Genomic DNA, 121,896 nt, shown 5'->3' with positions numbered 1-121,896 from the left:
AGATAAAAGTTTAATTAGCATTAAATTACTTTGCTACACAGAAAAGTCAGAACACACAGTTATCCTTTACCCACTCTATTGGAAACCATAGTTTGGCCGATTGGGCGGGCCTTACACGTCCCTCCCGCCACAACCCTGAACCACCGCTGAATGGCCGGGATCCCTGTCTCGGCTCCTCAACTAAACGTGATTGAGTGATTGATTGCGAGCCAGCCTTATATATCCATATGTCCGGGTTGGAGTGGCTAGGCATGCAAATCTCACTCGCCTATATTCGTTGGCCCATTTTTTTATTATTTTTTAGGTTATTGGGGCTCCCAAGTGAGACACGAATATGTCAGTATCGACATAACGTCTCTGTTCACTCCTTCAGGGAACGAGGGTTATGTTTGTATTACCTTAGAATGAGACATTTCTGTCTACATACACCATGGGCCCCCTTACATTGAAATAGCCATTTTGCGCCAGCATGTTTCTACAGGAGACCTAAACGGACAAACACGCTTCGTCACTGTTGTTCTTCGTGCAAAGAAGTTAGCTAAAGTCAGAAAAATAAAATACACTAGTGCATTTTCATTTTAAAACGCATAACTTTTGGTTATGCCTGCCGTCCACACACTCTAATCCAGAGTTTTAGACCCTCGAAAACGGAGACTGACGGAGTGACCCCGTCAGTCAAGAGTGAAGCAAGACACGCAATTTGACGCAAGTGACGCAACGCGTTATAGCAACGACACCTCAGACTGACAGAAACGTACAAATAAACGTGAATTTAGGCTACTTTAGTTTTGTACACATTGTCATGTTAATTATAATCAAATGCATTTTGTTTTATTGACCACAATATTATCATTGATATTTGTTTGAGAAGGGCACTTTTGATTAATTTTGAAATAGGGCAGGGGCTCGAGCACCCAAAGTGACTCTCTATCAGGCCTCTATTTCCCTTCTTTTGAAAAAAGGACCCATTAGACTTCCTTCCGTCCAATAAGTTATATATTAAATAAAGGTTAAAAATAATTAACAAATCACAGATTCTATTACACTAAAATATTACATTACAGTCTATTACATTAAAATATTACATATTTTATATATATATATATATATATATATATATATGTGTGTGTGTGTGTGTGTGTGTGTGTGTGTGTGTGTGTATAAAAAAAATGTATAGCACAAAGAATCACCACCTCACAGCCTTTACAAATGAAGAGATCTGTGTAATGACAGTGGTTTAATACATCTAAAGTATATTCCAGTTATTAAGGTATTTTCCAGTTATTAGTTATCTGTACAAAATGTTTTAAAAATCATGATTTCTGTACAATCATATTACTAAACATAACTGAATCAGTAACATTGTCATGTGATCATACATGTATATTTCTTCAAACACACATTCATACTTTCACGCACTCGTGCACAGACACGCGGTTAAGATTTTCATTACAATTGTGACTTCCTACAAAATGGTGAGCTACTGTAATGTTAGTCACAAACAAATACCAGCAGATATGTTTGATTTTGGATGAAGAAAAAAATAAATTACTAAATACATTTGTGAATAATACATCAGACTTACATATTTTATTTTCTAAATTGAAACACTGCATAAATGTATTAATGAACACTTTACGCCCAGTGTGTGTTTAACATTTTATCTGCTTTTTGGAGAGATCCGTCCACAGAATGATTCGTCCATGGTTAAAAGGTCAGCTGCGGCCATCAGTGTATAATTACAGCCTTAGTACTGAGCATATTCAGACTGAAGGGACTGTGGAAAGAGAGATTGACATTAAGAAACTGATATGAAAGAACATGTGCATTGTGCAAAGCATTCTAAAGGCTGGAATTCAGTACACAACTTATAAAATCTGAACAGATTTTAAAACACAGAGGTTAAAGAGAAAAACCGTGCATCATACATTAAATGACTGAGGATCACATACTACCAGACTTTCAAGTCATTCCAAACACACAAAAACTTGTGCAGAAACAAGCGCCTCATTGCTAGGAGATGCAGGACAAATTAAAACAATGATATTCTCATACTAGAGAGATTCATAGTCTAAAGCTAAAAAATCAAAGTCTGTGACCATCATACACAATGTGATTTGCCAACTCCGACTGTCCACAATCTGCAGACTGACCTCTGACTCCTCCAGAGCGCTAATTGGGAAAAATAAATCGAGGCAATAAACTTAATTTAATTTTAGCTTTAATGGGATTTCTAAACAGAGGGAAATGGAATTGGCTTTAATAGCACACTTGAATCTAGCTTTTATGGCGTTAACATTATCTAAAAGCATTTCGTAGTAAGAAATTTAATTTACGACTCAAATTATAGCAATAGATCACTTAGGAGCTGGCTGATAGATCCTTAACTCAATTGGTAGTGATCAAGTAGTTGTCCACATAGGGCAGCTGATTGGTTGCTGTTGCATCAGTGACCAATGAGCTGCAGCTCAACATTCAAATACTGGTAGTGTTTGCTGTTAGCAGTCTGCAGTGCGCTTTCAGAAACCCTTCCCCATCCCCAGCTCCACCTGTCTCATGGTGACAGGGTCCTGCCCTGGCAGTCTTGTCTGTCTTGTGCTTGTCACTGTTAAATGTTTCCTTGTTTGGCCCTGTCTTTGTTTGTGTGGCCATGTGCTCCTCTCTGCTCCCTTTATATTGCGCTCCTTTCCTTCATGTCTTTGCTGGTTCGTTGTTTGCTTTCTGGTGTGCTTGCTGTTTGCTTGCCTGTGCTTATGGTTAAACATTCTTGTTCTAGTTGTGTATTTGATCTGGTTTCTAGCTCCAGTGAATCCTTTTGCTTTTTTCCTTCCAGTCTTGTTCTAGTTAGTTTTTGCCTTTGTGCATCTGAGTCTTTTGTTTTTTTTCTCTTTTGATTTTATTTCTACTCTAGATTTTAATCTCCAGTATCAAGTTTCTAGTTCTCTGCAAGTTTGATCTTTTGTTTCATTTTTTGATTGCAAGTTCCAGTCATTTTATTCCTAGTTTGCTTTTTTCTTTCTTTTTGGTTCTTTAGTCATAGTTTTATTTCAGTTTTAATTTGCCTCTTGTTTTATTTATTTACACTCTGTGCCTTGCCTGTTTATCTTGCTCATTGCAAGTCTTGTGTTCAGTCTTGCCCTGCCCTGTGTCCTGAGTTTTCCTGGCCACTGATTCACTCATGGGCGTCGGAAGCAAAAAAAAAGTGGGTGGGTCCTCCCCCAGAAAAATGTTACTAATGCCATTTCATGTATTCTGATGCCTTTTAATTAATAAGTAAACTATCGCCTCCACATCGTGCATTAAATGCACAGCTATCTGTGGATTAACCTGCTGATACCATAGTCATTTGCCAGCATTGACAACTTAAAGCTGTTGTTGATGTTTGCAACACAATATTTGACGAAGGGTAAAACGGGCGTTTTTTTTGTCAGTTGCGGCTCGTTGAGAAATATAATGTAGCGATTCAGCGGAAATGGATTTTAATTCATTAGGGCATTCCTCAAGTGGAATGGATTTGACTGACGACGCTCTGAAACGTCGAACACGAACAGACAAATGCGCTAAATGTAAAAGTGAGTGGGTCCAATATCATTGGTCTTAAAAAGTGGGTGGGTCTTGTCCCACCCATATACAATGGTTCCAACGCCCATGGATTCACTGATACACTGCCTGGCAGCCAAGACTGGATCTACTTCTGAGAGATCAAGCATCAAGCCTCAGGTTCCTTGGGTTCCTGCCTGGTCCTTCCCACCACCATCCCGCCTGGTGCTGTCTCCCAAGCTGTCCTCTAGTCCTAGTCACCCAAGGCTGGTCTCAGTGGTCATCCTGTCCTATTGATTAAATTGTGTTGCATGTCTCATTCTCCTTGTTGTGCCTTGTCTACAGTCCGGTTAATAAAAAAACCCTTCACTTTTATTCTGCGCATGGGTCCTCTCTCTTGCAGATTCCTGACAGATCTTGACACACAGGGTTAATTCATGTATGTTTCATGTGCAGCAGCAGCATGTCTGTGATTTTATTGGCAGTAGCAAGTCTGCCGAGACCATATTAACATACATTAACATAGCCACATCCATAACCATGCCAATCTCTCTGAGAGTTGTCATGACAGAACTTAAGGTGGGGTCACATTAGCAAAATTTCTGCAAATTTCAGGTCCATTGTTTGTCAATAGTGCAGTGATTTATGAAGCACAGCTCACACAGAAGTCACTTTCAAACCTAGTAGCTTTCTATTGGTCAAAACGGTGAATTCGTATGACCAGTTAACCGATCACCTGGATTCCTTTTCAAATGACTGGAGTATGACCATGAAATTCACCAAACAATGGTATACTGCACCTTTATAATAATTATGAGGAACACCCCAATATCAGTAGTTATTTGCTGAAAATCTTTGCGTCTGCTGCAGCTCAAATCTTATTTGTATTTGCATATATTTAAATTTGGTAAAACTAATATCACTTTTTTTTGTTCCACAGAAGAAAGAACATACATGTTTGGAATGACATGAAGGTGAGCAATGCCCCATTCAAACCACCAGTGACAAACAGCACGCATGTTATACAGTGTTGGGGGTAACGCATTAAAAGTGACATAATCAGATGACTTTTTTTCAAGTAACTTAAAATAATGCATTACTTTTAAATTTACAACAAAATATCTGTTACTTTTTCAAACAAGACAAGCTACTTTGTTTTGTTAAATTACACAAATATACTTTATGTATTTAATCTCACTTTATTAACCAATGTCTTTGCTGCTGACCTTCGATGATCCAATTCAACCATACTAATAAGCAAAAATGACTTTAGATAAACCACATTTGTTTCATTTTTTTTATTGCTGAAGTAAGAATGTTCTTCTCCTGCATCCTATTCTTCTGCTTTCCAGCAGCTGTACATGTGTGAATTTGCATTTCCTTCAGCCTGAGGATTATTAATTTCACCTTTGGTTTGAAAAAGCCTTTAGATCAGCCAAAAAAATACTTTTTTTTAAACAATCAAGCAAGCCCAGCCCAGGTGAGAAAAAGTAACACAAAAGTAACATAATGTATTACTTTCCATTAAAAGTAACGGTTACTTTTTTAGGGAGTAATGCAATATTGTAATGCATTCATTTTAAAAGTAACTTTCCCTAACACAGAAAGCAACAGTGACCATTGGCGTCAGGATGTAGGTGTCTAGTGACGTGATAAAGTTGGGAAATGTTTAACAATTAATAGGAGTGAAGACTGTGTGAGTGAAGCTCACATCACCTGTCTCGAGCATTTGATTGCTTGTTTGCTTTATTAGACAAGTTTTATAAAATTGTACAAGAAAGCCCCATGTATTCATACAACATTTTTAAAATGGAAGACCAGGTCATATATGGAGTGAAATCACTATCAAATTTAACATCACACAATTTAAAACTTTTAAATAAAAACTAAAATCCCTTTCAGCTTGTTCCCTAAAATGTTCATCATTCAGATGCAGCTGTAGATGTACTTTCAATGTAACCCTGCTCAATTTATTGTTAGTCTGCAATTTTTCTTTCTTTATTCAGTTTTTCCCAAATGTTAAGAGAGTCTATTATCTATAAACCATTTGGAAACCTTTTCAATCTCTCTACTTAGCTCAGCTTCAGCATTTTCTTTCCCCTTTTATTGGAAACAATTATTGCTGCATCATCTGCATATAAAAACAGTACATTAGAAAATACTTTTTTAAATCATTAATAAACAAGAAAATGGACCTAACACATTCCCCTGCAGAACTCCACATGAAATAGATAAACAACCAGAGAAAACCCCTTATTTAAATCAACCATTTGACACCTATTGGCAAGGTAAGACTTAAGGCCTATTTATACTTCTGCGTTGGACCTACGCCGGAGCCTCTACGCTGTAGGCAACGCGTTGGTTTTCATTTAAATTTCTGCGTCGTCGTCCACGTTGATGCGCGCAGAGGGAGCATGTGAAACCCGAGGGAGGGGTCCTAGCAGACCAATCACAGCGCTTGCGTCCGCGTAGAGTTGACGCGTTGTTACATTTTTGGAGAGGTGCACGTCAGGGTACGCCGAAGGGTATGCGCGCTACGCACAGCCTACGACGTAGCTACGGCGTGAGTTCGACGCAGAAGTATAAATAGGCCTTTAAAGGAACCGTATGTAAGATTGTGGCCAAAACTGGTACTGCACTGCGGTGTATCCCCTCCCCCTCCCCCCTGACTCGAGGTTGCCAGATATGCTGCAGGATCCAGCAGAAAGTAAGTTTTTTCCTGTTAATTATGTTTATGTCTTTCGGATTCGTAACGAGGTCTTTTCGGTTTCGTAATGTTAGACATTTTTTATCCGACACGTTTGTAGCTGCAGCTGTGGTAACTGGAGCAGAGCTGGCAACCCGGATGCCGAAACACTACTGACTTCGTGATTGGTAGATAGGTGGAGGGTGGCGCTTCAGGCCAAAACACAACATGACAACATCAACATCAGTTGAGGGCTGCAACTTCACATTTAAATGACAATATCCTGGCCGGACTACTGTTGTCAGTGATGTAAGTATTTGAAATGAACATGATTTCTTAATGTCTAGTGACATATCAGGGCCATTTTATGATTAATTGAAATACATTTCTTACATACGGTTCCTTTAATCCACTCGCAGGCATTATTACTAAATCCCATTGCTGTAACTTTCCAAAGCAGAATGCTGTGATCTACTGTATCGAATGCCTCCTGCAGATCCAGCAACACAATCCCAAATAATTTGTCTCTGTCCATTTCTTTTCTTATATGATGTTAAAAACATTATCATTGACTCTGTGGAGTGCAGCCTCCACATTTTTCATAATACTCCTTAACTAATGCATCATTAAAAATGCCAGTTCATGCTTGAAGCTTATTAACCAATTTTTCAGCAACAGTAGTGAAAAAAACTACTTAAAATAATCTGCTACCTTCTTCTGATCAGTCATCAATCTTCCATCTACATTAAGACTTATTCTTGAACATTTACCCTTTTTTACCCTATTTGTCTTTTTTTCTATACCCTAACTCATTTAAACCTCCATAATTTTGTGTATCCTTCTTCAATTTACTGATCTTGTCCTTAAATTTTTTTTTTTTTTAGCTTCTTTTATCTCTTACCTCATTTATTTAAATTCTAATCCCTTTTTCTTTAAAACTATCATTACGTTCCTTAATTATCTTTAAAATACTGTCTGCCATCCAAGGCTCAGTCCTTTGCTTGATTATTTTACCGTGTTATGGTGCCTAACAGCGTCAAAAACACCACTTTTACATATCTTAGAGTTATCAGATACCAATATAACATCAATAATAGTTTTGCTTTTAAGAGTAATTCTATTTGGATCCAAAATGATCTGTTTCAATGCATATGATTTACAAAAGGAACTAAATTGTTTAAAAGGTTTACTGTTCTATATGATTTCCTTGTAAACAAACAGATATGATATATGTGTGGAAAATAAACTTTCGGCGATCTCAGTGAGTTTTATTCATACATTGATAGTTCTTGTTGGTAAGATGCAATGAAGAGTTTAACACCGATGCAGTTTCTGCTGCTTAAATGTTAATTATCAGGGACAAGAAAACGGATTATTGATGAATGACGTTTAGGAATTTTTGGGCAGTATGAGCAAATTCTCTGTCACTGGTGCTGTAAATGGGGCTCAAATGATGACCGAACTTTTAGATTAACCCTACCGTTAAATGATAAAATCACACTGATTATAAAAATCTAACATAAAGATAACAATTACACTGTAGCACAGAAGTGAGGCCAGAGAAATTTTTTAGGAAAAACCTAAATTGAAGGGAAATTAGTAGCAGAAAGAAAACAAGCAGGAACAGCAGAAGTAGCGAGTGAAAATCAAGGGCCGAAGAGACGACGAAGGCGAACACAGTCTGTCAGACGGTCACTCACTGGAATGGATCTGCTGAGGTAGCGTCCTGGAAACCCACTAATCCCAGCGCGGAACGGACCTCTCCGAGGGCTCGGCCGACTATAGCCGCCTCTGTTCATAGGCCTGACTGTACGACTAGCACTAACGGTGCTTGATGCAGTGAGGCTTTTGAGGTTAGCGTTGGCTTCTTGATTGAAGTTTACATGGGAGGGAGGAAGTCGGGGGTCAGCAGTGGTGTACCCAAAGCTGAAGCTGGATGGAAGTGCTGGGGGACACTGGGTTAGGGCAGGAGATGGGGAGGGCACGAAAGAGGAAGGAGGTGTGCTGGCATCATCACTGAAGTTGTTGTCATTATAGAGGTTGCTGAGGGAATGGGCTAAACGGGGACTGAAGCTGTTCAGGATGCATAAAGGGGGGTTAACAACATCTGTAATGAACCCCATCCAAAAAAAAAAAAAACACCCAGGCTGTGCATTCACTTCAATGTACCTTTTTAGATTACTGGCGGAGGATGAAGGGCTTCGCGTCAGTCTTTGTGGTGCAGTGGTGGAGGAGAGGAAGAGAGGAGCTTTGGAAGAATTGGGAGGGGAAATGTTGCCCGGTGCTGGGGTTATCCCACTGCCAAAAATAAAATAAAAAGACGAATAGCAGAGCAGTTTATTAAAAGGAAATGTTGAAATAAACAAAAATGTCCTCATGAAAGGAAGGAAGCTTTCTTTCCAGTGTAATACTTCAATATGAACAATCCTTTTCAAAACAGGAAGTGAATTTATATCTCAGCAATGCTTTTGTGCATGGAGTGAAATTAACTTTTTCACTCACTAGCCAATTTTAATTTTAATTTCCCCCTATTTGACATTTATTTGACCCATCATCTAGCACTCACTTAGATGTTCATTTTTAAAAACAATATGCATTTTTCGTTACAGCACAATGTAATGTAATCTTGTGATGTATGGAGTTTTGCATTTAAAGTTAATCATTTTAGTTGTTAAGTCTGTTTTTTTAAAGTTCATTTAGACAAAATAGACAAAATTATTATCATATAATGGTTGGTTATCAGCCATAACAATTATTGGCTTTTTGCTACTGACCAGAATTCAAAAAACAAAAAAATTCAGATATTACCAATATCATCAATATCATTAAATATGTTATTAAAACTGTTTCTGACTCATTGATTGGCTTTATCTAATCACTTTTATTCAGGCAAAACTTTACTTTTTAAGTTGAAAGACATGTCACTTCTTGTCCAGTGTGTGACCCTCTTTACACTTTGTTTTGCTAATGTTGGAGTCTTCTGGTTGGAGAACATCATAACCCGCCAAATTGGCTAGTGAGTTGATATGCGTTTTCGTTTCGGCATTTGGTGGGTTGGCAGGTGTTAAACTTCAAACCCTTTAATTCAAAAATCAGTTCTTCTTACAACCCAGAGTGATTTCATTGGCTTAAAGAACACTCATTCTTTATTTAGTGTAACTGAAGGTCTACCTAATCACTGTGGTTGTAGATCTGGGGTGGCGTTGGCCCTTTAAGGCTAGTAGTTTGTCTCCTTGCGTTGGAATCATGTCCTCTTCTCTGAACTCATTCTGTAGTGTAACAAAACACAGTGTCAACAACAATTTTACTGTATTGTGCACTCAAATATGATTGGTGGATTCAGTTCCTTCAGCACCTCATCCACACTCGCTGGCTTCAGAATGGTGCTGTCGATGGACATGTTGTCCACGCTGGAGATGAGATGGGACATGTTTCTCTCCTGCTGTCGGCTTTGCCTCAGCTGCTGCTGCTTCTGCATTGAGTGATGGAGATCACCTTGCACCCACATACTGTGCTGCTTCCTTAAGACAGAGAAACAAAGCACTTCTGAACATGACCTCTGTGTAAGACTTGGATTTTCCCGCAAAGACACAAGCTGAGATCAAATCCCCTGCAATAAAACAATAAAACACACCCCTGGAGAGAAGACCTCAAAGAAAGAGCACAGGACATCGCCTTGTCCAAACTTAACTCCTCATTTATAATATATCCTCCCTCTCCCTACTCCCTTCCTTTTCCCCTGATTCAAGTCACTGAAAGTTCACTGATAATGTCTATATATCACATGCGATTGGTAAAATGGTGTCAATTTCATTGCAGTCATTGGTATTATGAAAAAGATTGAAAACTTAGGAGAATTCTGTTTTCCTTTTTGGGTGGTGTCTCTTCTCTGATAATTCTCTCCTCTCCCCCGAAACCAGGTGTTACCCCCTGGGGTACATGAATAGACCCAAAACACCTCTATTAATATTTGTACAAGCCTTTTGGACTGGTCTGGGTATTTAAGGGAAAGTGGCAGAGCAGTCTTTGGGAATCTGAAACCAGAAAACCCCCATGCAGTGCTGTGTCAGTGTCTTCCTGAGTCTTGCACTCAGAACACACTCTCACACCACTGTGTGTCTCTGTCAGGTGCATTTCTTACTCTTAGAGTCATCTTTGAGCAATTGATGTTATGTATTTATTATTTCTGAATTGGCTTTTAATTGTTTACTTGTGTAATTGGCATCTAGCAAATAAAATGTTAATCTTGGTATATTCTTGTGTTTATTTATTCTGTGTGATTCTGAAATCATTATTTCTAGTATAGATTAATGTGGAGTCTGGTGTTTCCTCAAATCTGTGTTTAGGGTAGATCATACCGAGGGACCAATGAATGGAGCAGGGAGCACATCATTCGGATGAGAAATGGTGACAAATTATGCTCCCTTTCACAAGATGTAATATAAATCTATGGTGTCCCCAGAATGTGTCTGTGACAATTCAGTTCAAAATACCACCCAGATCACCCGTTTTTGTGTGTGTCCCTTTAAATGCAAATGAGCTGCGGCTCCCCGCCCCTGTTCAGAAGACGGCCAATCCTTCCGAACAAGCTTCAGATACTCCGTCAATAATAAAACTCAAATCTCTCTCATACAAAATCTGAGAAATAACCAGTAGCGGAGTGCAGCCTTAGAGAGAGGCTCAGGAAGAGGTTGCAACTGCGCCTGGATGTTTTTGAATGATTAGTGGATACATGCATGTAGTTGTTGTGGAGTTACATTGATTAATCTCATCCCCTTGCATGTACTTTTATGTTTAACTTTTACACAAGTTGACAAAGTTCCCAGTGGACACCTGTGACATTTATTGGTCAAATAGTGTTTTGTGCTCGTCTGTGCAGCCAACGACAGAACAGTTTGCATGCTTTGCTCCAACTTTTCCCATTGCGTTAGAACTGGTTACACTGTTGTTGTGGGTTTTCAGCGGCGCCGTGGGTGGAAACGTGCAGATTAAGGGGCGGTAATATCATAATAAGATCCCCTTCCTACGTCAGAAGGGGAGTGAAATCTGATCGGCTTATTTTTTGACATGCTTGCAGAAAAAGACTTACCAAAACAAAGTTACTGGGTTCTCACATTTTCTGGGTTGGTAGATGCACCGGGGATCCGATTATAGCACTTAAACATGGAAAAAATCTGATTTTCATGATATGTCCCCTTTAAAGGTAAATAGTTCACCCTGCATCCTCTGACCAAGATCAGAACTGGCGAGTTTCTGTCCGTGAGCTGACGATTCGCGACATGCAGTCTCAAAGCGACACCGGGTCCCTTAATGAACAAATAATTGAAAGTATGGGATACCTAGAATAACTAAAGATCTAAATTAAAGCATAATCAATATTTATGATTATTTTCTAATAAGAAACACGATCCACGCAGTTGGGCTGACGGGTGGTTCTTACATCTGAACTGTTATGTCTCTATGTGTCTCAGTCTATCTGTAGACTCTTTCAGTTACTGACAGTTTAGACTTACTGTTCGAGAAAGTGCTGCTGTGGTCCAATGACGGAGCCCGGCCTGCAGATTCGTATCCAGGCAATGGCCTCAGGCGCTGTGAAGCGATAATGCTTCATCAGGTAGCAGCCTATCAGAGTGCCTGTCCTGCCAAGGCCAGCTGTGCAAAGACAGTGGGAAAATAATTTAGTGGAGAAAACAAAACAATTAAAAATTACATAAAAAAAAAAAAAAAAAAAGACCATCAAAGACTAAGGGCCAGATTTACTAAACAGGGCAAATTAGCAAATTGGGGGGGAGGGGGAGGGGGAGCGGGAGGGGGAGGGGGAGGGGGAGCGGGAGGGGGAGGGGGAGGAGGAGGAGGAGGAGGAGGGGGAGGAGGAGGGGGAGGAGGAGGGGGTGCATCTGAGACGCGTCTCTCTGTAGGCAAGGGCGTGGAGAGCTGGTACCCTCTGATGTCACAGGGTACCACAACTTCCAATAGGAAAATTCAACTGCAGTAGCCACCGTTCAACCTGAAGAGGGCAGCACTCAGACGTTTTTACACCATATATTGTAGAATTAAACCACTTTAAACCCAAATGTCAAAACATTGAACCCACCATGAAATGTTGGCCAGAAAATTTCAGGATCATACAATTCTTTTGCTCCACTATTTTACATACAAAAGTGCACCTCACTCCAGATGCAATAAAAACAAGATGCTGTTTCGTCACAAATCTAGATTCTAGAAAGTTTCTCACCCTTGCAGTGGACGGCCACGGCACCCTTTGCGCTCTCACAGATGTGTAGAAAGCGTCTTGTGAGGAGATCACTAGGTGTGGTGCCATCTATAAAGAACAAGTCGTGATGTTCAAACCCGGCATCTGTGAAGCGCCGCCCTTCATAGATTTTCTTGTTCAGTCGCACAACATCTGTCACACTGTGCTGCCGGAAGTAGGAAAAGTATGATTCTGGAGCATGGAGAGGATAACCTGAAAGAGCCAAAACAGTCATCAGTTCATAAGTGAGTTACTCCACTGATACTATTAGTTCACAAGATCACATTTACAAATATTCAGTTAAAGAGTATGCGTATTTGGCGGGCTGTTAAAATGCATCTGATCACTCTGCACAATAATCTAAAAACAGTGTGAATCAACACTACAACAACTAAAGCAGCAAACATTACGAAACACAACATTTATGTCACTGCCAAAACTTTTGGCCATGACTGTAAATGGTTTGACTAGCCATTTTTAATGTTTTCCTATACTTATAGCAAGTTTAACAGGGTTTTGGGAAACAACTGCCATTGAATAAAGAATAAATGGCAACAGGGTTAACATTGATCCAATAACCACTGGAATCTGGTATTTGTTAGGACAGTATGTACTAGCTTTTAGGTGCAAATTTAATGTTCCAGCTTACCGTTCTCTATTTTGCTCTTGGGATGAGGTCCACTGAAGGCCAACAGTTTTCCTGGCACAATCCAGTTAAAATCACCATTTTCCACACGCTTGTAATGCAAAAGATGAGAAGATACACTAAAACTTCTGAATCCATCAAAAGTCCTGTGTATCCTTAATAGCTTTTAAGGGATCACAATGGTACAATATACAGTGTCCCCAAAACGAATAGACACTTAAATACATGTGAAATTGATTACATTGTATAACAAAATGTCAAACCAATTGATTTTTCTGCAATTACTTTTAACTAGTAAAGTACATTTTCCTCAAGTTCACACAGGTTTTATATCAGAGTAAACACAAGTGAAGTGTTTTGCTTACAAAATATACATTTTTCTTTAATAAAAGCCACTTGATTTGATATTTCGATATTGAATGTTATTATTATCACAGTTATTCAATGTTAAATGGTCAAAACTTTTTGGGGCCACTGTAGAGAATGAAGCAGTGCTGTACACTTTTTATATCTAGAATGAAATATTAATATTAAAGTAGGTGATACCTCATAATGTTCATATTCTTCAACATCAAAATTCTCAAAGTCAAAGAACCCGTGCTGCAAGGCCTGAAGAAAAAAATAATTAAGAATAAGATTTACGTTTCATTAAATAAAGACAAATCATGAATCAAGAATTCTATGGAACATAATGAAAATCTAAATGCTTCTAAGAAAATACGTATTTCCATATGAGTCCATTATGCATAAATCTTAAGTTGGATGATACTTCACCCAAAAATGAAAATTCTGTCTTAATTTACTCAGCCTCAAGTTGTTCCAAAAAGGTATGAATTTTTTTCTTCTGCTGGACACAAGAGAAGATATTTGCAAGAATTTGGGCAAACAAACAGTTGATGGGACCCCACTGATTTCCATAGTATGAAACAAAAAATACAATGGAAGTCAATAGGGTCCCATCAACTGTTTGGTTACCAAAATTCTTCAAAATATCTTCATTTGTGTTCAACAGAGGAAAGAAACTCATACAGGTTTAGAACAACTTGAGGGTGAGTAAATTTGGGTGAACTATCCCTTTAAGATAAATCATTGATGCTTAAAAAGATAATAATATTCAACCTCATATACTTCAATCATGTGTCAATTACAAGAACTACCATCCAAGTTGTGTAATATCTCACTGCCTGTCAACTGAATTTCATTCCTGTCAGATACAGTGGGGAGAACAAGTATTTGATACACTGCCGATTTTGCAGGTTTTCCCACTTACAAAGCATGTAGAAGTCTGTAATTTTTATCATATCTCTTCAACTGTGAGTGACGGAATCTAAAACAAAAATTCAGAAAATCACATTGTATGATTTTTAAGTAATTAATTTGCATTTTATTGCATGACATAAGTATTTGATACATCAGAAAAGCAGAACTTAATTTTTGGTACAGAAACCTTTGTTTGCAATTACAGAGATCATACGTTTCCTGTAGTTCTTGACCAGGTTTGCACACACTGTAGCAGGGATTTTGGCCCACTCCTCCATACAGACCTTCTCCAGATCCTTCAGGTTTCGGGGCTATCGCCGGGCAATACGGACTTTCAGCTCCCTCCAAAGATTTTGTATTGGGTTCAGGTCTGGAGACTGGCTAGGCCACTCCAGGACCTTGAGATGCTTCTTACGGAGCCACTCCTTAGTTGCCCTGGCTGTGTGTTTCGGGTCGTTGTCATGCTGGAAGACCCAGCCACGGCCCATCTTCAATGCTCTTACTGAGGGAAGGAGGTTGTTGGCCAAGATCTCGCGATACATGGCCCCATCCATCCTCCTCTCAATACGGTGCAGTCGTCCTGTCCCCTTTGCAGAAAAGCATCCCCAAAGAATGATGTTTCCACCTCCATGCTTCACAGTTGGGATGGTGTTCTTGGGGTTGTACTCTTCTTATCCTTCTTCTTCCTCCAAACACGGCGAGTGGAGTTTAGACCAAAAACCTCTATTTTTGTCTCATCAGACCACATGACCTTCTCCCATTCCTCCTCTGGATCATCCAGATGGTCACTGGCAAACTTCAGACGGTCCTGGACATGCGCTGGCTTGAGCAGGGGGACCTTGCGTGCGCTGCAGGATTTTAATCCATGACGGTGTAATGTGTTACTAATGGTTTTCTTTGAGACTGTGGTCCCAGCTCTCTTCAGGTCATTGACCAGGTCCTGCCGTGTAGTTCTGGGCTGATCCCTCACCTTCCTCATGATCACTGATGCCCCACGAGGTGAGATCTTGCATGGTGCCCCAGACCGAGGAAGATTGACCGTCATCTTGAACTTCTTCCATTTTCTAATAATTGCACCAACAGTTGTTGCCTTCTCACCAAGCTGCTTGCCTATTGTCCTGTAGCCCATCCCAGCCTTGTGCAGGTCTACAATTATATCCCTGATGTCCTTACACAGCTCTCTGGTCTTGGCCATTGTGGAGAGGTTGGAGTCTGTTTGATTGAGTGTGTGGACAGGTGTCTTTTATACAGGTAACGAGTTCAAACAGGTGCAGTTAATACAGGTAATGAGTGGAGAACAGGAGGGCTTCTTAAAGAAAAACTAACAGGTCTGTGAGAGCCGGAATTCTTACTGGTTGGTAGGTGATCAAATACTTCGTCATGCAATAAAATGCAAATTAATTATTTAAAAATCATACAATGTGATTTTCTGGATTTTTGTTTTAGATTCCATCTCTCACAGTTGAAGTGTACCTAAATTAATAAAAATAAAAATTACAGACCTCTACATGCTTTGTAAGTAGGAAAACCTGAAAAATGGGTAGTGTATCAAATACTTGTTCTCCCAACTGTTTTTCCCAAAACTCTCCACCCACAAAAGTCCTTCTTTGTATGTTGCTTCCTGTTAGTAAGTCATCAGTTATTGTGTGGCATGTCCTTAATGTAATCCGTCTACTAGAGCCTGTGCCAATTCTTTCTCCAATGTCAGATTGAAAAGACAGATAATTGGACTAAAAGATTACGTTCTGGGGATAAAGTGCATTGTACGTCTACACGGTCCAGCCTTGGTCCAAAAAATGGGTCAAGAATGTCACAACCTTTACCCTTCCTAAATATTAATAGTTAAAACAGATGCACTGTAAAAAATGATCGTGATTTTAATGGTAAAAGACAGTGAAAAACTGTTAATTGGTTAACAGAAAGTTTCCGTACTATATACGGTAAATAACTGTGATAGATCTAATGGTACATTTGATTTAATGTATTTTTACTGTAAAATACCATTAAATTTACAGTGAAAAAGAACAACTCATTGTATAATTTACAGTGAAAAAACGTAAATTGACATTCCCACAATTCCCTGCGTGACACTTCACATTTGATCTATTTTTGTTGAAATAACTGTTTCTTCATAGTTTTCTTAGTTTGTTCTAATCAGTTATGTACATTAGGGTTTTATGTTACATTTAATGTTGTTAAATTAATGTTTATTGCATTTTTAAAATTTCATGTGTGTTACCATGATGGTGTTTAATGTTTGTGTGAATGACGCTGTGCAGCTTCTATTATATTATTATTATGTTTCTTGCGGAAGAGCTGCTTGTGATGAGCTTTGATTGATCATGTGACTCTCACCACTGCTGTGATTGTTGGTTATCAGTGCATTACAATGGTACAAAACAGATATTAATACTTCAATAGGACGTTAAATTCACATTATATCAGATAATGAATTACAGTTTATTACTGTAAATTTTAAGTTAAGTCTGTAAAACCAATAACGTTGCTACCGTATTTTTGACGGTAAAGTACTGGCAACCACAGCTGCCGTTTTTTACCATAAAAATCACGGTTTAATTTTTTACAGTGTGGTCCTACTGAAACAAACTCTTCCCTTTAATACACTTACCTTGCGTATTCCTTGTAAACAGTCTAATATGGTTAGATCATATGTGCAGTTCCCAAAAGCAGCATCTCTATATGGAAATAAAATATCATTAAATAGATTATATAATAATAATTATAAAAAATATTTTTGGGGGGAAATGTATGATAAAGTGTGTGTGTGTGTGTGAGTGTGTGTGTGTGTGTGTGTGTGTGTGTTTGTGTGTGTGTGTGTGTGTGTGTGTGTGTGCAAACCTATCTCAAAATTTCCGACACTTGGGTAAGAAACATGTTAAATAACTTGCATATGACTGCGTATTAAACGATGTATGATTCACCTTTTGAAAATATGAACTATTTAAAGTTATTATTGATCATTATTTCTTTAGTTACAAATGTTTAATGACTAGTATTTGTGTTCCAACATGTTACAATTGTTTTCGGTCTACCCTACCGTTCAAAAGTTTGGAGTTGATGAAATGTTTTCATGTTTTTGAAAGAAGTCTCTTATGCTCACCAAGGCTTCATTATTTAAAGTAAAAAATACTAATATTGTGAAATATTATTACAAATTCACATAACTGTTTTCTATTTGAATATATTATAAAAATGTAATTTATTCCTGTGATCAAAGCTGAATTTTCAACATCATTACTCCAGTCTTCAGTGTCAAATGATCCTTCAGAAATCATTCTAATATGCTGATTTGCTGCTCAAGAAACATTTCTTATTATTATCAATGTTGTTTAATATTTCTGTAGAAAACTTTTTTAGGATTCTTTGATGAATAGAAAGTTCAAAAGAACAGCATTTATTTGAAAAAGAAATGTTTTGTAACAACGTTGATTAATTTAATGCATCCTTGCTAAATACATTTTTTAATTTCTTTTTAAAAAGGCCTTTTGAATGGTAGTGTACAGTAATATATAAGACTACGGTAATGAGGTGTGACTAGCATGATGATCAGATCAGATCAGATCGAGCATGTGTGTGTGCAGTATCTCACCTGAAGGGCAGGTATGACACATTGGTTCCAGAGATCAGGGCCCGGTACACTTCCTCTGGAGTTCTTTTTAAGTAGATTACCTGAATAAAGAAGCGAGACATGACTAGCAATTTCTCTAAGAGAAGTTAGCTCTTGTTCTTTTAATCATTTTGTCCCCAAAACATGAGGGGTAAAAATTAACACAAATTATCATCTTCTAAGGTTATGGAACGGGGGTGTCCAAAGTCAGTCCTGGAGAGCCACTGTCCTGCAGAGTTCTGCTCCAGCTTGCCTCAACACTTGCCTGGAAGTTTCTAGTATGTCGAGTAAGGCCCTGATTAGCCGACTCAGGTGTGTTTAATTGGGGTTGGAGCTGAACTCAGCAGGCCCTCCAGGAGAAGGATTGGACACCCTTGTTATAGAAACACAGAGCTGGACTCACTGCATAAGCACCGATGAGCACGGCTGCATTGGCTCTCTTTCGTTGGTCATAACTGGTGTAATGGATGATGCGCTTTCTGGACAGAGTGAAAGACTGCAGATATACAAAAGACATATTCATGTTCAGATAGTTCATCCAAAAATGACAATTCTGTCATCATTTATTCCCCCTCATGTCATCCCAAACATGTATGCCTTTCTTTCTTCTGCAGAACGCAAAACATGTTAGGTAAAATGTTCATGCTGCTTTTCATGCTCACTTTAAAAGTAGTCCATATGACTTGCCATATTTCAAGTCCTCTGAAGCCAGAGCACAGCAAATCGCCTAAATATAGTGCATGGCGCTTATGGACTACAGTTGTAGTACTTTCATGGTGCCTTTTTGTAATTTTTGGATCTTGACAGCCACCTCACCATTCACTTTGAATGTATTGAAAAGAGTAGAACATTCTGCCGATTACATCTCCTTTTTTATTTAATGGAAGAAAGAAATCCATACATGTTTGGAATGACATGACGGTGTGTAAATGATGGCAGAATGTTCATATTTGGGTGAACTGTTCCTTTAATAGAGTATATAAGGATACTTAAGGCTCTGGTTGTCATTCATATGCTTCTTGCCTTTTTAATTTTGATTTTGCTGTTTTGTGTAGAATGGTACTGCATTAACAATGTCTCAGGCAGAGAAAGATGAAGTGAATTACTCAGTTATCTATTTCTCATTACATTAAGCCAATTAGGTACATTTGGAATTTTATTGTTATTTAACCCTGTAATTCCTGGCACAAATAAAAGTCTGTTTTTTTTTTTTTTTTGGAATGGAATACTTTATTTATATGACCAAAAATTAATTCTGATAGCTTGTAATGTAAATCGGTAAGATCTATAAAACAGTATAGGAGATTACATGCATTAAGTGCATATATGTTCAAAGTTCTGTAGTTTTTATTGTGGGGGCAAAACAATGCAATGCAATAAAATGACGGTTGAGAGATGAACAAATAAACGTCCCTCAAGAGCCTGATGTATCATATTTGATACTCATATTTTAACATGTTTAAAAAATTAAAAAAGTGAAAAATGAACCTTTTTTTAATTAAAAAAATAGAAAGCAAAGCTAAGTTGCTTCAGGTCAGTAAATGTTCATCTTGAAATATTAATAGCAATTAAAAAAAGAGGCTATTCTTATGTTTACTTTATAAAAATCAGTAAAGTCTTCACAGCAAAATATGGGAAATGACATAGAGTGCCCTAAAAAAAAAACACTTTCAAGTGTATGAATGCCACTACATTAGTCAATACCAAACCTGAAGTTAATCTGTTTTAAAGAGATATATTACAATGCAACAAACGGAAATTAGGTTTAAAATGATAGAACAATAGATCTACTGTTAAAAATTAAAAGAAAATGCATTTTGGACACTTTCTGGTTATCAAACATTAGTGGATCATGTTGTGAATCATACTCTGCTAGGAGCTTTGTGAACTTGAGAAGAACCGACTTCATACATACACTAAAAGAAATCACCAAAACGCTAGTGGTTCAAAAGTCATACATGGCAAACGATGTTCTGAGACAAGCTGTACACTAATTTGTTTTCAAATGCCACTTGGTTTAATATTTCAAATCTAAATCAACAAATTCCAGATGTTTTATGTGCTACTTTAATCCAAATATTTTTTGTACCCACTTCACACTAAAGACAAGCACATACTGTCCAGAAACACCCTGAGCCCTATAGCCTTAATCTGTCAGCTCCAGATACAAAGATAGTCACTGAAGTTCAATCACATGCCAGAAACTTCTGTGGTGTCATTATAGAAACGTGTAACTCGCAGTAATAGAGCGCTCTCTGCTGCTCACTGCAGAAACTGCTTCCGACTCATTATACAGTCTTGCAACACATAAAATAACTTACTATTAATATAAACATTATGACCATGGCTGCTGGTGGTGAAGGGATGTGACCACAGTTAAGGTTTTACAAAACTGAACTATTAATGGTGATTTTCATTTATTTTTGTAAGGCTGGGCTTAACCTACCCATTTGCAGGGGATTAGCCTTCATCGTTTTCCAGGAAAGCATATTTAAGTTCTGTTATGTAAGATTCATACATTTCTATATACTCATATTCACATTTTTTTCTGGAATGAGAGGAAAATGGTTTTGAAGTGTCTCAGCAAACCATTCTAATTTATTTTAGGCAATCAAACTAATGTGTCTGCTAACTAAAAAGGCTGTTCTCAATGTTTATCAATCAGGCCAAATATGAAAATGAAAATAGCCTATTTGATCAGTGAGTAAAATATGAATTTCCGGTGAAGGAATACAACAAGCACTGTAATGCAAACATTTGATTCAAAGAAGATGATCTTACCTTTAGTTTCTTGTTCAGTTTGCAGCAATATCTGTACAGCATTGCCAGATTGAGGGGTCCAAAATCTGCATAAAAGCTTGCGACAGAAATGGAAAATAAAGTCATGAAATGAAACAATCAAATATGAGCCGAATTTTACATGGTCAGTTAAAAACTTACAAAGACTTACTTTTCATATATAAATTCATCATCTGTGCAGAAGAAATGTGTGTTTGCTGTGCTCTTGGGTTTGCCTCTGAGAGTAGCGAAATACAGTCGATCTGGGGGAAAGAAAATACAACTGAATACAGAATAAAAAAATAAAAAAAAGTTGCTACCTTAATTATTTAAGTACAATCAACTACTAGGATATTTAAGTCATTTCCATTTAAATCTTGAATATTGTATAACTCATAAAAAAGTTGAAAATTGCTTAACTTATTTTGATGAGTTAAAGCAATGTAAAAACATATGTTGTCATAATGTATTGATCATATAATTTTCTACAGTGCATTCTAGCAATCTGAAGATAAACTGCAACAGGAAGCAGAATGTAACAAATTTAAATTACTTTCATTATATTATGTATATTTGAATGTACATGAATAACCGATCTGTAAATCATTATATATTGTTTTAATAACACTCGTGAAATTGATTACAAAGTGCAACATTCTGTAACATTAAAACAACATTTTGTTTTACTAATTCTGGCATATTTACATGGTGCAGCAATGTTCATGAATATGCATGGACCCTATCAAATAAACCAATAAATAAACATACGTTATGCTAGGATATTGATGTTATACGACATTTGTATATGGATTGGGCAGATTAGAAAATAGATTTTAAAATATAGTTGCCTTCGAACCTTTGTTTTATAAAAAATAAAAATAAAAAAAACGATATAGTAACTATATTAATCTTATTACCTTTGATAAACTCAGAAGGTCCAAGCAGCTCATTGTCATCTCCCATTTTATTTAATAATGAAACTTCAGGATGTTTAAATATTTCCACGAGTTTCTTCTCGTTCCAACGGGACGTTATACTGGAACATCCGGCAATTTTGAAAATAAATGTGTTTAAAAATAAATCCGTTATAACGAAGACAACACAGTCCTGTTATAACCCACTTCTGTGTCCTATAAGCTCTTCTGTGTCGAGAATAGACTGCAAATCCTCTAAGTCTCTTTCGAACCGAAGGTGAGTTAAAAACATCATGTTTTCCATCAGTTTAACCTCATAAATGTTCGTGTCCTTCAGTTTTCCCTACTTTTTGCATTTTTATTGTGCTGGAGTTCCCTCGCACGTTTTTTCCACAGCTGAAAACTTCACGATACAAGTTAAAGAGACATTGCCTAGTTACCACGTGCCACACCACCACACAAATGCGTGTTGCTAAGGAGGGGGCACTTTCGACCAATCAGAGGACGCAGAGCCTGATCTGTTTTGGATCACAGCTTTTCTAAGTCGCTTTGATACGTTTCTCGAATCATCCTTAAGATTAGCAAAACAGTGTGTGCATTTATCAAACCACTTAATACAAACAGCAGCACACAATGGATTACCTGCAAAAAGCGTGTCACTCGCTCATCTCTTAAATCATCATCTCCTTAGTTCATCTCTCAAAAGTAAGTATTTATGTCAGTGAACATATGACATGAGTGCCATCAGAATGACAAGTCCTTGTGTCATTTTTCAAAAACAAGATAGTCAAAATGCTTAGCCACGTTGTCAATATAACAGTTTACTCTACTCTGTCAGTATTTTCAGATGTGAACTATTTTGATGACAATGATTGAAAATGCACAAGACTGCACTTTATCTGTATGGCATATATAAATTTCAACTGTACAATTTTACTACAACAGTACTCCACTGTATGAACACACACACAAACACACACACACACACACACACACACACACACACACACACACACACACACACACACACATATATATATAATGATTGAAAACATGATTCACAATAGTGCCCTTATTTTATCAGAAACATGTCTATCCTCTTCTATCTCTTCCTCTGGTTTACCTCCGTACTCTTCCACCACACATCCTTACTTTTCTTCTTCCTGACTGTTGACCCTGTTTGTTTCCTTATTGTTTTTCCATTGTCGGAATTTGTAACACTGTGTTGTGCTCTGTCTATATGCTTGCCAAATGATGCAACTGGTTGATCAATGGTTGATTTAGTGCTTTATATTCCCCTTCATTAATGAAATTCAAAATTCACCTTCACAATTCACCAATTCAGGACACATTTATAAAAATAAAAAAGTCTAAAAGAAATGTATAGAAAATATGCTTGACAGTTTATGACAAATAGTTCAGCCATCTTGCATTTAATGACTTGAGATGTTTTGAGGGGATGTTGAGATGTTATTCAACAGGGAACCAGTATAATATATTTTGATCAGCATGGCATAAGCATCGATTGCATTACTGTACCAAAGCATTTACAACTTGTTCAAAATAACTATAAATGTTATTTATGATGTGCACAAGTGACTAGATAATGTGGAGGTTGAACAAGTAGTTTTAGGAATTTCAGTTGTGATCTTAGAAACGCACCAAAGCGACTGAGAAAAACTGTGATGCATGTTACGTGATTTAGCCACAGAAAGAGACAGAAATAATAAGTAATGTTATTTTTGCATCCAACTTTGTTGAAGAATATATTTCACATATTACCCAGGAACGTATTTATAAGCCTACCTGTGAAATAATTTGTACTTTTAGAAATGTATAAAGATAGATAGATAGTAGACAGACATACAGACAGACAGATAGATAGATAGATAGATAGATAGATAGATAGATAGTAGACAGATAGATAGATAGATAGATAGATAGATAGATAGATAGATAGATAGTAGACAGATAGATAGATAGATAGATAGATAGATAGACAGACAGACAGACAGACAGATAGATAGATAGATAGATAGATAGTAGACAGATAGATAGATAGATAGATAGATAGATAGACAGACAGACAGACAGACAGACAGACAGACAGATAGATAGATAGATAGATAGATAGATAGATAGATAGATAGATAGATAGATAGATAGATAGATAGATAGATAGTAGACAGACAGACAGACCTGTGATGTGTGTTATCCAGGCTGTTGGTGGCACCATGGCTGGACGCCTGCGCTTAAAGCGCCAGTGTCCCCTCCAGGCCGGCACATGGGACATGCCTTCATTGAGGTCCGTGAATGGAGGAAGAGGATAATGCTGATGAAGAATCACATCCTTATGTCGTCCCCCATTTAAACTGGAGGCAGCCGAACATAATTTGAGTCACAGAACAGAAGAAATAAGCTGCATTTCTCCAGAACTCCTCGCAGCTCAACCCGCCAAACTGCTACGAAACAAAGGTAAGAGCGGCTCAAGTGACCGCCTCGGGTTACAGCTCGACTTCAGAAAGGCCCCGGCTCCGGTGCTGTCAAAGGTTTTCGGTTACTCTCAATTCCCATAGAGGTGGGAATGTCACTGTTGAATTCTCACTCTGATTGGGCTTGAGATACGACCTCTGTGACACATTGGTATTGTCTCCATCAGTCTCTGCCACTATAAAGCAGCATGGGCTTTTCACCACTGCAGCCGTCTGGAGTCCCGTTCTCTCGGTCAAGGGTCAGTGGCTGTGGGACAGTGCTAAGGTAACACCTGAGATGAGGACATGCTTAGAGGCCAGAGTCCAAATGGAACAGGGTTTCTAATAACAGGCAAGGTCAACCACAGCGTTACAGGAGAGCTTATCAGCGCTGTAGATATTTGAGAAACACTGGAAGACGACTCTTCCCCACAGGATGCGGTTAAAATGAAAAAAGCACCTAGTATTACAAATGCTGCTTGACATGATTTTTAACATGAGATAAAAGTATTATGACATGGCTGACTGACTGGTCAATCACAGCATTCTAACATCAAATATTTTTGTATAATGACTGCTAAACTGGATTATTGACCATTGTCCCCCATGTATTGTTCACTATAAAAAGTAATTCAGGGGACCTGTTGTAACCGGTCCTACTCGATTTGAACCAGCAACTTGCGCGCTAACAAGGATGCTACAGTCTCTAGCATCAGTCGCTAGTGCACCTCTTGAGCTCTTACTAGCTTGGCTTCGTTTCAGTCACCTCCCCAAAACCTCACTCCCATCTAAGTTACGGCACCAAATGTATCCGGTCCTACTCAACACGCTCTTAGCGGGATTGAGTAGGACCATGGGAGACAGGCGCGCTAACAAAGAGGCTAGTGCACCTCTTGAGTCCAGGGGAGTGAGGTTTACATGCACAAACCTCAGCTTGCCTCCATTACGTTACCCCAAAAATTGTTATTCATTGATTTCATTTAATGTTTAAGTTGTAAACATTATTTTGTTTAGTACTGTGGATATAATTTATATTATAAAATAATTTATATTATAAAATAATATACAAATAATTTATAATAAAAAAAAACTTGAAATTGGGTGTAATTTAAAGTCAAATCTCTGCATTATTTGATTTTTTTTAAAAACAATTAAGGTCAGCTCAATGTAGTTTGTTGGTTGAACAATTTCATTTGAAGTTGTCATTACTCAAAAAGATTGAGTAATTTTTTTTGAGCAAACACATTATTTTTTACAATGCTGTTATTGTTAAAACTAGGCTATTAAAATTGCTGAAAAACTTAAAAGCACAAAACAAAATGTAACCAAAAACTTAAACTACAATTAAAATGAAAACCAAAAATATAAATATAAAAGCTAGTTCAAAATATTGATAAATACTATATATACAGTAAATAATACTAAAATAACTGTTTCCAGTTTCATAAACATCACTGTGGTCTCTTTCTTCTGATATAATAAATTAATAAAAAGTCGAATTATTTATTTTTTGATAGGAAGCTGGATCTTCCGATCATTATTGCAAAATAAACCCTGACAGTTTATTTTATTTTTAATATGTTTTTTGTTAATCATAATCATTTTAATTAGATAATTTGTATAATTGTAAAGTTGGAAATGATGCTTCTTTGTCATTTTATTTTAGATTAGGTTTGTCAAAAAATTACTACAAGGTTAGAAGAGATAGATGAGATGCTGCTGTGTTGTTATAAAATTGTAAAATACCATATTAATATATCAATAATTAAAGGTTTTGATTTCAGTACATGAATTCCTATCATTCATATATGTGTCCTTTAAGCAAAATGTCATTATACAGAAAACACGTCAGAGGAGTGATATTAATGAATATTGGGTCAAATGAACTATTGGGATCTGTGTGAAGATCCTGAAGCATCAGACCAAACACAATGCGTGAGAGAATATCCTCCTTCAGTCATGTGCTTCATATCACCTGCACACAGTCATGCCTCATCTATTCTCGTCTTAACCCGATCATTTCAATCAGCCAATTAAGCAGCATCTTAAGGAGCTGTGGGAAAAGACAGCCAGGGTCAAGGCTGACGTGATAATCTCACCATGAGAAGAATGACTGCTGAACTGGGGACAAGACATCCCAGAGACTGGGTCACCTGACCTCAACCATGCAGTGCAACCAAAGCTGGAGTAGATGACAGCATATGGATTAACTCAATATTATTGTTTATACACTGTAAAATTAATTAATTATATGAGACAGCATATGTTTTTAGATTGATTTAACTCATCAAAATAAGTTAAGCAAATTTAAACTTTTAAAGTTACACAAGACAACTCCTTTTTTTGTTAAAGTCAGTTTAATGTAATTTAAGTTGAAATGACTTAAACATCCAAATTGATTGTACTTAGAAATTTAAGGCAGCAACTTTTTGGCTTTAAACGTAATAAAAAATTAGGAGAATGAAAAATAATCTCTGAAGTATAAAGTAGAGAAGAGGTCTGAATAGAGCAAGTTTTCCCAAACACGACATACACTGACCTACAACCAGGAAATCACATGTGGTTTCCATCAGGAATTTCCTATGGGGTTTTAGAATACCTTTAACGAAAAGAAGTGCACTTTATTGACTTAAACGTGCACTTAGGCCTAGTGTAGGCTACTTTAAAAACTACTGGCAGATAATAATAATGACATAAAAGGCCACTTTAAAGAGAGTGTACTTTCACGACAACGTTTCTTAACTGACTTCATTACACTTTTAAAAAGTGCACTTTGTAACAATGTCAAAATAAAAGTTTTACTTCAAAGTACGTTTTAGATTATAATGTTTAAATAATCTTTTGTCATGCTTTGAAGATACACTTATTTTGATGTAGGATATTGACTATAACATACTAAAGCACACGTAAAGTACTATTATAAGTTGTTATAACCGTAATGTGTTATTCCATACCTACAATTATTAGATTGCAACATTATTACTAATATTACTTACATATGCTACACGTTTTAATAGAAATTACATTAAAGTAGGCTATCTTTTTTTGTTTACCATAAATGCTTGTCAGTACATACTGTATGACAATACACTTCAATATAAGTAATTGTGAAATTACATAAAGATGCACTTTATACTTAGAGTAGGCTACTTAAGTGGGTCAAAATATTACGTTCAGTTCGCACTTATAGGCTATTTTCTTTTAAAGTATTATTACCGTTATAAGTACTTTAGTAGGCTTCTTGCAGGTCTGTAAACATATTTGAATAGACTTTAACATTTTGTTCTACGATTAAGGTTGTTAAGAGTAAGATCAAGGATTAAGGTTGCAAATTCAGCATATACATTAATAAAGATAAAAAAAAACTTAAAGTTGTTAGATAACGTTAATGAGTAAACACATATTTTGTTTGTCAAATAACTTTAAGATATTTTTCACTTCAAATAATTTTAATATACGGCGAAATCATGTTTACATGCTTGAAAAAACGAAACACTCATTGGCTGGTCAAAGGCGGCGTGAGCATGACGTCAACAAGCGTAACAAACAAGAGGATGCAAGATGAGAGATGACCAACACCACTTGGGGTTCGCAATTACAGGAAGTCCTGATTTGATTTCCCCATGATTATGTAGTAATAAGTGGTTGTAGCATTACATTTGAGTTGTTTTTGTCTTGCAGGGTAAATGTATTGTTGTCATGCGCTCAGTGAGTCGGTTGTTCATATCTCGCAGTTTCAGGATGCCGGAGAGATCTCCTGCGTTCATCATCTCTGTGAGGGTCTTGGGCAATCATGGCGGCGATAACATCAGTGCGGAGCTCTCTGAGAACACTGAGGCGTCTGGTGGGTTTAGAAACATTGTGCTTTCATTAAACGAATATAACGCACCGTGTTAGAGTTTCCTAGTCGAATCACTTTCAGCGAACACGCACAAATTGAAAATATAATGAATTGCTGAAATGTTCAGTCCTGTCCTCTGCTATAGTCAGTGTATATTCATTAAAGTCACCATGAAATCAAAATGGGCATTTCTTATTTATATATTTTTTTATTGGATAATGCAGTATTTATTATTAATAGTTTGTCCATGCACATTTTTAATTTATAAATTAATTTATTATTAATTATATTACTCATAATCTTTAATTAAAAATCTTATCTGATGAGTGAAGACGTGTTTACTGGCGAGAGGGCTGAGATCACAGCAATGGCAAACAAACCACATCAATTCAAACATTTTTTTCTTGTTCGAGAAGCCATTTCGCTTGGATATATGTCACAATAGGGAACAAAAGACTATTGCAACTTTGTTTCATGTTGACTTTAAAGGCACACTATGCAAGATTTGTGCCATAATATAACAGCTTCAAAATCATTTCGATGGTAAACAAAATCATTGTAGGGCAAATCATCCCGATATGCAGTGGGGCACTGGCAAAACCAGCAATGCAAGTTTGAGAGGTGGCGCCCCGACAAATCTCGCGAGAGTCACGACTTGCTTTACGGCACTACGTCCCATACATCGACAACATATGAAGCAGCCTCTGTGGAAGACACTAGCATGCATTTCAGACGTTAATCATGGCAGAGTCAACGAAAGAAACGAAGAAAGCGCGGTCGGAAGAGTGCAGAGACAGCTCTTCGTGAGTGGTATTTACGACATTAACGTTAAATACAAGTACTCCACAGCGACTCTAGGGGTCGCTGTTTGAGAAAAACGGAAACTGCATAGTGTGCCTTTAAAGACTGCATACTAGTATTCAACCAAAAGACCCATGAATTATGAATTACATTAAATGTCACGCAATTTTACATTGCCATATATTTTCACTGATCCGTGGTGTAAAACCTGCTTAGTGTAGTTAACGCATTTGCAGAAATGCTGCTGTGTTTAATTGACCCAGTAATCCCAGTCACTTTTTTCAGGGCTAGTAAACCTACCTTTAGCATCCTGAGGAAAAAAAACAAATGTTTAATGGTCTTGCCTATGTACATCAAATCCCCAGGTTGTATCCCATCGCCTCCAGCAGTGTCCCAGGCTCCAGGCCCTTGGACCGGCCCCTGTAGTTCACATCTCCACACCACTCACTTCAATTCACTGGAGCGGCCTCAGATCCAGCCATGGTATGTGTCGGAAAGATGACATTCCCATATATGTTCAAACAGGCTTATTAGCTTGTACGACATATTAACAAGCCCTGATCTTTCTGTTAAAGTCATTGCTGTGGTAATAAACCGGACTGTTGCAGTGTGCTTTTGTGTATACTTTCAGTGGCCTCTGGACCAGTGCTGCAGTTTAAACTCTCAGATATTGGAGAGGGCATTATGGAAGTGACAGTAAAAGAGTGGTATGTTGACGTGTTTGAATTTTGTATTGTAAACATGCTGAAATAGATCTTAATCTGAGACTTGAGTTTTGTCCCTAACAGAAGACTTGCTTCAGTGGAGCCACCAAAGTTGCTCTTGTTAAGACAAGTTTTTTTTTTACTGTTTTTTGACTAAAGCATGAAAAACATGTTTGCAGATATTTAGGAAACATACTAAGTTCACATACTCGTTTCTCAGTTTACATCTCACAATTCTGTCTTTATAACACGCGATTGTTGTGACTACAGTATATCTCACAATTCTGACTTTATAACACACGATTTTGACTTTATATCTCGCAATTCTGACTTTATAACATGCAATTGTCTTTATATCTCGCAATTCTGACTATAATACGCGATTCTGACTTAATAACTTGCAGTTGCGGGTTTATATCACGCAATTCTGAGACAAAAAGTCAGAATGGCGGGATGTAAACTCGCAATTGCGAAGAAAAAAGTCAGAATTGTCGGAATTACCTTTTTTTATTTTTTATTCAGTGGCAGAAACAAGCTTCCAAAGTTACGGCCTAAACATTAGTGGTGCAAAAGAGCAATCAGCAAATAGCAAAACATGTTTATTTTACGGATTAACCCATTCTAAATAATAAATAATGGTGAATATTCCAAGCAAATTTATGCTGTATGCAGGTATGTCAAGGAAGGGGACAGGGTCTCCCAGTTTGACAGCATTTGTGAGGTCCAGAGTGACAAAGCATCTGTCACTATCACAAGCCGTTATGATGGCGTCATCCGTAAGCTGTACTATGATGTTAATGCTATCGCACATGTTGGTTCACCTCTTGTAGACATTGAAACGGACAAAGCGCTGGGTCAGTCACTGTTGTGGATTGTATTTTTAATATTCACTTTGAACTTGGAAATGTCCTTCCATCTCTGTCATTGTGCACTAATGCTGTTTGTCCTGCAGAGGGCGACCCAGAGGAGGATGTGGTAGAGACTCCAGCAATATCCTATAACCAATCACATGAAAAAACCCAGGCGACACCAGCAGTGCGCCGTCTGGCCATGGAGAACAATGTAATTGTGCATGACATCAGACCCCTCTATCATTGTGGCTCTATTGAGTTCTGTATAATTCCTGATCTCTAAATCTGTCCTCTATCAGATTAAACTAAGTGAGGTGGTCGGGACTGGAAAAGATGGCCGTATTTTAAAAGAGGACATTATCAGTTTCTTAGCCAAGCAGACAGGAGCCATCCTTCCTTATGAGGTCCAGAAAATCCCAACACCTGTGATTTCCACTGCCGAGACCTCTCCCAAAGAGGAGACGCCCATCATGGCACCTCTGGCGATCCCGCGACACATCTTTTCCGGCAAAGACAGGACAGAGCCTCTGAACGGTGAGTTTGAGTGTGCTCCATGTTCTTGGATGTCGGTCAATGATATTCAAAAATATATTGGTTACACTTTACAATAAGGTTTGTTAGTTAACATTAGTTAGCCACATTATTTAGCATGAACTAATAATGAACTGCACTTATACAGCATTTATTAATCTTTGTTAATGTTACTTAATGCACTGTGAACTAACATGAATAAACAAAGAACAGCTGTATTTTTATTAACTAACATAGATTAACAAATACAGTTACAAATGTATTGCTCATGGTTATTTAATGTTAGTTAATGCATTAACTAATGTTAACTAATGAACCTTATTGTAACGTGTTAGCAATATATTATGCTAATTCATGATTACAATGACTTGAACACACCTGTTCTGTTTTTTTAATATATATTTATTTATTTATTTAAACAATGTATATTTTTAATTTTTTAAATAATATCGGGCACCATAAAGTTGTAAATAAAAAAAAGAACCTTAAGTTTATTCTCATTTCTTAGGTCATGTGGTGCGACTTCCCAAAAATGTAATATGTATTAAAGGGATAGTTCACTTAAAAATTTAAATTCTGTCACCATTTACTCACCCTCAAGTTGTTTAAAAAAATATCTTCCTTTGTGTTCAGCAGAAGAAAGACATTCATACAGGTTTGAAACAACTTGAGGGTGAGTAAATGATGACAGAATTTTCATTTTTAAGTGAACTATTCCTTTAATTAACAATTCATGATATGTGTAAACAAACTTTTTACCTTGAAAAATATAGTAAACAACTTCGAAAATGATGATTAAAATGTGTACACTTACATATATTTGATGTATGGAAAATATATCACTTTTTACTTGTTGGTTACACCACATGACATTTTCAGAGTCATTCAATTAAAACTGTTCTTGAAAAGGGCATAAAAGTTTTTAAAACCATATGAAACCAACATAAGTACAAAACGTACACTTTTAAAAGCCCTTTCACAGCAAGAATGATAAAAAATATAAAACTATGACTAGTAACTATATTGTTTTTAATAAGCGCATTGCTGTTATGTCATCTGCTGATTTAAATGCCTGAGATCTTTGCGGGGATTTTGATTGGCTTTCAATTTTTTTAGCGTTCATCCACCAGAAAAAAAAAGTCATTTTAAAAAGTGATTCCAACAGTATCGTTCCTCTGTGTCATTATAGTTGTGCTGTGGACTTCCCTATTCTTATAGAATTAGATTAGGTTTAAGACCTTAAACTATATTGCCATTTCTTTATCACGGATGATGTTATTTGTCATTGACTTGCATGTTTGGCTATCTTGAACATCTCTTCTATATGGTGATAAACACAGGTTTCCAGAAGGCCATGGTGAAGACCATGAGCGCTGCTCTGAAAACTCCTCACTTCGGTTACTGTGATGAGGTGGACCTGACGCAGCTAGTGCGCTTACGCTCGGAGCTGAAGGACATGGCCGAGTCTCGGGGTGTCAAACTCAGCTACATGCCTTTCTTCATCAAGGTGCTCACCTGTTACACTTGGTGTTACACCAACCACCTGTTTCTGTTTATACACATTAAAAATAAAAGGGCCATCACGCTATAAGATTTTTAAATATTCATTATAATATCCATTTTTTGTAGGTAAACTCTGAAATATAAAAATAACCAGTAATCATGAATGGCGGGAAAAGTCGTTGATCAGATTGTGTATGATCACTTCTCTAATGGCTTTTTGCTATGTGAGTATTAAAGGCACACTATGTAATTTTTCGCCACTAGAGGTCGCTTATTCAAATCAAAGGCGTAGCTTGATGACGCCTTGATTTCGGGGAATCATGGGAGTTGTTGTCTTCACCTCTACAGCCGGTGGAGAATACGACGGGACTCGGGAAATCATATTCATGGATGATCGGTAATGTATTAAAGATTTATAAGCATCTTTGGTGTTTCCATGGTTTCTACAAAATAAAACCAGAAATCGAGGGTAACGAGGGTAATGATGTCGTTGATAGGCGACGCACGGACACGGTCCTGTTTAAAACTCTCTGGATTTAAACATTCTTAGAAACATTTTGTGATAATGTAAGTACACAAATCAACAAAATATATAACATTGTTCTAGTGGGTTTTGGATATTTGGATTATTTACGTAGTGTGCCTTTAACTCCAGGTGTTTGGGGTCAGATTTTAATTCTAGATAGTTTTTTCTACTGTTTTGTTCAGGCTGCATCACTAGGGCTCTTGCAGTTTCCTGTTCTCAATGCCTCTGTGGATGAGGGCTGCCAAAACATCACATTCAAGGCAAGACAAACCCCAAAACACTCCAATTACATCACAGCCTTTCTTTTTGAGGCTCGTGGTATGCTGAAATGTCCTAAAAAGCACTATTTGAATAACAGTTTTTATTTGTGTTCTCTCAGGCGTCTCATAACATCGGTCTGGCAATGGACACTCCTCAGGGCCTCCTGGTGCCCAATGTGAAGAGCGTTCAGGCCCTCAGTGTTTTTGACATTGCTGTGGAGCTCAACCGTCTGCAGGCTCTGGGTTCGGCTGGACAGCTGGGCACCGCTGACCTCACTGGAGGAACTTTCACCCTCTCCAACATTGGCTCGGTGAGGCGCCGTCCACCTGACTTCAGACTTCAGAAATAGGTCAAGTGTGTATTTTCTGCATCCCCCAATGGCATTGTCTAAACATTTTCCCAAAAATCCTCATCTTCCATATCTCAGACGAACAGGTAGCCTTGTCCCAAACTCACGTCATTTGTAAACCTTATGTGCAATTTAAACGTTCTAACCTTTAATATTATAGTAATGTACTAATTGAAATGATTCACTGTACAGTTTACAGCATTAGAGATTTTTTTTTTTTTTCCTTGAGGAAAATTGACATGTTCCTGATCCGATAGAATTGAAACCAATCGCAAGCTTGTGAATTAGTGTCAAAGCTCAGCCCGAATCATTCGTCCACTGGAACAGATTGCAGTTCGGCCACTAGTGATGCATAAATTACACACTGTACTTGGTCTTAAACACTATGTTTACCCTATTTGGGCCTTGACTACAGTCGCCCCGAATGTTGGGCCTCATGATCGTTATCCTGTTTGGAGGATATATATGAGGGTCTAGAAGGTCTAAGCGCTTCTTTTATGGGTTAGCAGCCCTCAAACAACAGCAGGCTTTCAATGGGCTTCTATTTGCTATCTAGCGATTATCTGATCTCTCCTCATAAAATAATTAAAGTAATTTTTTCATTTAGATTGGAGGGACGTATGCCAAGCCTGTGATTCTGCCCCCGGAGGTGGCCATCGGAGCTTTGGGAAAGATCCAGGTGAGCTGCTTGTTTTCTTCACTCTTTAATAAAAAAAGGAGATGATTGTTGAATCATTGGATCTACAGTAAATAATAGTGATTTTTTGCTGCATTGCTTTTGTATATTCTATAGCGAATTATAATAACCCATACATGCTGATATTTTGCACTTTTTGTCACATCTATTAATTTATTGAAAAAAATACATTAAAAATAGTTCAAACATACTATGGCTTCAACCACTGCAGAACCTCAAGGCTGTGTATCAATGTCAGATATTCTCCTAAAATCAGATAATTAGTAAATTTTTTTAGGACTTATATGACAAGATTAGTTCAGGTTGTAAAATGTAATGTTGTGCCACTACCCAAAATGGTTGAAGTTCAGAACTATATGAAACCAACATGAATACAGTTCATGTGTTATATGAACTTTTTGTTTTATAATCACCATATAATGTACCATTGTTTGAAGTTTTTTTTTTTTTTGGCCAATATCCAATATGCAGTGATTTTCAATAGAAATCCACGTGAGGGTGTAAGATTTCCCCACGCAGAGTTTGTGTCGGGTTCAAGTTATCCTCACTCAGCTGACCACTAGAAAACTGCTTGGTTTGAAAGTGCTTCTGTGTGAGCTGTGCTTCATACATCGCTACATTATTGACAATGGGCTTTTTTTTTTGGCAAAATTTTCAGTGATATTCCACTTATCATTAGCCTCATAGCATAATTGCCTATTTAAAATAAATGACTTATAGGCAATTATGCTATGAGGCTAACGTTATGTTACTGTGCCTTTAAACTTAAAGGCGTTTCTCTGCTCTGCTGCAGGTGCTGCCCAGGTTTAACTCCCGTGATGAGATGAAGGCGTACATCATGAACGTCAGCTGGTCCGCCGATCATCGTGTCGTAGACGGGGCTACCATGTCCCGCTTCTCCAACCTGTGGCGGTCTTACCTGGAGAACCCAGCTGCTATGGTCCTGGAACTCAAATGAAGGCTGCTCTGGAAATGAGATCTCCGCTGGAGTGTCTTTAGGTTAATTACAACTGCAATACAGTGTTGTGGCTATCATCATGAAAACACACGTTTCTGCTTTCACATTCATTCGTGAGAGGGAAAAGACTAATTTCTTTCCTCTAGATGCCTTAATTTTTTAACTATGCATCATAAAACACTTGCGTCATGTTAATGAGTGTTTTTGAGTGGGTGGTTTTTCTAATGCACAGACAGAGGCTGATACCGACTGGCTCTTGGACAAGCATCTGGACTGTAACGTCTCATTGTTTGCTGACTTTCTCTGAGACTTCATTCACACAAGCTTCTGTAGAGCTGACAGACAGTCACTTCATCTAAAACCACTTGTGTGCCAATGTGACTGGATGTCAGAGTAAAGAAAGGACCATCATTTAACTGTTAAATTAACAATTGGGCCACGCATGGATAGACTACTAAAATGTGATGGGAATAAAGCTTTTTTTTTTGGCAAGCTGCATCGTGTTATAATTTTCAAAATCTCATTAAATATTGTGGTTAAAAGACACAATCACATAAGATGAACAGATTTAATTTAGGCTTGACACACAAGAAGCCTCATTGGTTTTCTTGCTCAAATGAGTTTAAGTGACAAGTGAGAACAAGTGCTTGAGCTTCTGTTTACCATATTTGACCAGTGTTTATATATGAATAAAAGCCTAAATTAAAGCTGTACATCATATAAAGCGATTGTGTCTCTTTAAGATTTGGATTATAATCTCTTTATGAACTTTTTGAAGCAGCAAAGTTTTGGTTACATCATTACGTCTTTCAATGGAGAGACTGAAATCTCTTAGGATTCATTAAAACTTTTTGAAGAAAAGCGAAAGTCATATGGGTATGAAATGACATGAGGGGGAGTAAATGACAGCGTTTTAGTTTTTGGGTGAAATATCCATTTAAGAATCACACATTTAGATTCAGATTTCAGAAACCAAAGAGCAGTTTTAGCCTAAGTTTGAGCTATAACAAGCCAATCTTGTAAATTGTTGTGGTTTAGAAATCTCAATCTAAATGCATGTCTAAAATGAGTTTAAATACCATGAGAAAACATCAACAGAGAAACCTTGTTTTTTTATATTTTTGGTCCAAGCATTTACTTGGGACAGTAGTACATGACATAGTATGTGAGGTGTAGCCGGTGAGAGTCTTTGAGTCTTGCAGCGTAGTTGAATCTCATGAATGTCTTACAATGATCTCGTTCACAGACAGCAAGGTCTTCAGAGGTACAAATACACATTTCCAACTGGAATGGATTATAAAACATCACACGAGAACTACCTGGGCATAATCATTCAGAAAACCATCCTTGCCTAATGTCTCATGATTTACGCAACAAGTTTTACGAACGATTCACACAGAAACTCGTTGTGCTCATGTATGTCATAAGCTTCATCTGAAAAGAAATGGAAGGTTTCGGTTCTCCCTGGAACCTCTGAAACCCTCAGGTGGTCTGGAAGTTGCTCTGGAAGACACTGACTGAAATTAAAATAAAAAACAATCAGAGACCTGGAATGCTACTCGAGTGGAATGTGACGAGAGAATAAGGTATGTGCGTTTTTCACACTTTAAAAAAAACAACAAAATGGAGTTTCAGGAGGATCATACGAAGGAAGTCCGCTTTAAAATGAAGGCTAAGGAAATGTTCTCGAGGAATGCTTTAGATATTTGGCTAGCTCTTAACACGAGCCTGACACTTTTAAAGCAAAAGGGGTTTTTCTCTTTCTGGGTCTACAAAAGCAGCACCTCTTCAAACTAGACTGACTATAAGACACATGAAAGAAAAATGTTTAATAACAAACAGAGGTATAAATCCCATTTGGCATTTTAGATTAGGTAACTACGTCGGTGGTTTGTGTTTAAATCGACTTCGAATGGCAAAGTATTTAATAACTATAAATATCAAATTGGTATTTTTCATTCAGAGCCACCTGAGGGTTGGTCAAAAGCATGCAGAGGTCCTGGGTAAAAGTCCAAGGTTTAAAGCAACGTTCAAGGCATCTCTCCTTCACATAAATAACAATGAAATGTACATTCAGAAAAAAAAGTAGAAATTGCCATTTTCATGAACGAGGGTAAACCAGTCCATGTGCTACATGAATGTCTTCATACCCTCCTCATAAAAGTCTTGAAAGAAAGTATCCAAAACGATTGACTGATCACACCTGCAGCAATGAAGTGTCCACAGTCAGGTGTTTGATTTGTATGAGCGCTGTCCAATCGAGCGGTTTGTGAACTGACATGCTGTCCTTTGAAGTCACTTGAAGATCCACATATTGTATCTTCACAAAAATGATCAAGGCAGCAACGAAGGAATCGAAAAACAGTACAGTAACTAAGAAGTGTCCGCTCCTGTTGTGAGCTCATATGCATGTACGAGTCAGTGAGATGTCGTGAGAAGTGTGTGTGTGTGTGTGTGTGTGTGTGTGTGTGTGTGGTCAGGCAGCTTTGTGATGGATTGATTGGATAGCTTCTGAAGAGTCGAGGCTCACTGAGGTCTATGGTCCTTGAAAAACACTTTATCAAGCCATTGTGGACGCAAAGGTCAGGTGTCGTCATCCGTGTCCTCTATCAGGACTTTGGTGTCTCGGACTTTCGACCTGAAAAAAAAAAAAGAAGAGAGATCCTTGAGTTAATCAAACTTTCATCATGACAGCATCTGTATGATGGTGCTCAGAAGCTTACAAGGCAATTTTATTCACCAAATAGGGTCCCTGATGTCCCATTACTTTTTATTAAAGGCACTTTTTTTTTAAAATGTGTGTTCTTTAGAGAGTTTAAATTTGGAAACCGCTAAATGAACTCATATAGGTCAACAAATCAAGTCAATTCTGAAGGTTAAACTGATCTGAAACCAAAAAATACGTCTTTTTTTTTTTTTTTTTTTTTAAGCCCTATTTTGCAACCTCTCCATGGAAAGTGCCACAAAGTGTTGAAGTCCATGTAAAAAACGGGATTTATCTAGTGTTTTAAGGATGAAGTTGCAATGCTAATGAAAGAACAAGCTTTTTGATTTTGGTATCTTGAATCTCAGACAATGCTATGGCATCTAAACCAGTTGTTCCCAACCAGGGGGGCTCTGCAAACTTTCAAAGGGGACTCAAGATGACTAAAAATGAAGAGAAAAAGCATTACGATAAGCTAAAAATAAATAAAAATAAAAATATTTCTTATTTTGTTTCACTTCAATAAGTGAAAACCCAGGTTTAAAAAAAAAAAAAGTATACATGAGGCAGCTTCATTTAAAAGTGATTTCTAGAGAAGTCAGGTCAATTAATAAAATCTTCAAACTCTGTAGGCAGTTTAAAATGAATATACACAAGTAATGCCAAGCTCTAAAATATTTTATAAGATAGAAATTAGAAAAAAAAAATCCTTAACATTAATTATCATCCAAGAAAATTAAAACAACTGGAAAAGTCAGGCAAATTCATTGATTTAAAATTCAAAAGTTTGGGATCCCTGAAGAGCGTTCATTTATTAATATTTCTGGACTCTTGAAATGTAAAATAATTATTTGATCCCCTGCTAATTTTGTAAGTTCGCCCACTTACAAAGAAATCAAGGGTCTATAATTTTTATGCTAGGTTTATTTTAATGGATTGAGACAGAATATCAACCTAAAAATCCAGAAAAACACATTATATAAAGATTGTAAATTGATTAGCATTTAATCGAGTGAAATAAGTATTTGATCCCCAAGCAACCAGCAAGAACTCTGCCTCCCACAGATTGGTTATGTGCCCGTGTTAAACACAGATTAGTCCTGTCACTTTAAGAAAGTACTCCTAATGTCAGTGGAAACCTGTCCACAGAATCTGTATCTTCCATTCCAACCTCTCAACCACCATGAGCAAGACCAAAGAGCTGTCAAACGTCAGGGACCAGACTGTAGACCTGCACAAAGCTGGAATGGGCAACAAGATCATCAGCAAGAAGCTTGGAGAGAAGGAGACAACTGTTGGTGTGATTATTCGGAAATGGAAGAAATACAAAAGGAAAAGTCAATCGCCCTCGGTCTGGAGCTCCATGCAAGATCTGGCCTCATGAGGTAAGGATGATCATGAGAAAGGTGAGGGATCAGCCCAGAACTACACGGAGGAGCTTGTTAATGATATCAAGGCTGTTGGGACCACAGTCACCAAGCAAAGCATCGTTAACACACTACGCCCCAATGGACTGAAATCCTGCAGCGCCCGCAAGGTCCCGCTGCTCAAGAAGGCACATGTTCAAGCCCGTCTGAAGTTTGCCAATGAACATCTAATGATTCAGAGAAGGCTTGGAAAAAGTGCTGTGGTCAGATGAGACCAAAATTGAGCTCTTTGGCATCAACTCAACTCACCGTGTTTGGAGGGAAAGAAATGCTGACTCTGACCCCAAGAACACCATCCCTACAGTCAAGCACGGGGGTGGAAACATTATGCTCTCGGGCTGTTTCTCTGCTAAGGGTACAGGACAACTTCACTGTATTGAGGGGATGATGGACGGAAACTTCGAGTTGCAAAGCGACAGCCAAGAAACCTTAAGGATTTTGAGAGTATCTGTAAAGAGGAATGGACCAAAATCCCTCCTGAGATGTGTGCAAACCTGGTGACCAACTACAAGACACGTCTTACCTCTGTGATGCCAACAAGTACTAATGCATGTTTTGCTTGGGGATCAAATACTTATTTCACTCACTGAAATGCAAATCAATTTATAACCTTTTTAATGTGTTTTTTTTCTGGATATTTGGGTTGATATTCGGTCTCTATCCTTTACAATAAACCTACCATAAAAATTATAGACCCTTCATTTCTTTGTAAGTGGGCAAACTTACAAAATAAGTAGGGATCAAATAATTATTTCCCACACTGTAATTTACAGAAACTAAGAATGTCAGGCAATTGAATATTGTTGTGGACAAAGAGAGGAGTCAAAAAGGATGAGAACCACTGATTTAAACCAATCTGACAAAAGTTTAAAATTAAATTCAGCTAATGTAGATTCATTTGACGTTTCTTTATGTTGCATCTATTGCCAGCTGCTTTTGCGGTTCAAAGCTTGTTTTAATGGATTCCATGTCTGGATTTATGTCTGTGTGGTTGCACGTCCTATGTTGCACATACTGGGAGGAGAGGCGTGGTCTTCTCAAGGACATGCTGTAGCTTCTCTTCCAGTTCTTCTTTCCTTTTCTGTTCCTCACACCGTCCTCCTGGTCCATCATTTGCTCCAGCAGCGTCAGGTCATCTGCATTCAGAGGCGCTACTGAGATGTCCCGCACCGCTCTGAACTCACCACAGTTATTCAGGTGTTCGTTCTCCAGACGGAAGAAGTTCCAAACAAAGCGCCTGAAACAGATGACAGATTATGAGGGTAAGTTACTTTACTATTTCCATCTGAAAAATAATATGCCATTCATTTAAGGAGACATTAATGAGGATGGGGGCCTGATGAATAAAAACAGATGAAATGGCTTCTGATTGGCCAATATAGCGTTCCAATAATGCTAAAATACACAATAGCTATGTCATGAAAAACATGTTCATCAAGGAGGTCAACTATTAACCACAGGTTGTGGGTAGGAATAGGTTAAGGAGTCACGAAACCAGGCATATGGATATATGCAGGTATGCTCACCTGAAGACCTCCAGAGGTGCGAGGATAGTGGCCAAAATATCAGAAATGTTAGGGTATTCAGTCACAATCCCAAGGGAAAGCGGAATGGTCCATGCAAAGCGCAAGATTACATCTTCTATTATGGCACAGTAATAGTAAGCCTGTTCAAAGAGAGCACATAAATTAACAACAACGAATCTGTCCACAGTGTAAATGCTGTGGAGGGGTCTGTTAACTACAAAAATATTTAAATAAGTTAACTTAAGTGCCAACAGTGTGTGTGTATTCTTACTTTCTGTGGATATACTATCTCCTCTCTGAGAAGGGTGTTCTCGCCTGCGTTTTTGTCAAACAGACCCCAGTCCATCTTCAGGTCCCAGATTAAGGTGTAGCAGGAATTAATGATCTTGCAGACAATCATTATATACAAGAAGACCTGACCTTCCTGAAAACCTAATGATAACAGACAGGAGGTGACATGAGAGAACATCACAGACATAAGAGAACACATGGACTGCACGTTTAGCCACATGACGTTCCTCAAGGTTCGGTGTGTGGTCCGCTTTTAATCTCTAAAAAAATATCATACACCATATTTTACCTGACAAAGAGTGCCTTTCACACTTGTTTTGAGTGGAAACAAAAAATGTCATGTTGGGTAAACAAAGAATTGCAGGTAAAGAATGTAACAGCTCAGGTGCTTACTTTCATGAGTCTTATAGAGCGCATAAAAGATGACCACAAAGAAAGTAGTGGAGTATTTGCCAGCATTGACCAGGTGAGGGAAGGCACGCTTTGTGTCCCGGTAACGCCTCAGGCACTGCACAAACCGGAACCAGGCAGGCAAACACTGGATTACAGCTCGTACTCCATATGAATATGAGTGACAAATCGCTCCGCCTGGTTTGAAAACAAAAACACATTAACATGTCATCATTAACTGCCCAATAAAAGCATGATTAAATTAAAATGCAAGGACATTGATGTGCATCTGGATACCTTTACTCAATAGCTTCCCCTCAGAATTCCAGGTCAGCTCTATACTGTAGAAGCAGATCATGTACTCCAGATCCATCAGAAGCACTACTAGAGAGTTGAGTTGGTCAGCCAGCCAGAAATCTGCAAACCCAACTCTGTGAAATGGAGCTGTGACCACTCGAAACTACGAACAGAAAAGGGTGGAAAATAAAGGAGAAGGATTTGACCAATTCAATCAATAATTTACAAATGGAATAATGTCTCATAAAAGTGCAACCTTGAAAATAACAACGAATGCTGCTGTGTGATATGTATTTGGATTCTCCTGGCCCTTACCAGTAATTTGAGCAGCCAGAAGCGAGATTTGTAGTAGCATGTTTTGAAAGGGTTGATAAGGAAGAAGAAGAAGAACCCATAGAGAGCTAGAGGGTTCACTTGTATAGGGATCTTCGTGTCCTCAGCGAAGAGGCAGGACAGAATACTGACGCACCAAAGAACTCCAAGGAAACCAGCAATCTGCACAAAAACAGAGTGAAAAATGTATGCATATTTAAATATATAGGTTGTCGTCATATCATAGTACTTAAAAACCTTCCATATTTATACCTCATAAAACATATATTTAAACCCATATATGTCAAAAATGGATCCCACCTTCTGTGAAATCTGACATCTTTACTAAGAGAAGCACAGTTTAAGTAATCTAAAGATACATATTCAAGTACATCCCTGTGCCAAAGTGTTATTGAAGGTTTTTTTTCCGATAGCCAATTCAAAAGAATATATTTTCTTGCACAAAATGATAGAAACTTATAAAGCATCTTTTTGTGTTTATCTGTAGTAATGTCACCATGTATTAAAAACAGCATATACATTGGGTCACAGTCCGTGTTAATAGACAAGATAGCATCTAAGTCCTACCGCAACCCAAAATCTGAATCTCCCTACAAAACCGAAAACAATGAATAAGATCTCTCTCCTCTGTTTCACATTTCGGGCACATTGAGGAGCTTGTGCCTCAGAAAGGGGGAGATGAGAGCTCAGTGTAAGATTTTAAGTTCTATTGCTTTTACTTAGTTACATATATTCAGGGTCTCTGCATTATTCCAGGCTTCCTCCCATTGATCGACTGTGATTTGTACATTAAGTATTCTTTCCCATGTCTCTTTTAGAAATTACACATCTGAAGAACCACAATCCTTAAGAATCTTGCAGAAGGAACTTTTAGATTGTCCAGGTGTAGAAAAAGCTGCCTCTCCACAATAGCAGAAAAAATCCTGCCGTGGGATGTTGTATTTGTCGACTAGTTGGTCAAATGACATCAAAATGTGTCCATTAAATAATCCCTGCCATGAGGTGAGGCCCTGAATCTGAAGCCTGAGTCTACAGTCCCCAGCAGGAAGTCAGTGACCACAAATAGGAGTAAACGCTGATGTGAGCTGAGGTCTATCCTCCAAGCGTCTTATAGACTGCCATACATTGACAGTACAAATTGTGATAACAGGGTTACTGCAAGCGAATTTCAAGGATTTAAATCTATTGAGAAAAAGTAGATTTATTAAAGGAAATTTGCTTGATGAACTTTTTTTAATCAAACCACACGGATCTGACCATATAAATGAACTAAGCCAACCATTCAATTTCCTAATGGTTTTATGTGTGAAGTTTATCTGAATCATTTTAATGGGGGGTAATCTCGGAAGAATATTCATCTTCAGAAGAGAGATCTGACCTAGCAAATAAATAGGAAGAATATTCCACCTTTCTATATCCACTTGAATGCACTCAAAATGCGGGAGAAAGTTTGACTTTTACATCTGTTCAAAGGAAGGGTTAGTTATATCAAGCCCTCAGGAAACCATCTGAAAGGAAAAAAGGGTAGTGTTTGGGCTATTTGTTTTAATCCACCAAAGGATTGTCCATGATTTATTGAAATTAATTAATATATCCTGAAAAAATGCCAAATCAGTCAATCGTGTCTATAAGAGCTGGGGGTAGATGTTTCAGGATTCACCATTAAAATCAGAATATCGTCTGCGTACGGGTTAATCTTGTGTTGGCTATTTGCTACTGTTAACCCGCAAATGTTAGTATTTATTCTTATAGAGACGTCTAAGACGTTTGATCGCTAAAGTGAATGATAAAGGCGAAAGGGGGCAAACTTGTCTCGTGCCTCTCACAACTCTCGCACAGCAGAAAGAGGCTTGTGATACAATAACTTGACCCATTTGATAAAATGCTCACCAAGACCATATTTATGTAACATATGAAATAAATATGGCCATTTGATGCGGTCAAATCCACATCTAACGAAATCACAAGGCCATCTATTGATTTCTGCTTAGAAAACTGTATCAAGTTCAGTAACCAATGCAAATTATTGACTGAGTTGCATACATATTTTTATTTTATATTGTTTTTAGCAAGGCAGAAAATATGACAGAAGCTCTGCACTGCAAAATCTATAAAAGCATAAAGAAGCTGTCAAAATACTTTTTTAATGTGCGCAATCTGATTATTTTAAATGCACTTACACCCCTCCCACCCCCACACTAACAAAATAAGTGACCCGAAAATGTACAATGTACAATTTCAAACTGTAATTTTAAAATGTTATATTATCACAAGTCTCCGCTTGTCTTTATTTCACATAACATAAAAATAGCATTCACTGTACAACTTCAATGATAGATTTACAAGTTACCTCAAAGAGATGTTGGTGGGACAGGTTGTTGCGGGGGTTGAGCTCGAATATTAAGACGTGGTTCACGCCAGCCTGTCTCCAGCCGTATGTGTTGATGCCCAACAAGAAAAGGAATTCGATGAGCAGGAAACCACCCCGATAAATTCTTACCAGGGGCCACACATTCTCCGCCTCTCCACTAAGCAGTTTTCCCACAACTACAGGTGTGCAAAACATGAAATTGTTAAAATAGCAAAAGTACTGAATCCTTGAGAAAGATTCAGAGCTCAGGGTTATATTTCTGTTGTTATCCATCTTGGATGTGGTAAAGAAAAGAAGAAGCCTTGTGAAATTTGACTTGATAAAGTAACTAAAGGCAAACCATCATTAGAGGTTATATACCTGTGATGATGACTGTGACTGTTAAAGCGACGAAGACGCCACAGTAGAGTCCCACTCTAAAAGTGGTCCATGCTGGTGCAGGCTAAGATAAAGAGCACAGGATGGTGAGAGGTTTATGTCCTTTTAACAGTACTAATGAAAAGGTGTTTTTCTAGTGAAGGTCACAGTGTTCTACCTGCGCAGCTCCCAGTGGGGGCACTCGGAGCCTCTTCATAGCTTTCTGTCGGTCTCCTCCTTCCAGCTCTGCGGTAACAAGAGCCTGGGGATTTGAGAACATGCTGTTAGAATAACTAACCACTGTGCTAGTTTGATCAGGCCGTCAAATTCAATTCCTCTTTAAAGTAGAAATGAGATGAAGTATATTATGTTTTAAATGCTTTATGCTTAAGTGGAATGAGTCATTTCACTGTTAAGTGTACGGTACCTCGGTTTCAGAGATGAGCTGAGTGATCTTCTTACAGGTGTAAAAAGGAGCCACTTCAACATGAAGCTCACGCCAATCAGCACCTCGCATCGTCTCAAAGATCTTGTCATGCTTCTTTAAAATCTTCCGAAAACCTGTGAAGTTTAGATTCTGACAGGGAGAAACCATTACAACTCTAAATGAGACTGATGTATAAGTGAAAGAACAGCTAAAAATGTATAAAAATCAGAGAATTAAAAAATAATTAAAAAAAGAATATGACGCTAACTGGATATTTAAATAATATGGGAATTAAAAAAACAAACAAAACATAACTGAGTGAATAAAGTTCCAAACATCAGTTTGTGTTGTGCTTTCAGACCTGGTAGTTCTGCAGCAGGATAAGGCTGAGGTAGAACTCGCTGAAGGCCAGCTGCAGGTCTTTGATATTGCGATGTTTGCAGCGCTCCTGCTGCGACAGGTGGAAGACAGCGCGACGACGGCGCAGGCCCGTGGCCCGACGGCTCTCCCGCTGTGCGTCCAGAGACGACTGCAGCTCATTCTGTAGCGTCGCAAAACGCCGCTGTGCTTCGGCGAGCTTCTCTGTGTCATAAAAGGGAAACATCATGTATGTAATGAAGCTGGATGGATGGAACTATGATCAGCAAGAGAAATATTAGTCAACACAAAATTGCAAATGAACAGTAACCAATCTACTTTCCTGGCCTACACAATTTATTTTAGGTTGATGTCAGCAATTCCTTCTACCACCTCATTCTGAGAAGCGATTCCCACTTTTCAAGACCAGTTTCCCAAAGAATAAAATCAAATAACTATCCACTAGGGCTGGGCCGATAAATGATATTGAATTGAATTAAATTAATGTAGAGAACTATGATAAGCTCTGGACATTTTTACTCGATATGGATTAATCTAACAGCTTATCACACACCAGAAATAAACACGTCAACATCCAGTCAGTGCATGTTACTAATAAGTTATTTCTGAGTGTCTCTTTGTGAATGAACAGCGCGGTTTTGTCTGATACACAAACTCACACACGTGAGGCTCACAGTGTTTTCAGCGTTCAAATAATAGGCTAGGTGAGTGAAATTATATTTATATCGTCTTGCTGTATAAATGTGTCATTTTCTGTCATTTTTTTGTCTAAAAGTGACCCAAACAAAAAGCCATTTTAAAAAAGTTCCTTGGGAGGGGATCCGACCGCTAACATTTAGTGTGCCTCTATTTTAAAACCCACCAGCAGCCACAATATACGGTAAGGGGCCGATCACACCTGACGCGTTTTTTGCAGTGAGAGGCGCCTTTTTTCAATTGGTTTCCTATGGCAGCGAGCGTTCTGCGCGCTGTTTTACCACCTGCTGCACCTTGTGTTTTTGAAGTTGAAAAAAAAAGCAACTTTCATCACGTTTTTTTGCACTGTCCAATCGAGTGAATGGAGAGGCGGGCCTTCCGTTTTAGTGATGAAAGCTACAGTTGCTTGAACGCCCGGAGAGTGCGATGATGGAGGATAAACTTGTGGTGCTCTCACGGGTTAACAGGAGCTTAACGACTTCACGAACCATAACTACCACGTTAACAAAGTAAATAAAGTTAATAAAAGGTTGATTTGACATTTACTTGACTGACAGGACAGCTGTTTCAGTGGTTGCCTAGCAACATAAAAACCGCAGCGCACTGCTCGTTCTGTGTGATGGTAAGTGCTGTGCACCTTGCGTTTTCGAACCTGAAAAACACGTTAGGTGTGATCGGGGCCTAACAGTTTCTTTTAAGGTGACGTAGTGACACGTACTCCATGTACTTACTATAATAATAAAAGTAAATTATACAAGGTACCAACCCTAACCCAAACCCTATCATAAGTACATGTGGTTAATCAATATTATGCGTATTTGTGTAATTACACTGTAACAAGAACAACTTCACCTTAAAACAAAGTGTAACCCAATATACAACTGGACAAGGACATAAATGAAAGTAAGAGAACCATGTGAGTGAGAGAAAGAGAAAGCAGGTGGTTATTTAATGGGATATGATAAAATAACATGGTTTAATAACCTGGTTTAATGGCAGTCCTGGCTTTGAATCAGGAGCTTTACTGTCTGTTTTCGAAAAGTTAAATCTCTGTGTGATGGGTAATCTGTCACTGTAAATACTAATGACAAAAAATGGAAACAACAGGGAGCAGACACAAACAGTGAGCTTTACCTCAAACAAGTCTAGTGTTTACACATGGTTACCTGAATAGAAAGTGTTGATTTTGGCCAGCTCCTTCTCACATGTTTGGAAGAACTTCTCCTCAAACTTGGCATAGTATCTCTTGACAGTGTCTTCATCTGTGACTAAAAGCAAGAAGATAATGTGAAAATGCAATTGAGGAAAAACAAAGAAAAAGATGGGAGAGAGATAGAAAGAAATATACATAGGGAAATATACATATGAACATAGGGAAAGAAGAAACCTGTGGAAAACATTGTTCTGTCTCACAGCTCAAAGGCCTGAGGTTGTGCGTAAATTTGAGGGAAGGAGAAAACAAGCAGAGCTCTTTTTTACAGAGCAGTACCTCAGATTCTCATGTTGGGCCTTGTGAATATGTTCTCTGGGTCTGAAACATCACTAAAACGTAGCAATTTTTGCGCACTGCCCACAGAAAATACTATTCTTGTCCAGATCACAATTTCTTTGCAAGAGATCTCAAGGACATGAGTTTGGCTCAAGCATTTAGAGAAGATTTGAATGAACCTTTTTGCAAGTTAAACCTGATTAAAATAAGGGACAAAAACAGCATGAATCAAATAACGTCATCACCCAGGTTGCGAACATTGGATTACACCCTTTTTAGGCTGTAAGCTATTGGGGATACTCTTTCACACCAACAAGAATCAATTAATCTTGTGGTAATCTTGTTGAATTACCAGGACATAAGTTAATATTTGTGTGCGTGTAAACCATGATATATAATTTTCTAGGATTCTTTGATGAAAAGAAAGTTCAAAAGTATAGCATTTTTTTTGTAATGTCTCAGTTTTTTTGCAACACTGTATTTAGTGTCACTGTTGATCAATTTAACGTGTTAAATTTGCTAAATAAAAGTATTCATTTTTCTCTAACTTTTGAACATCGTTTGTGTTCTGCAGAAGAAAGAAGTCTGTCCAGGTTTGGAACGATATGAGGGTGAGTAAAACGACTGAATGTTAATTTTTGGGTAAACTAACACTTCATGGAATCCCTGTATAATTATTCTGCGTCATGTCTTTCCAAAATCCTTAGTCTGAGAACCAAGAGTCAAGGCTAATTAAGTCAATTTGGTCTTAAATCACAATAATCATAACAGTTCATGGGTCATGGCTTCAAACATTTACAGTTAGAGGGCATGTGAAGTTTCTGTTGACTGTAAATACTTTTGACACCATAGAGACGTAACTGCATGATATTCCTCTCCGAGGGACAAAACACAGAGCGCAATGACAGTAAGTCTGGCTGATACTGTCCAGACGGACAGACAATGAATCACTATCTCAGGACTCTCAGACTTGGGAAAATGACTCATGGCTTGAAATACCTAAACTGGGAGCATTGCCTCCTAAATTGTGAGTTTCACACTAGCCAAGTTTCCATCCAGTTTTTGCTCTGTTTTATCATTGACAAAGTGAATATGCGTTAAAAAAAAAAAAAAAAAAAAAAAACATTTACCAAATTTTCTGTCTCCAGCCGGTTTTCATCCAATTGGCCTTTTACCGATAAAATGGAGTGAGCAATGATGTCATCCTTTGTCGCATAGAACCATTTTCAGAAATGAAACTTAGGAATTTCACACGGTTCCGGTATTTAAAAAAAACACTACCAGCGTCAGTCGTCGAGAAGCGAGCAGAGAAAAACAGCAATTTTCATGGACAAAGGTAAAGTACTCCTCTCAGAAAACACACAAATAAAGATACCTTTAGACTAGGCTTGGCACGATAATCGGTTTTACACGGTGTTCAGTCGCAACACCGGTTTCATCACTTGCCCACCGCAGCACCGCAAAACATTTTTTTGTAAGCAATTATGCAGTATCCGTATTTTCTGTCACCAGTTGACTAGCGTTGTATGATCACGCTCAACCATTCAAGCGCGACAAAACAAGAGACCGCGCTGTAAGTCCTGCCTGTTACACACACACACGCACACACACGCACGCACACACGCGCACACACACACGCGCACACACACACGCGCACACACACACGCGCACACACACACACGCGCACACACACACGCGCACACACACACGCGCACACACACACACACGCGCACACACACACACGCGCACACACACACACGCGCACACACACACACGCGCACACACACACGCGCACACACACACACACGCGCACACACACACACGCGCACACACACGCGCACACACACGGAAGAGACGCGCGTCAGTATCAAGTTCTCTTTTCGGCCTTGAACAAAACATAACACACAAATTATGCCAAAATGTCCGTTTGTCATGTGTCCTCATAAGAGCAAATGATTTAAATAATATCATAACTGAACGTAGAGATTTGTGAGAAAATGGGACGCGTGTCAGATGGAGTGTCATTAATGTTACTCAAAGAACAAAGGTAAGAGAGTAAATTAGGCCTAGTCACTCAGACCCGGCGCCAGGAGGATTAGTATACCGGTAGCCTAATAATCACGAATGCACTCTTTTGTGTGCATGAATGAATCTTTTAACACATCTCCGACGAACGGCTTCTTCACGCAAAAGAAAAACTCTTCATAAAGCGCAGTGAAATTCATGTGGCGTTTTCCTGATGGAACGAGGTTGTTCGTTAACTTCATTTTATACGTGCAATTCACACAAGCTCTAAACGAATGCGAGACTGCTGCGATTAGTCAAACTTTATTAATGAAACAAAATCAGAGGGAATAGTTTCTTTAATGTATTTTTTATTTACTTTTTACCAGTTGGCCGGTCACAAGGCTTTCATAGTTTTCAGTTAGGCTAGTGCGGAGACCAGGGCCGGGTTTCCCGATAACGATGTATCTTAGCTCTTAAGAGCGTTCTGTATGTGCAAGGTTACGAACGCTCGCCGCAATTCCACACGCGTTTCCCAAAAATGCACTTAACATGAATGCGCGAGAACGCGTTTTTGTGCTACTTAAGAGTCGCTGTCCATTCGCGAAGTGCTGAAATATAACCTAAATAGAGGACACTGACAACGCGCTGAAAGACAGGACCGAGCAGGTAATATTTAATATGAAACAAAGTCTCAACTTTCAAATTTGGTCAGTAAAACAAAAATAAAATAGGCCTACCGTTTTTTGTCTCTTTAAAGTTAAAGCCAAAGCCAAATCCACCGAAGTTAATCAATAATTCTTCTGACTGCTTTGTCGCACAACAATGGTGGAATTTGATTGGTTAGATCGCATGTCACTCAAACTCAATACGAATGATGAATTGACGCCATGTAAAAAAAAAAAATTACATCACTCTAACACCCCCCACCCCGGTAATACCGGTGTTGTCACAAGTCGGGAGAATATTATCACCGTCACATCTCTACTTTAGATGTTTAATCACTATTTGGAGCATTGGGATCGCTAGACGAGGGCTTACTGAACAAATTTTTGTCAAAACCTCAAATTCGACCAAAATTTACATTTTTGACTTGTTTTGCCTGTAGCCCGAAATTATTGACTCATTTTGCCAGCACGGGTCACATACAGTTGTAATCAAAATTACTCAACCCTACTGCATTATTCATTCACGGCATTTGAAGTATCGACATAGAAGTTAAACGGGAAAAGATTGTATCGACATTTGCAAAGTTTTATCAATAATTAGCATTTCCATCAGCTACATCGGTAAACACAAAAAAAAACTTTGGATGGAAACCTGGCTACTGGCGTACAGATACATTTTAAGTGTAACTCTTAAAACAAGGAGGCAAACGGCGAGAAAACCGTTACATGAGTGGGCTCACAATGTGTGTAGAATCCACAATGCGAGGTGAGGAGATAGAGGGACGTTTACTTTACACACAATATTACTCATGTTTCATCTGTCAGAGCTCAAGTACTGTGGCAGGTGTGTTTGAAAAACACCATCATCTGACAAAACTAAAACAATGTGACTCCCAGCTGTGATTCTTGAAACACTACACTCACAAAACAGCCCATAATCCTACACTTCCAAAACAAACAGTGTTTGACCGACAGCGGTTTATTAGGCTTCCTTCATAAATTAGCTACAATGTTTTTCAAATGATTCATTGATGTGCAAGTTCTATTAGGTAGATAAGATTTATAAGGAACTGCTTCCCTGATCAAAGTACTAAACAGTCATAAGTGTTTAAAAATGATCTGAGCATGCAGTTTTCTTATCACATGACACTTATCAGTTACTATAAAACCCTCAAGTAAACATGTAAGAATTCTTTTGGGTTATGATGGCCATACGAGGTTTAGCGAGTTCAACACTTTGAAGTGAAAGGGTTACGAAGATTCTGGGTTATTCTCACAACAAACTGTTTGATCTGATCTGATCTGATCCTGTGTTAATACTGGATTACTCCAGCTCTACAGCAGGGAGTCCCTCTCTGTATTGGTTTAGGTAACCCTCCCCAGTGAGACCTTCAGCAGGGTCATTGTGTCTGGCCTGCTATGCAAACACACGGCTCAGTTTCATATCAGCTCGGCAGGGATTAACATACACAGCTCTCCCTTTTGGCTGGAGCTCCTGAGAGAGAAAATAAACTACAGTGTCTCTGTACTTGAGAACTTTTGAGCTGAAATCTTCCAGGGAATGCATGACCTTGGAGAAGGAACCTCTGTGATTATCTACAGCACACAACAGTTATGGACTTTTGACTAGTGATAGATCGATATATCTGCCAAATGGCCATTTTTACATTACTGGCTGATAACAACATCTGCAAAAAGTCACTGAAAAACCCTGATTCTTTCGTCATTCCAGGTCTGTGATTAAACTCACAAAAAAATAGCTAAAACTAGGGCTGCCACACCTAACCAATAAAAACGACAATACAAATAATTGACAACTAATGTCACTATTGATTAGTAGGGTGTGTGAGCTGTGCATGCAGAACCTTCTTCAATTACATAACTTTACAGTAATGAAAAAAGTATTTCTACAAACAAACAAAAAAACACAGATGGAGAGCAACATTGACAGGGTTGATTAGCATATTTATTTGAAATTCTACTTGTAATGCAATGTGATAATGGGATTTTGCAATGTACTTGTGTACTAGGATGATATCTCCATTAAGAAATCTAGAGACCATGATCTCACTCTGAAGTACTGACAAATAAAGATGGGCATAATCGCTCACGCAACTGTACGCAAAACACTTAAAATTAGAGGTTTATGACTTCAAACACCTGCACTATCAGCCCTTTCTCATATCCGTCATCAAAAAAAATCAGCATCTTATTAACGAAAAAACCTGGTCATGCAATTTCCCCTCCAAAATCATAGCTTTACTTAAACAATCCCATTAACTACACTTATCACCACCCAGAAAAACCACAAACTTTGACAGAAGATTATAGTTATTTCTAGATAATCACAACTACCATCATCCCACAGCTTAGAAAAACACTCAGTATGCAGGTTTATGGCTCTCTGGGAGCTTTAGCACTGTTGTAGGAAAAATGAGCATCTGGACACGCGTGTTTGTGTGTGTGTGTGTGTGTGTGTGTGTGCGTGCGTGTTGTAACCTTTGGATGTAAATCACTGCTTATCTGAGCACTCGAACAGTCCTCTATAAGTTTTCCATAAGCTGTGGGCCTTGCGCTGAGCTCGGGGAACTAATAGACAAAGTTTTTCTCTATCACCCCTGTTTAGACATTATATTCTGACAAAGCAATTAAATTACACACTGTGCCAAGAACAACTAGGCCTATGCTTCACATGTTCACTGTAGTGAGGCAACTTTACACTGACTTCAGGTCAGGATTTGTCATTTCCAGTTATTGGCATTAAGACAGGTCGGAACAAACCAAAAAGACACTGAGGCATAATTATTTAGCTGTTTGAGAAATACTGTGGACTTTGTGAAAACGGCCTGATGATAGTCAAGTATAATGGTTCTATAACATGGTGTGATGCCACTGGGAGTTTTACTGATTTTTGTTGAATATCTGATACTTAAAGTAAAGTTAAATCCGCCACCTACAAAGAAAAACAGGCACTAGTAAGAATCTGTAGCTAGCTTGATCTTGGGAACATTAAGAGGGAATAGCAATCTCTAGATGGAGGCTATTAATGATTATGCATCAGAAGCCATTTACAACATAATAAACAATTAATAGAAGTTGGGCAAAGGTTTGATGTCCTTAGTTCCATAAATGACCCAAAGTATATGTAATGTAAAGGCACTGAACATAATCTTCTTAGTATCACAATGCATTCATACTTTAAAAAAAAGCATAGTTGTCGGTGGCGCATATGCATTCCTGAGATGAGACTTGCTCAGGCCTTACATTTCTGACATGCAAGCAAAAGACAGTAAATTACCATGACATAAAAGAACATGCTGTACCTGCTGAAACTGCACAAACTGAACCAAAAACAAAGCTTTTTTTTTTTTTGTGAAAACATATGGGTGAAGTCAAACACAGAAGCTCGGAGCAGCAGAGACACTAACAGGTGCTTGTTTTTGTACAAACACCAGTGAACTGCAAGCAAAGCAACTTCAGATTGTGCGGGTTGTAAATTTCATACACACATATTGTTTGCTTAGGTCAATTTTTATTACCAGACAATAGGGCTGTCACTTTACGTCCGAAAAATCGATTGCATAATCGATCGGACCAACCAACGCAAGTTTTGAAAACGAAAATAGGGAATCGATTTTAACAGTCTTTTCTCGGAGCGCGTCCAGCTCGTCACGATACGCCCGCAGCGAACGCGCGTCACACAGCAACTGCAGGCTCTGACAAACACACATAACTGCAAATTACCTCTGCATAATGTGTCTCTTTTTACTACAAAACTGTGAATTCTGCCGGTATGCAGACAGTCTCATGCATACAGATACAGATTCGGGCTACGGTCTACAATCGCCTACGTAGGCGAAATTTGTTTGACATTTCTAATCGTAAACACAGCCATGTTGAAGATTGAGGAAATGTTTTTCATTTATGCTATGGCAGTCCACTCTGCTTATTGTTTTTCGAGAATGTTGCACTCCTGTTTGTCATTGTGCACGAAACTTCACGCCAATAAATCATCAGAAATATTGCAGACTTGTGCGCGTCTCAAGCGCCCTCTTTACGTTCGTCCTAATGCCTGTTAGTTGTCCGTGGATTTGCCCATATTTGGCGTTTAAAACGGAAACGTCTTTAGACATGGAAAATCGATTTTACCATCGATTTAATGAACACTTATGTCTCAAAAATCGAACAGGATTTTTTCACAAAAGTGACAGCCCTACCACACAATAAATTATCTGATTAACCGATTAATGGTCAAAATAATCGACCGCTTACTCTATTACCAACATAATCGTTAGTGGCAGCCCTAATATTTGACAATTTTTAACAAATATTATATAATTTATTAATCCAGCTTAACATTTAGTTTTAAATCTAATAACTGTTAATATAATACTACAAACTGAAATGTATGAATATATTACATGGTTAATTCACATTGGTTCATAATGCATTAATAACTTATACAACTTGAAAGTAAAAATTGTTTTTTTTATTAAAATATTTAATTAAATTAAAAATTTAAATTAAATTATTAAATTAATCTAGATTAAATAATACTTTTAAAAGTATTTTTCATTGTTAGTTCATGGCACCTAATGTATTGACCAATCTTAATATGAAACCTGATATAAACCTCACGGTACCAAAATGTCAGTATTCGGTACCAATACCAGTGAAAATCCACGGTTCTCGGTACCAATTTCGGTACCAAAGGGCTAGAAATCAATAAGTTATTTGCTGATACTTCCTCGTCATCATGGAGAGCGCAGCTCGCACCGTTTCAAAAATAGTCAATCTCCGAATGCGAATGAACTTGGTCTGAATTAGTATTGTTTTTATACAGTATGAGGATCCTTTTTCAAATACAAGGTCAATATTGATTTTCACTAACGACAAAACAACAAATTATCCATGAACTTATATGGAACTACCCACTAAACATTGGACGTCGGATAGACATGCAGATCATGTCTATATTGGGTCCGTCGGTCCATGACCAATTCTGGACATCTATTCGACGTCCAAACTAGGTCCACTATTTGGACGTCCAACCATGACCCAACTTGGACGTCATATTGACGTTCAACATTGGACCTTTGAACTGGGTAATTTTTTGGACGTCATTTGGACGTTTATGACAGGTGCAGGAAATTTACATGATTACTAGGGGTGTAATGGTTCACAAAATTCACGGTTTGGTTCGATATATATGATACACTTGTGTCACGGTTCGGTTCGGTACGTTTTTGATACAGCAAAAAGAAAGAAATGCCAGGGAAATTTCCTTGATTTAATTTTATTAAAACTAAAATCATAAAGTATGATTGTTTTTTACTTTGAGCAATTCTAGAGCTATAATTGACTCTTCTTAGGAGCATATAAAACAAAACAGCTCCTTGGAAAAAATGAAATGTAATATTGTAGTAGTTATAAACAAAGGTTTATTTTAGTTCAGATTAACATTTGAGGGCATCAATTGTATTCATAATGTCAAAATAAAACTGATGTAATGTTACTTGAAGGCATTATGCCTACTATTCCTGCCAAACTTCCATGGTTGCAGTTAGTGTTACTACAGTAAATCCATGGTGAATGTTGCAGATCTGTGGACACTGGATAGTTCATTCATGGCACAATGTTTCTTCCTGGTTTCCACATCAGCGCTGTTTGATCCGTTAATAATGGAGAAATGTGAATGTTTCTCACTAGACCTCGCAGCGATGTTATTACTTCTGTGGCGAATTCAAATGCTTTCTTTACTGGATCTCTTAGCGCTGTGTAGTAACAGTGTCGCATGATCACGATCGGCTCGCGCTGCACTGGTCCAAACTGATAAACGGTCCTTCAACCACACAATAACGAGCAGTTTCGTTCCGCTTGCATTACGTTTGCCATTTGATGTTGGGCAATGTGGTGGTCGCGCCGGCGTCTCTTACATTATGAGCGTGCTTGCCACGCGCAATGCGCGTGTGTGTGTGTGTCTCAGCGCTTTAATAAAGAGGACGCGCAACAGCACGCGCTCAGTGCATGCGTGCGCATCAAGGAACCGGGTTTGAACGGGTCCTCGGTACCACCGGTACTTAAGAAAACTTGGTACCGTGACGTTTACGTTTTTTTAGTACCGAAGTACCGGGTCTTTTGACAACACTAGTCTTATATGTAAAGTATCAAACCTATAAAGTGTTCTCCCAGTGTTTCCCACAGACTATAAATCAATTTGTGTGGGGGGGGGATTATTCATCTCCGTTAATAATCTGTTACACAGAACTTTATTATATTAAATATTAATCAAAAATGATTCACACCTTCACAAAATCAAAATATTCAGTGTAAGAGTAAAAATGACAATTATTTATAGTAAGTTTATTGATTCACAGCTTATTTAGAATTTTGACCTCGACAACCCAACTGCATTTACCGCAACCAGTAAACTAAAAGATTGTTTTGGTTGAATCGGTTCAAAGGAGTCATTTGTTCGCGAATCGGACGTGTCATTAGCGGACTTGTACACGTTGTGTGATTATCCCGGCAGTTAGGACATCGCACAAGATTTGTCAACACAGAAAACATTTCATCATAGTTTGTTTTGTTTATTGAAAGTGTTGAGCGGAACGCTTTTCAGAGAAGATAAGGCAACGTAATTTTTTTTTTTTTTTTGGCACAACACCCAGCAGTAATTCAGGAAAAAAATATCCGAATGCTCCACATGAAACTTAGGTCTTCCGATCTATTATCATCGTGTCAATTCTCAATTGATTTTGATTAATATGCGCAAGGGAGCGAGAGCAAGATGAGGGTGAGGGTGCGCGCGCGCGACCGGACCTCTCTCTCTCTCTGCTCGTTATTTCAGTAATACTGTCACCCTGTCACAAGCGCAGCAGTCATCTACATCACTCACCGATCAAATGACAGAGAGACGGAGGGAGAGCAGAGAAAGGAAATGACGCTGAATGAACACGCTTAGCGTGTTTTAAATAGCGGAACAATTTTTTTTATAACGAAACGCAATTTGTGGCAGCCGGTGTTGATTCTGTGGCGCACCGCCACAAATTAGTCTATGTGTGGGAAACACGTGTGCTAATCTGAGATAGTGACGCAATGATGCCAACTCAGCCCTGTGCTCTGCTGTTATCTGATAGAACCATGACATCTTAAATTTGCTAACCTGAGGTGAAACTTTGCCCTTCCTGTTTTAAAAAACCACCATTGATTTTGACTGATTTAGATCTCATTTAAATGAGTGTTTGGTAAAACCAACTCAGGGCAACATTGATAGATAGAGAACCACTGTCTAATATGATCAAACTAAGGGGTTTAACTAACCTGACAGAAAATCCAAACTTTTCCACCATAAACTACTTGATTCATTTAAAAAGGGATTGTAAACCAACAGATGCTGGTGTTTACATTGTACTCTGACAGTGATATGGAGGAGGAAGATGGGATTGCACTAGTAAGTCACATAAGTTATTGTGTATATGCTCTGGATATATTTAAGGTTTATGAACTAGATATAGCTCTAAACAAAGTCTAAGCGCAGCCCTTAAACGTACAGTATTTCATTTTTTTTCGCCGCTAGGGGTCGCTAACCTCTTACAATAACAAAGGCATAGTTTGATGACGCAACATTTGTTAAGAATTATGGATCTTGTCGTCAACGTCAAGCCAACCGATCTAATAATGTTTATGGATGACTGAATACATCAATGCTTTTATCATGACTGTGATATGAAGCAGGTCGGGATTGCTAAGAGACAGCTATCAGCTCCACACGCGACGCGAGTCCCGCGGATATAAAGTAATATGGACATTTCATTCTACCGAATTACACGCAAGTGCAGAATTACAACTCACAGGTCAATTTATTAGACAAATTAAACTTGTGAGGTAACGCAGCGCTGTTTCACTTGGTCTAACATTACACTAGCACACTAAACTGCATTTAAATGTGTTGAAATGTATGTGTTAGTTTGTCTGTATGAGACTAGCAGTAAGCTAGATCAACATTAGAATAACATACAGATCATATTCTAACATTTTATCATTGTTGAACTATATAACATTGATTAGTTTTATGTAAATGTGCTCACCTGTTTAATAAAGTACATGTAGGAGCGGTCAAAGTCTCGGACGTGGAGCTCTCGTTTATATACTGTCTATGGGAGCTCTAGGCATCTCGAAAACACCGCGCTGATATTGATTCTCGTTTTAGTTCTCCTTTTTTTATCCAAAGTCTGCTTGCCATGGTCCATAATGTTTGAACGAAACAACAACAGCGTGCAAATAGACACTGCGAACTACATTGTCCACGTCTGTCACCTTGGTTACTATCAGAGGGCTCTGGTTGCCATGGCAGTACGAGCGGAAACCAGGGACAACGCGGATATGACGCCACTGACTGCGACAAAACGGAAATAAAGAAACGCGACGTGTCTTCGAATTAAATTTAAATTTCTCCTGGTTTGAAAGTTGTTGGAAACAGTCGGGATAATGTAAGTACACAACTAAAAAAAAATATATATATATAACATAGATATAGTGATTTTTGCTATTTTTAAAGCAAAAAAGTTACATATTGTGCCTTTAAAGGTGATTTGGGTAATTTCTGTTAAAATAGTTGATCCTACAGGGCTCTACAGTGCGAGTAATTCACTCGCATTTGCGCCTAAAAATAGTTATGTGCGAACTTGAAAAATAATTTACGAGCACAGTGCGCGAGTGACGGGCTGTTCTCAATACACTGAAGACAACAGCGCGATGAAGCGAATCATACCATTGATTTCACATGGAAAGCAAGCAAGAGGACAGGGCCGCAACTGCGTGATGTGAACATTTGATGACACGCTTAACTTTATTCAAATGGGAGCGACGATTCGCAACCACTGAGCCAATCACTGAAATAGTGTGGGAATGTGCGGGAACTGCTGGATTTTAAGTGAGAGAGTCCTCCCAACAGTGCTAAAAATAAACGTGTGAGAGCGTGTTATTGGCTATATGTCATGTTATAGCCAGATATGATGACGCTGCAACACGCATCACGACAGATGAGCGATCCATTCATCAAGCTAACGCGCAAACTGCCGCGAATTAAAGTGAAAGTAAGTCGTAGACGCTCATCACACAATCATATTCATTAATAGTAAAGAAACGAAATGATATTAGGCTAACGGTTACCAGTGCTGCTGTCGCTCTCTCCTATCGCTGATTTTGAAATGAGCTTATGATGATCAATAAAATGCTGGTCATATCTGTTGCTTTTGGTGACGTGAACTAGGCCTACATTAAATCTGCATTTAACGCGGGAATAGAAGATCCGATTTAGTTTTGCGAAAACACACAATGTGACTAGGTATAAATGGAATCATTTTGATCAGTAAAAACGCATGAAATCGTTTTGATCAGTAAAAACGTATGCAGTGACCAGGTGTAAACAGGCCGCTACACCATAAAAAAGTAAAGTAAACACTTAGTGAGCTAGATACGCAACACAGTATGAAGCCTATAGTCATTATCTCAAAAGACCAAGTGCAAAAAAAACAAAATAATGAACTCCCGCACACTATCAATAGGCCTACTTGCAAATGAGTATCAAAATTTTATTAGCAACCCACCAAATTTTATTTTAATTATGTCCCACCAAAAGACCAAATGCATAAACTGAAGTTACGACCAAAACAGTCGACACTGAGGACAGGAAGACGACAAAAACTCATTTTTGATGTAACTTAATATTGGCTACTGCAAGTACTGCAAAGGAAAAAAGCAAGCAGGCATTTGTTTTGTTTTTAGCACTTTATACTTTATTGAGGTGTTCATTCTTTTTATATATTTTATATAAGTAGGTTAAAATAATAATTGCATAATTATTAAACAGGTAACGTTAGTTCACCCAAAATAGAAAATTCTGTCATTTATTACTCTCCATCATGTCGTTCCAAACCCGTAAGACTTTCACTCATCTTCGGAACACAAATGAAGAACTTTTTGATGAAATTGAGAGATTTCTTTCCCTCCATTGACAGCCTACACAACTACCACTTTGATGCTTCGAAAAACGTTCATAAAAAGATCATAAAACTAATCCATATGAATTGAGCAGTTTAATCAACTTTTTTCACTGTGCTCCTATATTTCTTTGTGCGCTCCTAAATTTTTTCATTTAGGAGCACATGTACTCCTTGGGAAAAAAGTTAGCGTAGAGCCCTGCCTATACAAGCTAAATTCTAACCAATCAAAATTACACTTCATGTACACTTGCATTCTTGAATCCGCATGAAGTCTAAAAGCCAGTAGAGTCTACCATGTGTCATTTTAGGTTTCATAAGTGTGCTCACGAGCTCCTCCAAAATTGCTTAGGGTGCCATTTGGACAGGGCCTATCTGTATTTGTTTGACTGGCCAAAGTGACATGGGAAGCCTGGAGACCTGATTGAAAGCTTTATTTTTGTGATTCCATTTAGTGGTTTTTGCATGCAAACAGACATACATAGGTCACATATGCATTTACCTTCGATTGATGGGGCTTGATCCTGGGCGGAGTACAACATTTCTTTAAAAGCCTGTGGAGAAGAGAAGAATATGAAACACCATTTCCAGAGGTCAGACAATTGGCTTTCATATTACACAGCAGCATGTGACTGGCACTGTGCCTGTGATGACTGACGAGGGAACCTCTGCCAGGATACAGACGGAGTGAGAGGAAAGACATGAGTTCTTGAGTACAGAAGAGGAAGCACTAAAACTAAAAAAAAAAATAGAGGAAAAGGGTGTTTTTAACTTTGTTCGAAACTAGAATCAGATATAAGAAACACATCATGTCCTTTAAAAAGAAAAAAAGAAGGACAAAGCAATGGCTTTGCAGCAATTCTGCAGGGATGCACCATTTGATTGGCCAATATTAGTTTTAAATCTGAGATCAGTTTTTTTTTTTTATATTAAAACACACAATTTCACATCACTTCAAATTTTAATGTGTATGAATTGTAATATGCCCATTTTTGGGAGTAATCGCTGTATAGTTTAAGACAGAAAAATTAAGCTGCAAATTAGGGCTGCACAATGATGACAAAACCAAAAGTGTTGATTATTTCCCTTGATATTTTAACCTCTACTATTAACGTTGATTAACAGAACTAGAATTCATCAACAGAAATTAGAAATCATAACAAATTAGAAACATAATTTAGGCCTAAATTATAAATTATTTTTGTGTGGGGAAACATTAGGCCAAATTATTCTTTATAAGTACTTTAGCTAGACATCCAATACAAACTGGTTTGTATTAGTTTATTGCTGTTTTATGCATCAGTAAATCAAGACAGTGACATTGCTATTGTTATTGTTAATCATCGCAATTTCAGGAAGGATTGACAATGTTACGCAGAACTATAATTTAGGCCATTCACTAAGCGTGTTCCGATTGATCGGGCTCCAATAGTTATTGGCCGATAATAGCTTTAAAAAGTTTGATCTGAAGTTTGTCTCTATAAAGGCCAATCAGAAGAGCCGATCAGATAACACAAAACTGGCGAGACAGTTTTTTTATGCGCGGCTTAAATAGCTTCATTACATTAACTGTTCTACCAGGTGTCTGAAAAGGTGTCAAATACACACAGAAATATGCCAAAATGCTTGGTGAGCATTCGCATAAACACAGTCGGTTATGTCTTAAAGGGTTAATTCACATTGAAATATTTTACCATTAGTTAAACTTAAGAGCAGTAATAGTAAAAAATGTGCTAAAAGTTTTCAAGAGAGTTCCATATCTAATACTTAGCTATTTCATATGCAAAGATGTCAGCCAATCACAGCAGTGGGCGTTTACACTGAAGTCTCTCACAGACACGCCCCTTGAAACAGAGCGTTCAAATCAGAAGCTAAAATCAGTGTAGGAAAAATGCCTTTTATTTCTGATTCATATTCATGCCGGCTTAAAGATGGATGTCCTAGGCTATAACAATTTGCTTTATTCAGCAGCATGCTTTTCAATTACTATTAAGATTTTACTTAATATGAACAACTACAATGATATTGTGGAAGGAGGGTATTTTACTCGCCTTTATACGACCCACTAGGTGAAAGGTCATACAACAGTGGGGAAACAGTGAGAAGTGAGAGAGGCAGTAACTTTGCCAGTGGAACTCAAATCAATAACAACATATCAATATTTGGCTTGCTCTATATTAGTTGTTATGCCTCATTGTTACATCACGAGATATTGACAGGGAAACAATTGCTGCCCATCAAGCTCCTCTAACTCATCACATGATATTGTGTCTAGGTGTTCATGATATCCCCAAAAAAATAAAAATTTCTTCTTGGAATGTTCAGTGGGAACACGCTCACTATTTAGGGCTGCTCCATCCAAAGAGTTTCCTACTCAACTGGCAGAAGTCTATTTAAGCCATTAATGGACTAGTCGCATGTTTATGATATTAATTCAATTACTTAAATATATCCCGGGGGGTGGGGGGGGGGAGGAGTATTTAGCTTCCACACTCCGCACGAACAACATTTGGATATGCAATAATAGCGCACATGTATCTGGATTAACGTTATAGCAAGCTGCCATGTAAGTTTGAGGTTGATGAATGATAGGTGAACGTTTGTTTGCAAGAGTTTGCAGATCACTTTTTTGGGTTATTCTTAACCCTCTCAAAATTATCCAGTTTGGATCTTCTGTCTGACATAATTATCACATGGACCGTGTTAACGATCTGTTCGGCATGGACTGCATGACTTCACCATTTCCTGAGTTTTTTTTTTTTCTACGACCAATTAAAATTTGGTTGACCACACCTCTTCTCATCAACGTCTGGTCGACTATTTGGGGGCAGCACTACTATTCATACAAAAAAAGGGTATAGAACAGTGCATAAGCACACAAATTGGGACTGCTCAAATATTGCAAAAAAATAAATAATGTTGTTCAAAAAGTGATGTCCAAATTTCATGCAGTTCTGCAGTATACAGTACAGTCAAGTCTGCTGCAAAAACAAAATCCTGTAAGAAAACATGAGCTCAGAGGGATCGTGGCCTTGACGGCAGCATCAGGGATGTTTACTTGTTCTACCAGCAGGCCAGCATTCACCACATTACCATGACTGAGAAAAGGTCCTTGCCTCTAGTTTTGACTTCAGCAGGCTTTTTGAAAGAGCAATTTGCGTGCTTGACCACTATTCTATGTCGTATTGTTGTATAGTGTGAGTAGTGTTTTCACACTGAAAATTCCCCCCCAAAAAAGTGCACTTTAGATACTCGCATGATGCACTTCATTAACCGGAAAAAGTATGCAATGTTCAGGGCTCCAAACTTCGACCATTTTTCCTGCCAGTGCAACCACAACGTTGCCCAGCATCAAATGGCAAACGAAATGAAAGCAGAATGAAACTGCGCTACTCATTTGTGCTTCACGGACCGTTTATTTCTTCGGATGAATAGACAGTGCATCGGTGCGAGCTACTCGCCAGTCGAGGGCCGATCTCAATCACGCGGCACCGTTACTACAGCACTGGGAGATCCAGTGAAGAAATCCATTGAATTCCCCACAGAATTAATAACATTTCTGCGAGATCCAATGAGAAACATTCATATTCGGTACGGAGTTTCTGTTTTAAACCACTGATATCAAATCCAACAGCGCTGACGTGGAAACCAGGAGAAACACTTATAGAAGGCTTTCAGTCCACAAATTAGCAACATTCACCATGTAACACTAACATTAACTATGGTATTGTGACGGAAATAGTCAAACGCTTACGAGTACGTGTATCTTTTTGCAGCATTTCAAAACTATAATATCAAATTGAAATGTTATTTTTTGTTGTGATGACTAAACATTTTTTTGTCCCCATTTATAACTAAAAGTTTCAAGATGTAGGAAAACTCGCACTTATTTAAAAATAAATAAAAATAAAATAAGATAAGGATTAGGCTAAATTACCATTGTAACCATTAGGTGGCTGCGCACAGGAGAGCTTATTAGCTATTTTCACTCCCTAATATCTATTTTTTCACTCGTTTTGCTTTTGAATTAATATTAAGACATTATGAATGCTAATAATTAAAGCTAATGTTATCTACACCTCAAATTAAGCTCAGTGCTTTATTGTCAGCCTCTCAGTGCTACCAAATACTTTCTGCAGAACTCAGTGGCTCCGGTGCTGCTGCCCTCAAATGTTAGTCTGGACTGGAGCCCTGTGCACTTAAAATAACACTGCACACAGTAATTTATGTACATTCATGTCTATTTGTTACCAAGGCACTTGTCAGTAATACAGTCCAAATGGGGGCGGGGGGGTGTGTGTGTGTGTGTGGGGGGGGGGGGGGGGGGGGTTGCCCCTACATTTACTGCCTGTGCTCCTAAAAAAAATCAGTTAGGGGCTACAGCGCTCCTAGTGAAAAAAGTTAGTCTGAAACCTTGTAATGTGTCATTAGGGTCAGAACTTTCCTCTCACTTCTCTTTCCGAGCGTCAGGAATCATGTGATAGCCCACACAAAACACGAAAATCAGCATAAAACGCTCATATCTCTAAATAAGCTGACATCAGCTTTGTTAAGACTGTGAGACACAAAAAAGGGTCACAGAACAAAACAGACCGACACATTCACCTCCAGCCACAGTGGGCAAAACAAGAGAGGAGAAAAACAAATTGTCCTCGAGATCAAAACGAAGGCGGACGTGAGATAGCAGGATAAAGTCTAAGTGTGGCGTAGAAAGCAAAACCTTCACCAGTTGATTTTCCACCATCATTTATATTTGATTCAAGCATGTACAATCTCAAACACTCCCTCGCAAACACAATACGCCGTGTACCACTCTCAAAAATGGATGATGTCTAATTAATTAGCGAATGTCCAAGAGGAAGGCAATAATCTCATTATGTGTAGGCCATTAAACCCTGAAGGAGCTGCAGTACACTAAAGCCCTGTCAACTCTAACCCAGTCCACTGTCGGAGACAAAGAAAACTGCCTCGTATGCTCTCATGTGAAATAATGAAATTATGTAGTCTGCTAAGCATTGCTCTTTGAAGCTCTATATCACCATCATATATGTTTGTTTTGAGAGAATGTCTCCTGTAGGTAAATACAGACCTGAAAATCAAGATGGATAAAATCTGAAAATTAATGAAAATTAACACATATGCACACAGCCATTCCTAAATGTTTTATGCATTAAGTAGAGATGAAAAATGTAGGTTTTCAGTACTATTCATCTAACACAATACTAGATTTTGGTCATTGGTATGAGCTTGATTTAGTTGTTCACTCTGTTCATTCTCAAATATTAAATTTACCCAATAATCCTAATGTAATATAAATCATAGTATTAAGGATGCATCCGTTATATTTCCAGATCTGAAGCAAAAACATAATTTAATGTCCAATCTGAGTGTTTAGAGATTTGTGTTTAACAACAATAACATGTATCTGCAGATCATGGAATTGAGTGGATTAGCGGGGTATTCGTTTGATGAACTTGAAACTATCGTTTAGTCCTTCTATTGGTTCAGCATTTTTCTATAATAACTAACGTTATATTAATAAAGCTGAAAACGAGAAGTGCGAAACATCTCTGGACTCATTCACCTGCATCTCTGCTGCTCATACAGACTCGCATTAGCTTTAAAGGCTATCAGCTGTTAGCTTTCGGTTACAGACTAACGTTAACCCTGAACAGATATTACAGTTATTAATCACACAAATCCAGATTTAAGCCTGCCTTTCGTTTGAATATTACATTATAATGACAGGTGACTTGTTTTCGACAGGTTCAATGAGCTGAAGGGAAACTGTCTGATGTAAAATAGCTCAACGTTGCTTTAATTCATCTCTTAACTTACCTCATATTGAATGTATTGTTTCCTCCACTCCGGGGTGATGTGGGCAGATAGATGCTCGGTAAATTTCATTTTTATGAATTTTCTTGGTGTTTTTTGTCTGAGGAGAGTCTCGCGCTGCTGGAAAATTACCAGTGAATCATCGCGAGCAGAAAATCACCCTCAGATTAACGGCTGTTTTTCGCAGCTCCGCGAGACACATATTCAGGGGAAATATTGCGATATTTTCAAACAGCCGACCCCAGTGTTCCTCATTATCCCCTCAGGTGATTTTTCAAGTACTGCGGGACGCTGGTAGCAGTGGTTTATTGGGCTGCAGGAGCTCCAGACAGAGGTCTTTTCTGCCTGATATCTGAGGCTGAAGCTCCAGCGGCAGCCATCATTGTCGGAGGATGACGTCAAGGCACGTCACCGCAGAGAGGATGTTTTCCAGTTCGCGGTGTGAACACTCATGCCTCTTAAAATAATTACTGTGAATTATAGAAGTGCGAAATCAAGGGCAGGTTAATCTTAACAAAAGGACGATAGGTAAAACGTTTCTCATCGGATGAAAGTGCATCTGAATGCGCGTCACGTAAAACAGCGTGTTTATCATTGATAGTTCGTTGCAGCGTAAGTTATCTAGGCTGAGTGACATGTTGCTCAACCGAGTCCAAGGCTCAATCTACAAAGCAGCACTGCCTTGTTTTATTGCTGTGCTGTCCACTCACCTATTACTCTACAAAATCACTTTTTTCCGTTAAATTGTTTTGTTTTGTTTTAAATGTAGGCTACGTATCATGTATTAATTCGTTAATTCATTAATTTTACGTTGCTAAAATCTGATAAACAATTAAATATTCATAAAAGGATCAGCTATGAAAAAAAGGCTGATCAGTAATTATCTTATTATATCCTGACATGTTACTGGTTATTCACATAATAAACATTTCCAAAACAATGTTTCCCAGATCCCCTGATATTTCCCAGATCCCCCACTTTGAGCACAAAAATATCAACAGAAAGAAAGTATAAATATTTCATTAGGAAATTAAATTATTTTTCCCCACCAAATGAAGAATCATTCCTTACCAGTAAGTCAGCAAATATGTATATTTAATAAAACAATGACAACATGAACATAAAGCACTGAGAAAAAGCACAAAATAACATTTTAAAATAATTACACAACATTATTCCCATTTAATTTTCGTAACATAAGATTTAATATGTATAGATTCAATATGTTTATAGTCTATGTATGATTTTCTTATACTGAAATTAGAAGGATATTACTATTACAATAAGACTTTTCTCACATCTCCGAATTTTTCTTAAGAGCTAAAAAAATCTGTTGAATCATGTGTGTGGAAAAGCTGCTCTGTACATCCGCATGGAATTAGTCATATTGTCCCATCAGTGTGCTGTGGATTTCCAGGAACGTGGGTCTTTCTCTGGCATTTCTCTTCCAGCAGTTGAGCATGAGGCTGTACACTGCACCAGGACAGCAGGCTGGCTTTGGCAGATAGACCTGAGGGGTTCAAAAAAACAGCTCAGCACTGACACCTTTTGTTTTTTCCAAGTTATTACATGGATTTTTCCTGACTCATCTTGCAGTGCTAGCTATTTTTAGGTATTGGAAGGGAGGGGGGGGGAATAATGAATAATTATTCCCCCCATATGAATAATAAAATACAATAATAAACTAAAATTAATTAGATTAAAATTAATTAAAATGCACAAATAAAAATATTTTGTCAACAAATTAACATTAAAATATTATATTATATTATATTATATTATATTATATTATATTATATTATATTATATTATATTAAAAATAAATTGTAGAATATATATTTATAAATGTGGGAAATTACAGATTTGTTAAGCATTACACAAAGGAATATTGTTATCAAATTAGTTAATTTTTGTATTACTGGTCTCTGATGGGTGATTTCCCAGATCTGTAAAGGTTGAAACAGCCTATATATGTACATGACAATTATTTACACAGATACTGAAAGACTTGGCTTGCCATTATTATGATTACATGCATTGCAAGTCTCACCTGTTTGTTTTGGTCTCTAAAAAACTCTCCCTTGTTTTCGATCACCTGTTCATCTGTAAATTGGGCATACGGCTGCTCCTTGCACAGGGTTAGAATCTCCCACAGGGTCACCCCGAATGCCCACACGTCACTGGCCATGGTGAACTTACCCTGTAGAAACACACATGGTCAAACACATGCGAGTTTAAGGCGCCGCTATATTTTTGTCCATCAGTCTTACCAGAAGGATGCTCTCCCAGGACATCCAGCGGATGGGGAGCACAGCTCGTCCCTGTATGCGGTAGTAATCTCCACGATACAGGTTTCGGCTCATGCCAAAGTCCGCGATCTTGATGGTGTTATTTGTGCCCACTAAACAGTTGCGTGTAGCGAGATCACGGTGAACGAAATTCAGAGATGACAGATACTTCATTCCAGAGGAAATCTGAGAGGCCATGTTGATCAGTTTTCTGTAGCTAGAGAGAAAAAGAAAACATTTACAGTATTTTATGCTAAATTTCCATCTCATGAAACATACTATTATATGGCTTCAAAAGACATGGAATAGTGCAGAATTCAAATCAACAACTCTTGAGAGTAGTGAAAGAGAAACAACCGTGTTGTTTATTTAAAGTGCATTTTTATATTGGTCTAATAGAAAATCATGGTTTCTGGTTTGTTCAGTTTGTCTAAAAGCTATTGACGCTCTCTATTAGGGGTGTAATATTGTGTCACAATATATCACAATACAAAAATGCATCAATGTGTATCGTGATTCATTGATAGTGACAATCTGTATTGTGTATACCCAAAATAAAAAATGACTGTGTGTGAAAAATTCAACTTTACAGAGTTTTAGTGTCAGTACTACATTAAACTATATAATTTTGAATATTAAGTATAATAATGCAAGGGGTGAATATTTGTGGGTCCTGATAATGCTAAATGTTTTATGTTACCAGTAAAAAGTGGCCTACATTATTTTAAATAGAGACAGTGACAGAGTGCAAGCATATTCGTCTAAAATAATTCTGTATTTTCAGCTTCAGAATCATGAACACTCTAAAAAATGCTGGGTTGTTTCAACCCAAATTTGGGTCAACTATGGACAAACCCAGCCATTGGGTTAAATTTGTCAAATACATTTTTAACCACATATTTGGGTTTGTCCATATTTGACCCAAAATTGGGTTAAAACAACCCAGTATTTTTTAGAGTGAATATTTTTATTCTGGTGTCACCATTGTCCTGTGCATTTGGTTACCAGCACCAAGTCCAAGCTTATTCATTTACACCCATAATGTAATATCAAATTTAGCATTTTAATCAACAGTACATTTTTTGTTAACCTTTTACCATATGTCTTGGAGTATTGCAATAATATCGTATCGTGAGTTCAGTATCGTGATATATATCGAATCGTGACGATGTTATCGTAACACCCCAAATGAAAAGGAACAGTTTGGGGGTAGCGAATTACAAGTAATGCAAGTTATGTAATCAGATTACTATTGTTGTAGAAAAATTTATATTTTACTTTTTTTCCATTAACTTTCTTAGACATTGTGTGGTTTTAAGCATTCGTTTCTCTTCTGGAATTTATGTATGTTTGTGCACCTGGCGTAAGCAAGACACACACAGTAAGACAAATGGTTAAGAACCTTTAACTCTTTAGGTATGGAAGATAATTTAGCCAAGGGGGGTTAGAGGGGTCATTCTATTCTAAATCCATGATGTGGCCATGCGGGGTGAGTGGAAAACTACAGAGGAAAGACCTTGAAGAAGGAGTAGCCTATAAAAAGGGAATTTCCTGGGCTGGGTGTCATGTCTTGCTCAAGTCACGGGGTAGCTGCTGTTATTTTGTGACTAAGCCTCTTGCAAGAGAATAAATATCTTTTAAAATACAATTTGATTCTTGGTGTCTCTTATGCAGTGATGATGATTGTTTAATTATTGTTTTTGCCACAACACTTTTTTTTACTATTTTTTTTTCCACTATTAATTATTACTTTTAAATTTACAATAAAATATCTGAGTTACTTTTTCATTTATTGACTGACACCTCATCTGTGCAGATGTGTAAACATGATGGTTATTGCAGTTCTAGACTAATGTGAACATGCATGAACATACATTGCTGTAACACAACCATATGAAAACACTGTAGGCATGTTATGTTCAAGGGATAGTTCAAAAACAGATTCAGTATTCCTCAAAATGAATAAATATAGTCAAATGCAAACACAGAATATTGCACAAACCCACAATAATTAAATGTTAAAAGCAAATATACTTTATGTATTTAATCTCACTTTTATTAAAGGAACACTCCACCGTTTTTTGAAATAGGGCTTATTCACCTTCTTTCCCACATTTAGATAGGTGGGCAAATGCATTTTTGTCTCAGTGCATGCATTGTTTTAGTTTGACAGGGTCGGCACTAGCTTAGCTTAGCATAATGAATGGAATCCTTTGTTGCCAACTAGCATGTCCTGAGTAAAAGTGATATAAAAAATAAAAAAACACACCTAATTACTTCTTGTGGCCTGCGTATTCACAACGAGTACAAATAGCGATGCAGATTAACACTAGGCGATTTCCTATGCAGATATTGACTTGGGACTATATTAGGGGGAAGCACAGGCGAAGCACTGCTACTTGGGCGCAGAGATATCACGCCCAAGTAGCAGTGCTTCGCCCGTGCTTCCCCCTAATATAGTCCTCAATATATAAGTCAATATCTGCCTAGGAAATCGTCTAGTGTTAATCTGCATCGCTATTTGTACTCGTTGTGAATACGCAGTAATTAGGTGTTTTTTTTATTTTTATATTACTTTTACTCAGGACATGCTAGCTGGCAACAAAGGATTCCATTCATTATGCTAAGCTAAGCTAGCGCCGACCCTGTCAAACTAAAACAATGCATGCACTGAGACAAAAATGCATTTGCCCACCTATCTAAATGTGGGAAAGAAGGTGAATAAGCCCTACTTCAAAAAACGGTGGAGTGTTCCTTTAACCAATGTCTGCTGACTATGATCTACCTTCAATGATCCAATTCAACCATACTACTTAGCAAACATTATTTTATATAAACATCACATTTGTTTTATTTTTAGTTTCTATAGCTGATGTATGTGTTGAACTTTCTTCTCCTGTGTCATTTTCTTCTGAGATCCAAACGTTTATTTGAGCTACAGTACAGGCGTGAATTTGCTTGTTGCACAATAAACATTATAAGATCTTTTGAAGAGAATTTTCCAGTCTTTATTTATACTAAATACACTAAACATTAACTAGAAAAGTGTTTTTTTGTTTTATCTTAAGTGAAAATTCTACTTTCGTATAGGTAATTTAGCTTTTGTTTGTGGTGGAAATAAGCAAAAACAAAGAATGTTGACCTACATTAAGTAAAATGTTTAGTGTCTACAGAAAATATATTAAGTCTTTTGGTTTCACTTTATTTTGATTGTCCCTTTAACACATTCTGTTGTCAAGAAGTAACATTGCACCTACATGTCTACTAACTCTCATTAGAGTATTAGTAGAGTATTAGTAGACTGGTAGGGTTAGGGTTAGAATAAGTTGACATGTAGTTGCAAAGTTACTTATAGTCAGTAGAGTGTCTGTTGGAGGACCATCACAATAAAGAGTTATCAGATATTAAGCAGACTTATAGTCAACAGAATGTTCAAAAGGGACCATCAAAATAAAGTGTTACCAGTCTTTTTAAAACATCTTTTTACTTTGTATGAATATTTTAGTCTTTGCAAAAAGAAATGTTTTGTTATATTAAATAAAAAATGTTAAGGTTTAAATAAAACCATAGATATGTTTTAAAATAATACTACTACTACTAATAATTTGGCTGTATTTTTTTTTAACTTGGTCCAAAGAATAATTTTATTGATTTTTTTCCAGTCTGATATACCTGATGGTAGCCGAGTCACCGTCCTGAACTCCTTCATCCTGCAGCTCGTGACGGGACAGGAACTGATTGAGGTCCCCGTTCTCCATGTACTCCGTGATCATGCACAGCGGATCGCTCTCGACGCACACCGCCAACAGGCGAATGATGTTCGGGTCTCTTAATCGTGAGATGATCCTGATCTCTTTCAAGAAGTCGTTCCTGAAAATGTAGATTTCCTTGAGGAAAGTTTAAACTGTCCTAAAATGGCTGGACAGCATCTGTAAAGCAAAAAAGCAGTGCTTCTCAGCAACAACAGGCACGTGACATGGATTGCGGGACACCTGCACCTGTGTGTTACCTGGCATTTTTGTTTGCGTCCTCTCTTAGAGTCTTGACTGCTACGAGCATTGGCTCATCGCTGATGTCACCACAATGGTCCTTCATGAATTCCTGCATTCCCTCAGCTTCACACAGATGAACCTGCGGCAGGTATGAACACATATAACAAATAACGTGACCAAGAATAGCTTTTTGGAGAAGAGAATTGTTCGCCAACCTCTCCAAATTGTCCTTCTCCCAGTTTCTCTTTAAAAGTCAGTCTCTCCCTGGGAAACTCCTCCAGAGCTCCGTCCCGTCCTGGAGATAAGGGCATGTTGACCACAGTGACACGGTAACTGTGAGCCCCGGTGGTTTCCTGCTGGGTCACGATGTCTGCCTCTGCGTAGTGTGGGACCTCATCTGTAGGGTGGCCCGTAGAGGGTTCGGAAGGGGCATCGATCATTGCTGTAACACAACCATATGAACACACTGTAGGCATGTTATGTTGTTAAAGGGATAGTTCACCCAAAAATAAAAAAAGCTGGGTCCAATTCTCACTATTAACTAGTATCTTGTATATTACTAGGATATTGGCTGTTTATTAGTACTTATAAAGCACGTATTAAAGGAGTAGTTCACTTTAAAATGAAAATTAGCCCATGATTTACTCACCCTCAAGCCATCCTAGGTGTATATGACATTCTTCTAATATAAGTTATATTAAAAAATATCCTGGCTCTTCCAAGCTTTATAATAGCAGTGAATTGCAACCAACAGTTTGAAGCTCAAAAAAGTGCATCCATCCATGATAAACATACTCCACATGGCTCCGAGGGGTTAATAAAGGCCTTCTGAAGCAAAGCAATGAGTTTGTATTTAAAACTATATAACTAGCTTCCGGCCAAACAAACATATGGATTCCACAAGTGTAAAGCACAACTTATGCGAGTAATGCAACATACTGCTGATATTTACGCTACGCCATGACGCACTACATTACATCTGACGTCACAAGTTGCGCTTTAGACGCAAGTAGACTGCGAATGGCCATTTGACCAGAAACTAGAATTGTACTTTGTCACATGTTAAATATTTATATTTTTTATTTCACAAACTCATCGCTTTGCTTCAGAAGGCCTTTATTAACCCCCCGGAGCCATGTGGAGTTTGTTTATGATGGATGGATTTACTTTTTTGAGCTTGATTCACTGCCATTATAAAGCTTGGAAGAGCCAGGATATTTTTTAATATAACTCCGATTGTATTCGTCTAAAAGAAGAATGTCATATACACCTAGGATGGCTTGAGGGTGAGTAAATCATAGGGTAATTTTCATTTTAAAGTGAACTACTCCTTTAATCTGCATGGCCATAATCTACATCCCTTAAATGTGTAATATTTAGGAGGATCTGTTGACAGAAATGCAATATCATATACATCGCGGGTCCCCTTACATTGAAATAGCCATTTTGCGCCGACATGTTTCTACAGTAAAAAAACCTAAACGGACAAGCGTGTTTCGTCACCATGTTGTTCTTCGTGCAAAGAAGCTAGCCTAAAGTCAGCGAATAAAACACTGACAATGATGAACAAGTAACAATAATATTCGCAATAACATATAATTACTGAATAATCAAGTAAACCTAATTTCTTAATTTATCTTTGTAAAGTAACCTCATTGCCTAACTGGCTACTCTCTGCGGTCTCAGACGACGACATCTTTTCCTGTCGGCCACCGTAACTTCTGTTGGTTGCAATTCGTAACCTCACCACTAGATTCCGCTAAAAATTACACAGTGCACCTTTAATGTTACCCAATTCCTAAACTTAACATTTTACAAACATTTACCTTACTAACTATTAATAAGCAGTAAATAGAAGTGTATTGAGGCAAAGGTTGTAGTTAATAGTGAGAATTGGACTCATCATCAGTGTGACCATGTAAATGTCATTCCGAATCATTCCAGTGCACTACCATTTGGGGTCTGTAATGATTTTCTTATTTATTTGATCAAAAAATAATCTAAAAGGTGTAATATTGTGAAATATTATTACAATGTCTGCCACTTTTCGCAAAAGAAAATTATGCTGTCTTATTGAAAAATGTATTAATGTCTTTAAAAAAAAGCTAACTGACCCCAACTTTTGAACAGTAGTGTAATTTTTGAAGAATCTTAATAGAGCTGTTTGCAGCATAAAACTAGTCCATTCAACTCCAACTCTTCTAAAGCCATATCATAGCTTTAGCTATAGCTTTGGTGACAGGTTTGATGTTAATGATGTTTGGCTAAGAGAAAAAATTATATCTGATGATGCCATTTATGTCCAGCCTCTCATGATACATTGAATTGAGAGATTTTCAGTGAAAACGCCCTAAATTTCAGGCTGTTCATCAAAGCAATTTTATATCTTTTTAGAGCACTTGGAATATAGCACAGAAGGCAGGTGAATACTTTCATGCTGAATTTTTTTTTTTTTTTTTTTTTTTTCAGACAGACAAGGCCTGTCATTGTACTGAAAACCGCTGTGTGAAGATCTTTAAATATTTGTTCCACTGAAAACATAACAGCATTTGAGTTTAGAATGACATAAAGGTGGGTAAATATTAATAGGGATTGTTTGCACACACACACACATGGTGGTTTGGTGTGTCATGAGGGTGAGTAAATTATGACAGAATTTTCCTTTTTGGCAAAAATTTTCCTACATACACATAATGAGCATTCAATGAGCTAGAATGAATAGTAAAAAAAAAAATTCCATAATTCTAGAACACTGAGCAGCCCTAACCAAGGTTTTCCGTAGCCTGAAATTCTGGTAGTTTCCGTAAAAGTTGGGATGGCTCCTGATAGTCAGATCCCATGGGGAAAATCCTTTCATACGTGGAACTGGATTCAACATCACTGGACAGAGAAGAGTGACGGTGTGCGAACGCCTCTCTCTGAACAGAAAGACGCACAGTCAGCTCATCGTCCAGCATACGCCGAGAGGCCTGTACATGTTACAAACATGTTACATTAATAACCACAAGTTGACAGGGTGAATCTTACTGTTGTCATTATAAGCAGCTTTCTATTGCAGAAGATTACCAATAGTCATTTAGCAAATGTACAGCAGGCTTCAAACTCAAGTGTATAAAGTTAAGGTTGACGTTGAAGATCATAATCTTACCTTCTCAATCATCTTCTGCCAGACCTGCCGCCATAGTATGATTATTATGATGGCCAACAGAATGACAATAATGGCCACCAAACAGCCTATTAGGATCCGTGTGTGGCTGTCATCAATTTTGTGGGTGGGATCATCCCCTGAAGAATATTAAGCATGGAAAAGATGATAGAAAATGTTTATATTTCACAGAATCAAAAGTTCTGTGCAAATGGACATCTTTTCATAAAGCTAATTATTGAGTTATGTTCCAATGATTCTATAAAAAGTCACGTTATGATTTCTCCCATTCACATACAGTAAAAATATTAATTTTTTTCTTTTTTACATTTTAATATGCTGCAGCATTATGCTAAAACTCAGCTTGATCTTGTGTATAAAAAAAAATTCTTTTAAATTTATGTGGCCATTGCATGAAGTAATGAACATCGGGGGGCGCTGTTGCCTGCAAATTCATATTGTAGGCCTACTGTACAACTGTAACAACCAAATGACACCACAAAGAATTATGAATGGTATGTAAAATAATTATACCATTTACCTGGATAAATACCTGGGGGTTGGTTACGTTTGCGAGGAACAAGAGAGGTGTTGTACATCGCTGTATCTGAAAGGTGAATTTGGGTGAAAGGCATTTTAAACTGTAGCAGTACTGTATTTGTAGTAGACTATTAATATGCTCAAATGAATAGGCCTAAAAAAAAGTGAACAGATTAGAAAAGTAGAACTAGAGATGAAAGAACTAAACCTCTATTACCTGACTGGAAAGCAATTTCACTGAACATCATCCAGATGCCATTGAATACAAAACGGCACCTAATTGCGCTGGCCATGCGGTTGCCAAGGGCAACAGTGACAAACCGAGCACTTGGACTGATGTTGTCCGCTTTCGGCTTGAACAACACAGGATTGGGCTCCCAGTCTGAATCCGAACGGAAGTAACACATGGCCTGTCGGAAGATTTTTACTCCCCATGTGTACATGTTGTTGCAGTGGACCTATTTAAACAGAAGGAAATCCATTTAATACAAAATAATAATAATACATACATACATTCATACATGAAAAAGAAGTAGGCCTACACTTTAAAATATTAATTTATTAATAATATCAATTTCTGTTGATCCCAGGTTGCTATGGTCGACAAGTGAACCGAATATGTCCCCTCCCGGTCACCATACAAAAAGGAAAACTTTTAATTTGACATTATTATAAAGTGCACCTTTTAAAAGTGTACTTACTGTAAGTGTGTCAAGAAACAGTCATGAAAGAGTACACTCTTTAATAAGTACACTTAAGTGGCCTTTTATTTATTTAAGTACAGTTTTTAAGGGACATGTAGGTATTTCAGTAGATCAGACAAACCTTCATTGATGTGAAATTTCTAACCCGGTCAAACGTAAATGTCATCTCCACTGAGCCACCAGAGAAACTAGCATTGGTCCAGCCCACATAGTCATAGCCAGGCCAGACACCGTACACCTGACTTTTAGTGAAGTCATCTAAACCCCAGCTTCCATCAGTGAGCTGCCCAAGACCTTCTGTCATGCTGAGAGAATAAGAAAACCTTGTTGTTTAATTTGTATGACATGGTGATATTTGCTTTAGTGTTTAGTGTGTGATCCTCTACCTGTAACTAATGGCTCCGTCATACACAGTGTCATTTAAGTGGATTTGTTGGCCTCTGGAATTCATCTGTTGGCCAGAAGGGGCGCTGTAGGATACCAGACCATCTGCAGCACAGAGACTTTTTTTTGTACCAAACCAGTGTGAATAATAAAGTTGTCACTCCTTCCCATACAAATACAACTAATGCAGACTTCAGCTTTCAAGCTTGCAAAAAAGTTGCCAAAGCATTTTAAAAGTAGGCTATTGGGGTAAACAGATCACCCTCTCGTTATCTTACTAGAGGAAATATCAGTCCAAACAACAGACCAAAGTTTTTCATTTACTAAATGTCTTTTCAATGGAACGACAAAACGCTGAGTAAATGATGAAATGAGTAAAGGCTGAATCAATCCTATAACGGCTTGAAACACGTTCTACACTAGAATGTGAATGCAAATGCTTGAAGCTTTTTTATGCATAGTTGCGATCAGACATTTTAGGTATAACCCTTTTTCGGTTTGTTAATGCCACAGCCTGCGTTTAAGTACTTGCACAAAGAATGTTTAAGACTTAGTTTAAGAACATAGTTTACCGAGCCATTCACAACCATAGAGCTCCACCCTCATGCACACAATCATGGAGGGGTCAGTCACAGGCACGAAACGCACAAAACGAGCAATAATGGGAGGCTCCAGGTCCTTGAGCACGACATCATAAGCGTTATTGTTCCCTTCGATGATCTAGAGAACACACAGACCATGAAATCACATGAAACATTTCACAATAAACATCATTCTTTAAGGCTTAAAGTGATAGTTCACCCAGAAATAAATGTTTTGTCATAATTTACTCACCCTTGTGTAATTCCAAAAATACAGAGCCCCTAAAGGGACATGGATATAGGGAAAAAAAGTGTATTTCAACACTTTTGCATTTTTCTTCCTATCTTTTTCGTTTTGCAAGCGAATGCAAACTTTCTTGGGAGAATGCAAAAGTTTTGTGAGAGAAGCCTAAAGTATAGAAATATCATTTTTCCATACAATGAAAGTTATGAGTGTGATGAAATGATAACAAAGGTAAGATTCTGGATTTAAAAAAAAGAGCTGGGGCCTCATTTATAAAACTGTGCGTAGGATCCTTACTAAAAGTGTACGTGCGCCCGAAAGCCAAAAATGGCGTACGCAAAAAAATATTCAGACTTATAAAACCGTTCGTACGCCAGAACCTGCGCAGAATTCACTTTATAAATCCCAGTCAGCGGAAGATTGTGCGCACATACGTCTCCTCCCCGAAATAACCATATATGGAGCTTACAACGCCTAGTTTTACTATGCATATCCTCATCTGCATATCATTTGCATATAATTATTCATCCATGTGATAACGTTTAACGGTACAAGACACATTACATTAATAAAAATCAAGTAGTTGCCTATCCTTGCCTTGTTTTTGAATACATCAAATAGTGTAAAATACATTTCAGAGAAAGTTTTTTTCTCAATCTTTTCCACTGGCCGAATTGTATTTTTAATTGATTTCTATTTTTAATGGAAACGGATAGACCTTGTGCATTATTTGCACAAAACTATTTTCTCAGACAATCTGGTATTATCATGATAAGCAATTATCTCTGTGGTTAAAACATTAAAACACAGCACGCCATAGGAAAAGTGTTAAAAAACACATCCACAACAAATATTTCTATTGATTGAATATAAAAAATGTTGTAACTTCTCAGTATGATCAGTATGATTTCATGTTTAAGTGTTTAAATCCATAATTTGAATGGCATATTTAATCTAAATGTTTATATCAGAAGTAAAACATAGTTTAAATCATTATTTTATTTATTTAAACTGCGTCAGTTTCACTAAACGGCCCAACGCGCTCGCTGGCGCGGACATTAAAGAAGGGATGGATATTTGCTTCAAGTGACAGGCTTGGTGAGTGAAATTATATTTGTATTATCTTTCTGTAGATGTTTAATTTTCTTTAGATTTTCTGTCTAAAAGTGACTAAAAGGAAGTGCGTCGGATGCGTCGGAAGTGGCGTACGCCTCTTTCAGGGCCTGTTTTGTGCGTACGCAACGGTTATAAATGAGGCCCCTGGAGAGGGACATAACCAAACAGGGGTAGCCGTTAGGCACACAGCAGTGAGTTGAACACACACCTGGAGCAGTGGGAAGTAGGGCCGCACGATTAATCGAAATGAAACCGCACGCGATTTGGCAAAGGCTGCGATTATTTTATGCGCAGCTTTTCAGTGCAGCGCGGCTGATCTGAAAGCCAGAGGGCGCTCTCATGCAGACACGCCAAATATGCCCCGCCGCAGAACACACGTCATTCCAGTAAATCCCTATCAGGCATCATACTATCACTGTAGCTGAATAAACAGAAGATTGAAACTCTTTGATTGATTAAACATGACTAATAAACACACGACTGCCTTATTCTGTGTAAGAAGCCACATCATCTCACAGAGGATGCTCAACTATGTGAGTTTGGAGTAAAAGCACGTTATTAAATATTGTCTGTTGTTGGACAAGAGGTTCATAAATGCTTCTCATGTTTGGAAAAATGTTTGACGCGTGTTGCTTTTTCAAATGCATGTTATAAGTGACTCAAACTCACAGTGCTTTCAGATGGAGCAGCGTTTACAGAGCCGTACATCAATGACAAGCTGCGCATAAAAAATAATCGCAGCCTTTGCGATTTCATAATCGCGATAAGCCAAAGCAGTTTAAGTGCGATTACATGTAAATTGTGATTAATCGTGCAGCCCTAGTGGGAAGCCATTTTTGCTGAGGCACCCAGGGAGCGATTGGGGGTCATGTGCCTTGCTCAAGGGCTCCTCAGTTGTAGGTAATAAGAGTGGAAGAAAGCACTGTACATTCACTCCCCCCACCTACATTTCTTGCCGGCACTGAGACTCAAACCTGTGACCTACGAGTTACAAGTCCGACTCTCTAACCATTAGGCTGCCACGCATGATTAACACATATCTTTTGCTTGAAATGTTATGAACAGCAGCTACGCTAATTATTTTCCATTTGCTCTTCTGTAACTAGAGATTACGCCAGCTCCAGCTTGGATCCAGCCTCGTATGAAGATTTCAGATGCCCAAACACCGGTAAAGAGAGGACGCCAACCAATGCCAGGACTTCAGATGATGTAAACTCTGAATCAACATGCAGCACTGCCAAATTTTCTATATATTGTAATCATTATCACAACTTGTAATAACTGCTTTAATGAGATCATTGTTTCTGCCTAAATAAATAGCTAACTGCATGATTTGTATTATCTTTGAACTGTACATTTCTAACATATGGACATTACTTGGACACAGTCACCTATTACTCTAAATTCCCAGACAGCAACGTAGTGTCGGCCGAGATCCGGGCCACATCTGGTACATGTGGATACAACGCGTACCAGATGTAGGCAGACACTACTGTATGTTGCTGTCTGGGTTGTAGACATGTATTTTCTGTAAAGCTGCTTTGAAACAATATGGATTGTGAAAAGTGCTATACAAATAAATGCAAAATTAATTGAATTTAAAGATCGCAGTCTCAATGGAATTGATAGAAATAACACTGCAGCCTCACCTGTCGACCTTGCCGGTCTCGCCAGGAGACCCAGCGGGTGCCGTCCCGGCTGTATTTAATCTTGTATCGCTGGGCAAACTCATTGCCCACTCCGTCTGCGTGCCGTCCCTGCGTGCCAACAAGAGTGAGAAAATGGAGAGTACGAAGGTCAATCTGCAGAAATTCTTTTAGACGATCAGGTTCAGCCATGATGTCCGGACACCAGGCCCCATCTCCATCATCAAACTCCAATCTGGAACAGAAAGGGATGCGGTCGAGAAAATAACTTCTATTAGTGTTTCTGATCAGTTTTCAATGTGTGATCAGAGTGTTGGATGTACCTGCCATATCGAGCTGCAGTGGACTCTGACCATTGGCTGGAAGCAGAAATATCTTCATCCTGAATCTGGCCTCCAGTCATCCCAAGCGGATACCTACATACAGCTATCAGGATGATATTTAGGAAGGTTAAATGACACATATTGACAACACAGGCATTCTCCATGCATTTCGTTGTGATTTTATTATCATTTATATACAACTTTTTTTAAATTATTTTTTTCTTAATTAGATGTTGTTTTTATATTTTATATTTTTACTTTAATTTTAGTAATTTTGTTGTGCATTTTTGTCATTTTTATTGGTTTCAGTTTTTTAAATGTCTATATCGTTTTTTTTATTTTTTATAATTTATTTAGTTTATTTTTTTTAGGACTTCAAGTTAAACCAAAGAGATAGTTTACCCAAAAATTTAATTCTGTCATTATTTACTCACCCTGATGTCGTTCCAAACCTGTAAGACTTTTGTTCATCTTCGAAACACAAATGAAGATATTTTAATTAAATCTGAGAGATTTCTGTCCCTCCATTGACAGGCTACGCAACTACCACTTTGACAATTCAAAAAGTTCATAAAGTGACCATAAAACTAATCCATATGAATTTTTTTAGGGGGGCTGGGTGGAAATTTAGGGAGCTGAAGTCCTCCTAAAATGGGCCAGTGACACCTATAACAGTAATGTAAGCACAAACAGTCTCCTCTGAAAGTAACTAGACCTTTCTTGAAGGCGAAATGATCCTGGGTTCTTGGGTCAGCTGTAGTTTTTGGGACTGAACGCATCACCTTTTTTTGTATCCTAAAGTCTAAGGGCTGTAGCTCTGCTCCGGAGAGGTGGTCACACAACCTCTACAACGTGAATCCACACCCTATAAGCAAATACCCAAAATACCACTCAACCCCATCCATGAGGCCTCAGCAGAAAACAGAGAGACTTTTATGTTCACGCCAGGACAAGCTCACCATACACCGAAGGGCTTTCTCAGCTTTGAGTAGTTCTTTCTCTTAAAAAATCTTTTAGGTAGAAATTTAAATTATATCTGTTGTTACTGTTGCTGCAAAGGAGGCTGGACTTAATTCATCATAGACATTTTTTATTTTTTTTTCACACTATTTACCAGTAAACACTTTCTCTAACTTTAGTGTATGATTCCTGTTTTTTTTTTTTTTTTAGTTTCTACTTTTCTGTAACCATAAACTATAATTCGTAGAATGTTCTGGGAACCAAAAAAAAAAAAAAAAGTTTGCTAGGAGAAAGATTATTTCAATCTTTTGCCGTTTTCATTCTATATATACAGTATATCCCAACACCACTGTAACTTAAGGCAGCACTTCATATGAGTAGTGTAATGATAAATAGACTCCACTGTACAGGAGTATGAAGTGGAAAACTCTAAATAAATACTTCACATCCCTCTAAATTTTATTTGTAAGGCTTGGCATTTAAACAGACACTGGACCCCTAGCATAGCTAACTCCATCCCCTACCTAACGTCAATGACATGCCTGTGGTGAAACACTATAATAAATCTAATGGGACATTTCAAATACTGTTAAATCAACAGTTTTTGGAAGTAAAAAATGTCTTATAATTTACAGTGAAAAGTTTTAGGATTTTATGTTACATATTATGTTGTTAAAGTCAGCATGAAATCTAAATGGACAATTCTTTTCTTTTTTTTTTTAATGGAATATTGCCGTATTTCTTTATAAATGATTTATCCGTGCACATTTTTATTTTATTTTTTTAATATATTTTTTTATCGTTTAATTCACGCGTCCTCGTAATCTATCAAGATAACTTCCCCTTCCTCTTGCAGTGACATCATCTCTTCTCTTCTCTGATGATGTGTTTACTGGCGTGAGGGCGGGACAACCTGTCACTCAAATGACATCACAGCACTAGCAAACCACAACCATCCAATCAATTCCCCATGGACAAAATCAAGTCCCGCCTAACATTTTTTCTTTTTCGAGAAGCCATTTCATTCAAATATGTGTCACAATAGGGAAGACAAGACTATTGCAACTTTTGTTTCATGATGACTTTAAATAATGTTTATTGCATTATTTTAATGTCATGTGTGTTACCATGATGGTGTTTTGTGTGTCTGACATTGTGCACCTTCTGTATTAGTATTTACCTTATTTTTACGAGTTTTGATTTATCATGTGGCTTTCTCTTTACCATCTGTGCCATCTCAATATAAAGATCAGAAAAATAATAGGTATTTAGTAATTCAGCAAGTTATTTTATCATTATATCAGTAAATAAAAATATTAAAAAATATATTTTGCTACCGTATTTTTACGGTACAGTTCTGACAACAACTGCTTTTTTCTTTTTATTCTTTCATGATTTATTTACACATTGACACAATTGCAGCAGAAGTGATGCTGAAACAAGTTCTCCAAAAGTTTGTGAAAAATCAGAGCTATTATATTGATGAATTCACAGCACATTCGTAAGAGAAATTTAGCATAATATAATGGTATGAATTAAAAACGGTTCGTCTTTTAATTTAGAAATTGTATTAATTATTCTGCATTTCACTCACCAGGGTTGACCTGTGACTTCACGGCTCCAACCAGAAGCAGGACAGTAAGGTATTGTCTCATCTGGAACATCTTATTGTATGATTTTAATTCCTGTAAACAAAATGAAACTTAATTTAACAAACGATTTACGTTTAGCATAATAGTGTAACATTATAAGCAAAGGTTGTTTCAGAATTAGAAGTGCTTATAATTATTTTAAAAATAATTAGAAATGTTTAAATATAATAGTTAATTATTTTAATATATTTAATAATGTAATTAATATAATGAGATTACATTTATTTGCATGACAATAACCACAGTCTTACATTTTTAATACTTAAAAAAATCAAGACTTGTCAAAACATAAACCCACAAGATGGACAAAACGGCTCTTGTAGGGGTGTTTGCCCTCAGGTCAGTAAGTTCTCCCGGTATACAAAGTCCACTATGTGAGTGGTGTTTATTTATGTTGCTTACGGCTCCAGTCAGATGCCTGTGGGAGAGCAGTACTGTATTTACAGTCAGTGGAGGGGTGACCAATGGGAACTTACTTCTTATGGAGCACAAAAGTCTACTACAATCATAAACACCAATGTGTGCTTAATACTTCTCTATATAAGCAGCTACATTATTTTACTGAATTAAAAAGTAAAGTTGACAGAAACTTACCAAATTTTACCTAGGAAATGTAGGTTACAAAATACTGTAATTTATTTGTACTCATGGACAACAGTTGATTAAAAAATAATAATTGTTGATATACTTTATCCAATCACTGACCAGAATTATTGGTATTATTTAAAATGAATTACCAGCAAAGACTCATAGCCTATAAAACAAACTAATAATCTAATCTAATGAATCAAGTGAAACATCCTATAAAACACAAGAGACACTTACCACTTTCTTCAGTCATAAACTCAAAGATCACTGCCTCCTTAAGTATTAGCCTTTAAGCAACACATAATCCTCCTCGTCTTCACGATCCATCCTGAGGGAAAATGAGAGGCTGGGGCGAGTGACCCTCATACAGGAGCAGAAATAAACAGAGAGAAAAAAAGATACAGTCAGCACCATTCTGGGGAAAGTCCAAATAGCCCAGATTTCATCCTGAGAAACAGAAGGTTTTAATTATCGCAGGACCCTTTCATATTATGGTTCACTGTTTTCACAGTATAACTATATGTATATATATATATATATATATATATATATATATATATATTATAGTAAAATAAATATATATATCAGTGTTATTTTACTCTTTATAGTTTTTGTTAATATTTTTAACATTTTATTTATTGTATTTTAATTTTGGTTATATTTTTATTTAGTTTTTGTTAAGTTTTATTAATTTTGTTGAGTGTTTTTTTTTTTTTTTTATGTCTATAGTTTTTTTTATTAAGCTTAAAGGCACAATATGTAACTTTTTTGCTTTAAAAATAGCAAAAATCACTATATCTATGTTATATATATTTTTTTGTTGTTGTGTACTTACATTATCCCGACTGTTTCCAACAACTTTCAAACCTGGGCTGCGTTCAGACCAAGCGGCAACATTCTGATCTGAAAAATGAAGCCTACCCGGAAGTGCGAAAAACTGCAATACATCGAAAATCCGCTAGAGGAAGGTCCCAAAAGGGAGCAAATGTCCATAGACCCCATGTTAAAATGTCCGTTTTCACAGCATAAATTCATGTTTTTACAGGTTGGTCCCATGGACTTTTATTGTATTTTTCGATAGGTTCCGAGTGCCTGACAACCATGAGGGCTGTGAATTTTTTTCTAACTCGTTAGTTTAGATCGTATTTAGATATAAAATGTATGACAATAAGGGCGTGGTTAACTTTGATTGACAGCTTGATTGACAGCTGACAAGGCAGCGCCACGGAGAATGACAACATAAGAAGCGCCATTTTTTTACACAGTTGACATATAATACTACTGTTTCTGTATCATGAAATGTAGTTTTAAGAGTTTTTCAGGCGAGAATGTAGTTGTTTAAAGCTCAAATCTGTGGTTTATTTATAAAGATTTATGAAAATTGTATCCAGTTTTGAGATCCAGCGATGACCGGGAGCTCGGCGCTCATGTACCCCGCCTGGTACAGCCTTTCCTCGGCTCGTCGTTCTGAGGTTTGCCGCGGACTCTGGCGTCTCTGTAGTGGTTAATCATGAGATATAATAATTCGTCTTGTGTATATCTAATGGGTGATTTCTGGTCTCGTGAATCTATAATTTGTTCCCTGGCCAATCGTTTTGGCTGAGGGGAAGTTTCATAACTTTATAAGCTATTTAACTTTACCGTTGTATGGTTAGACTAGAGCGCTGACTTTGTATGTTTGACTGAATTGTTTGCTTTATTTGTATAGCTTCTTGTACCTTTTACTTATACTTTTATAATGGCTAATATTGATAAAAGTGAAATTTAACAAAAAGAGACTGGGTTGAGTTTTGTCATTTTAAATTTTAATACAACGAATATGATCTGTAATGTTGTTTACTGCATCTGTCATGATAGATTACTGGAAGCAAATGCGGGTGAAAACAGTGTTTATTTAGAACAGCACAACTCAAAGGTAATATCACTCAAAAGTCAATGATGAAGGTTCTCTCAGGGGGAGGGCAATCAGGCTCTCTCGCAGGGACTTCGATGGTCAGGTGAAGTGGTGCTCGGATGCGGTGAAACCGTGGTAATCTCCAGTGCTCGGGTGCGGTGAAACAGAGAAGATGATATCCACAGACCAAACAGGATCCGGATGAAACGGCACGACACACACATAACAGGACTGCAAACAACGGATGGACACTGGAATGGAGAGATGAGTCAGTATTTATGGAGAGCGGGAATAGATTGCAGCTGAAGCGGGGAATTAGTGTAATTGATAGCAGCTGGAGCACTGAACAACCACGCGAGCGGGACAACGCCCACTCACGCACACTCACAGACATGTAAACAAACAGTGACACGAGTCACAGAGGAAACAGTGCATAAATCAACCGTGACAGTACCCCCTCTCCTAGGAATGCCTCACGGCATTCCCAGACCCCCTTACCTGTCGATTGTAATCATCGATAAGGGAGTGATCCAGGATGTCACGAGCAGGAACCCAACTTCTCTCCTCCGGACCGTAACCTTCCCAATCCACCAAGTACTGGAATCCGCGTCCCCTCCGCCTAGAATCCAGGATGCGACGGACCGAATAGGATGTTTCCCCGTCTACGAGTCGCGGCGGTGGGGGAACCGGGACTGGCGGATTAATACGTGAAAAAAACACGGGCTTTATCTTTGAAACGTGGAAAACCGGATGAATTCTCCTGTACGCCGGAGGAAGGTTGAGGCGGACTGCCACCGGGCTAACGATCTTGGTGACAGAAAACGGGCCAATGAATTTAGGAGCTAATTTATTCGACACGGAGCGGAGAGGAATGTTCTTTGTAGAAAGCCACACTTTGGAACCGACGACGTATACGGGAGGCCTTGACCGGTGGCGATCGGCTTTGGCCTTGGTGCGCTCCCGCACTTGGAGGAGTGTCTCCCGGGCTCTCGTCCAAGTACGGTGACACCTCTGGATGAAGGCGTGGGCGGAGGAGACCGCGACTTCGGATTCCGTACTAGGAAAAACAGGTGGTTGGTACCCTACACTACACTCAAACGGAGACAGGCCCGTGGATGACACTGGCAACGTATTGTGGGCGTACTCCACCATAGAAAGTTGACTCCAGGAGGAAGGATTCCTGGAGACCAAACATCGTAGTGTTCTTTCCAAATCTTGGTTGGCTCTCTCAGTTTGACCATTGCTCTGGGGATGGAACCCAGAGGACAGACTGACCGTCGCCCCCAGCAATTTACAAAACTCTCGCCAGAATTTGGACACAAATTGGGGTCCCCTGTCGGAAACCACGTCTGTCGGGAGGCCATGTAACCGAAAGACGTGGTTTACGACTGCCACCGCTGTCTCCTTGGCTGAAGGCAATTTGGGCAAGGGGATAAAGTGGGCCGCCTTCGAGAACCGGTCCACCACGGTCAAAACTACCGTGTTACCCTGGGAGGGTGGGAGGGCGGTTATAAAATCTAGAGCGATGTGGGACCAGGGTCTCGAAGGTACCGACAGCGGTTGAAGTAACCCATCTGGGGGTCGATTGGACGACTTACCAGTGGCACAACTAGAGCAAGCCAAAACAAAATTGTGAACATCACGAGCCATAAGTGGCCACCAGAATCGCTGCTTAACTAAATAGATAGTACGACTCACCCCTGGATGGCAGGCTAGATTAGAGCAATGACCCCACTGGATAACGTCTGATCGTAATCCCTCCGGCACAAATAAGCGGTTAGGTGGGCACCGGATCGGAGGCGTTACCCCTTCCAAGGCCTTCTTGACCCTCGATTCGACCTCCCATGTGAGCGAAGAGATGATTAGGGTCTCTGGAAAAATGCGCTCGGGAGTAGGTTCGTGTTCGGGACGATCAAAAATACGCGACAAAGAATCGGGTTTGATGTTTTTGGACCCCGGACGATATGAAAGGGTAAAATCGAAACGACCGAAAAAAAGTGCCCACCGAGCCTGCCTGGAGTTCAATCTTTTGGCGGTTCTAATATACTCCAGATTCTTGTGGTCTGTCCAGACGATAAAGGGTACCCCAGATCCCTCCAACCAGTGACGCCATTCCTCCAACGCTAGCTTGACTGCCAACAACTCTCGGTTACCAATGTCATAATTTCGTTCGGCAGGAGATAGACGATGTGACAAAAACGCGCAAGGATGCATTTTGTCGTCTGAAGGAGAGCGTTGGGAAAGAACTGCGCCTACCCCCACCTCTGACGCATCGACCTCCACCACAAACTGACGTGACGTATCAGGGGCAATTAAGATGGGAGCTGAAACAAAGCGGCTCTTTAGTTTGGCAAACGCAGCCTCAGCTGCGTCTGACCACCTGAACGCAGTTTTGGGAGAGGTCAGTGCGGTCAGAGGTGCGGCTAGTTGGCCGAAGTTGCGAATAAATCGCCGATAGAAGTTGGCGAATCCCAGAAACCGCTGCAGGGCCTTGCGGGAATCTGGGATTGGCCACTCTACCACAGCCTTAACTTTGTCAGGATCCATACGCATACCTTCAGCCGACACGATGTGTCCCAGAAAAGGAACCGACTGTGCATGGAAAACGCATTTCTCCGCCTTGACAAAAAGCCCATTCTCTAGCAATCTTTGAAGCACTTGTCGGACATGTTGCACATGCTCCTGGAGAGACGAAGAAAAAATCAATATGTCATCCAGGTAAACATATATGAATTGATCGATCATGTCTCGCAACACATCATTGACGAGCGCCTGGAAGACTGCGGGACTATTGGACAAGCCAAACGGCATAACCAAATATTCAAAGTGCCCCCTAGGGGTGTTAAAAGCAGTCTTCCATTCATCCCCCTTCCTGATGCGGACCAAATGATAAGCATTACGTAAGTCCAATTTTGTGAAGAGTGACGCTCCCTGCAACCTCTCGAAGGCTGAAGACATCAACGGCAAAGGATAAGTGTTCTTCACCGTGATGTTATTCAACCCTCGGTAGTCAATGCAAGGTCGCAGAGAACCGTCCTTCTTCCCCACAAAAAAGAACCCCGCCCCCGCTGGAGAAGAGGAAGGACGGATGAACCCGGTTGCTAGAGAATCAGAAATATATTTCTCCATAGCCTCTCTCTCAGGAACCGAGAGTGAATAAATCTTGCCCTTAGGCGGAGACTTACCTGGCAGTAAATCTATAGCACAGTCATAGGGACGATGCGGAGGGAGAGAAGCAGCCCTTGACTTACTGAACACTTCCCTCAGGTCACGGTACTCTACGGGCACGTTTGACAAATCCACTGCTTCCTCCTGCAACACAGGGACAGAAACAACAGAACAAGCAGACACTAGACACGAATTATGACACTCAGTGCTCCAAGCCGAAATAGTTCTCAGTTTCCAGTCAATGCGGGGATTGTGCAAACTTAGCCAGGGGTGTCCTAAAACAATGGGTGTGAGGTGGGAGTCCATGATGTAAAATGAAATGGTCTCTGCGTGATTTCCAGATGTGATGAGTGTGAGGCTCTCGGTGACTTGGGAGATGGCTGGTAGTGTTTGTCCGTTTAATGCGTTTACGGTGATTTTCTGGGGGAGTGTTCGGAGGGGAATTTGAAATTGTAATGCAAAGTGGTGATCCATAAAGTTACCTTCTGCTCCAGAGTCTATAAGTGCATTGCAGTGGTGATCGTGAGTTGACCATCTCAGTCTTACCGGGAGGATGGTGGAAGTGGATGAGGTCTTTTCTGCGGAGATCCCACCCGATAGTAGCCTCATACTTACTATCGGGCTGGGCCTTTTACTGGACAGCCATGAGCGAAATGTCCGGCGCCACCACAGTATAAGCAAAGGCCCTGGGATCTCCGCCTTTCTCTCTCCTCCCGGGAAAGCCGAGCTCGCCCTATCTGCATGGGCTCGGGATCGTGGGGACCGAACGCGTCCATGCCGCTGGACCGCTGGTGTTCCACGCTGCCGCGGACCCTGTTGGGTGACGTTCGTTGACCGATCCGAGACAGACGAGCGTCCACCCTCAGGGCCAGATCCATAAGTGCGTTTAGAGACGGGGGTAGGTCCAGGGCGTAGATCTCCCTTTGGACGCGTTCGGCCAGCCCATGCAGGAATAGATCCCACTACGCCTCCTCGTTCCAGCGACATTCGGCCGCCAGGGTCTTGAACTCAATGGAATAGTCCGAGACGGATCGATCTCCCTGGCGTAGATCTGCCAAAACCCTGGCAGCCTCTCTTCCCGCGACGGCACGATCAAAGACTCTCCTCATCTCCGCCGCGAGCGCCTGGAACGAGGAGCAGCACTGGTCTTTATTTTCCCACACCGCTGTCCCCCAAAGCGCCGCTCTCCCAGTCAGTAGCGTTAACACGAATGCCACTTTCGATTCCTCCCTCTCGAAGGTCTTAGGCTGTAGGGCGAAATGCATGCTGCAACGTGTTAGAAACGGGCGGCAGTAGTTGGGCTCACCGGAATATGACTCGGGGGTAGGAAGTCTGGGTTCCGACTGGGAGAGAGGCACAGCTGGTGTGGGGGGAACAGCCGGTGCGTCGGGTGGTGCTGGCGCAGTGGGAGGTTGAAGCTGATGGAATCGCTGGGTGAGCTCGGACACCTGCGAGACAAGAGCCTGAATTGCTCGTCCAGTCTCCCCCTGGCTGCGTTCCTGTGCATCCATCCGGCCGATGCACACTCGGATAAACTCCTCTAAAGAGGCTGAAGAACCACCCGCTGCTCCCATGTCATGGTCCATCCGTTCTGTCATGATAGATTACTGGAAGCAAATGCGGGTGAAAACAGTGTTTATTTAGAACAGCACAACTCAAAGGTAATATCACTCAAAAGTCAATGATGAAGGTTCTCTCAGGGGGAGGGCAATCAGGCTCTCTCGCAGGGACTTCGATGGTCAGGTGAAGTGGTGCTCGGATGCGGTGAAACCGTGGTAATCTCCAGTGCTCGGTGCTCGGGTGCGGTGAAACAGAGAAGATGATATCCACAGACCAAACAGGATCCGGATGAAACGGCACGACACACACATAACAGGACTGCAAACAACGGATGGACACTGGAATGGAGAGATGAGTCAGTATTTATGGTGAGCGGGAATAGATTGCAGCTGAAGCGGGGAATTAGTGTAATTGATAGCAGCTGGAGCACTGAACAACCACGCGAGCGGGACAACGCCCACTCACGCACACTCACAGACATGTAAACAAACAGTGACACGAGACACAGAGGAAACAGTGCATAAATCAACCGTGATAGCAACATCTGTTGTTTAGTACAAATGCACATATTGCCTGGACCATATTAAAATGTTTAATATTTTTATATTATATTTAAAACGAAAAGAGGCAGGTTTGTGTTTTATATTTTGTTTTGTTTTATAAATAGGCAAACGTTATGTGCAGTGATCAATACGCGTTGCCTGAACCACATTTGTGTGGCTATAATGTTTAAAATTTCTTTAAATGAAACCGAAAAGAGTTAGTATGGTGTTTTATAACATATTTCGTTGCCTAAAATATAACCGGAGTAGCAGAGCGAGCTGAGTGACGCGCGCTGCGTCAGAAGGTGGGCGGGGTTAGGATTTCCCAAGATTTTCCAAGATGGCGCCGCCCATACCCCCCATAAACGGCTTCAAACCCGTTCTTCAGAAAGTCTATGGGTGACGTCACAGACGCTTTGTCCATATTACAGTCTATGGTTCAGACCCGACAAAACGTTGCACAACGTTTTTTAAACAGAAACGGTGATGCGTTGAACACACTGTTCTGATGACGCAAGAGTTGCAACTATGGCAGCTGAGAAGGCCATTCTTTGTGTTCTTTGTGAAGAATTTTCGGAGCCTGATGAAGTCGGTATAAATATGTGTTTAATACTACAAAATATGCCCGATGTTACAGTTACTGCACTTGCCACAGAACAAAAGAGAACATCCCAATCGAGTGAAGGGATTGCTGAAACTGAAATGAAAGCACACATCTTACCTAATTCAGACTAAAACGCATCTATTTAGCCTCACATACTGACTTTATTTGTAGTTCATACTGTTTTAATACCCTGTATTTTCTTTCTCATTTTTAGGAAAAGCACTTAATTACCATTGTTTATTTCTATACCAAATGTCATACACTTGCAATGAAGCTAAAAATATAAACAATTACATCATTATGTTGATATCCTATATTTTTACAATAAAACTTATGACAAACATGTCTTCTAATATCCTCAGTTGTTGCGTATACCGAGCTGCATCAAACACATTTGTAAATTACTTTCCTTGAACCCATTGTGCGAGTTCACTTTAATACTGCGTGCTTTATATACATGTTGATGCTGATTGGACTGCAGTTCTGACACACCCACCAAACAAGAGAAAACGTATCTCAAACCCCGTTGCACACCGGTGCACGCCGTTTCCAGGAAACATGACGTTCAACCCGGAAACCGTAGCAAAACGTTGCGCACCGTTTTGAACTTGAACGTGCCCAGAGCCCGTCTACGGAGAGCCTGCCCATTAAGCTCTATTGTACCGAATTTTGGTTGTAGTTCCACCAGAGTTCCACTGGGGGCGATCGCCATGAGTGCAAAATGAATGGGAGTCAATGGGGCTAGACGGCTAAATTTGTCTCTTTCACCCGATTGCCGTTGAGAAATCTCAGATCTGATTGTAGATTTTGCAAGTTCAACATGGGTTTTAGGTCGAAAGTTGAATGAACGAGTACTTATGTCCTTTTGATTTCTTACAGGCTGAGTTGTTGTTGCCCATAAACGCTAGCAGTCTGCTAATGAACGCTGATTGGTCAGTGAAGGACTGATTACGACTAGAGATACCGCTTGATGGCATCGTGTCATCCGCAGCGGGACCAGAAACAAACAAAACAAAAGGTGTGTTCGACATCGGCTGCGGCTGGATGCAACCGATCGGCGAGAGTAGCCGCGTGCAGGCGGGGAGGAGCTGCAAACGGAGACGTGAAGTCGGACACTTTCTGGTTCCCGTAGTGACCACTCACGTGGTGTTCGCATACTTTACCACAGCTTAAGTGAAATAAATAAATGCAATATTTGCCAAATAATACACAGATGTTTCAGAGACATTTTCATTCAATACTTTATGTATTGCTTCATACGGAGTCTGTTTGAACAAGAATAAAGTTCAACATAAGATACTATCAATGAAGTGGAGTCTACGTTTTTTTAATCAGTTTTAATTGGATAAACATGACACAATATAACATTGCAACGACATGAAAAGAGTGTTCACTGTTATAATAAACTGATTTGAGAGCTTTAGAGGAACTAAAGGTGTTCGAATAAACACGAAACACACGTGATCGTTGTCATGCGGTGAATCCGGCCAATAGTGGAACAGCTGTGTCGTCATCAGCCCTCCTGCAGCCCAGTGCAGCCGCTCTTGAGAAGCTGCGCTGGCTGAGTTCTCCGGCTACTCTCGAATCGCTCTCGCGGTACTTTGATGGCATATGTCACAGTCACGTGGCGTCGGCGCTGTATCAAGTCGGACAAAATTTCTAACCGACATGCACTGCTTTAAGTCAGCCGCCGATCGGTCTGCGCAGAGCTGCATGAAGTCGAACAAGCCTAAAAACTCTTCTAGCACGTGTGTTTACCTGTGTCAGCTGTGTTGTCGATGCCTCGAGTGAAAAGAAAGTGCAGAGCGCGAACGCACCAGAGTGACTGAAGGATTGCCGTGGCCCGTGAAGCAGTATTTCTGGTCGTACATGTGAATGACGTCATTGACACTTTAAAATACTTTTTAAAGCAAATAAGTGACTCAAAAAAAATCTAACACCCAGCAGTGTGTAATTTATTTGCATCTCCTTTCGAATACAACATTCAAATTACTAGACAAAAAATTATATCCTGAGAAAAGTGGATTTTTATTGGTATAGCGCCATAGACCTCCATTCATTCTGCACTCGTCCTGTGAGCGCCCTCATATGGAATCAGAGAGGAACTGCAACCAGTTCAGAAGCCGGAAGTGTACTGAGAGTGAAACTTCTCGCCATTCTCTGACGTGCCCCAGGAGAAATTTTAATTTAATTCGAAGACACGGCACGTTTCTTTATTTCCGTTTTGTCGCAGTCAATGGCGTCATATCCGCGTTGTCCCTGGTTTCCGCTTGTGCTGCCATGGTAACCAGAGTTATGAACCAGAGCCCTCTGATAGTAACCAAGACGACAGACGTGGACCACTGTAGTTCGCAATGTCTATCTGCACGCTGTTGTTGTTTCAAACATTATGGACCATGGCAAGCAGACTTTGGATAAAAAAGGAGAACTAAAACGAGAATCAATATCAGCGCGGTGTTTTCGAGATGCCTAGAGCTCCCATAGACAGTATATAAACGAGAGCTCCACGTCCGAGACTTCGACCGCTCCTACATGTACTTTATTAAACAGGTGAGCACATTTACATAAAACTAATCAATGTTATATAGTTCAACAATGATAAAATGTTAGAATATGATCTGTATGTTATTCTAATGTTGATCTAGTTTACTGCTAGTCTCATACAGACAAACTAACACATACATTTCAACACATTCAAATGCAGTTTAGTGTGCTAGTGTAATGTTAGACCAAGTGAAACAGCGCTGCGTTACCTCACAAGTTTAATTTGTCTAATAAACTGACCTGTGAGTAGTGATTCTGCGTGTAGTTCGGTAGAATGAAATGTCCATATTACTTTTATATCCGCGGGACTCGCGTCGCGTGTGGAGCTGATAGCTGTCTCTTAGCAATCCCGAACTGCTTCATATCACAGTCATGATAAAAGCATCAATGTATTCAGTCATCCATAAACATTATTAGATCGGTCGGCTTGACGTTGACGACAATATCCATAATTCTTAGCAAATGTTGCGTCATCAAACTACGCCTTTGTTATTGTAAATAGGTTAGCGACCCCTAGTGGAGAAAAAATCCCATACTGTACGTTTAAGTTTTTGTTTATTTAGCTATTTTAGTTCTTCATCTAGACGAAAATGAGAAATGCTCCCTCAGCAACTTGCTGAAATGTTTTTATATTTATTTCTGTTAATTTTTCAGTTAATACATTTTTTATGGTTTTACCCTTAATTTTAGTTAACGACAATATATACGCGAACATTTATGCGTGAGCTGGGGCACGTTCAAGTTCAAAACGGTGCGCAACGTTTTGCTACGGTTTCCGGGTTGAACGTCATGTTTCCTGGAAACGGCGTGCACCGGTGTGCAACGGGGTTTGAGATACGTTTTCTCTTGTTTGGTGGGTGTGTCAGAACTGCAGTCCAATCAGCATCAACATGTATATAAAGCACGCAGTATTAAAGTGAACTCGCACAATGGGTTCAAGGAAAGTAATTTACAAATGTGTTTGATGCAGCTCGGTATACGCAACAACTGAGGATATTAGAAGACATGTTTGTCATAAGTTTTATTGTAAAAATATAGGATATCAACATAATGATGATGTAGTTGTTTATATTTTTAGCTTCATTGCAAGTGTATGACATTTGGTATAGAAATAAACAATGGTAATTAAGTGCTTTTCCTAAAAATGAGAAAGAAAATACAGGGTATTAAAACAGTATGAACTACAAATAAAGTCAGTATGTGAGGCTAAATAGATGCGTTTTAGTCTGAATTAGGTAAGATGTGCTTCCATTTCAGTTTCAGCAATCCCTTCACTCGATTGGGATGTTCTCTTTTGTTCTGGGCGGCAAGTGCAGTAACTGTAACATCCGAAAATTCTTCACAAAGAACACAAAGAAAGGCCTTCTCAGCTGCCATAGTTGCAACTCTTGCGTCATCAGAACAGTGTGTTCAACGCATCACCGTTTCTGTTTAAAAAACGCTGTGCAACGTTTGCGTTGAACACACTGTTCTGATGACGCAAGAGTTGCAACTATGGCAGCTGAGAAGGCCATTCTTTGTGTTCTTTGTGAAGAATTTTCGGAGCCTGATGAAGTCGGTATAAATATGTGTTTAATACTATATGCCCGATGTTACAGTTACTGCACTTGCCGCCCAGAACAAAAGAGAACATCCCAATCGAGTGAAGGGATTGCTGAAACTGAAATGGAAGCACACATCTTACCTAATTCAGACTAAAACACATCTATTTAGCCTCACTGACTTTATTTGTAGTTCATACTGTTTTAATACCCTGTATTTTCTTTCTCATTTTTAGGAAAAACACTTAATTACCATTGTTTATTTCTATACTTGCAATGAAGCTAAAAATATAAACAACTACATCATTATGTTGATATCCTATATTTTTTACAATAAAACTTTCGACAAACATGTCTTCTAATATCCTCAGTTGTTGCGTATACCGAGCTGCACATAGACAGTGGAGCTGCATCAAACAAATTTGTAAATTACTTTCCAACCCATTGTGCAAGTTCACTTTAATACCACGTGCTGATTGGACTGCAGTTCTGACACACCCACCAAACAAGAGAAAACGTATCTCAAACCCCGTTGCACACGCCGTTTCCAGGAAACATGACGTTCAACCCGGAAACCGTAGCAAAACGTTGCGCACCGTTTTGAACTTGAACATGCCCCTGGTATCTGAAGCATGTAGCATGCCAATTTCATTGGCCAATGGTGTGGTGACGTAGCGTAAACGTCATCAGTACCATAAATTTGGGTTAATCCAAATTTTTACATATTTTTTATTATTATTTAGATATTTAACATTTGTTCTTATAAGTGTCTTTTGAAATACAAAAGTTCCTCTTAAGTGATGCCTGCTCTCTCTCATTTGAAACAACCCTGCAATATTTTTCTATAGCTGTTGATTATTTACTTTATACATAATTTGTGCAGTTTTAAAGTCAACTATATTTCTGAATTTTAGTGCTTTTAGTTTGATGAAAAGAGGATTAGTTGGTGCTCTATAAGTGGTTTTATTTACAATTCTTAAGGCTCTTTTTTGAAGTATAGGTTCAGTGCTCGTTTTGTAAGTGTTTCCCCACACTTCCAAACAATAGGTAATATACGGAAGTATGAAGGAACAATACAACGTGTACAATGAGTGTTGATTTAATAGGTATTTGGTTTTATACAGTATTGCAATTGATTTGGATATTTTGGCCTTAATTAATGTATATGTGGCTTCCAACATAATTTTTCATCGATAATTACTCCCATAAGTTCTTTTACTTTTCCTATTTCAATGTCATTTATCATAAGTTTTTTGTGTAAATTTGTTGCACGATTGCCAAAAATTAAGAATTTTGTTTTGCTTAAGTTCAATGTTAGTTTATTTGCATCAAACCAGCTCTTCATCTGTTTTAATTCATTTTCCACAGAGATGATCCAAATTTCCCCCAGAACAGATTAAATTAGTGTCATCAGCAAATAAAATGGTTTTAATTTTTCTTTTACACCTCCCATACATTATTTAAATACAAATTAAACAACAATGGTCCTAACACTGACCCCTGGGGGACCCCACAGGTAATTGTCTTTAACTTTGATTTAAGGTTTTGCAATTCTACATATTGATATTGATTATGTAAGTAACTATTTAAACAAGAAAGTGCAGTCCCCCTAATACCATATTTGTGTAATTTCATGATCAGTAAATTATGGTCTACTGTATCAAATGCCTTCGTGAGATCCAAGAATATCAACCCCACTGCATATTTTTGATGTTCTATTGCTGTTGTTATTCCTTCTACAAGTTGAATAAGTGCATGTGAAGTTTTCCTATTAGCCCTGAAACCATATTGTTGATCACACATATTGTGTTTATTAATAAAATTTCTGAGCCTTGTAGAGCATTTTTTTTTTTTCTAGTATTTTTGAGAACTGGGAGAGCACTGAAACTGGTCTGTAGTTTGAAAGTATATGTTTTTCACCAGCCTACAGCCTTGTATATTGGTATCACCTTTGCCATTTTCATTTTATCTGGAAAAACTCAATTTTCAGAGATTGATTACATACATGCGTTAAAGTTTTAACAGCATACCCAATAATACTTTTGACCATAAACATGTCAATACCATTCCAGTCTATGGACTTTTTACTCTTAAATGTTTTAACAATCTCAATCATTTCTTTTTCATCAGTTCCCTTAACAAACATAGATTCACTAATGTTTACATTCTTACTTAGCACATCATTGCCAGTCTTTGGAAGCTCTTCAGCTAAACCTGGACAAACTCCAACAAAAAAAAACATTAAATTAATTTGCAGCTTAGGTCATATCCTTAACCTCTGTATTGTTTTTAGTCAGATAATTGTTAGAATCTCCTGTTTAGCCTTTTTTTATTCTTGATCATTTCATTCAGCACCCTCCAGGTGTTTCTTATATTGCTTCTGTTGTCCTCCAGTAATTTACTGTAATAGTTCTTTTTATTGCTTCTCGTAATTCTGGTCAGTTTGTTTTTGTATGTCTTATATTTGTTTTCTGCTTCCTTTGTCCTCTTCTTTATAAACTCTTTATATAATACATTCTTCTTCATACATGCATTTGATATTCCGTAGGTTATCCACGGTTTTTCATCAGATTTCTGTTTTACTTCTTTCTTTACCAGAGGACAGTGTTTTTCATAAAGTGATGTTACAACAGCCAAAAATGAATAATAGGCTTCATTCACGTTTTCTATATACACTTTGCCCCAGTCTTGTTTCATTAAATCCCCTTTGAATGTATTAATGTTTTATTGGGTAGTCATTGTGTATATTTTGCTGTCCTTCCTGGTCTTAGTTGTGTATGTTTGCAAAAACTGGCAGATGATCACTAACGTCATTTATTATTAGTCCACTTTCAACTTTATGTTCAATAACATTGGTAATATAGTGTAGCTCTAGTTGTTGTAATTCTGGTTGGTTGAATGATTGAGGGATATAAACCAGTAGCCTACTGTACATCATATTAATGAACTTAATGTTTTGTTGTGCTCTTGTGGGTTGAGCAAGTCAATATTGAAATCTCTGCAGATAAAACCCATTTTTTTGTTATTGCTATTTCTGAATATTTCTGCTATTTTTTCCTTAAACATGTCAATATTTGATCCTGGTTTCCTATAAATGCTGCTAACTAGAATGTTTTTAGATTTTTCCATTTCATTTTGGGGCAATTCCACGCAAAACTGTCACATCCATAACGCCAACTAAATACAACGGCATTGTGCTGGCGTTATGGATGTGACAGTTTTGCGTGGAATTGCCCTTTGTACTGTGATGCATTCCATGATTGTATCTAGGACAAAAGACATTTTATTAACTATTTTACATTGATATCTTTTATCAATATATAATGCAACCCCCCCCCCCCACTCTTTGATTGTTTCCTGTTGATAAGAAACAGTTTGCATCCCTCAATCTCAACCAAATCATGTTGTTCTGCCGTGAGCCAAGTCTCTGTTATTGCAATTGCTGTAAAAAAAAATTCCCACTTGTTTTAGGCACTGTTTGATTTTTGAAAGGTTTGCGATAAGACTCCTGCTATTAAAATGTATTATTGATATTGTGCCATCCATTTTTATGTATTCTTTAAACTGCTCAACTGTTTAATATTCGCATTGGCTGTGAGTACTAATATAAAAGCTATTATCTGGGTGGGTCAATATAATTTTCAATATCTTGTGGTTTATGTTCGGTATATTTGAAAGTTTCCAAGTTCAGTTGTTCATGTGAAACAGATTTTCTGTCCAAGTTTGTCATGGTCATTGCGTTTGATAAGATCAGTTAAGTTTGTATTCAGTTACCTTATGTAGGCCTATGTTGCTCTTGATTCATTCCTTCTTCAAACTTATCCAGCTCAGTGATATGCCTGATGAGGAGCACTTTCGCTGTCTCAGGTGTCGACCCATGTAATTTAATAAATATTTTACAATTTCTTACCCATGTTGCCTGGATCTTGTTTTGTTTTCTGAGTATGTGTGCTTTTCTAGCTGACGATGAAGTTGACGATGCTGACTCACAATCTTCGCAGTAGTGAACGCGTTAGAGAGAAATGCACATTTCATATGGATTACATAAGCAGAGAACAGTCAATTTTTTTTCGTTTTGAATTGTTCTGTTTAAAAATAGACATTTCAAGCTTTCTATATATGTCTCAGGTCTGTGAGGCAAGTAGGCTACCTTATCACTGAATTTCGGTTAATTTATGAGACGAGCTCCAGTTCATTTTCTATTTATCTATTTTCTAATATATTTACTTCTTATTTATTAAATCCAGACAATTGGTTGATGAAACATTGATTAAAATTAAGATTCAATTAATACAAAATGAAATTAAATTTAAAGACAGGCTTTGTGCTTTCTGTTTGAGGTCTCTGTGAATGTTTTAAAGCAGTCTTTTAGTGCCGCTTTCAGAGCGATCACGTCCGTAATGGAGAACTGTCCCGTCCGTAACATTGTTTTTTTTTGTGTGAAATAAATTTCTAAATAAATGCGACTTATAGTCCAGTGCGACTTAGGCTATATATGTTTTTTCTTCTTCATGGCGCATTTTTTGACTGATGATACGGTAAGTTATATATTCTTTCTGTGCGGCCCGGTACCAAATGTCCCATGGACCAGTACCGGTCCGCGGCCCGGGGGTTGGGGACCCCTGCATTATGCTACAGGTCACACTATCTACAAAACATTCTCATGAACAAACAAAAACATTCACATGAACAAACACAGTGAACACAACTTTCCCTTTTTTTCTCTACAAATTCAGTCGTTCAGGTGGTCATGACACTCATTGTCACATAAGGTTCTCTACTCATATCTGTGTCTCTGGACGTGTTTGTGTCCCTAGAAGTGTGAGTATGAGTGTCAGTGTTACCCTGTTCCAGAGTTGTGCTACGTATATTATGGTCTATTTTCAGACATTACAGTCTCTGGGATTCCGTGGCAGCTAAACACATCCTTTAAAGCTGCAATGACAGTTTTGGCTGTGGCCACATTTAGGTATGCTACTTCAATGTAACATGCTCTGCCCTATGCTGTGAGCACGTGCTGCAGTTTTCCACAAGCTGACTGATGTGCACAGACAGTCCTGGCCACCAGGTAGCCTGGCTAGCCTAAGCTTGGCACTTGACTATTCCCTGGTGACCCTTGTGTATACTATGGAGGATTTCTTGCCTCATGCTGTTGGGAATCACGATTCTTTGGCCCCTGAGGAGCAGCTCTCCAGCTATGGTAAAACTTTCCCTTTCAGGCCAATATGGCCACAACTCAGGAAGAAGGGACACCCAGTGTCAAATTTTTGGATGAGTTTAGCACAGATGAGATCAGCCTTCTGATTCTTGATTATTGTATTCAGCCTTTTTTCTGTAGCTAGGGGCATCCATAAATGTGAATGTGTGTTTCACTGGAGCTCTTGTCAGCAGTTATCATTTGCTTACCAGGCACATTCACAATGTCAAAAATGAACTTCATCAGCCTCTGACGGAACCACAGTATTTGTGGAGGGAGCTCCTCTAGCGCTTTGGTGTTTAGCAGTGAGAACAGCAGATTGTGATCCATCTTCAGTCTGAATTTCAGGGAGAGGAAGTAAGATGACAGACGTTCACAAGCCCACTTGACAGCAAGGGCCTCTTTCTCTATCTGAGCGGGGACGACAGTGCACATGGAACAGCACCCAAAACTAACTAAATTTTGTAGGGCTCCTTTAATTCGCCATGCCATAAAAAAACTGAGGGGTGTTTGAAGTGAGGTATGACGCTGTATTAGAGTGAGGGAATCTATTGCAAGGAACCCAATAGGGGCTTAGACAAACCAGAAACTACATAAATTTCCTGTTCTGTAGTTTTATCTTTAATACAGTACTTAACTGACCTTTAAATTGTCCCTTTACATCTAGCTTGTGATTATGTGGCCTAAACAGCACTTTACCTGATGACTGCAGAGCTCCATATTTCTGGATAGATAAGCTGCTGCTTGCTTCCACATCTCTGGCAGGGGCTGTAGAATAAAGCCCAGAGCCTGAGACAGAAGGTCCCTCCTGGTTGGAATATCCCACGGAGAGCCTTCCCGGAGTGATTTTATGTCCGAGAACCAGACTCGGGCTTACCAGAATGAAGCCACACACAACAGGCGAACTCTGTCCTGACGAACCCTCACTAAAACTCCTGGGAGCAGACAGTCCTCAGTAAGGGCAGTCTGCTTTGAGCCCAGAGCAGAATTTGCTGTGCCAACCTGAACAGGGGGCGTGAACACAGTCTGCCCTGGTAATTTATAGGAGACTACAGTTCAAACAAACAGACTGTAGCCCCTCAGGTCTAGGAGGAAGTACATCAGAGCCAGGAATACAGCCTTCATCTCTAGACAATCTATGTTCCAGAAGAGATGTTGGCCTTCCCAGATCTCATGGGAAGGCTGACCATCCAGAACCACTCCCCAACTAGTGATGGAGGTTTCTGTGATCTCAGGCTTGTGATGACAGCATGCCTCCAGCATGGGACCCAAGGCAAGAAACTGGGGTCTCTTCCACATAGAAAGGGTACATACCTCTGCACATAACTCTTATTATTTTAAGAGGGTTGCACAATGGATGGAACCCTCTGCTCCTGAGCTACAACTTAAATGGTCTCATGTACAGCAGCCTCAAAGGTATCACATTGGCAGTTGCTGCCAACAGCCTCTGATATTGGCTGAAAGCGATTTCCCGACCTCACCTGACTTCTTTCATGGCAGTAAGTATGGACTCGACCTGAGCAGGAGATAAAAGCGCCTTCATGGAGTTCTGAGTCCCATACCATCCTAAGAAAAGTTGTTCTTGACTCGGAGAGAGCACTTTGGATGCCATTTCACTTATACAAACAAACAGGGTAGACACAATATCTTTATTTCTTTCTACACAAACACTCAGCTTCCTGAAGACAAAGAAGCTGATGACATTTCTTTCAGGCGCATATTTATAGTCTTGATTATGCGCCTACGCTACGTCACCTGACTGCAACATTGACCAATGAAATTTAAATTGTTACAGACACCAGCTCAGGCAGAATATTTTCCATAGCGTCAACATCATTTCGAGTTCTCTCGAAAGGGAACACTTTATAATCAGTCACATAAAGAGAGATGACACAACAATAATAAAGGCAAGACAACAAAAACTTGATTTTTCAAAAAAATCAAAAAATGATTTTTATTTATTCTGTTTCGTTCATTCTACGACTCTTCAATATATGAATTTATTTAAACGAAAATTAATGCTACAACACAGCAGCCTTCAGACAAGCCTTCACACAGTGTATTACTTGCTACACTCTTCCCAAAGAATAAACAGTATTAAAGATAAAATGCTGTTATACCATTTGAGAAACTATGTGATATTATCTCACAAATAATTTCACTTTATATTAACATTGGTATCAATGGAGATGGATGTTTAGTGTATAAAAGTTCAAGCTGCTCAGCTGCAAAATTAACAGTGAAGATCAAACATGCTTTACACATGGAGTTTAACATCTCAACAGAACTAATCTCTCTCTTTAGCATTGCTGCACAAAATTGTGTAGTCAAGCCTGGCACATTAAAAACACTGGCAAATAAAACAAAATATCATTAAATGCCCACAAAGACAACTTTGCATTGCGCTTGAACATCATAAAACATGTGCAATAATAAAAAGTATTTAAATAAAAAATGCCATTAAATGTATGGCTGTCCATATCTCTTTAAAAAGAAACAAAGCCATAGTCTAGTTTCAGGGCTCACAACTACATATTCCATCTTCAAAATAATACAATGCAATCAAAGAAATACAGAGAAGTCAAATACTTCTTGAGACCTCATGTTAACTGACCAGGGATCACTGCAGACACTTAGTTTTAAAGGGATAGGTTCATCCAAAATGTATATACTGTATATATATATATATGTATATGCCGGGTCCATGCCGGGTCCATGGCAATGCATCAAAGACAGGCGCTCTCACTGCAAGTGCGCGAGCCTCACCTCGCTGAATTCACAGACCCTAAAGAAAGCGGCTCCTTTCTAACTAAAGTACTTTATTTCGCTTGTTCTCCGCACCAAAGTGATGAATTTGCTAGCAAAAGGGGCAGTAGAGACTGTTCCTTCGGCCCACACAGAGTCAGGCTTTTATACTCCTCTTTACCAAGAAGGATGGCGGCCTCTGAAGGATCTCAGGCATCTGAATCGCGTCCTTATGAAACGGCCGTTTAAATGTTAACATTGAAAGAAATCCTCTCGCAGGTGTGCCAGGGGATTGGTTTTTCACAGTTGATCTTTCACATCCAAATAGCTCCCCATTGGCGTTCAAAGGGGTGGCTTACCAATGTACGGTCCTCCATTCGGACTCTTTCTAGCTCCGCACACTTTCACGAAGTGCATGGATGTGGCTCTCTCCTCTCTGAGACAGAAGGGAATCAGCATCCCGAATTTACTCTATGACTGGCTCATACTGGCCCAGTCAAAGACCGAGCTGGATGCTCACAGATCCTTGCTTCTCAGCCATTTGAAATGCCTGGGAAATGCCAGGATCAACATTGCCAAGAGCTCGCTGTCTTCCAGCCAACGGATCTCATTCCTGGGAGTAGTCCTTACTGCAGCCCAAATATGGGCCACGCTCACACCAGAGCAAGCCTTGATGATTCAACAGCTCATAGCGTCTTTCAGGGTCAGGGTCTCTTCAGCTGGGCCTGCTTCCCATGCGGTCCCTACAGTACTGGCTGAAACCCCGAATCCCAGCCCAGGCATTGGCATCTCGGACGCCTCCGCATCAGGGTGGATCATGGCTGCATCATGGCCCTGACCCCTTGGAAGGACCAACACGGGTTGGGGAGCTCTGTGCGAGATAAGGTCAACTTCCGGCTCCTGGTTGAGCACATAAAAAAGGCTTCATATCAACTGCCTGGAAATGTTGGAAGTCTTTCTGGCCCTCAGAACCTTCCTGCCAGATCTGAAAGGGCACCATGTTTTAGTCTGGTCGGACAACATGGCAGTGGTGGTCTACATTAACCACCAAGGTGGACTCAGATCGAGGCCTCTGTACAAACTGGTGAGATGCCTCCTCTTATTGGCACAATTCAATCTGTGCTCGCTGAGAGCGGTGCATGTGCAGGCGAGATTTAACCAAGGGGCAGACATGCTGTCCCGGGGCAACGTGTCCACGGAAGAGTGGACACTTCACCCCCAGACGGGTCGAATGATCTGGAGTATCTTCGGGAAGGCAGAGGTCAACATCTTCGCCTCAGAAGAAAACTCTCACTGCCCAATATATTTCTCTAGGGACAGGGACATGCTGGCCCACGAATGGCACAGCCTTCCCCTATGCGACTTCCCTCCAGTCGCACTGCTCCCTCAGGTCATCAGACGGATCAGGGAGGACATACGCGCAGTCCTTCTTGTGGCCCCCCCCTGAATTGACACAGCAGCTCTCAGTAGCCCCGTTGCCAATTCCCCTGAGAAAGGACTTCCTTTCCCAAGCGAAAGGAACAATCTGGCACCCCCAACCAGAGATGTTGGCCCCTTCACTTCTGGCCCCTTGACGGGAGCCGATGAACCTCCCTGTGAGAGTCCTGAACACCATTTCAGAGGCTAGAGCTTGTTGGTCTTTATATCTTAACCGTGGCACCCCTGGGCCCTTATCCATGCGCCCTGGGCCAGGGCCCCAGAACGATTGTGGTTCCGCAGTTCTAAGCACGGCACGATAGGACTAGGTTCCCATTGTGTCTAGCGACACAGTACGTGTGACCCGTATCGAAAGGGAACGTAACTTCGGTTCACTGAGATAAAGGGAACGAGTACTGCGTCACCAGCCATGCTTAAATAACCTGATTCCCTATGCCAGAATGCCCACTTATATAGAAGGATAGCCCCGTCCATTTCATTGGGCTCTGGTGGGCTTTCTCCCCATAGGCTTGTGCAGTTTCAATTGCGTTATTCTATAGACCTTATGCGCCAGAGAAACGAGTGCACCGCCATCTTTAGAATATTGTCTTTTAACTTCCGTTTTTGCGGTCGCCCTGTATATTTCTATGGCATTGCTGTCCAGGAGTAATTCGCTTTTGAAGTGGATTTACTTAATGTAAAGTTAACGAAAGTTATCATGAGGACTGTGATGTTTAAAGCAGATGACTTAACAAATGTCAGTCGACCAGGAATATTTTAAAACGAGCCGTTCATTAACTAGATGTACCGCATGGCGGTACAAAATATGACCGCCGCTCAGGCCTGCACTGGCTTTCCACAAAAAGAAATGACGTGGAGCAATTTGGCTGTATTGCGTGTTTATGTATACCTAAAAAAAGTAGTAGTATGTGCATGTCTGTCTGTGTGTGTGTGTATGTGTTTGTGTATGTGTGTGTCTGTGTGTGTGTGTGTCTGTGCGTGTATGTATGCGTGCGTACATGTGTGTGCGCGTGTGTGTGTGTTTGTGTGTGTGTCTGTGCATGTGGATTTGTATGTGTGTGTGTATGTGTGTTTGTCTGTGCGTGTGGATGTCAGTGTGTGTGCATGCTTGCGTTTGTTTGTATTCCTGCATGTGTGTGTGTGACAGTTAGGGTTGCCAACTTCAGAAAAGGAAAATGCGGGACAATCGTGGTTATTTATAGGAAAATGAGGGACACTCAAAATATTTGTACTGTATCACACAGTGTACGTCATTTCAGTGTCTGCAGTTAAGTTTGTGTTTAAAAGGTTATCAGACATAAACACATTTGTATTGCTTAACCTATTTATGTATTTAATTCTAAAAATAATTTTAATGTCATACATGAAAAAAGTCACATTACAAACAAACCATAGTTCAAAATAACAGCATTTATCTAAAATAGAAAGCTTTTTTAACATTATACACTAGGCTTACAGTTCAAAAGTTTGGGGTTAGTAAGATTATTTTTTGGGAAAAAAAATAAAGAAAGTAATTGCCTACTTTTATTCAGCAAGGATGCATTACATTAATCAAAAGTGACAGTTAAGACAATGTTACAAAAGCTTTCTATGTACTTTCTAAAAGCTTTAAAACATTAATAATAATCAGAAATGTTTTTTGAGCATATTATTCCCTCAGGTAGATTACATGTTTTCTTGCGTGGCTGGATGTTAGACTCATGAACAATAATCACGTTGTTTGCATTCGCCAAAATTGATTAGCCGAAATCAAAACGTGGACAGTGAAAGGAAATTACCGTTAGCGCGAGACGAGTCCGGCTTGAAGCGGAAGCGACCAGACGGCAGAGGATGTTCGCAAATCAAACAATGATTTGTCTCAAAACAGTGATTAAAAAAAGCTGTGATTGGATGATGACAGGTGTCGGTGATCATTCTCAAGTGTCGTGGTCAGCACTGCTGCTGTTGCTGTTGTATCAGTCAGTGGTTTATCAGCTTGTCAAAAAACGGGACACGGGAGGTCACGCAAGGGACAAATAAATTAGGCCCAAAATGCGGAACGTCCCGCCTAATTCGGGACCTTACCTTAGTGACAGTATCATCCTAAACCAGCAACCCTTCGCTCAACACCACCATCTACAGGCCGATGAGTGTACAGTCACTAAATGTGCACATAAATGAATTTATTTTATACCCCCCCATGGATGAAATTCTACGAAACTTAGCATACCCCCAGAGGATGTCAAGTTAATCATACACATGAAATATGGTGCAGTTCTGAAGATCTCAACTGAAGATAGGGGCGATTAAAGCAGAATAATATTGCATTTTCATTTTTTATGGGAGGGGCGCAAATCACGAATGAGTGATTATGGGCTAGGTTGATGTGGGCCCTTGAGAGCAACATACCATAAAAATTTCTTCATCCTCGGTGCCACGGTTCAGGTAGTTATTTAGGAAAAACTGCATTTTTTGGGTTTGGGGGGGCCCAGCGCGGGGGGGGAGTGGTCCCCGGGGACCAAACGAAATTTTTCCGTAAAAGTCTAGTGGGGCTACATGCCCACCAAATTTCATGTTCCCCGGTGTTTCGGTGTCCCTGGTATCGTTGACGAAAAAATTCAGTAGATGACGAAAAAAAAAAAAAAAAAACTTTGACAATCGATTATGGGCTAGGTTGATGTGGGCCCTTAAGACCAACATACCATAAAAATTTCTTCATCCTCGGTGCCACGGTTCAGGTAGTTATTTAGGAAAAACTGCATTTTTTGGGTTTGGGGGGGCCCAGCGCGGGGGGGGAGTGGCCCCCGGGGACCAAACGAAATTTTTCCGTAAAAGTCTAGTGGGGCTACATGCCCACCAAATTTCATGTTCCCCGGTGTTTCGGTGTCCCTGGTATCGTTGACGAAAAATTCAGTAGATGACGAAAAAAAAAAAAAAAAAAACTTTGACAATCCCTATATGACCGCTTTCGCTAGCTACGCTAGCGGCGGTCATAATAAACACGCAGAATCGGAAAATTTTCGAAAATCGAAAATACAGACCGGAAGTGAAAAGACAATGAGCGCAGCGCTAAAAAGGGGCGGGGCTACATAAGGTCTATAATCTTCAGTAATCGAAGAAAAGGGAGTTTTCCCATTGCGTCTAGCGACGCAGTACTTGTTCCCGTTATCTAAGGGAACCGACGTTACGTTAGTAACCAAGTACTTTTTATTTATTTATTTGAAGGTATTTAAATTTTTTATTTATGACGACAAAGCTGAATTTTCAGCATCATTACTCCAGTCTTCAGTGTCACATGATCCTTCAGAAATGCTGATTTGCTGCGCAAGAAAAAAATTATTATTAATGTTAAAAACAGTTGTGCTGCTTAATGTTTTTGTGGAAACCGTGATGTATTTTTAAGTATTCTTTGATGAATAGAAAGTAAAAAAAAAAACAGCATTTATTTGAAATATTTATTTGAAATATTTTGTAACATTATAAAAGTCTACTGTCACTTTACTGATCAATTGCATCCTTGCACAATAAAAGTATTAACTTCCTAAAAAAAAAAACTATCTTACTGAACCCAAACATTTGAACTGTATTTTGTGAAAGATTTGTTTTTTTTGTCCATGCAATGCAAGTCAATTGGGCCCAGAACAACATTGATTGAACTCAACAAGTTTATTGTATGTTTACAGGCTTGGAATGACACATGGGTGAGAAAATAATGGCACAATTTTAAAATGTTTTATACTGTTTGTTTGATTTTTGAGCACAACAACCTGAACACACACTGGCTAGGATCTGCATAATTAAACAGTGGGATGTTTAACATCTTTCAGTTTTTTTTTATTTTTTTATATACAAGCACATAAGGTGATCATTCTGACAGCTGAAGCTGCAATGCAAAACTCTCTTCACAAAGCTAAAGTGCTTAGCTGCTACCCCTGCTGGTGTGGGCTGTTTTTTTCAGCAGGAACAGTCTCTCACAAACACAGATGCACACAGTTACTGGCCCCAGCTGTCCCGGTCATCGCTCTCATCCGTGTTAGACTCATAACCGGATGCGATACCCGACTCTCTGAATCCAGCTGTGTCCAGTGCGCTGAGGAACTGGTTTCCTGGAGGAGAGCAACCTCCTGACTGATCTTCATCCTGACCCTGACCTGAGTCACGGTCCTGCTCCGGCTTCTTCTCCTGGTCTGAAGATTCTGTGAAGAAACTAAAGCCATCCAGCCGTACCAGGCTGTTTGAGAGAGGGAAGCCCCCTCGAGCGCTTGGGGGGGGATTCGGGTTGGGGTCACGCGATGCAGCTGGCATGTTGGCACGCAGGGCGATTTCCAGTAGACTGTCTTGAGATCCCACTTCATGGAGGAAATGGCATAATGGGATAGTCAGTAAGAGAATGGTGTCATCACATTTACCTTCTTTGAAAATGACAGGTTGATTATATTCTGATGCAAATTTCTGATGCAGTATTCAACTTCTATTAAAGGATTCTTTCACTTTAATCAATAAAAATTTTATCATAAAATATTTATACTACCTTCAAAAAATTGAAAGGGAAAAGTCTCTTATCTGCATTACTTTGATCAAAAATACAGTAAAAACAGTAATATTGTGAAATATTATTACAATTTAAAATAACTGTTTACTATTGCAATGTTTTTTAAATGTAATTTATTCCTGTGATGTCAAAGCTGGATTTTCTGCATCATTACTCCAGTCTTCAGTGTCACATGATCCTTCAGAAATCATTCTAATATGCTGATTTGCTGCTCAAGAAACATTTTTATTACTAACTTATTATTACTAATTTTGAAAACAGTTGTGCTGCTCAATATTTCAGAGAAAACTGTGATACATTATTTTTAGGAACAGCATTTATTTGAAATAGAAATCCTTTGTAACATTATAAATGCCCTTACTGTCACTTATGATGAATAAATGTATTAATTTCTTTCCAATCTTAAAACAATCTCAAAAACAACAATCTTACTCACCACAAACTTTTAGCATATAAAACGATAGCATATAAAATAGTAAAATCTACCTACACAAAAAATATTTAGAATATAAAGGATTAGTAAAGATTTTTTACTACTAAAGCTGTACATACGTACATACAAAAATCTTAAAATGTTTTAAATGCTGTCAGCACATTCCTATTGTACGCTTAACATATATCCAAACATACACAAAATTGTAGGTGTAAATATTACAAACCACTGCCTACAGATAGTATTGAGGTCAAGCCTGGCCTGGGACACATTTTTTGGTGCTTTTATAGACTTTCATTATATGGAAAAGAGTAGCACGAACATTTTTCAAAATTTCTACTTTTGTGATCAGTGGAAAGAAGAAAGTAAAAAAAGAAGACTTGGAACAACGTGATCAGGAGTAAATTACAGGACTTTAATTTTAGGGTGAACTATTCTTTGAAACAGACTGAATTATCCTTTAGCCTGGCACACATGATAAAGCTGTGTGCCAGGCTGTATGACTATAAAGCTGCTTTGATTTGTATTGTATAAAGCGCTATATAAATAAAGGTGATTTGACTTGACACAAAAGAAGTAAAGAGATAGATCTCTTAAAGGAATATAACCCTAGACTCACAGGGAGAGTTTTTGTGTGGTTGAGTGCGAAGCTCCAGTTCTTGTACGTGTTTGACCAGAAGCGAGAGATGCTGCAGGAGTTCAGTGTTCTGTTGCAGGAGCTGCTGGACTCTCGCCTGAGCCTCCGTCCTGGCGCTGGTCTCCACAGACAGCTGCTGCTGCAGCAGAACCACCTACAGAACAACAATTAGATTGTTACACTTCTGTAAGAAGAATAGTGCTTACCGGTGCAAAACCTGCCACTAAGATGATAGGATATTCTGGGTGGTTGCCAAGGCACAATGTGTTTTGGGTGGTTACTTAAAGGAATAGTTCACTTTAAAATGAAAATTCTGTTATCATTCACTCAATCTCAAGTTGTTTCAAACCTGTATGAATTTCTTTCTTCTGCTGAACACAAAAGAAGATATTTTGAAGAATGTCGGTAACCAGACAGTTGATGGACCCCATTGACTTCAATGGGGTCCATCAACTGTTTGGTTACCAACATTCTTCAAAATATTTTCTTTTGTGTCTATAATATAATATAAAATATCTTATATTTCAATTTTCATTTTTAAGTGAACTATTCCTTTAATGCCCCATGTCAAAAAAGGCCACCCTCAAGTCTCTGATCCCACTATCAACAATCAATCAATCAATCAATCAATCAATCAATCAATCAATCTATCTATCTATCTATCTATCTATCTATCTGAGAAAGCATTTAGACATGTGATGTGACCTGTGCGGAGGCGGCTTGACTCCTCTGCTCCTGCTGCTGTAACTGCCTCTGCAGGAGCTGCACCTGATGGCTCACAGTTAGAGGGCTGGAGAGAAGAGACTCCATCACCAGCACTGGTGCTTCACACACCTGCATGGAGAAAGTAGGAGATACATGCTGTTTATTACCTTTAAGTTGACATTTGCTTTGCAAATGAGGGCCAATTAAGCTAATTAGTACCTAATAATCAACCATGTGCATGAACTATGATTGACACTTTGGAATCTATTAGTTATTTTGAAATGTATCACACATTGAGAATAGTTTAGTTTATTTGTTAAGGTTAATAGGAGTGACCGTTTTCTTTCTATCAACCAATCATATTCAAGAACAGTAAGATGTCATCACATGATAGCCATGCCATCTTGAATTATGGAACATGTTATCCACTTACAATATACTTATTACAGTGACAACTCTTACTGGAGTGGCCTGGTGTTTCTTATTTAAGATCCCAATAGTTTATGGATGGACCCTTTTGTGAGTTTGAAGGTAAAACCTTTCAATCACCTGCTTAGATACTGAGCTAGTAAGACATGATTTCACTTCCGGCGTGCCGCTATGATGGCGTCGCTGACGAGCGCTCTGTGTAAACTTTGTTGTTTTTTGTGTTATTTTGTGTTATTCGTGTTACTACTTATACATACTTTCGCTCAGACAGTACAGACTCTCATCCTGTATGATCGACAAACACTACTGGACATCCAATCTAATTTAAACTTTGGTTCGGAAACAACGCTACCTCAGTACTCCAGCTTCAGCGTCTACGCGCTTCCACTGTTGCCGGCCTGCATTCTAAGACACCGTCGGAAAAGGAGGAAAGGCAAGCGTGCTGGAATTCTATGCAGATCGCGGAAAAGAAGTTTCAATCCTCCTCTCCCTACCATCTTGTTAGCCAACATACAGTCTCTGGATAACAAACTTGACGAACTTAATGCGAGAATCACACACCAGCGGGACATTCGTAACTGCTGCGTTCTGGCTTTCTGTGAGACGTGGTTACACTCAGAAGTACCCGATACGGCCATTACACCGCCTGGATTCTCAGTTTTTCGTCATGACAGATCGCTAAACTCCGGTAAGAGCAGAGGTGGAGGTGTGTGCTTTATGATTAACATTCGCTGGGCCACTGATGTTACAGTTTTATCTACACACTGCTCCCCTGAGAGCGAACTACTCTCCATTAAAGCAACACTATGTAACTTTTCAACCTTCATAATATATTTCCAAGATCCTTGTGATGGTACATCGACTTACAATAGGTTGAATGACACGTCTGCCATAGCCTGACGGGGTCTGTATCGCTTTTACTGGCACTATGTAACTTCGGGATTTGGGTAGTAACCAGAGCACAAAAAGAACTACAAAATTCGACTGCTTTACGGCATACGTCACTTCCCCCACCACTTCGTCAAATTTGGACGTGAGAGGCCAACCAGCGTTTGTTTTCGGCTTTCGTGCGTATGTTTTTGTTATGGGGGTTGTTTACACCTGGCCACTTCATGCGTTTTCTCAGATCGGATAGCTATCTGATCGTGAAAAGTCCAGGTTTAAATGCCCTCCGAAACGCATTTGAGACGGATTTGAATCCGATCCCTCAAACCACTTCAGGAGGAGGTCTGAGACGCATTCCAGACGAAACTGGACAAGTGTAAATGCATATGGTTGTTGAAACCACATATGTAAATTGTACTCCTCCCAAAAATGCTAAAAAAATAAAAAAATAAAAACGTGTGAGAGCGTGTTATAGGCTATGTTATATCCAGATATGACGACGCGCTGGAACACGCATCACCGCAGATGAGCAACTGCATTAAGCCAACGTGCAAACTATCGCAAATCAAAGTGAAAGTAAGTCGCAGACGCTTAACACACAATCTTCATCATTAAAAGTAAAGAAACGAAATGATCTTACCAGGGCTGTTACTGCTCTCTCTTATTGCGGTCTTTGATTTTGAAATTTTAGCTGATGATCTATAAAATGCAGCTCATATCTGTTGCTTTCGGTGACGTGCACTCCATTAAATCTGCATATAGCGCGAGAATTGAAGATCGAATTTAAATCCGTTTCGCAAAAATACATTTATGTGACCAGGTGTAAATGGAATCGTTTTGATAAATCAGATCGCTATGCCTCACGAATTAGTTTGCCAGCTGAACTCAGGTGTTGTGAGGTGTATTTATCACGTGTATTTATCACTGTTGACGTTGATTCCTGCAACTATCATGAGAACAGCTTTCAATATCTCACATAATTATCAGGACATAAATAAGCCTAACGTAGAGGTTGTAAATAGTGTAAACGAGCACAATTTGCAAACTGTTATGATAAATTGCAATAATCATGTCTAATGACATCATAACGGCCAATGTTATGAAATAATGCGACGCACATTTAACTTAATTGATTTTATCTGGCATTTTGTAATGTTTACATTCCAATAAAAACAACACAAATTAAATTATACAGTAGGCCTAGACTATAGACTATTTACTTGTGATTTAGCTGCAATCATGTAAAAACGTTATAATATAATATATTTACGACAGTGCAAGTATTCCACAGCGACTCTAGGGGTCACTGTTTGACAAAAACACAATTTCTACTTAGTGTGGCTTTAAAGTGCGCCCTTTCTACCTCCCGCGGGAGTTTAATTCTATCATTATTACAGTTGTTTATATCCCGCCTCAAGTGGACAAAACTAAAGCATTGGACGAACTGTACAGTACCATAAATGGATTAGAAATTGCTCATCCTGACTCTGCTTTCATCGTTGTTGGGGATTTTAACAGGGTGAATATGAGGAAAGTTCTTCCCAAATTCTACCAGCACATAAATTTCCCCACACAAGGTGATCAGACATTAGATCACTGCTATACAACACTAAAGGACAGTTATAAACCTCTCCCCCGTCCAGCATTCGGCAAAGGTGACCACATTAGCATATTGCTGCTACCAGCCTACAGACAATGCCTGAAACAGTTCACAAATGGAGTGAGGATGCCATCTCCACACTGCAGGACTGTTTTGAATCCACAGACTGGCAGATGTTTCATGATGCAGCAGGAGACAACACACAGGAATACACAGATTCTGTGGTATGCTACATTAACAAATGCACAGAGGATGTTGTCCCATCCATTAATGTTAAATCATTTCCAAACCAGAAACCATGGGTCAACGGTGAGGTGCGTGCCAAATTAAGAGCACGAACTGCTGCCTTCAACTCTGGGGATCTAACTGCTTACAAGAAGTCCAGGTATGACCTTCAGAGAACCATCAAATCAGCCAAACGAGACTTTAGGGACAGAGTGGAGTCAGACTATCATGGCTCTGACCCCCAACGCATGTGGAGCAGTTTGCGCTATATCACGGACTACAAAGGAAGGAAAAGCAGTGGTGTGTCTTTGTCTGCCTCTTTACCAGATGAGCTGAATACATTCTATGCTCGCTTTGAGACAGGCAACACATTCCCTGCAGTGAAAATACCTGCTGACCCTGACACCTGCCCTTTGGTTCTAACGAAGCTCGAAGTGAGTAAGGCCTTCAAGAGAGTCAACGGCCGGAAAGCTCCAGGTCCAGATGGCATACATGGACGTGTCCTGAGGGCTTGCGCTGTCCAGTTAGCAGATGTCTTCACCAACATCTTCAACCTCTCCTTGAGTCTAACAGTGATCCCCACATGCTTTAAGCAAACTACCATCATCCCTGTTCCCAAAAAAACATCTGTCTCCTGCCTGAATGACTACCGCCCTGTAGCACTGACATCAGTGATCATGAAGTGCTTCGAACGGTTAGTCAAATCCCACATCTGCTCCTCTCTGCCTGACACTCTGGACCCATTCCAATTTGCTTACCGGTCTAACAGATCCACTGATGACGCCATTGCAATGGCCATACACTCTGCCCTGGAACACTTGGAAGGAAGAGACACCTATGTGCGGATGCTGTTCGTCGATTACAGCTCTGCATTCAACACCATCATTCCTACCAAACTTATAGCCAAACTGAAAGATCTGGGTCTTAACAGTCACTTATGTAACTGGGTCCTGGATTTCCTGACCGGCAGACCCCAAGTGGTTAGAATTGGCAATCACACATCCTCCTCACTCACACTCAACACTGGTGCCCCACAGGGATGTGTACTCAGTCCTCTCTTATACTCCCTGTTCACTTATGACTGTTCTGCTAAGCATAGTTCCAACATCATCCTCAAATATGCTGACGATACTACTATCCTAGGACTCATCACTAATGGTGATGAGACATCCTACAGAGATGAGGTTAATGCACTCACATCATGGTGTGCTGATAACAATCTCTCTCTAAATGTCAGAAAGACCAAGGAGATGATCGTGGACTACAGGAAGTCACAGAGAGAGAGTCACACTCTTATTTACATTAATGGAGAGATAGTAGAGACAGTTAAGAGCTCCTTAACTGTCTCAAGAGTTCCTTGGCATTCATATCTCTGAGGATCTTTCCTGGAGCCTACACTCAGAGACCATAGTGAGAACAGCCCGTCAGCGTCTCTACTTCCTGCGGAGACTAAAAAGGTTTGGCATCTCCTCAAACATCATGTCAAATTTCTACCGCTGCACTATAGAGAGCATTCTGACCGGCTGCATCACGGTATGGTACGCAACTGCTCTACTTTGGACCGAAAAGCTCTTCAGCGAGTGGTGAGAACAGCAGAGCTCATCATTGGACATAAACTCTCATCCTTACAGGACATCTATCAAACTCGCTGCTTGAGAAAGGCTCGCAGCATCATTAAGGACTGTACTCACCCTGCTCATCACCTGTTTGCCATACTGCCATCTGGCAGACGCTTACGATCCATTCGATCACGGACAACTAGATTGAAGAACAGTTTCTATCTTCAAGCCATCAGACTGCTTAACAGCCAACCATCCTTCATCTAAGACTGGAATACATGATGCTCTTACTTTACTTTATTGTACTTGCACTTTTATTGTACTTGCACTCAAAAATCTCTGTGCTATTCACATAAGTCTATGTCTTTTATGTCTTGTTATTGTCATTATATGTATGAGCCTCGTCACAAGCATTTCAATGCACAGTTTTTTCCCTAGTGTTAACTATGCAAATGACAAATAAATGCCTCTTGACTCTTGACTCTTAAAGTACAGTAAGTAAAAGTCGGCATGAAACTGAAGTTGTGATTGTCTGTTCTTCCCTATTGTGACGTATATCTGAGTGTAACGGCTTCTCGAATGAAAATATGTAGTGCGGCCTGTGCAGGACTTTATTCTGCCCATGGGTAATTGATTGGATGGTGTAAATTGATTTACGCGGAGACCGTTTTCAAAAACTTGCAACTTTGAAACCAGTTTTCAAAAGTTAGCGTTTTCAGACAACCAAAACGCCCTTGACGTGTAAATGAACGGGCAAAACGCATAAAAAGTTGTACTTTTTAGTTGAAAAAGGTGTCGTGTAAACAGCCCCTTAGGCCCAGAGGAACATAAAAAATTAAAAACACTGGTCTCATATGTTCGCTCTTATGATTGCTGTAAATGAAAGAAGATCAGCAGATCCACAGAACAGATTCCAGAACAGACAACTTCTGCTGTATCAAAGTAATTTTGCAAACCATTACAAGTACATGAAAGCTTTAACCTCTGTGAAAGCGCAGTTTCCTAAAAAGTCCCCAGTGATCTAATACGTGTCAGCATGGACAGCTTTCATTTCTTATTCATTAGAGTAAAGCTAAAATTCTAGAAGTGTCTAAAATGTGTATCCTAAAATATATAATTCATAAATTAGCCCCATCATTGCTGGAAACAGTTGGCATGTTAATAAACAAGACTTATTGGAAAGAAACTACCATCAATGTCTAAAATTCACTTTTAAGTGTTATTATAAGATTCCAAAGATTATTTGAACTAAACTTTAGACAACTGTCTAGTAAATATCCATTTTTAGCCCTAATTTTGATCATGGCCCAGTTTCTGCCCTAAAAACCATGTGGGATGAGCATCTATAAATAACAGAAAACAGGGAAAACTTGAGCTATATTTAAAGAGACAACACCTCAGACATCTTCTTTCTTCTAATTTCTTCTAAAAAGTATGGTTTTCTGTTGGTAAACATTTTATTGAGTCAATGTGAAAATGTGAAAAAGATCGATGAGGAAAAATGAAGAATTTGAACACATATTTGTTCTTGATATTCTGCTGGCTGTGGGAACTTGTTAAAAACTCCATATCAACCTGATAGTCAGGCAGAGGACTTTACCTTGTCATCTTTTTCCAGGCCAGCGTTGCCTGATTTCTCAGTGGTGCTGCCAGTAACCGGATTTTCATCTTTGCTTCTCTCCTCTTCTCCTTTTACAAGCCATGCTGCCAATTACAAAATAATCAATGGAAAGTATCTAGTTCACATAACAATATAGACTATTTGATGGTTATGATTTTAATGACTGATCTTAATTTGTCTTCTATGAAAATGGCAAAACAATAACACTTCAGATGAAATGTAAGTTAAGGTCAATGTCTTCTCACCGTCGGCATTGTCTAGACTCTGTTTATGGCACACTTCAAACGCCTGACCCACGGTCCGCACTATCCTCATGGCTTGGCTCTGAGACAGACAGTAGATCTTTAAGCAACCAAGGTTTATTGAACATGTCAAACGTGCTTTTCCACATGCAGGTAAACATCTGTGGATTTTTGTTTGATATGGGACAAAAAAAGCTGTACTGGGAGAGACAGAAGAATTAATTAACATTTGAGAAAGAAAGAGGGATTTATAGAAGAGGATGACAGATATAAGGGAAAGAGAAGGAGTGAGTGAGAGAGGGAGAACATTACACCCATAAGTCAATTACACATTATAGCAGTGCTGTCAAAGTGATGGATTAGTTCATTTTAGATGGACCCTGGTGCTCTGGACAAAAAACCCAAGCCAAAGAGACTCATATCAAGTAGCTTATGCCAAAATCAGTTTCTTTTTCTGGAGAAAACGGCTAACCTGTTGCTGTTCAAAAAAATCCCATGAGACAAATTTTTTGCAACAGAATTATTAAGAATAGTCATAAATGGTATTGTTTCAATTATATCAAAATTGATAAAAAAAATTGTGGATTTGGAGAAACTTTATTATGTGTGTGTAGAAAATTCATAGTAATTTTTGCCATTGCATTTAGCAATGTATTCTTTATTTATTTGCTGTACGTAATATTTACATCTAAATGTAAAGTTTAAAAAGACTAAATCTAAGTTTCTTTAAATATATCTTCTTTATATATTTGTATAAAAAAAATGTACAAATAATTTGTATTACAATATCTTTATCGATCTATCTATCTATCTATCTATCTATCTATCTATCTATCTATCTATCTTTGTGTACTGAACCCCTGCCTGTTTCGTTTTACTGTTTTCGCTCTTACTTATTAAACTGCATATGGATCCTAACGACTCCATCTTGGCCTCCTCACAACAATGCGATTGTTGGGCAGGGCTCAGCCCAGTAATTGCTGCTTGCAGCTTTATTTTCATTACCATTTGTCGGCCAGCAGCTATTAACAATTCTGCTGATTTGTCATTAAGATAATGAATTGCCACAAAGATAATGTAACAGAAATCTAGATTACGTCCAATGAAAACCAAATGTTTAAGTCTGCAGGGCACAAAAAAATGTATGGACAATATGAACTAATGTAATATTTTCAGAGGCAAGACAGCACTGACCCAAACGGGCTAGTGACTGTTTCATCAGCCGACCCAAAACTCTCTCACATTAGTCCTGGACCAGATGGCCATCCTTATTGTTGATCCCTGTTACTTTAAATCATCTGATGAATAAGATGACAACTAAATAATTGAAGTCCAGCATAATTTATTCACCCCTAAGATGTCCCATTTTGCCATTTTTATTCCTGGACAACCAATCAATATTATTAACATATTTGTGCCAAATGGAGTATTATCAAATGTCTAGAGGATTTCCTTCATTATAGTGAGGTTTACCTTTCTCTTGGATTTGAAGACATTGCAGCGGAACACGTTGCTTTTCTTGTCTCTGGCTATATAACTGAATATCTTCAGGTCCTGTGAGTCATGTGAGACGTAAAATATTCTGAAAAGAAAAAAATGACTAATAAGCTACAGCAATTGACCTTATAACTGTCTCATTGCCATGGCAACAACAAGGCCAACATGCTCTTCACTGACTTGGTCCCTTTGGCATTACAGGAGTACATTACATGTGCTCAATACATTTTTGAAATAACTACAGATTTTGGACATACAACAGAAAATATTACATTAAATTAGTGTCAAGCTAAAACTCAAGAAATGGATCCATTTCAGAACGATGTTGGTATTGATTGGTACTGTATTGTTTAATACAATATAACTAAAGTGGACTGCCACTAGTCTATTGATGTTACTGCTTAACAATCCGCTTATGCTCGCTGGAGACTGTTTGTTGCTATGGGGATTTTGAAGACATTCTGCTTTTTGTTGCAGCTCACGGAGCCAAATGATTTTGATGTGACGTGTGCGTGTACAATGGTGAAGGTCATCAAACCCCCATAGGCAATGTCACTCCAGTCAAGAATAAAATTTGTAATAAACTCTATGGAAATAAAATGTGGTAAAATTACCTGAAAATGGGGTCTTGGGCCAGTGTCACTTGGCTTTCATCCCAGCTATAATCATATTTCTAACACAAATATTGAGTACATTTTTAGTCAAGAAATATATTCATAATTTATAATAATCAGTTGTATATAATTGTACAAAATACACAACATTAATTTATATTTATAAATTAAATTAATTAAATGATTAAAATTAATATTTTTAATGAAATTATGAGAAACGCTGAAAGAGCTCACCTTTTTCTTTTTCCGCAAAACTACCTTGACACCATCCACTGACACAATAAGATTGACTTTCTTCTTCTTTATGTTCTTAATTTTAAACTCATACTGAAAATGATGCATAAAAATTGAATTGAAAACTGATTGAATAAACATGAATCATGATATAAACTTTATCATGCTCACCACCTGTTCTGTTCAGGTCATTTTTGACCCAGTTGAGAATTAAAAACATTGTAAAAAATATATCTCTTTTTAAATTATTTTTTTTTTTTATGTTTTTTTTTTTTTGAAAAACAAAGATTTTATAATATTTAATTTATATTTCTGGAATGTCAAAATGTTTGTATACATTCTCATGTTATGTGTGGGTCACATCCTCATAATCTGTATACATGTATCTGTACCACCACTGATGAGATGTGAGTAATAAGTGAAATAATTTTATAAGACTAAGAATATTGTGAAAACATCTAGGTAAGCAAGCACTATCAGTTTTCACATACAAAAATAAATAGGAGAGTGGTGTAACATTTCTGAAGATACAGTTAAGTCTATATGGGTCGTTTTTGACCCGAACATAAAAGGTGTCATTTTTCTAACAGCCTACATATAGGTCAGTAAACAGTGAGAGACGTATAAAAAGACCAGATGAAACAAATAAATTCATCGCTACTTAGCCTTTGAGTAAGACACATCACTTAATTTTACAGAATAACTGGTTCTGTAACAAGCAAACTCAAAGTAGCATTTCGATAAAGTCACTACATAATGTATAAATAAACACACAAGTATGAAAATTGTGAATTATAACACATATATCTCAAATCAAATAGATTCTTCTAAGTGTCTAGGAAAGGAAAACTTGAGCAACCTGCAATGATAAGACAATCTATCAAGAAAGATATC

At 38.8% G+C, this 121,896-nt stretch overlaps 5 protein-coding genes across 14 annotated transcripts in view; 1 reads left to right on the top strand and 4 right to left on the bottom strand.

The window, feature by feature from the left end:
• Window positions 1-1,202: 1,202 nt before the first annotated feature.
• On the bottom strand, window positions 1,203-24,013 carry cdc14aa (cell division cycle 14Aa). 4 transcript variants are annotated; one of them, XM_084118997.1, is made up of 15 exons: window positions 21,709-22,130; window positions 21,497-21,530; window positions 20,964-21,054; window positions 20,795-20,870; window positions 18,417-18,509; window positions 17,996-18,075; window positions 17,015-17,081; window positions 13,672-13,734; window positions 13,129-13,216; window positions 12,462-12,692; window positions 11,740-11,878; window positions 9,582-9,747; window positions 9,398-9,495; window positions 8,396-8,524; window positions 1,203-1,777 (listed from the first exon to the last, which is right to left on the bottom strand). In XM_084118997.1, the coding sequence occupies exons 1-15, from the start codon at window positions 21,745-21,747 to the stop codon at window positions 1,729-1,731; spliced, it is 1,443 nt and encodes a 480-aa protein (XP_083975123.1). In that variant the 5' UTR covers window positions 21,748-22,130; the 3' UTR covers window positions 1,203-1,728. The 4 variants fall into 4 exon arrangements, with proteins under 4 accessions (XP_083975123.1, XP_083975124.1, XP_083975126.1 ...); XM_084118998.1 differs by lacking the exon at window positions 21,497-21,530 and having other exon boundaries at window positions 21,709-22,173; XM_084119000.1 differs by lacking the exons at window positions 21,497-21,530; window positions 21,709-22,130 and adding an exon at window positions 23,905-24,013 and having other exon boundaries at window positions 1,219-1,777.
• On the top strand, window positions 22,392-35,694 carry LOC311086223 (lipoamide acyltransferase component of branched-chain alpha-keto acid dehydrogenase complex, mitochondrial-like). Of its 6 annotated transcripts, none has more exons than XM_084118995.1 (12): window positions 22,392-22,410; window positions 27,911-28,020; window positions 29,184-29,301; window positions 29,450-29,525; window positions 30,195-30,376; window positions 30,475-30,584; window positions 30,673-30,907; window positions 32,245-32,411; window positions 33,116-33,193; window positions 33,313-33,504; window positions 34,151-34,222; window positions 35,034-35,694. In XM_084118995.1, exons 2-12 carry the CDS (start codon window positions 27,970-27,972, stop codon window positions 35,196-35,198), a joined length of 1,446 nt encoding a protein of 481 aa, XP_083975121.1. In that variant the 5' UTR covers window positions 22,392-22,410; window positions 27,911-27,969; the 3' UTR covers window positions 35,199-35,694. The 6 variants fall into 6 exon arrangements, 5 of the variants coding, with proteins under 5 accessions (XP_083975121.1, XP_083975120.1, XP_083975118.1 ...); XM_084118994.1 differs by lacking the exon at window positions 22,392-22,410 and adding an exon at window positions 24,162-24,180; XM_084118992.1 differs by lacking the exon at window positions 22,392-22,410 and adding an exon at window positions 27,705-27,763 and having other exon boundaries at window positions 27,858-28,020.
• Window positions 35,695-36,291: 597 nt separating this feature from the next.
• xpr1b (xenotropic and polytropic retrovirus receptor 1b) lies at window positions 36,292-66,988 on the bottom strand. Its single transcript, XM_084118991.1, has 15 exons — window positions 66,399-66,988; window positions 61,063-61,114; window positions 47,562-47,663; window positions 45,683-45,903; window positions 45,322-45,471; window positions 45,073-45,156; window positions 44,898-44,979; window positions 44,517-44,713; window positions 42,149-42,328; window positions 41,834-41,996; window positions 41,540-41,734; window positions 41,127-41,287; window positions 40,856-40,995; window positions 40,345-40,566; window positions 36,292-37,836 (listed from the first exon to the last, which is right to left on the bottom strand). The coding sequence occupies exons 1-15, from the start codon at window positions 66,465-66,467 to the stop codon at window positions 37,782-37,784; spliced, it is 2,073 nt and encodes a 690-aa protein (XP_083975117.1). The 5' UTR covers window positions 66,468-66,988; the 3' UTR covers window positions 36,292-37,781.
• A 486-nt stretch (window positions 66,989-67,474) lies between these two features.
• ddr2b (discoidin domain receptor tyrosine kinase 2b) lies at window positions 67,475-83,997 on the bottom strand. The gene is made up of 16 exons (XM_084120729.1): window positions 83,913-83,997; window positions 81,359-81,461; window positions 81,039-81,270; window positions 78,021-78,168; window positions 77,451-77,553; window positions 77,186-77,369; window positions 76,578-76,818; window positions 76,362-76,427; window positions 75,824-75,960; window positions 75,443-75,644; window positions 72,891-73,117; window positions 72,693-72,814; window positions 72,356-72,553; window positions 68,666-68,900; window positions 68,446-68,595; window positions 67,475-67,905 (listed from the first exon to the last, which is right to left on the bottom strand). Exons 1-16 carry the CDS (start codon window positions 83,980-83,982, stop codon window positions 67,774-67,776), a joined length of 2,550 nt encoding a protein of 849 aa, XP_083976855.1. The 5' UTR covers window positions 83,983-83,997; the 3' UTR covers window positions 67,475-67,773.
• Window positions 83,998-109,416: 25,419 nt separating this feature from the next.
• Window positions 109,417-121,896, bottom strand: part of nos1apb (nitric oxide synthase 1 (neuronal) adaptor protein b) — an 18,503-nt gene continuing 6,023 nt past the window's right edge. Inside the window, exons 3-10 of one of the 2 annotated variants that reach the window (XM_084118818.1) lie at window positions 121,003-121,095; window positions 120,769-120,827; window positions 120,131-120,239; window positions 118,661-118,757; window positions 118,395-118,498; window positions 112,097-112,225; window positions 111,374-111,545; window positions 109,417-110,118 (exon numbers count right to left, since the gene is read on the bottom strand). In XM_084118818.1, coding sequence (XP_083974944.1) covers window positions 109,763-110,118; window positions 111,374-111,545; window positions 112,097-112,225; window positions 118,395-118,498; window positions 118,661-118,757; window positions 120,131-120,239; window positions 120,769-120,827; window positions 121,003-121,095 — 1,119 coding nt within the window. In that variant the 3' untranslated portion in view covers window positions 109,417-109,762. The remainder of the gene's footprint in view (window positions 110,119-111,373; window positions 111,546-112,096; window positions 112,226-118,394; window positions 118,499-118,660; window positions 118,758-120,130; window positions 120,240-120,768; window positions 120,828-121,002; window positions 121,096-121,896) is intronic. The other variant, XM_084118819.1, reaches the window with a different exon arrangement.

Source organism: Abramis brama (genome assembly GCF_963993115.1).
Source record: "Abramis brama genome assembly, chromosome: 7".
Taxonomy (NCBI): Eukaryota; Metazoa; Chordata; class Actinopteri; order Cypriniformes; family Leuciscidae; genus Abramis; species Abramis brama.
This window is presented reverse-complemented; position numbering and strand designations above follow the sequence as displayed.

Excerpts from the sequence above, each read along its gene's own strand:
- cdc14aa (XM_084118999.1), bottom strand. The coding sequence starts at position 21,754 with ATGGGAGATGACAATGAGCTGCTTGGACCTTCTGAGTTTATCAAAG. Across the intron at positions 21,055-21,708 it reads ACCTTCTGAGTTTATCAAAG|ATCGACTGTATTTCGCTACT; the intron begins GTAATAAGATTA and ends TCTTTCCCCCAG. Across the intron at positions 11,879-12,461 it reads CGTGGCCGTCCACTGCAAGG|CTGGCCTTGGCAGGACAGGC; the intron begins GTGAGAAACTTT and ends GTCTTTGCACAG.
- LOC311086223 (XM_084118995.1), top strand. The coding sequence starts at position 27,970 with ATGGCGGCGATAACATCAGTGCGGAGCTCTCTGAGAACACTGAGGCGT. Across the intron at positions 28,021-29,183 it reads TGAGAACACTGAGGCGTCTG|GTTGTATCCCATCGCCTCCA; the intron begins GTGGGTTTAGAA and ends TCAAATCCCCAG. Across the intron at positions 33,194-33,312 it reads GCCAAAACATCACATTCAAG|GCGTCTCATAACATCGGTCT; the intron begins GCAAGACAAACC and ends GTGTTCTCTCAG.
- xpr1b (XM_084118991.1), bottom strand. The coding sequence starts at position 66,467 with ATGAAATTTACCGAGCATCTATCTGCCCACATCACCCCGGAGTGGAGG. Across the intron at positions 41,735-41,833 it reads GGGGAAGCTATTGAGTAAAG|GCGGAGCGATTTGTCACTCA; the intron begins GTATCCAGATGC and ends TTTTCAAACCAG. Across the intron at positions 40,567-40,855 it reads GCACCTCTGGAGGTCTTCAG|GCGCTTTGTTTGGAACTTCT; the intron begins GTGAGCATACCT and ends CATCTGTTTCAG.
- ddr2b (XM_084120729.1), bottom strand. The coding sequence starts at position 83,982 with ATGTTCCAGATGAGACAATACCTTACTGTCCTGCTTCTGGTTGGAGCC. Across the intron at positions 81,462-83,912 it reads GAAGTCACAGGTCAACCCTG|CTGTATGTAGGTATCCGCTT; the intron begins GTGAGTGAAATG and ends TCATCCTGATAG. Across the intron at positions 76,428-76,577 it reads TGAAATTGCTTTCCAGTCAG|ATACAGCGATGTACAACACC; the intron begins GTAATAGAGGTT and ends TTCACCTTTCAG.